This window comes from Heloderma suspectum, chromosome 4, assembly GCF_057233095.1.
Source record: "Heloderma suspectum isolate Gila_16-S chromosome 4, 16-S_ref, whole genome shotgun sequence".
NCBI lineage: Eukaryota > Metazoa > Chordata > Lepidosauria > Squamata > Helodermatidae > Heloderma > Heloderma suspectum.
This window is the reverse complement of record NC_139461.1, coordinates 69,053,449-69,181,136: the sequence shown is the minus strand read 5'-3', so window position 1 is coordinate 69,181,136 and position 127,688 is coordinate 69,053,449. Positions and strand designations below refer to the sequence as shown.

Genomic DNA, 127,688 nt, shown 5'->3' with positions numbered 1-127,688 from the left:
CGCCCTCTGTAAAGTTCCATGCCATACAAGCCAATTCCTTCACTAGTTATTCATCTTGATGGCACTGCATAAGGCTGTCTAACTCACTTCAGCCCTGAGAAACAGGACTATTACTTTGTGCTTACTCTAAACTATTTGCTATTCCTAATTTTAGCTTGTGCATTTCTGGTATTTAGACTAGTGACTTTATTTATTTATTTATTTATTTATTTATAATATTTATATACCACTCCATATCTAGAACAAATTTCGGAGTGGTGAACACAAAAGATAAAACAGTAAAAGAATAAAAAGATTAAAACACCACATTAAAATTATACTTATTTAAAAACACACAATGCCAATAAAAACCCTAACTGGTCAATCAAGGAATGCCTCCTGGAACAGTGCTGATTTCGAGAGGCACTGGAAACAACACAGTGCTGGTGCCTGCCTGCCGTCCAGGGGCAGGGAGTTCCAAAGAAAGGGGCGCGCGATGCTGAATGCTCTTCTCAGGGTGGACTGCACTTGGGCTGGAGCAAGCCCTCCAATGACCTCAGTGAATGGGCAGGTTGATAGGGGAGAAGGCACTCTCTCAGGTATCCTGGTCCCACGTTGCTTAGGACTTTGTGTACACTAGTACTAAAACCTTAAAGCTGCCCAGGCAATGAATAGGCAGCCGGTACAGTTACCTCAGCAAAGGAGTTACATGCTGGAAAGGGGTAGGGATGGCAGAGAATTCTGCCATAGACTCCAATGAGGACAGATTCTTTAGAATCCACCCCCCCCCAGAGTCAGTGGTGGAATGGACCAACCCCCATCTGCCACCCTGCGAAGTTCGCCCGAACGGACCCTACCTGCCGCTGGCCGGGTCTGGGTCTGGGTCCATCCGCTGAGTCCGCAGCCATCTGCTGCCGGTCTGCGGACACAAATGGCATCCGGCGTAGTGGACGCCATTTGCGTCCCTGCTGTTTTCGTGATAGGCTACATAAAGATTTATGTAGCCTATCATGAAAAGAGCAGGGATGCAAATGGCGTGCACTACGCCGGACGACATTTGCATCTGCAGACAGGCAGCGGGCAGAAGTCCAGCTGCAGACAGACCTGGCCGGTGGCTCCACAGACTCGCCGCAGAGCGGAGCTGGCCAGGGAGGATTCCGGGGGGAAGAACAGATTGCCTCCCCCCCCCCGCAGACCCCCAGGCTGACTGGTGAATGAGGTTCATACACCCCTACAAAGGGGCAGCTCCTGTCGACAGCCGAGCTGCTGCATTCTGCACTAGCTCCAGCTTCCGGAGCATCCTCAAGGGCAGCCCCACATAGAGCACATGGCAGTAATCTGGTCTTGAGGTTACTAGTGCCTGCATTACTGTGGCCAAGCTATCCCTGTCCAGGAGAGGCCGTAGTTGGTAAGCCAGCCGAAGCTGGTAAAAGGCACTCTGGGCTGCCATGGCCACTTGGGCTTCCAGCAACAGTGATGGATCTAGGAGTACCCTCGAAACTACGGACCTGATCTTTCAGAGGGAGTGCAACCCCATCCAGAACAGGCAATGAGCCTAACTCCTGGACCCGGGAACACTCACCCACAGGGCTTCTGTCTTGCCAGGATTCAGCTTCACTTTATTGGCCCTCATCCAGGCCATCATTGAGTTCAGGCACTGTTCCAGGACTTGCACTCCTGCTTCAGATGTCACAACTGAACTTTCTTTCAGTTGCATCCACAGTTCAGTTGCCTCTGATTAACCCTGTAGTTATAACTGCGAGCTGAAATGATGTTTATCACATGGCAGGGTTTTCCAAAATCATAACTGATGCCATGGGTGGGAGACTTGTTTCAGCTCAAGAGTGGAATTCCATTTTGGGGAAGCTCTCAGCGCTACAGTCCAGTGGTGGTGGGTGAGGCCAAAATACAAAAACAAAACACCAACATATTGTTGCTTAAAACTCTTAAGAACATAAGAAGAGCCCTGCTGGATCAGACCAAGGGTCCATCTAGTCCAGCATTCTGTTCACACAGTGGCCAACCAGCTGTCCACCAGGAACCTGCAAGCAGGGCATGAGTGCAACAGCACCCTCCCACCCATGTTCCCCAGCAACTGGTGTGCATCGGCTCACTGCCTCTGGTACTGGAGGTAGCACGTAGCCATCAGGACTAGTAGCCATTGACAGCCTTTTCCTCCAGGAATTAGTCTAACCCTCTCTTAACGCCATCCAAATTGGTGGCTATCACCATATCTTGTGGTAGTGAATTCCATAGTTCAACTATGCGCTGTGTGAAGAAGTACTTCCTTTTATCTGTAGTTCCTCCTGCTGCCAGTAACTAAGCCTTAGGAGAGGCATTTCAGTGTTTTAGAATGGGGACGGAACTGTATAGAAATTACCCAATGATTGGTGGATGAAGAAAGGGGGTGGGACCAGGGGAAAGGGACATGGATATCTAGGAACCCTGGAGGACTGGACTTGGACCCCAGGAGGGCTAGATTTGGCCCCTGGGCCTGAGGTTCCCCACCCCTGACTTATACAGTAGGCTCATACAATATAGTCCAAGTCCAGTCTGTAAAAAAATTGGGGGAGAACAACCCATGTTGGTACCAGCACCCCAACTGTATGGATTGGCTTAAACTTCAGTGACATAGGTAATGGCACCCAACCCAGTTAATGCCTAGTACATTTCTGTGCTGCCATTTGCAATGTAATGTGAAAGCGACTTGAGGCCATACAAGGCAATGGTGAGAAGGCTCTCCAATATCCTCACCAAGAATATTTCACAGCCAGGATGCATCTCATAGGCAAGATTAGACAGTGAGGTGGAGCCAGGGTTGGGTGTTGTAGCTGTGCCACAGGCATAGTTCCCTCTGCCCAGTATTAGATCCTTGTGCTTGATCCCATCTGCCAGTGTGAAGGCCATATCTTATAAGACTGGGCAATGAGAGGGGCTGGCTAGTACTTCCTATGCAGTATTTATTGTGAAATGTCATAAAGCTTATATGCTCATAGTGAGTGGCCTGTCAACATGAAATCATCACTATTGGTCTGTTACTGAGTCCCCTCGCTTGCATAACGTCTTTTCGTCTGATGTGGAATTGATCTGTAATCAAGTCATGATGTCTTTTAATAGTTAGATGGCAGTAAGAATTAGATATTTGACAGCATAAGCAGGAATTGAGCATTCAGCTATACAGAAACATTTAAGGACAAAAAGGACATTTAGCCACACAGTTACAAGAAAATATAGCTGCATTGATGTTTTACAACACTAGGATGTGATTTTAAACGTCTGTGTTTCATCTATCTTTAACAACATCGTTACTGGCACGCATACTGTTGAGGTTAACAATTTTTGTACCACTTCAGTATACGATAACTTAGCTTGGGTCACCAATGATTGCAGTTTCACTTGACATACAGTGTCAGAATGCCAAAACGGTTATGGAGATTTCTGCAAACATTTAAACAAGCTGAAATACAGCATATCTGATGATCGGTATTTGAATTGCATCCTTATTTGCTCTTGGCTGTGGTGCCAATTTATCTGTATCTCAGAAAGAAGTATAAGCTTACTGAGATGTGGAGATGGATTCTCCATGCCATTGAAAACCACAGAAAAATCAAATCAGGATAAAATAGGATAGGAAGAGCCTCAGCAGGTATGAAAAGTTGTTGCTTGAAACTCTTGTAGGCCAGTTGATCAAGGCTTAAGATCTATAAATTACAGTTTAGATTGAGTCAGAGAATACCTGTAGATTGCTGCAAAGTCTCAGCAAGAGATCACGCCCTTGGTTAACACTGCTTTAAGTTAGTAGCTCTTTGATCTTAGCTACACAAAGATGGGCAGGAAACAACCTGATAAGCAAAATCTATCAAGGATGGAGTGGAATTTATCCTCCTCCTTCTTCACTGTTCAGCTGAATGGCTTCAGAAGCTTCTGTTGAGTTTCGGTGAGGTTAATGGCAAAGGTTCCTACAGTGGTGCTTCTATCTAGCCTGGCAAGAACCCCTGTGAAAGTTGGCAGGGGAGTGAGTAGTTTGAAACTGCTGCTGTTGGATTTGGAGGCAAGACAGAAGAAGAGGTGAATGGAGTGGTAATAATTCCTGTAACTTTAGGGTGGGTAAGGGCACCAGAGACAATGAGTGGCTTGTATCAGAAGGATGTTGTTTTTCTCTGCTGCTCACTAAGGTTCTCCTCTTACATACCATTGCATATCCACAGCCAATTTCAGAATGTGCCAGGTTCCAGTGCCAGTGTGAGCACCCACAAAGAGATTTTGCACCAATGTTGGGTCCCAAACATAGCCACTTTGTCAGACACCAAAGATGCTACCAGCGCTTCTGTATTAGTTGCTGATCATTGGTCTACTGTAACCTGTGGCCCATGAAGACAATGATGGCATTTGGTGGAGAGCAGATAGTGACAGTATCCCTCAAGATCCTCTTGCATGGCATGAAGTATGGAGTATTTTGACTGGCATGATGCCCAGTGTGAATGTGCATCAGTTGAAAGTGATGATTCAGGTGGATCCACCTGAAGTATCTGGTGGATCCACAGTTGGCTACAGAATTGGACTCAAAGAGTGCTTATCAATGGGACCTTCTCAAACTGGGGAGACATAACAAGCGGGGTACCGCAGGGCTCAGTCCTGGGCCCAGTGCTCTTCAGCATTTTTATTAATGACTTGGAGGAGGAGGTGCAGGGAATGCTGATCAGATTTGCAGATGACACAAAATTGGTGGGATAGCTAATACCCTGGAAGACAGAAACAGAATTCAGCGTGATCTTGATAGGATGGAGCACTGGGCAGAAAACAACAGAATGAAATTTTATAGGGATAAATGCCAAGTTCTGCACCTAGGAAAAAGAAACCAAATGCACAGTTACAAGATGGGGATACTTGGCTCAACAAGTGAGAAGGATCTTGGAATTATGGTAGATCACAAGCTGAATATGAGCCAACAATGTGATGTGGCTGCAAAACAGGCAAATGCTATTTTGGGCTGCATTAACAGAAGTATAGCTTCCAAATCCTGTGAAGTACTAGTTCCCCTCTACTCAGCACTGGCTAGGCCTCATCTGGAGTACTGTGTCCAGTTCTGGGCACCACACTTTAAGAAGGATGCAGACAAACTGGAGAGGGTTCAGAGGAGGGCAACGAAGATGATCAGGGGACTGGAAACAAAGCCCTGTGAGGAGAGACTGAAAGAACTGGGCATGTTTAGCCTTGAGAAGAGAAGACTGAGGGGAGATATGATAGTGCTCTTCAAGTACTTGAAAGGTTGTCCCAGAGAGGAAGGCCAGGATCTCTTTTCGATCATCCCAGAGTGCAGGATACGAAATAATGGGCTCAAGTTACCAGGAAGCCAGATTCCGGCTGAACATCAGGAAAAAACTTCCTGACTGTTAGAGCAATACGACAATGGAACCAATTACCTAGGGAGGTGGTGGGTTCTCCCACACTGGAGGTATTCAAAACGAGGCTAGACAGCCATCTGTCAGGGATGCTCTGACTTGGATTCCTGCATTGAGCAGGGGGTTGGACTCGATGGCCTTGCAGGCCCCTTCCAACCCTACTATACTATGATTCTATGATTGTGTTGAATCTCATGAAGTAGACTCTAGTCCATAAGAGCTTAGTCATGATACATTTGCTTATCTTTAAGGTGCCACAATACTCTTTGATGTTAAGGATTATATATAATGATTATATAGATGTAGATGTAAATTTCTGTCTCCATATACTTAACTTAATTCCATAACCTTACAAGCAGGGAAGAACCAACCAACTCAGCTCCATTAACTGCAGCATGCAAAGCAGAGCCTGGGCTACTATAACCAAACACAGGCTGGGAGATATCCAGTCCGCATGAGGTAGCACTAATGTTTCACATCTGGTTAATAATTAATCACAAAATTATCCTTGAATTCAATCTCAAGCCACACTAGACTTAACCTAAAAATAAACAGGGCTTGACATTAAGCAGTTTAGTCACTCAGGTCAGAAGTGTTTGTTTAAAAACAGAGCGAGTTAAATTCCCAGTTAAAATAGATTCTTCTCTCTCTTTTGTACTAATGTATATTTATGAAACTAGACTACACAGTCAGAATGTTGACACTGGGAATCTTGTTCAGGGATGGTTCTGCAGCTACTTTCTTCCATACTGAATGTTTGTGCAAGGAGAGCCTGCCAGTGCTTTCCCCTTAGACTGGGCACCACAGCGGGAAAGTACTCAGAGCACCTTTTTGCACTGGTGCCCAACCACCTCTCTTCAGGGGAAAATAATGTCTGGGAGCCAGATGTACTTAAGTGGGGGGCTGTGTTCAGGCCAGAGGTTCCCCCATCCCCTGCCGTAGTGCTTACTTCCACTTTTCTATTAAGATTCTTTCTAAAAATAATGTTAGTCAACAGAATGACTTTGCTTACTTTTCAGATCTTTTTATTTCTAAATTTTTCAAGTTGCGTAACAAATCCGCAAATGGCTCTTAAACACAACAAAACTTTAAAATATACGTATTTTTAAAAGTGTTTAAGCACTTCTAACATATACTTACTGCAAGGAGGTCAAATCAGTCAATCCTAAAGGAAATCAGCCCTGAGTGCTCATTGGAAGGACAGATACTGAAGCTGAAGCTCAAATATTTTGGCCACCTAATGCGAAGAGAAAACTCCCTGGAAAAGACCCTGATGCTGGGAAAGACTGAAGGCAAAAAAGAAGGGGATGGCAGAGGATGAGATGGCTAGATAGTATCACCGATGCAATGAATATGAACTTGAGCACACTCTGGGAGAGAGCAGAGGACAGGAAGGCCTGGCGTGCTATGGTCCATGGGGTCACGAAGAGTCGGACACGACTGAACGACTGAACAGCAACAACAACAACAACATAAACTTTCTGAGGAAAATCCTGCACCATGGTAACCCGATATTCTGTGGCCATTTAAAAAGTTGCAGTGATATTCAGTCAGATTTCCTTCCCCGTAAACGTGTTTAAGAGCCACACAAGAGCAGAGCAGGCAATCTTTGATTGCTCTCGCAATTCAATTCTTTCACTCAGTACAGGTGCCTTGGGCACAGAGGTCAACAGATTTTGGCTGGCCTTACTAGCCAACCAAAACTGTGCTATTGCCAGGATCTCCTCCTGCCAGAAGTAGGGTCATTTCCCGGACCCTGTGCTATGTTTCTGAAATGCAGCACAAAGTCAGGGGGAAATGTTCTGATCCTCTTTCCAGCTCTAAATGAACTCCTCCTCTCCTGAAGTTCAGAGCTGGAGGGTGGAAGAGACTTGTTCTGCCTATGCATCCAATGGGCACTCTGACTGGGCACAGAAGCAGCCCATGCACTGTCACCTCCTCCCTCCAGCTTATTAAATCCGAAATGCCCTTCAGATGAAGCACACTAAGTTGATAAATTATTTGTAAAGGAGAAACATTAGTTCTCCTAGAAGTGAAAGGAATGGCAATTTCAGAAAATGAAATGTAAACAGATATGCACTTGATCAGTTTAGTAGATCATCTATGGAACTATCCAAGATGATAGATGATCTACCCAAGATGATAGGTGATCATAAATAGATGATCTATGTAGTAGATCATCTATGGAACTATCCAATTTCAGAAAATGAAATGTAAACAGATATGCGCTTGATCAGTTGAGTAGATCATCTATGGAACTATCCAAGCTGCTTGTACTGTTAATATCCAGCAGGTTCTTCATGAAAGTAGCAGTTGTATTCTCACTGTGGTGGTGTAATGATAGATGTTTCCGCAGACTGGGGACACTGGCTGGTATATGTGTAATTTATGCAGTAGGATTTTTGAATGTGTAACTCAAATTCTTACTTTTAAGTTATACTTGCAGTAGGTAGGGGATTTAAAAACCCCATATATTGTTGGTATCTGTCAGGCTTTTTTATTATTATTTCCCTCTGTGAAAGAGCAAGTGCATTAGTGAAGCTTATAATTAGGCTCAGAATTAATACAATGCAGTCAATATCAGTTGATGTTAAGTGTCGTCGCTTATGTTATTAATCCCAGGACTTTTAATGCAAAACATTTTTGGAGCCAGAGCCAGAGCCAGGATTACGTATGAGGCAGGCAGGCAGCAGTGCTCCATGGAGGACAGGAAGAGATGGTGGTGGTCAGCCAGGGAGATGTGGAGATGCTTGCCATGGCAGGTGGTGATACAAGCCATGCAAAAAGGCATTGGGCACCCCAATAGAGATGCAAGCAAAGTTGCATGGGTAGTGGTGGCCCTGGTGCTGATCTGCCATTCCGCCCGATCTCCCACCTGTGACAAGGGTCTCACCCTGCTCATAGGAGAGCTAGCCCTGTTTCGTAAAGATCATATATGAAATATGAGCCAACAATGTGATGTGGCTGCAAAAAAGGCAAATGCTATTTTGGGCTGCATTAACAGAGGTATAGCTTCCAAATCACATGAAGTACTAGTTCCCCTCTACTCAGCACTGGCTAGGCCTCATCTTGAGTACTGTGTCCAGTTCTTTAAGAAAGATGCAGACTAACTGGAAAGGGTTCAGAAGAGGGCAACGAAGATGATCGGGGACTGGAAACAAAGCCTTATGAGGAGAGACTGAAAGAACTGGGCAAGTTTAGCCTTGAGAAGAAAAGACTAAAGGGAGATATGATAGCACTCTTCAAGTACTTGAAGGGTTGTCCCAGAGAGGAAGGCCAGGATCTCTTCTTGATCATCCCAGAGTGCAGAACATGGAATAATGGGCTCAAGTCACAGGAAGCCAGATTCTGGCTGAACATCAGGAAAGAACCTCCTGACTGTTAGAGCAGTATTACAGTGGAACCAATTGCCTAGGGAGGTGGTGGGCTCTCCCACACTGGAGGCATTCAAGATGAAGCTGGACAGCTGTGTGTCAGGGATGCTCTGACTTGGATTCCTGCATTGAGCAGGGGGTTGGACTCAACAGTCTTATAGGCCCCTTCCAACCTTACTATTCTATGATTCTATGAAAAAGAAGAGGGTTATAATAATTCTATGTGAGATTTTTTTCAGTCATGTTTGTAGTGATGCTTGAATTTTTACTGATAGCCCTAAACAATATACTGAAATCATTGGTGGGCCCCTTGGAAACAAATAGATGTGCTAAAACTCAGAACTGCAGTTAGTACTTGATTTTAGGGAATAATTACCATGTTTGTTACATTAAGTATTGTAGAAAGTGTTATCAGTGAAAAACAAGTATGATGGAAACAGGCTACTGAGGCGATCCAAGTAACCGTGGGGAGTGAAGACAAAAAATAAATCAATTTTAAAATGTCTTCTCTTGCCAAAATGCCAGGCTGCTTTTTCAGCAACACTTTAGGGACTGTCAGCCATTTCACTGCATGAGCTGTTGTGATAAGACATCCAGATTCCTGATTTAGTTTATCAACACTATAAGGGTGAGTGGTGACTGGCCCACCACTGGAGAGGCTTTGGGACTGCTACAGAAAGAAACTGATCATTCCATCACCTGCAGATGCCACATGCTTGGTAAATAAAGGCTACCACACTTTATCATTGACCAAATATAGCAGTGTTATATTTTCCTGGGCATTTTAATAGTCACCACCTTAAAGAAAAAGAAGAAAGATTATCATAAAGTTATCAGTTGATGAAATTGATGTGTCTCCTATCAAGCAATATTTTTGCAAGCTTTTAAAAGAGGCAGGAATTTCCCCCCGCGTGCACATATTGGGCTATAAATGTTTAATTAAAGGGAATCTACATGAGACTTGGCAAAGGGCTGGTTGTGCCTGATCTTGTCCGATCTCGCAAACTAAGCAGGGTCAGCCCTGGTTAGTACTTGGATGGGAGACTGCCTAGGAATCAGGCTTCCTGCAGGGGTGGGACTAGATTGTCTTGTAGGCCCTTTCCAACCCTATGATTCTGTGATAATTTCATGACCTTGTTTAATCTATTGCAGAATAGGAAACAGTAGCTTCTGAAAAATAAAGTTTGTTATCCTGTATTTGGGAATTTTGAAAAAGAAAAACACTTCTTTCTTTTAAATTACCATGTTTAGAACTAGAACGTGTTCTTTAGAAACTGACCCTTTTGGTAACTTTTATTGAACAAATAAAAGATGTAATGTTATTGTTTTTAAACTGTTTGTATTATTGTACATCGCGCAGAGTGGCTGGGTGACTGGCCAGATGGGCGATTAAGAAATTTAATAAATAAATAAATAAATAAATAAATCCCGTGCCCCTCCACCCCAATGAAAAATTTCAGTGAAATTCTCCCCCTCCCTCCAAAAGAGGCAGGAAAAACAATGTCTCTTTCTCAGGAAGGGATGAATTTCACAAAAATAGGAGGCAGGATTTAGCATAGCACTACTTTTTAATCGCCAGCGGTGGCCAGGTGTGCATTAAGTGACATGGAAGTACAACGCAAGTATGTATGCTGATATCAGGGATTGCATGGGAGAGCAGCGGCTCAGGGACTGAGGTTTATCATATGCTCTTCCACAATGTGGTGGATTAGACTCCTTCTCACTTGGCTTCTAAGAATGAGTCCCTGCCTGGAGGAAAGAGTGATTTGCCCTGCATCTCTGAGGTCAGTGTGGTATGATGGTTAAGTACTGGATGAAGAGCAGCTCCACCCAACATCAATTACCCACTGATCCATGAGCTCACTGGGTGACCTTTGGCCAGATATCCTCTCTCATCCTAACCTACCTTACAGGATAAAATAGGGATGGGGGAGAACCTTGTATGACACCCTGAGCTCTGGAGGAGAGGGGATGAAATTTTTAACATTATAAGAATGGATAATAGATAATAGGACCCATAAATGTTTTTGTGTGTTTGTGTGAAATGGGACTTTGTTTTCACCTTATGGCATCTCTCCATTCTTCCATCTATCCAGTTCATGAGGACCCAGTGATGTACTGTAGATATATGCATACAGTCACACTAGACTCTTACACACTGATGTGTTCTTGTGCTCTTGTAAGTTTGCAATCAGACTTTTGTGTTTGTGTCTTAAAGGCTGATATTGATTTTTTGCAAGGTTGTAACAAGCATAAAGCCTCCTTTTTATTTCAGAATTACAGAAGGATGGGTTGGATCCAGATTTAGTTATACTTAGAGTATTCCCATTGAAATTAATGAGACAATCATGAGTCTCTTGTCCCATAGATTTCAGTGGGTCCACTCTGACTATGAATAAGTCTGGCTCCAACCATGTGAGAGAGGTTTAAACATTTCCCTAAATATTCCTTAAATATTTATCCCAACAGTATTAAAGCTATACCCAGACCAAATGCGCTACCTATAGGGCCATTAGGCCTGGCCCTTACATCTGCAGAGTTGATCAGTACCTTTGATATCATGACTTACTTCCCAAACATTTATTTGCATGTAAAACATATTCCATATAGTTTTAGAATGTTCGGTTTGGATATAATAGTTTTAAATTAGTGCTGTTTTGTACTTGTCAGGTTACAACACACATGTATACATACACACACACACAATTTTTCCTTTGTTCCTTGGTAAGATTTATTCTTGTAACATATACTTACACACATCAAATAATACAGTTATTTATGATAAGAAACCAATTAATCTGGGTCCCTGTACATGGTCTGAGGGCACACCATACAGCACCCTTGCTGAAACTAAGCAGGCCTGGATTTGGGCAGGGCTTGGATGGGAGATCTCCTAGCAACCCTGTATATATTATCTTGAGTTCCAGAATGGAAGAACGGTGGGATATAAATTTAAGAAGTAAATAATACCTCAATATTTGTGAATCACATGAAACAACTATGCTGTCATGTACTTCTGTGAAGTTGTATCCAATGGTGTCCTTCCACCAGCATATATTTATTTATTATTGCATTCATATCCCGCCTTTTTTCCTCTTGCAAGGAACCCAAGGTGGCTTACATTATCCTCCTCCTCTCCACTTTATCCTCACAACAACAACCCTGTGAGGTAGGTTGGGCTGAGAGTGTGTGACTGGCCCAAAGTCACCCAGTGAGCTTCCATGGCCAAGTGGGGACTAGAACCTGGATCTCCCAGCTCCCAGCCCAACACTCTTGCCACTACACTACACTACCACTGGTGTATCCCTCCCCTTGCAGGATATCCCTGATATGGGATATCCTGTGCATATCCCATATCAGCTCTGGAGTTTTGGGGGACTGTTTGGAGCGGATTTGGAGGATGTGTAGAGGGCTAGAGGGGGAAGGGAAACTTGTTGTGCAAGCGGAGGTCTGCTCACGTAACATTGGATTTAGTCCATTGATTTTTATTATTATGCCCCTTTTAAAATCTTTTTATTGCATTTTGTAAAAACACACACCAGGATTTCTTTTATAATAAACACAGATGCAATAGTAGAGCAAACATATGTTAAATTTATTAGTGCTATGCCGAAACCTGCCCCCTATTTTGGGGAACTATTTCTCTCCCTGTAAAAGAGGCATTGTTTTTTCTGCCTCTTTCGCAGGGAGGGGGAGAATTGCAGAGAATTTTGGCCTTGCGGACAGGGACAGGGTTTCCACATACCTTTTTTTAAGTGTAGGAGATTCTTGAGGGGCCTTCTATTTTTTTTTTTCTTTTTAACCCACCTCCCCCCACAATTCTAAGAGCTGAGGCCTCTTCACCAGCCGGGAGGTCTTCCTGAATGCCTGTTGGAGAGGGTGAGGCCACATGGTCTCCTGGGAGTTCAGAAAGAACTGCTGGGCTGGAGAAGAGGCCTGGGCTCCTGCAAGTGCAGGGGGTGTTTTTACAGAAAAAATAAATGAAGGAAGTCCCCTCCAGATTTGCCTATACTTGGACTTCCGGTTGGAACCAATGTCACTCTGGTAGCTTCCCACGGGTTCTCCCATGGGAACTTTCTCAAACAGCTTTTAAAAGGTTGAAAAACCTTTTCATCTCCCCCCTGGAATTAAAGGGAGGGCATGGCAGAATCCGGACAATATCTTGGAGAAAAGTACCCCCCTAGAGATGGGGGGGGGGGGCTGGATTCCAGGATTATCTCCCCAGAGCTTTACCAACGCAAAAAGCTGTGATGAGACTCCTATTTCATAGGAGAAAACAGGGCTGACGTGTTCCATAATAATATATGCTTCAAGAAATATCAACAACTCCTGTGGGATGATTTAAGAAATATTAACAACATTTGAGAACATCTGAGGACCTGTAAGATCTGTTTGAGAGAAACATGAATGCACCAAGGAGAAGAAAGGGGATGGCTTCACTGCCAACTACCCCCGTGCCTCCTGTATCAAAAGTTTCGAAAACAGAAGATATAGGGGAATTAGTCTTAGGCACTATTTGTTAGAAACACATTAAGGTAGATTTACGCTTCTCGGAAAGGCCCCATAAGAAAGGTGAAAAGTTGAAGATTAAAAAAGCACAACAATTATAATGAGCAGATTGAATTAAAAACACTACTAAAAATGTAAGAGACTGAATCTCTAAGCACTACTACAATATAATCCACACTGAATCTCATACCACTATTAAAATGTTCAACAGAGGCTCTAATAATACTTTAGCACTATTCATAAGAGAGTAACAGACATGGTTCCCCCTCTCCTTATATAGAACAATTTGGAAACTTCTGGAATCCTACCCGCCTTCACACTCACCTCTCAGGTGTGACTACTTCTGTGCAGGTCCATCTTTAATGTTAATAGGACCCAGGGCAAGCATCTCTTTGTGGGCCCCTAATGGCACAATCCTTACTGCATCATACATAGCTGAGATAGTTTTTAAAGTCCAGCACAGTTTGACATGAACATGGTTGGTTTGACATGAAGCCCTATCATAACACTGCATTAACACTATAAATGGTTTCAGCCTTATGGAGCATTGCCCACACAGATGGTTTTTTTTTAATGCTTTGTAAGCCTTAAACGTCACCAAAATCTTGAAATATGTCACAAAAAACCTAATCCGATTCAAACCCCATTCTCTCACACACACAGTGTGCCACCAATGGACACCGCCTACAGCAGTTAGGGATAGCAGAGTATTCCGCCATGGATCTTGGTGAGGCCGAATGATTAAAAATGATTTAAAAAGCACAACAATTATAATGAGCAGATTGAATTAAAAACACTACTAAAAATGTAAGAGACTGAATCTCTAAGCATGAATAGGGTTTGAATCGGATTAGGTTCCCCCGAAATCTGTGGTGGAATGACCTGTCCCCCCACCGCCCACACAGATCCCCCCGGGGACGAGACTTACCGGGGGCAGATCTTCTGGTTGGCGGCGGCTCTGGCAGCGGCGGCGGCGGCTGGTCTTCCGACCGGCTGCCGCCACCGCCATTTCCATTCTTGGTATAAAAAAAAAAAGACGTGATAGGCTACGTAAAGATTTATGTAGCCTATCATGGCGGGGTGGGTTTTTTAAAAAAAGCAACCCGCGTACGCAAATGGCGGCGGCTACGGTCGCCGCCATTTGCATTCCTTCTTTTTGGCTGTCTTAGTCTACGTAAATATTTACGTAGACTATGATGGCGAAAAGAAAGGGGAATGCAAATAGCATAGTGGGCTCTATTTGCGTCCCCTTTTGATTTGCCATTTTAGCCTACGTAAAGATTTACGTAGGCGAAAATGGTGAATCAAAAAGGGACGCAAATAGCACCCGCTACGTTATTTGCATTCCCCTTTCTTTTCGCCATCATAGTCTATGTAAATATTTACGTAGATTAAGACGGCCAAAAATAAGGAACAAAAATGGCGGCGGCCATAGCCGTCGCCATTTGCATAAGCGTTTTTTTTTTGTTTTTTTTACCCAGAGCCCTCTGCGGCCAGAAATCCGGCTGTGGACGGCTCTGGCCTGGCTGGGCCTGGCTGGCTGCTCCACGGAGCTGCCGCAGAGCACAGCCAGCCGTTCGAGGATTCCGGGGGGAGGAACGGAGTGCCTCCCCCCCCATCAAGGATTCCGGGGGGAGGAAGAGAACGCCTCCCCCCTCCACCATAAACATAATCCACGAACAGGTAAGTCACTTTCGTACATCCCTAACAGCAGTGTAAAACTGAAATTCACATCACTCTACTATCCCCCCAAACGAACACTGCTCCATATCCCATGTTTCACCAAAACTTCTCTCTACTTCAGTGTGCTCTGTAAACATCTCCCTGATCATAAAATATGACAGTGTCATGTACTACAATGTGATGCACCAGCCTACCAACTACCAGTCAAACCCCAGCTACACACTCAGCTCAGTAACCTGACAAAATGTCACCTCTGCCACCTTATACATTGAACTCTGCCACTTAGGGCTTTATTCATGAATGAGGGAATTGCAAACCTAAACCCAAAGAAGCTGAATTGGGAAAAATCTAGGGATGTACGAAAGTCACTTACCTGGTCTCGCAGCTTGCTTCGCGGTGGGGGGGAGGTGCTTCGCTTCACCCACCGAAGTTCAGGCCGGGGGGGAGGCTTCCTGCCTCGCCCGGCTGAAATTCAGGCCGGGGGGGAGGCTTCCTGCCTCGCCCGGCCGAAATTCAGGCTGGGGAGAAGCGCCCCGTCTCCCCGGCCGCGAACTTCAAAAGAAAAGTAAAAAAAAAAAAAAAGCCCCGTGATAGGCTACGTAACAATTTACGTAGCCTATCACGGCTAGATCTGCAAAATCAGCCGTGATAGGCTACGTTAATCGTCACGCTATTTGCGTTGACCTTATTTTCGCCGTAGTCTACGTAAATCTTTACGTAGACTACAGGGACCAAATAAGGAACGCGAATGGTGGCTCCCTATGGGGGCCGCCATTAGCGTACGCACTTTTTTTTTTTTTTTAAAGTCAGCCGTGATAGGCTACGTGACGATTAACGTAGCCTATCACGGCTGACTTTGCAAATCTAGCCGTGATAGGCTACGTTAATCGTTACGTAGCCTATCACAGGGGCATTTTTTTTTTTTTACTTTTCTTGTAATGGCGGCGGCAGCAGCCGGTCGAAAGACCGGCTGCTGCCCCCGCCCCTGACGAAGACCTGCCGAACCGCTGCCAGGAGCGACATTCGTGAAAGGTAAGTCCCATCCCAGGGAGGGGGCGGGGGTGGGGGGGTGGCGGAGAATTTCTCCCCGAACAACCTTCAGAGGACCAAATGCGTTGGCACTCAGCCCCCCGAAATTTTGGGGAGAAATTCTCCCCCACCCCTAGAAAAATCCTCAATTCAGCTACACGTTAAACTCCGCTATTTTGCCCTTCATTTTGCAATTGCCTTCTCAGTTCCCCCCAGTTCACTCTTTTATGAATGAAGCCCCAAGTCTCCACTCCAGTGTGTCATCCCAGCTCCTCACACAGGCAAGCACACACCACACCACATTTCACGTTAGTGTTAATCACACACCACTAACACATACATCTGGCATTGAAAGGGGTAAAGATATTTAACACCAACTTGCTTGCTCGCTGGATATTTCAGGAAGAGGGGAGAGCAACTAAATGCTCTGCACAGTCAGAAAAGACACTATGAGTAAAGGGGACGGAACAAATGGCGGCCAGCCAATCCAAGGTGAAGGAAGTCAGAGTGAATGGGAGAGAGACCAATAGAATGAAAGATGGCCAATAGGATGACTCACAGCTGAAATCAGAAACCTGGCCTGTACCATGATTGAGAGGGTGTACTTGACAGTAAGGGGAGGTATAAACAAAGTAATAATGTAACCCAGTGACTCCTGTCATACACTGTGGCAAGTGAGAATGTGAAGTAAAAGGGGCAGCAACTGTAGGGCCCAAATGGCAGGCTCAGTGGGCCCCCACAGTGCGATTACACCCAGGGCAGCTCCCCCTTATTCCACACATTACAGACGGCCCTGCAGCCAGCCCCAAACCCACACACAATTTTTGACCTTTATATATATAGAAGATAACACTATATTCCTTTTTTAATTATTATTATTAGTAGTAATAATCTAGGCTACTGGGAATGAACTGTAGATCTGTCTCTTGGATATAAGATTGATGATATGATATTGAAATGTAAGGTTGTTTATTAAACTGTAAGATCGTTAAGGTTATATAGTTTGTAAAACAGAATGGCATTGGAGGCTGGGGGATATTGGAGTTTAAATTTAATTCTTTAAGGGGGAGGGAGAGGGAGGGAGAGGGAAGGGGAAAGAATCTTCTTCCTTTTTCTTCACCTCCGTTCCTTCTCCCTTTGCCCTTTTTCCTTTTTTTTCCCTTTCTTTTTCCTTCTCTTTTGTTATTATGGTGTCCTCATCAGAATATTGTATTGTTGGGAAATTCTAGTATTGATCAGGTTGTTGGTATGTTTGGTATTGTATATTTCATTTATAGAGATAAAATAAATAAAAATATATTTTAAAAAAAGAATTGCCTATAGTTAAAAAGGTACGTGGAAACCCTGTTCCCCACCCCAAGAGAGAATTCTCCAAAATTCTCAGCTCTCCCAGCCTCTTTCTCCAGAGTTTTCATCCCTCCCCCCAATGCCGAAAATGGAAGAGTCGAAATTTTCAGCACAGCACTAACATTTATTCTCATTAAAGGGGATTTATTCCAATTGATGCCATTAAAGCTCTGATAAAAATCTTCGTAAAGATGAAACGACATAGTAAATATTGTTAGCATAATACAAAAATAGTTGGGTTAAAAATAAAATATTTAATATATGAAATCCATATTGAATGTACTACCTGATATGAGAAATTAACTACCACATCTTCTGAGTTGCTGAACTGACAAGCATCTAGATGAGATACATTGTGTACTGTCACATGCAATGTCATGTCCTATGCAGTACAATGGCAGTTAGCCAATGTTGCAAGCTGAGACAGGTCATTGCAGGAACACAGCATAATCGATTGGCATTGTTATGTGGGCAAATGACCACTATTTCACTTGGCATCTGTCGTAAGATATATGAAACTTTTGCTAGTGGAACAATTGCTCTGTTCTATTTTCTCATGTTTACTGTATAGTTATTTAAACCAAAAAAGTAAAGCTATGCTTATATCCACTCAGTCAGCTTTATGCCTTCTGAAATGAAGAAAACTGGAATGTTTGAAAATGACACCGTTAAAGTAAAATTCAAACCATTGAACAATCCTTACCCTGAGAGAAATGGACTATAGAAATAAATGTTTAGTGCCCATTAGACAATAAATGAAAGTTTGTTTCGTTTCATTGTGGAACTGGAAATCTCTGGCAATGAGATTCCCAGGCAGAATAGAATGTATGAATAATCAGACAAACAACTGTAAAAATTATTTACCACTTGCCCAAGTATTATAGTTCATATTGCTTTAGAATATGTTCAATAGTTGCCAGATCTGTGGCTAGGTTAGCAAGTAATAAGCAGCATTATAAGGACATTGTTGGACCTACTTTTGTGATAGGAGGGGGAAATCTAAATAAAGCCATCATTGGCAATGACTCACAATCATTACAGAATTATAGGTTTTATATTTTACAGTTTACAGAAACAGATCAAAGTAACTTGGGTGCATAGTCCACCAAGTAACACTGCTTTGCAACTTCTATTTTATTAACATGTGCTTTATGCAAAATGGTATTCCATATATAATTTGTTATATGCAGCGCAGAGACATGGGAATTAGGAATGTTAGAGAAATCTGCTGCAGATTCAAATGAGGCCAGATTCTTTGAAATCCGGCCTCAGGAATCTGCAGTGGATTGGTCCCACTTACCTCCTCTCCTGGAGGATTCCGCACGGGACAGCATGGCTGCTTGTTGCACCGGGAGCCGTTCGCCATTTAAAAAACCCCCTAACCCTAACCCATAGACTTATACGCAAAATAGAGCTGTGAATCTTGCGTATAAGTCTATGTGTCCATAGGCTTATATGCAAGGTTCATGGCTCTATTTTGAGTATAAGTCTATGGGCACATCCCACTGACCACCATTTTATTTTTTAAATGGTGAGCGGCACAGAGGCGAAGGGCTCCGGTTGATTCAGGTAAGCGGTGGCCCTTGGCTCTGCAGCATCCTCGTGGAGTGGAGCCGCTCCGCGAGGATTTCAGGGGGGGAGGAATGGATCACCTCCTCCCCACCCTGCAGATTCCCCACCGGAACAGATGGTGGGGAATCCGTACATTCTTAAGTGGGATCCAAACCAAGTTAGTTGAATCAGTGGGACTTCACTTAGTCATGACTGATTTTTCACTTTGATTTCATCGGACCTAAGTGCAATCACTTACTCTGGATCCAGTTCGTGGTTTTCAAAAGCAGCTTGTCAGTTCAGATTTTATAATTTTATGTTAACTGCCTGGCATCAAAATAGAAGTAAATTTTAAGTAACAAACACAATTTATTATAGTTGGCGGGAGCTGCCATTTTGTAGCTGGTTCTGTTTCCTCTGAGCCACAGTTTTGTGACTGGCTTTGGCTGGTGGCCATTGGGGCTTTTGCTGTTCTTGTTTTTTTAAAAAAAAAATCCTGCAGGCCTGAAGTCAGTTAAAACCTGCTGCAAGATATTCATTGCAATTCTTGTCTTGGTATTCATGTACTACTTGTTTTTAAAAACACTTTTTAGTCTATGGTGACCTGTACCTAGGGATGTTGGAGTAATTTGCAATGGAATTAAATGAGTTTGGATTTATATGAATCTGACCTGCTGATTCTGCAGTGGACCAGCTTTTCCCAAGTCAGATGGATTTCATGGACTTGGGGACTGGTTTTCTTATGTTCCAGAACTTTATGCAAATTTAGCCATAGAAAAACACATTAAAAAAAAAACACCAGCTGAAAATGTGCATTTCCTCCATGGGATAAAGCATTAAAAAGTGCATGGGGGATTTGTGAATTTGCGCAAATACAAATTTGCACAAATGCGAATTTGCACGAACTTGGGATATTGGAAAAAATCTGATTCTGTCAGTGAGCAGACAATGGAATGAAAGGCACATGACTATCCATGAAACGCAGATGAAATGGATTTCACAAAATCTGTACATCCCTACCTGTACTTAACAGGGAAAGTCTCTTTCCAGTTCCTCTGTAGACTTTTGTTTACAGCTGGTGGTGTTACTACCATTCTTGGCACATATTGGGGAGATCATCACAGATACTTTGTCACTTCTGCATATTGCTGCAAAAAGTGTTTGCCATTTTCTGTTTCTCTGTGTACATATGTAGAAGTCTTTAATTTTCAAGATGTAAAATTGCAAGTCATTGTATAGTCATGGATTAAGATTATTTTCAGGATTCAAGAAGATCCATGGGTTCATGAAAGTGTTCCTGCATTCATACAGGGGCTTCTCAGGCTGCTTTTGAGCTCCAGGAGTAATTTGTTGGTTGGAGTGTAGATCATTGTTCACATTTGGAGCTGTGGGGGGCTCCAAATCCCTGCTGTGTGCGTGGGACCCCTTTGTATGACCGTATTTGATCAATTAATAAGCTGTCTTCTTGGCACTAGCCCATCAATCCAGGCAGACACTAATGCACTGATATAAAAAACCACTATGTCGCTCCAATGTAAGATATTGTATCATTCACGTCACTATAAGGAGCCCAATGTATATAGGTTTGTGTATATATGGGATGTACTTATCATGAGATGTTTCTTGGGTACAGATAGCCAAATGCACGAGTATTGTACCACATGTAAAAGGTGCACACATGTTAAATACAGGGTTTCTCTTCAAAATACTCTCAAGTGGGGATCTGATAACTTTTTAGTTGGTGCTTTTGTATATTTTGAAAAGAAGAACAGTATTTGAAACATGTGTAAAGCCTTCATCCTCAAACTGGTATTATGTATTTTGTACTTGAGTGTCTTTACCTGAATGCAAAATTTATTTTAAGAAGTTGTCCTGACAATAACTGACTAAGGTTTAGTTTTTGGCTACTTGAGTCCTCAGTGATGTATTTATATCTTAGGTTAGATTGATATTTTTAAAATTAAATAATATAGGGCAGTCAAATTTATGTTGTTAAATATGCTGTGTCCTACATTTTGTAAATTCCTGACATCATTGCAGAGTCTAAAGATGTGATGTTTTGGCTCTATATAGGTATGAAGTCACTAAAATAACCTGATCTTGTGATCCTCTCAAGAGGCCTTTGTATGGATGTAAATTAGATGAGTAAGCACTGGACACAGCCAGCACTGGACACAGCCAGCCCTGGCGATCCGGTTCCACGAGCGGCCCCCACCACTTGCACAATGGTGATTTAGCACTTCTGGGGGCAAGCCCCCAAACAGCAGAAATACTCATTTCTGGAAGGGGGCATGTCAGTGGAGCTCCCTTATGCAAGCAGCCAGTCACTGTTGGATAGTGCCCCATATTTTCTTCTAGTTGGTCTTTGTAGTACAAACTATGTGATGCTTACAGCTTTAAAAGAATACACACATACTGCCCCACAAAATTAACTATACAGATAAAAGTAAGTTAACCGTAACATTTCAGGAATGTAATGGTTTGTACAACACTGAGGGATACAAAGTTTTGATGAGGGCCACATTAAAATTTTGCTTCAAACTTCAGGAGTGTTGGACAAAATTAATGAACAGGTATCTTTCAGCAGGAGGTTCTCTGAAGTATTTCACAAAGGAAATATATCACAATGCCAATTGACATGTCTTATGACTGGGTTTTATGATTGAATATACTTATTTTATTAATCAATTTTTGTATTCACTTCTACAGATTAAAAAAATCAACAGGAATTTTCCCGTAAACCAGCAGGTAAGAAAGAAAAATATGTTTTGAGACCTTAATTTATAATTGTTCTATGCCTGGTTAAATAATCAAAACAGGTCATAATTTCTTTTTGTAGATTTGGTAGCTATGAATTAACTGAATCCTAGGGATTTAGTAAATTACTCTTCTGTGTTTCTGTCTCTCTCTCTATATATATATATATACACACACATTTATTTTAGGTTATATTTATTAAAAATTAGTTGATATGGATTAGAGTTTTCCATACAGATGTTCAGCTGATAGAAAGAATCTATACGTTGTCAAGTGAAGTGGGACCACATACTGAAAAGGGAAGCGGGACCATGCCACTAGTCCCAACTTGAGGTCATATGGCTCCTTGAGATCACCACAGACATCCACACAAGTTTAGACTTCCTCATCTCAGATGTCCAGCTCAACGCATGAATATTGGAGGCTGGAGAGCCTTGTGACCTCAGGGCATTGCCCCTTTTATGCATTGAGCATGGACACCTGAGCCAGGAAAGCCTACGTGCATAGAGGTCAGACATACACTTTCAGTACAGGGATGTCAGAGGTTAGGGCTGGGAACCCTGTGACCTCAGGGGCAAGGCCACTGACACAGCTTCATTGCCCCTTTCAATGAGTGGGCACCCTTGACATGATTAGCATTTAAAGGGAACTAGAGATATCCATATCCAGGGATGCTTTCAAATTTCACTCTGGATTTTGGAATTCTAAATTACCTGGTAGTGTTTCCAGTGGTGAACAAATGCATTAGGAATTCCCCATTGTTTGTCTTCTTTATTTTCCAAATTTTGTACAGAGTATTCATAATTAGCTTTAGCCTTCAGTTCCTTCATGTGCTGATAAAACCCTGCAAAAAACCTAAACAAACCCAACCTTAACAGATTGTTTCAAGGTTTGTCTGCTGTGGTATTTTACTGATGTGCATTTATAAAACATCACAAAAAGTGTGATGTTGGTATGATTGTAAATATGGTTGTATCAAGATTATGTTTTGTATGGTGTTTTACTAAAACATGTATGCAGTAGTAAAGCACCATGCAAACAGAATCTGGATGTGGTTTTAAGTACAATTATATCAAGATTCCTTTTTGGCAGTATTTCTATGCACATGGGAGGAAAAGATACAAATGAACTGAAGGAACTGAAAGCTGCAGAAAACTGCACAAGCCTTAATTCCAGAATTAAATGTAGAATATGTAGATATTATCCTTGTTAAACCAGAGTGAATCAGAGGAACAACAAAGGAACAGGAGAAAACATAACATCCATAAGCATTTATCTGGCATCCATAAATTATAGTATATGCTTGTGATCTAGAGGTTGCGTGAAACAGTCTTCCCTCTGCAAAATAAATTATCTTGATGATTTGCTGCATCCAAAGATGTTTTGCAAGCTGCTTATGAGAAGGGAAAAGGATGCTCTTTATGCAGAAGCCTCTCTTTTCTTACATGTGGAAAAGGACAGGGTTATTGACTTTATTGTCTAAATGGATAAATGTTGCATTGTGTTTTTTTTTCCTGGAAGCAATGGCTTAAAAGCAAAATTGGGTGGTTGTAAATTGTAAAGGTGATTTGACAGTGAGTTAGGTCAAATGGACTCAGGGGCAATGCTGGGCCTCAAGATGTGACGAGATGAAGTACACTGTTATAGAGAGGGAGCTAGATGTGTGGTGCAGTGGTTAGAGTGTCAGACTAGGATTGGGAGGGGGGATACAAGTTCAAATGCCTACTCAGCCATGAGGCTCACTGAGTGACATCAGCTCTTGGTTTAACCTACCTCACAAGGTTGTTGTGAGGAAAAAATGATGGTGGTGGAGGACTTGAGCTCTTTTGAGGAAAGGTGGGTCGTAAATGTAATAAATACATTTTTTTAACTAAAAAATAAAATAAAAATCTAACCCTGAATAAAGACTGTATATAAACCCAAAGGTTGTTCCCAGCATTTTAAAAGTCACTGCCTGCATAAAAAGCTTATTCTATGCTACTTTTACATGATCTTGTCATCCATCCTACAACATGAACGTTCAAACTTAGTAATAAATCCTAGGGATGGTGAGGGCATCTGGAAAGGAGTCGGACTCCACCCCGCTTGCCTCTCCGGCCCCCACTTGCCGAGCTGCTTCCTCCGCCCACCCCCACTCGCTGCATTGTGCAAGTTGCTGGAGGGCTCAGCAAGCTGCCGACAAGCATTGCGGGGCTGCCCGTCACTGTAGAGAACTGTGCTTATGTGCAAAATGGTGGCTGTTCCCTGTTCTGCCTAACACCACTTCTGTGGAACTAGCAGCCGGTCATATTATCTTTGCTTGTGTAACTTCGCTGTATTGGGGCTGCGTGATCAGGGAATCATAAACTTTCTCCGATGTATGTAATACTTCGAGGTTTCTCTGATGCATGTGTAATTTCGCTGCTTCTCAGATGCTTGTGTAACTTTGCTGTATCGAGGATGCGTGATCAGGGAATCACGATGCTTAACTGACGCATGTGCTACTTCAGAGCTTCTCTAATGTATGTGTAACTGTGCCGCTTCTCTGATGCTTGTGTAACTTTGCTACTTCTCTGATGCTTGTGTTACTTCACAGCTTGAAAAGTGTGCATAAAGGGGAACAGGGGGTTGGAAGCTAAAACTCCCTGACAGTTTGCTTGAGTGCAGCAAATTTGCACAGGTGGGGTGCCCTCAGAGTGACCTTCCAAGTACAGTACTGGATAACTGTGCAATGTAGCTTCATCATAGAAAAGTGCACATAACAGGAAAAAAGGAGTGGGAGCTATAACTCCCAAAGAAGCAGAAACCCTGTGTGCACCAAAAAGGGGATGGTGGCTATAAAACCTTGGCGGTTTGTAGGATCAGGACTAAACTTCACACACAGCTTCTCCTAGTCAGGAGACACCTGTGGCACCATCAAAACCCTGTGCCATTATCCCAGAGGAGGGAAAATCTTGGGTGCAACAAAAAGGGGGTGGCACAAATAAACCCTCGAGGGTTTGCAGGGTCAGGACAAAATCGTGTATTCCCCCCACCCATAGCCATTGCTGGCATAAACCCTTTATTCTCTCAAAATAGCTAAAGTGTTATAGCTTTAGTTGTGCATTTCACCCCCTCCCAGATATTGCTGCTTCTGCTCACTGTAATGCTTTAGCACTATAGCGAAATTGTGCAAAAATGAATTGTGCAAAACCACAATTGCACAAAAGTGCAATTGCACATCCCCCCCCTTCCTGCCCCACATAGCCATTTTGATTCTTCATGGAAGAGTGACCAAAGAAGGAAAAAGGGGGTGGGAGCTATAACTCCCTGACTGTTTGCTTGAATGTGGTGAAATTGCACAGGTAGGCAGCCCTCATGGGGAGCCTTCAGATCATGTAGTGGATAATTGCACAATTTTGCTTCTTCATAGAAAAGTGTGCATAACAGGAAAAAAGAGGTGGGAGCTATAACTCCTTGACTGCTTGCTAGAATGGGGTGAAATTGTGCTGGTGGGGTGCTCTCATAGGGATCCTTCAGATGCTGTACTGGATAATTGTGGAGATTTTAGCTTCATTGAAAAGGGAGCAGTTCTTCCCCTATTCTCCCATTTTCCCTGCCATTTGTGCATACTTGTGGCTTGGCTCACTATGGGGACGGGCAGCCCCGCAGTTCTCATTGCCACTCGCCGAGCCCTCCAGCAGCATGAGCAGAGGCGGTTTGGCGAGTAACCAACGAGTGTGGACAGAGGAGAGTCCATCCACCCCTAATGAATACTTGAATTTATTCCTTTTTCTTTTTTTTAAATAACATATCACCAGCTGAGGAAAAATGTCAGTTCAAACCTAGAATCAGAAACAGTTTAGTACAAAAAAGAACTTCTTATTACTTTGCAGAATGATAGTATAAATGCTCTAAATTAACCCTCCCCCCTCCCCGCTGCCAAAAAACAACAACCCACTACCACATGCTGTCCTGCAATGAGTAGCTTGCAATCTAGAAACATACAATGCTAAATGGAAAGGCCAGGGGAAAAAGGGAAATTTCCATTACTTTCAGAGGAAGGAGGCTCCATTAGAAAATGTCAAGGTGACATATGAGGGCTTCTATATTTGGCCTGCCAAGTTAGGACAAGAAACACAAGTATATTTCAATTTCTTGGAATTCATCACTGCTGAACAGCTGTTTAACAGTGACAGAAAATGTCAGCACCGGGGAGAGATGGAAACAGTACTAAGTGGTGGTGAATTTAAACAGTTCTTAAGAATAAACAGATCAACAATGTTATCCCCTCCAAGCATCCAAGAATGGTTGGCTCAAGACTCCAGTGCCTCAGGATGAGGCAGGAGATATAGAGTGAGGATGGAATTCCATTCCCCTACAATAGGGGTGCACAACCTATGGTCTGCAGGTTGCATGCACCCCCTCATGAACCCCACACCACTGAAAATATTGATTTAGTTAGATTTTTATTCACAACTTCCTGCTTCCAGGAGGACACTGTAGAAACCAGCACTCTGATGGCCTGCTTCTGGGAAGAGGCTCTAGAAACCAGCAGTCAGAAGGCCTACTCTTTGAGTGCTGGAAGCCAGAGTGTCTTTTAGGAGATGCTTTGGTAAAGCTACCAAAGAACTTTATGACCCTCTGAGGACTACTGATTTCCCCACCCTCTCCTTTGCATGTTCATGTACCTCAGTTTTCCTTTTCTGTGGTATGGGTTGCTGGCTGTTGGGGATTCAAGGGCTGTTGGGGTTTCAAAGACTTCTCCGCCTCAGCTGACCCGCTTGGCTCTGCCTCTTGAGACTCCTTCTCTCCCCCTCTGTTGCCCTGCCCCTTGCCTCACCAGTCAGATTGGCCGCCAACCTCCACTGTTAATTTTCTGTAGCTGTTGCTCCTCAGAAATTTCAACTCAGCATCTCTTAAATGACAGTTATTGAACTTTTACATCCAAGAATACAGTTGTGCTATCACCATCTGTTGTCAAGGAACACAATGATCAGGCTCATTGTGAAGAGGGAGGCACTAGGTTGAAACAGCTATTGCTAAGTGTGTATAAAAAACACATAGGGGAGCTGGATCCTTGCTGTTAATTAAGCAGAAGTACACACCAGGGTGTCAATTATGCTGTGATAACTCCTGCATATTGCACTGTCAGCTGTCTGTGCGACTAAGTATTGATTATTTTTTGCATAGATTGATTAGATTCAAGCTGAGAATTCTTGCGTTATTACATGTTTAGTTGGTTATACTTAAGGAAAGATAGAGTTGTAAAAGAACAAAAAATGAGAGAGAGAGAGAGAGAGAGAGACGTAATTAATTTTAACTACCACTTCAGATTCTTCTGAGAAGCCTTATTTCTTCAATCTGTGGTTCTTTATGGTTGTCATGTTTTGAGAAAGTATGTGCCTTTCTGGGCTGTTTCCCATGTATGTGGCAAATGTTCTGGAAGCTTTTAGGCACACTGACCATGACAGCACTTTCCTTTATTAATCTTCCCTTTATTCATCTTAAAAACACATGTAGAATCAGAGCATGATCTTGATAGCCAGTTTGTTAACTGGACGTTTAGAGTCGTATCTGGCAAGTGGGTTTCCCAACAGATGGCCAACTTGCATGCTTACTGAAAGCTGCTGGAGATTTAAGGTAGAAAAAAAGGGACAGTAGGTTCAATTTCATATTTTGTAGGGCCAAATGAGACTATCCTGCCAATAGGTGATTTCTTCCCAGTGCCAATGACACGTTCAGGTATGATGCATTTAATTTCACGTCTAGTTTGGCCCTTGCTGCTGAAATCCATCTTTCAGAAATATTCAGCCTCAGCTACAGCGAGCTGTACAGTGGCACATGAGCCATCACAAATGCCCCCAAAGCAAACCAACATTTTGCCTGCTGAAATTGGAGCACCAAAGAATTTCCAGTCATTTTTTGTGTGTATGTGAGAGGCATTCATGCCCAGTTCAAAATTTGTCTGGATCTGTGTGTCATTCTCCTATGGTTCACTAGTTTTACCTATGGTAGAACCATGCCAAACTGGACCTATAACTCAACAGAATCTAGTGGGGTTCTATTACAGGTCGGAAGGCATCAAGAATGACCCCCACACAGTGCAATGTGGAAAATGGTACAGTTGTACCATGCCATTTCAGGATGATTCTGTGCATGTATGGTGTAGCCTCTGAAACCTATGAAGTTGCCAGAGCCACTGGATGCTGCTGAGTTCTGGTGCTAAAACCAGGTTCCAGAATCTGAGGGAAATTAAGTCTGGAAATTTGGTGAAAAGCCAAAGAAATGGTCTGGTTTTGCAAATTTCAAAGTATAACCTAGCAGCTCCACCTATATCCACTTCCATATAACAGTTTGGCAATTTTTGTGTTTCTTTGTTTACTTACTTACTTAAGTGTTTGTATACTGTCTTTCAGGGCTATACAGACGCCCAATTAAAAAATAATAATAAAATAAGTAAAAAATAAAATACAAATTTGCAATAAAACTAGCATCACACAATTCAGTCAAAAAGCCAGCAGTTAACATAAAATAATGTTTTAGTAATTTTAAAAAAAATCACAATTTAAAAGCATGGCCCAGCCTGAAATTGATCAATTAAAAGTTGCTGTAACAACCAGGTATTTAGAACCCATTTTAAAAGCAATCATTGAGTGAACCAAACATGCTTCCTGTGGGAGGGAGTTCCAGAGTGATGGCACCACTACAGAAAAGGCCTGTCTCTTACGCCTGCTAACCTGATGGACGTTACTGGTGGGCCCTTGAGCAGGGCCTCTGAGGCCAGTCTTAGGTCTTGGGCAAGTTCATACCAGTGTAGGTGGTACTTCAGATAATTTGGTCAGAAGCCATTTAAGGGTTTAAAGATAAACACCAGCACTTTAAATTGGGCCCCCAAACACACTGGCAATCAGTGCAGCTGGTACGGGATCAGCTGGTACAGGATCAGTGATATGTGCCCTGATTGACTAACTGCTGCAAGCAACTAGGTAGCTGCACTTTGCACTCTCAACCATCTTTAAAGACAGTCCCACATAGAGGATGTTATGGTAGTCTAGTCTGGATGTAACCAGGATATGAATTATGGTAGGAAGTTTCATTTTAGATAAGGATGCTGAGGTGAATCAACTGTTGCTGATAAAGCAGTCCTGGCAACCACCACCACTTATTCCTCCACAGATAGTGCAAGGCCAGGAGGACTCAAACTGAGGAGATGGTCATTCAAGGGGATGGCAACTTCCATCCAAACCAGCAGGTTTCCCCTGCACGGTACCTCTGTCTTATCCAGATTAAGCTTCAGTTTGTTTGCCCTCATCCATCCCAGAACTGTCCCCAGCTAACTGTTCAGGATTTCCACAGCCTTCCTGGGACTACTTGGAAGAAACAAGATGTAGAGCAGAATGTCATTCATGTATGGATGACACTTTAGCCCAAAACTCTGGATGACCTCTCCTAGTGCAGGGATAGGCAACTTGTGGCCATTTTAGCCTACAACTCTCATCAGCCCTAGCCAGCATAGCCAATGGTGAGGGAAGTTGGCCACACCTGTCCTAGTGGCTTCATGTAAGTGTTTAAAATCATAGGGGACAAAGTAGAACCCCAAGGCGCCTTAAAGAACAATGATCGTGCGGTGGAAGAAGAGTCCTCCAGCACTGCTTTTGGGATATGTCCCTTTTGAAAGTATGGGAGCCATCGTAACACTGAAATGTCAGTCCTACCCCAGCTAGGCAGCTCAATGGTATCAAAAGGCCCTGAGAGGTCCAAGAGAACTAATGGTGTTACACTTCCATCCATTTCCCAGTATAAGTCATCCACCTGGGCAACCAATGCTGTTTCTGTCCCCAAACCACATCGGAAACCAGATTGGATACAATTGCTGATACATAGCAAAGTCAGTTACGTGAGCCATGCGACTGTATCTAAAACTCATTGAAACATTAGTGGGATATGAGTAGCTTTAGCTTGGTATGATGTGTGCTTTCTTCTCTTTTCTTTTTTTGAAACTTTGCACTTCCTTGTCTGTGATCATTTTTAGAGTTGGAACTTATATGCAACTGATGTAAGGAATGCAATTCACTTAAAAATTTTCCAGCCCAAGTCCATTAAAATTAATTTCAATAGGCACCCACATGCAGCCATTTCCAGTAAATGTTTGATGTAATCCAAGAATTGATCAGTATAGTAAAGAATGAAAACACTGAGTAAGTTGTTAAGATTGTTATACCTTAAGGAATTGTGTGCACTTGTGGGGATTAATTTGAACCTGGAATGTAGATATTTTAAGTACAAATATCTCTACTTTCAAAGAACACTTAAACATAGCAGAAATATGTTAAATTTTGGCTTACAGAAATAATGAATGAAAATCATATTTTATTTTTGTTTACCAGGTACCTGGTCAGATAGCATTGATTACCATGCAATGGTATCTTTATCCCCAAAGTGTTTTGGAGAGTGAACAGATTGTAATTGTTCCATCCTCACTCAGATAAGAAGATAACACTTCAACAGTCATACATTTGAGATTCTCTTTTTTGTTCATGACCAGCGAAGTAGTTCAAACTCCCCAAACTAGACCATGCATAGGATGTTCACTGAACAGTATGATGAGTTGTCATTCTGGTAATTTGGCACTGATGTGTTTTCCATTCTGTTGTTCATAACTTTACAAGCAGACCTTCCAGAATGTTAAGAACTCCAGTCTTTATAATGAGAGTGATAATGGGCAGTATCCAACAGGGCACTGTGCCCCCGCTGATTCCGTTCCAAAATGAAAGTCCCACCACTTGTACAATGGAGATTTAGTGCTTCCGAGAGCAACTGGAAACAAGCAGAAACGCTCATTTGTAGAATGGGGCAGATCAGTGGAGCTCGCATAAAGAAGCTGTACCAACCTGTCCTGATCCAGAAATGAGCATTTCTGCTCATTTCAGGGCTTCCTATAGGAAGCGTTAAATCCTGGTTGCACAAGTGGTGGGTATTGTTCACACAACAGAATTGGCAGGAGGGGCCATTTGCGCAAGTTCCCCATTGGATACTGCCCAATATAATGAGAGTGATAATCCTCTAAAGGATTTGGGACACGTTTTCACAATCAAGATTCAAATATTGTTATCTTGTTATGCCAGGGTTGTTGTCATAAGAACAATTCCTGAATACAGGGGAAAAAAAAATCCAGGATATTTCAGAAACACACAGTTACTGGTCATTTTGCAGCATTCATGGGGCACTGCATTGATCTATGAAACTGCATGTCGGGCTCGTCTTTATTTCTTTAAAATGAAAAGTTTCAACATCTAAAAGGAGGAAATTAGTCCAGGGGTCATTACGTCAGGATAAAACTCATATAAATAGTGTTCTTTGAAATCTCCTCCTTTGTAAAGCCCCTAGCATTGGTGCTGGTTTTCTATTTTTTAAAAAATCTTGATGTCAGCATTAGAAATTCAGCAATACTGAATTTGATACTTATTTTATTGTAGTGTGGTTAAGCTTTCAGCATCTGTTTTCAGATTCTTAATATAATTTGCAGGGGATCTGGCATTATTCTACTTTCTCATTATATTAGAGTATTGAAGACCTGTCAAGTAATAATGAATACATTGAGCCTAGTGCTCCAAACCTCCAAATATATAGCCTAACACAACAGTCATGTTGTTTATTATGGGAGCTCAGGGAAAGAGAAACTATCAGAGCCCTAAATCAATGCAATTTAAAGTCTTAGTTATTGATCAGTTTGTGAAATATGGAGCACATTCATCTATAGCTTCATCTAGCTTATAGAGGTTATAGTCTTTGAACCTCCTGATCCTGCAGGCTTTGTTCCACAGCCTCTCTGCATTTCTAGACTGCTAAGATTGGATTTACATCTACCAATAGAACTAGGATATATTTCTAACTAAAGAACAGAAATAAGTGTGATCAGAGATGACTGACTGAGGCAAGTGTTCTGAACTTTTAAGGGCCTTTCTTAAGATAATTTCTGTCCTCAGGTACAGATACCAGACAGGGGTGTGCTGCTGATTTTCCAAGCTTCCAAACCTCTTTCCCTCTCCTGATTTAGAGGCTCCCATTTACTCCTACAAGTGGCAGAGCAGCACTGATGCATTTACTCTTTGCCATTCTTGCAGCTTGCATTTTGGAAATGTGTGAGGCCAAGGAGATGGTAGTGTGCACAGATGGTCTGATTGTTGGGAAAAGGCTAATTTACCATTCTTGAAATCTTATATGAAAATCTCACAAGACCTTGCATGCCCACAGTGCTTTTTCTGAGATCTCACTTTAGGAATTTTAAAAATGTGAACTGTTAATATGTAGATTTGCTCTGGGATGCATACATGGCCTTTTTTCTGAAGGGGCAGGTGGGGAGGTCATGTTTCTCTTAGCTGACAGGGGAGGGATGCAGTCAGCTGCTGGCCCTCTGCCTTCAGAGGATCTCCTCTCTGAAACTGAATTGGGAGGGAAATGTTTTGTCAGTTTCTTACCTGCCAGTTTGTTGCTGCTGCTGCTGTTAAAGTTCTGTTATACACACCAGCATTATGCATGCTCTTTGGAACAAAAATAGCGCCCTGTCACTTTGGCTGGCTAGCTGGGAACAATAACTTCCTTTCCTGTAGGTTGTGTTTTAGCCATTGAATTTGTGCCTTAATCTGGGCCAGCCTGCTCCAACCCGATGCCATCTAGTTGTTTTGGGCTACAACTTCCAGCATTCCTGACTGTTGGTTATGCTGGTTGGGGCTGAAGTCCAAAACATCTGGAAGGCACCAAGTTGAAGAAAGCTGATCTGGGCAAAAGGAAGAACCAGGGGTGGAGGGGGCAACAGCAAGACCAGAAGGTTTGTCCCTTTTTATACTTCCAGCTTCACTCAGCTTCATATTATGATGTATTGTAATAGTAATGTCCTGTAGAAAAATACTGTCATTCTCCAAAAACCAATCAATGGATACCGCTTGCATGTGGGGAGGTGAAGGGGTACAACCTATGGAATAGTTCTGGAGCGATCTGGAGTCTAATGGAAACTCGGGCACCTTTGTGTTGAAATAAATGACTGGTAGGTTTCTTCAAGGGTCATTGCGGAGAAGCAGTACTGTCTGCAGCAAGCTGTAATCTTATGCACACTTACTCGAAAGTTAATTCCATTGAATGGAATTCCTTGGTCTGACTAGGAATGTATGAGTCCTTTACCTCATTCTGCATGGAGTCATTTGTGGCAGCGGGGAGGAGCTCCGTTCCTCCCCCCAAAATTCTCCCCAGCCAGCTCCTCTCCACGGCAACTCCGCAGAGCTGCCGGCCAGGGCCGCCTGCAGCCGGACATCCGGCTGCTGGGCTGCGCAGGGATGCAAATGGCGGCCGCCGTAGCTGCTGCCATTTGCGTCCCTGTCTTTTGCCATGGTAAGCTCTGTATATATTTACGTAGCCTATCACAGCAAAAGACAGGGGCGCAAATGGCAGCGGCTACAGCGGCCGCCATTTGCGTTCCTGCTATTTGCTGTGATAGGCTACGTAAATACTTACATAGCCTATCATGGCCATTCGACGGATGCGGCTGCCATTCGCGGAGCACCGGATGGCTGACACAAGGTAGGCTCTATTCCAGGCCCATTTTGCGGGATGGTGGGCGGGGGTTGCTTCGTTCCGCCACAGATTCCAGGAGGCCGAATTCACAGGAACTTGGCCTCCCTGGGATCCGTGGCGGAATTCTCTGACATCCCTAGGTCTGACTACTTCTGCATAGCCATGCATAAGATTGGACTCTGACATTTCTCACTACAAGGCCAAATGTTAGAGCCAGTTTAAAACTACTGGTGTTTAGGAAGTAGGATGAGGCGCATGTCATTCATGATCCTGTTGAAGTTAAGAACTTTGAAATTCCGTTTATTCGACTTAAGCATGTGTTTTATTCTTTCATAGCAAGCAATGGAATTCAACCTCAGCTTGTGTCCATTGTTCAATAGGTTTTGAAAACAATCTAATTGGAATTACATTTAATTCACCTGGGGATTTTAATGAGTCTTTGTGGAGTTTGTTTTGAGCTGTGATCCTGAGTGTAATTAGCTTTCGAGATCACCGCATTGCCTTGAATTGCCGGTCATGATTGCTCCTCCTGACATTGCCCACAAAGTTATTGTGAGGATAAAATGCAGTTTCTCAAAATGCAGTTCTCTGAGTTTGTCAAGGAGTTTGGCTACAATTGTGCACAATTACCTGAGAGTAAGCCCCAATGAACATAAGAATTGCCATGAGGGATCAGACCAAAGGTCATACTAGTCTACAGTGGCCAACCACGTGCCTCTGGGAAGCCCACAAGCAGGACATAGCCTCTCCCATTATTGTTGCCCAGCAACTGATACTGGGAGGAATACTGCCTCTGTTCCTGGAGGTTGCAAATAGCCATCATAGTAGCCATCGATAGCTTTATCCGCCATTAGTTTGTCTAATCCCCCCTTTCAAAGCCATCTAAGTTAGTGGCCACCAAAGCATCTTGTGGCAGGCAATCCCATGCATTAGTTCCTTGTTTTGCCTGTCCTGAATCTCCTAGCAATCATTTTCATTGGATGATCCCAGTAGAAAGCTCCTTTCTTTCATACTTTCTCCATAATATGCATAATGGTATAAATTTCAATCATGTCTCCCTGGCTTTACTCATCTTCCCCCCCCCCCCGGAACCAAGAAGGCCCAATCGACCTTTTCCAAACCTCCTGGAATTAACAGCCTCATTTTGGCTCCCCCCCTTCCTTTTTGCACCTTTCTGAGTGAACTTGCATAGGGCTTTTCTTCATGAGCCGGGAGAGCCAGGGCCTGCAGGAGAGGCCACCACCACCACCACCGGGGAAGAGGCGTGCCTGTTGCTGCTGGGCCTGCTGCTGCTGCTGCCGCCGCCACCACTACCACCACCAGGCTTTCCCTGTAGACTTCTGCCTGGCAGACCGCCAGTCCCTGCAGGACCAGGCCCCCAGGTACCCAGCCAGCTGTGCTGCTCCACCTGCCCCTCCCTGGAGGGGCTACATAAGCTGGCTGGCTGAGGTGGCCTGGGAGAGCCAGGGCCTGCAGGAGAGGCTACCACCACCCCCCGGGGAAGAGGCGGGCCTGCTGCTGGGCCTGCTGCCGGGCCTGCTGCCGCTGCCACCACCACCACCACCAGGCCTTCCCTGTAGACTTCTGCCTGGCAGACCGCCAGTCCCTGCAGGACCAGGCCCCCAGGTACAGAGCCAGCTGTGTTGCTCCACCTGCCCCTCCCTGGAGGGGCTACATAAGCTGGCTGGCTGAGGTGGCCTGGGAGAGCCAGGGCCTGCAGGAGAGGCCACCACCACCACCACCACCCACCACCACCACCACCACCACCACCGGGTGCCTGCTGCTGCTGCCGCCGCCGCCACTGCCGCCGCCGCCACCAACACCACCACCACCACCACCACCAGGCCTTCCCTGTGGACTCCGGCCTGGCATTATTTTTAAGGGGATTTTTAATTGTTTGTTTGTTTGTTTGTTTTTCTGGGAGATTTTGTTGCGTTTTTAGGGGTGGGTAGCCTGCCTGATAGGCAGGAGCGAGGGGGCATGTGTCCACCTGATGGAGGCAGTGGGGGGAGTGTTGGGGGCCAGAACATACCGAGGCTGGGCGGCAGGCGCTGGCGGAGCGCTAGGGGCAGGCCACACCATGTAAGGGGAACAAGGGAGAGATGTGTAGTATCTGTCCCCTGCTCCGGGCCTGTCCAGAGCCAAAGGATGGCTGAGGGAGGCGTGACCCCATCTTCTGGCCTTCGTTTGCTGCTCTGCAATGCCAGGTCTGTTACCCAGAAAACCTCCCTCATCCATGACATGATTCTGGATGAGGGTGCAGACCTGGCATGTATTACGGAGACCTGGCTGGCCGAGGCTGCTGCTCCAACCCTTGCAGCCATGTGTCCAGCCGGATTTTCGTATGCACAGCAGCCGAGGGCTGGGGATCGGGGAGGGGGAGTGGCTGTTATCTACCGAGAGTCCTTGGTCTTCACCAGACCCCCTCTCCGGGAGACCAAGGTTGCTGAGTGCATGTACTGGAGGTTGGGCCCGAAGGGCAGTCTGGGGCTTCTGCTCATGTACCGTCCACCCCGCTGCACAACTGACTCCCTGGCCGAGGTGCTGGAGGTGGTCTCTGATGTGCGTGTACAGTCCCCTAACTTATTGGTGTTGGGGGACTTCAACATACATTCAGAGGCCATCCTCACAGGATCACCTCGGGACTTCATGGAGACCATGGCCTCCTGGGAGCTGCACCATATTCTATCTGGGCCCACCCATGTAGCCGGTCATGCACTAGACCTTGTGTTTGTTTCTGGAGAAGCGGGGAGTGATCTGGAAGTCGGGGGTATATCTACCACCCCCTTGTCATGGTCAGATCACTATCTGGTGACGTTGGACTTCTCGGTTCCACAACCCCTCCGCAGGGGTGGAGGACCCATTAAAATGGTCCGCCCCAGGCGTCTTATGGATCCAAATGGATTCCTGAACGCGCTTGGGGATTCTCTGGGGCACACCAACGGCCACTCGGTCAAGACCCTGGTGGGTGGCTGGAATGCCGCAATCACTGGGGCATTAGATCAGGTGGCTCCGAAACGCCCTCTCCCCCTGAACAGGGCTCAGACTGCACCATGGTTCAATCCGCGGTTACGAGCTCTGAAACAGGAGGTGAGACGGCTAGAGCGCCAGTGGCGGAAGTCTCGCTCCAAAGACGATCAGACACGGGCTAGAGCTGTATCTTCAGCCTATCACGTGGCGGTGAAGGCAGGAAAAAAGGAATATTATGCTGCCTCCATCGCGTCTGCAGAGTGCTGTCCCAGGAGGCTGTTCCAAGTGGTGCGGAGCGTGGTCGGTCCTGTGGCTCCAGAACCACTGGAGCATTCTAAGGCCTCCTGTGAGGCCTTGGCAAGGCACTTTGCAGATAAAATTGATCAGATTAGGTGTGTTACTCTGCATGCTGTGGATACAGTTAGTGAGCAAGAGGCGGCCTGTGGCAAACCGGTTTTGTGGGATCGGTTCCAGCTTCTTCCTCCTGATGAAGTGGACAAGGTGCTTTCATCTGTAAGGCCGACCACCTGCTTACTTGATCCTTGCCCATCTTGGCTCATTATGGGCTGCAGAGAGAGACTGGGTGAGGGGATCAGGGCAGTGGTGAACGCCTCCCTTGAGGAGGGAGTGATGCCATCAGCCCTCAAGGAGGCAGTGATAAGACCGCTCTTAAAGAAGCCCTCCTTGGATCCTCAAGTTCTGAACAACTTTCGCCCAGTCTCAAATCTTCCATTTTTGGGCAAGGTGATTGACCGGGTGGTGGCGGTGCAGTTGAAGGCACACTTGGAAGAAACTGATTATCTAGACCCATTTCAGTCGGGCTTCAGGCTTGGGCATGGGACAGAAATGGCCTTGGTCGCCTTGGTAGATGATATGAGGAGGGCTCTGGATAGAGGTGAATGCTCCTTCCTTGTTCTCCTTGACCTCTCAGCGGCTTTTGATACTGTTGACCACGGTATCCTCCTGGACTGCCTGGAGGGGTTGGGCATTGGAGACACCGTATTGCGGTGGTTCCAGTCCTTCCTCTCCGGCAGGTACCAGAGGGTAGCACTGGGAGAGGAGGTTTCGGACCCGTGGCCACTCACTTGTGGGGTGCCACAGGGTTCCATCCTCTCCCCAATGCTATTTAACATCTATGTGAAGCCACTGGGGGCTATCATCAGGAGGTTTGGGGTGCAGTGTCATCAATATGCAGATGACACGCAGCTCTACCTCTCATTCAAATCTTCACCAAGGTTGGCCGTAGAATCCCTGTCCAAATGTCTGGAGATGGTGAATGGCTGGATGGGGAGGAATAGTCTAAAGCTGAACCCTGACAAGACCGAGGTACTTTTGGTGGAAGACAAGAGGAGGCTAGGGGATGTTGACCTGGTGTTGAATGGGGTACGGCTACCCTTAAAAGACCAGGTCCACAGCCTGGGGGTCATTTTGGACTCCCAGCTGTCCATGGAGGCTCAGGTGTCAGCTGTGAGCCGGACAGCGCTGTATCAACTCCATCTGATACGGCGGCTGCGCCCCTTCCTTCCCGACCATCTGCTCCCATCGGTAGTACATGCCCTGGTCTCCTCTCGTTTAGACTACTGTAATGCGCTGTATGTGGGGTTACCCTTGAAGACGGTTCGGAAGCTGCAGCTGGTACAGAATGCAGTGGCTCGCCTGATTAAAGGCAGCTGCCGGCGAGATCACATCACTCCAGTGCTGAAGGAGTTCCACTGTTTACCAGTTGTTTTCTGGGCCAAATTCAAGGTGTTGGTTTTGACCTTTAAAGCCCTATATGGTTCCGGCCCAGCCTATCTTAAGGAGCGCCTCCAGCAGCACCAGACAGGCTGCTGAACAAGATCAGCCTCGGATGGCCTTCTCTCTGTCCCATCAGCCAGGACAGCTAGACTGGTGGGGACGAGGGAGAGAGCCTTTTCTGTAGTGGCCCCCACTCTGTGGAACTCCCTCCCTAGGGAACTCCGTCATGCCCCCTCTTTAATGAGCTTCCGCCATGCATTAAAAATGTGGCTGTTCAGGCAGGCATTTGGGGTGGGTTAGGGTATTTTAGAAAATGTTTTTATTGTAGAATTTTATTGTTTTATTGTATGTTGTACATCGCCCAGAGTGGCTGGGTGACCAGCCAGATGGGCGATTAATAAATTAAATAATAAATAAATAAATAAATAAATAAATGAGGCTGTTAATCTGCTGCATCTACTTTTGGTTTCACCGCAGAATTGAGATCCGAGCACTACACAAGGAGTGTTCCTTTCCTGCTTTTCTCCTACATAACTTCTAGGTGGCACTGTGGTATAGCGGAATAGTACAAATACACCAGTGCAGACAGTGTTTTCTTTCACTTTCAGAAATAATACCCCATATTCCCTGTTCTAAAAAAAAAAACTCACCAAAAGTGCTGTTTCAAAACAAGTGCTGAAAACAGAAGCAAAACTGGAGTGTCATGTCATCATCTAAAGAACCCGTAAACATCTGTGAGTAGGAAATGATGAGTGCACAATAAATGCCTCATGTAGAAAAGCTCTGGGATTCCACTCTTCATCAGTTTCCCCTTATTTCACGAGCAAAGGCTGATGGCATTTGAATGGGTCAGGAACCTGGGCTGGAGGGAGATGCAGCTGATAAGACAGAATTATTGGAGAGGAGAAAGCAGGCAGGGGGAGGTTTCTGCCTGAAGCTTCCCCTGTGCGAATTGTGCCCCGCTCCCAAATTCCCAGTTTACATGGTAGAAGCAGTGGTTAGGCTTTAAAGACATGAAGTTCATCAGGAGTTTTAGTTGTTTTATTATGTTTTGGTAGTTTTAGTGGCAATTGTTTTTAACTCGTTGATATTTTGTATGATTTAATCATTTTGTTGTAAGTCACCTTGGGTCTTTTTAAAGAGAAAGGTGACTAAGAAATTCAATAAATAGTAAATAATAGTGAATAATAATACATTGAGCCTACACTCACTTTTAAGTAGGTATACTTAAAACTGGGCTACAAAAGATGTAAGCAAATTTCTGCTGCACTTCCTTTACACCAGGGGTTCACTTCAGCTGTACTGAATCCCAAGATCCACCAACTAGAATCCCAAGATCCACCAACTGGAACCAGGTGCAAAGGGTGTACATGGAGCACTAAGGAACAGGTTGCCTGAATCAGACGGGGAACTTTGTTTTCACCACCAGAATCGAGCTCACTGTTTTCTTTTCTTCCAAAATAATCCACTCCTCCCAACCCCTCCCCCAGAACTAATTTGGGGGCGGGCAGGGAATCATTTTGTTCTCACTATCACTTAATAATTGAGAGCCAGAAAATTCTGCCAATCTACTGCAAATCAGCCATAGATCTACCAGTAGATCCCAAAGTACTTCCAGGCTGACTTTCCCTGTTTTGCCACGTCTTGCTGTCTCTTCTCTACACCTTTTGGGAAGATAAGAGATTTGGGACAGAATGCCTGAGTCTATCTCTTCATGTTCATGTGTTTTGGCTTGCCATTTCCTTCTCTCATAACCTTAGTCATGTGAGTGTGTTTTTGCTGCACTCCATTGAAAATAAACTTGCAATATAAGCACTTTGATTTATTGAAATAAGAAGGGATCTTTCTTGTATTGTGATAAGTTAATGTTAGATTTGTGTGTGTGTGGATGAAATATTGTGAGAACCTGAAAGTCACATTACTACACACACACACACACAGCTCCTTCAATGTTGCTCTAAAGATAGGCTAAGACAAATGAGAAAATATATTTTAAGTTGCAAATGATCTTGCTGCCTTTCAAAGTCTACAGCTGCCCTTCCATTCATCTTCTTCCCTTAAGTACTAACACTAACTTATTTTACACCAAGTGTATGCCTCATCTATCTTTCACATCAGCCTTCTGGAGTCATCAAATGCATTTTTGAAAGGATCAGTTCTGTACTTTTCAGGAAGAAAAATATTAGGGACTGTTCAATTGCCAGAAGTTGCCTAGAATTCATCTAACTTTGTAAAAAGTTGGTGAGAAATTGGTAGGGCTGTGCATGCCCCATTTGCTTTGGAGGCTGATTCGGATCTTCTGAATCAGTTTTGATTTCCTTCAGACTTATTTAGAAACAATCTGATTCGCTTTGGATTCAGATCTGAATTATTCAGTTTTGATGTTTTCCCATTGACTTGCACTGGAAAACAGAAATGACCATAATTCAGTTTTTATGATAAATATATGAAATTTGGGGACCTGACAGCCCCAATGGAGGTGACTGAATCTGCCAAACTTCAGATAGTTTTGCCCAGTAGTTTTTGTGCTAGGTGCACGTAAAGTTTGCATCTTCATGGAAATCTCTCAAAGCAAAGAGCTATAATTTTTCAGTGCTTACAGAAGTACATGAAATTTGGGCAACTGCCAGCCGCAATGGAGGTGACTGAATCTGCCAAACATCAGACAGTTTTGCCCAGCTGTTTTTGTGCTAGCCATGCATAAAATTTCCTTTTCTCAGAAACGAAAAGGTAAAAAAATTGTCAGCCACACAGGGGATCATAGAATAGTAGAGTTGGAAGGAGCCTATAAGACCATCGAGTCCAACCCCAATTGATCCTAATCAGAAAGTGACAATTAGGAGGTCACTATCCCTAATCTCTGGTGTAGGGGGTTTGGTTTTTTTTGTTTGTTTTTTTAAAGTGCAAAAGTACTTTCCTTTTGTCTGTCCTGAATTTGCCACTGACCCCGAGGCTCTCATTCAGGGAAGAAAGAAAAATTAAACATCTCTTTGGCTGCAAATTGCAATCCACATTACCTGGAAAAGTCACACTGACTGAACTCAGAGGGGTTTATTTATTAATTGCAATGCTGCACTTTCTGTACTCCACATAATGTTATAAACCTCCCCCCTTCTTTACCTTTCTTCTAAATTAAATAGCCCAAACATTGAAGCCTTTTATAGAGGAGTTGTTCCAGCCCCCTGATCATTTTGGCAGCCCTTTTCCCCAGGAAGGCTAAGATGAAGCAAACATCTGTGTTTTTTTTTAAAAAAATGTATATAGCCTAGCCTGATCATATTCTTCTCATGGACATTTGATGTACACAACGGTAAACAAGCAACAGGCAAAGTGTCTTGGAAAATTGGCAAAAGTGATGATGCTTTGTATGTGGATTGAATACTGCTTCACCCTACAGCATATATTGGACTGTGTATTAGTGTATTGCTTTGGCCACACACTTTGCTTGTGCACAATAATGTGTGTGGTGCACTCACACAGCACACAAGACCAAAAGTAAAGCAGATACAGAAAGAAAAAACTACTTACAAGCTAAGGGGTGAGGGAAAGGGAAATAACACTAAAGCCTAACAGAAGAGAAAAGGGGTTGGGTGTTTTTGTTTGTTTGTATTCTTTGGTTTTTTATAAGAATATAGAGAGTTAAAAAATGGGAAGGGAAGGAATAGTAATTGAGAAGGGCAGGGAGCCAAAGAGCAAACAGTACAAAGCAAGGAAACAAACTGCCGGGTTATAAATGCAGCCCTATTAGCACCTAGAGATGTCACTTTCCAAGGCTCAGTTCCCTGCTCCCAACTCCTCCTCTTCCTGTCCCTTCTCTAGCAAGTTGTTATATTTGCTCAGACAGGCTGTCTGGGCTTCAGAATTGTCTGAAGTGCTCCGAAGCTCTTTGGATTGAGACTGAAGCAGTCCAAATCACCCCGATTTGCTTCAGAATTTGGGATTCGGACTGAAGCAGTGCACAGCCCTAGAAATCAGCATGACTTACTGTGTATGTAGGTGAGTGGATGAGTGGGGGGCGGGGGGCTGGGATGGCTGACGGATTGTGGATGGTGGTGCTTGGGGATTCCTGTTCAACCGCTCGGCTGTTAGCCTGCGTGGATCTTCTGGGCTCTGTCTTGTCCACCATGCTATTTAACATATACATGAAACCACTGGGGGAGATCATGCATGGATAGGGATGGTGGAGAATTCCTTCACGGACCCCAGTGAGGCTGGATTCAAAAGAATCTGGCCTCCAGAGTCCATGGAGGAACAGAGCACCTACCTCCACCTCTCTGGGGAATCCTCCCCGGCTGGATCCTCCTTGCCATCAGCTCCATAGCGCCAGCGATATGGCCGCCATTGCCATACTGCTGGCTGAGGCTGAGTGACTCTGGACAGACGCCATTTGCACCTGGAGTCACTCAGCCTCAGCCAGTGATACGGCAATGGTGGCCGTATCACTGGCGCTACAGAGCTGGCCGGCAGCTCTGCGGAATTGCAGAGCTCCTCCCCCTGTGGACCCCCCCCCCCCCGGAACAGCAGATAGGTGTTTCATACATCCCTATGGTTTGGGGGATATCTGTCATCAATATGCAGATTACTTCCAGATCAAGCTTTCCTTTTTGTCTGATGCCAAAGAAGCAGTTGAAGTTTTGAACAAGTATCTGAATGCAATAGTGGATTGGATGAGGTTAAAGTGAGACTTAAGCCAGACATGCTGTTGGTCAGTAAGAGAGCTGAATTAGGAGTGGGATATGTTCTGTTCTGGATTGGGTTGTACTCCCCTTGAAAGAGCAGGTCCACAGCTTGGGAGTGCTTCTGGACATGACCTTATTCCTGGAGGCTCAGGTGACACGTGCGACTAGGACTGCTTTTGCCCAGCTTCAGCTTGCGTGCCCACGATGCCCCTTCCTGAATGAAGCAGATCTACCCACTGTCAGAGATGCCCTGGTCACATCCAGACTGGCTTATTGTAACACAGGACATGTGGCTGCCTCTGAAAAGCATTCAGAAATTTCAGCTGGTGCAAAACGCAGCAGCCAGATTGATTTCTAAACCCACTTTGCTGATCATATCACCCCCATTTTGTTGCATCTGCACTGGTTTCCAGTTTGTTTCCAGGTGAAATTCAAAGTGCTTGTTCTCATCTATAAATCCCTAAATGATTTGGCCCCAGGATATTTGAAGGACCTCCTCTTCCCATAAAATTCGGTCTATGCACTACATTGAACCTCAGAAGCTCCGCTATGTCTCTGCCACTTCCAGAAGGACGATTGATGGGGATGAGACAGCCCATTTTCTGTTGTAGCACCCAGGCTGTGGAACTCCCTCCCTAGAGAGGTTTAGTTACCTCTTCCTCTTTAGCTGAGCTACTACATTTTTTAAATGTCATTTAACCCATACTAAAAGTCTGAGCTTTAGCTTTTTAGTATGGGTTAAAATTCTGTCTCCCAATTTTTATGCCCAATTGTTTTAGCCTGCTTTTGGTTTTAATGTATGGAATTGATGTTTGTAATTTGACATGTTTTTATTGTGTTTTATGATGTTTTTGTAAACTGCTTTGAGTTTATGTTACAAAGGAAAGCAGGGCATTTTTTAAATAAATAAATAAAAGCTCATATGATCACAGGTCCAAAGAATGATTTCATAAAACTATTTCAGTAGCTCAGATTGTCACAATGTACTTTCATATAGGTGGGTGGCTTTTGACAACCCGCAGTTTCTCAGGCTCCCATGGTGATTATATGAAGGAATGAAAATGGAAAATGATTATACATTGTTATTTCTATATACGTTATAGCTGGGTGTACGTGTGGGGGTGCATATTACTTCAAGGTTTGAAAATGGAATTGTATTCCTTGATTATTATGTCCTCTTTCAATTACAGGCATTGATTTATCTTTAAAAAGACAAATTACCCTGTCCTCTGCAGTATAATTATGCCGGCAATTTTATCTTATAACTATGCATTATCAAGTTTGATTAATTGTGATATTTGTGATCTTAGAGCTTTTTTTTTTTTTTAACACAACCCCAACACTAAAATATTGGGAATGTGATAAAACAAGATGCATAATCAATCGATTGGATTTTAATTTTCATTAATCATCATTTAGTTTCAACACTTTTATACCCTTATTGCCTTAATACAGATTTGCCTGAGATCATTTATTTATTTACTTAATACATTTATGTCTTGCCTTTTGCCTGTAATGGAACTCAAGGCAGCACACATGGGATTCTACTTTCATGTGGGTATTGACCTGACCTAAACTTGCTTAGCTTCAGGTTAAAAGCAATCTAAAGGAAGGAGTTCTAAGCATTATTTAGAAGTTGTGAATGTAATCATAATTCCCCTTGATAAAGAGACATTCTTGAAATGTATCAGGAGCCATACACTTTGTGCAGCTGGTTTTTTTTTGGGGGGGGGGGTTGCTCATATAGGAGTAGGTCTGCAGTTTCTGCTGAAGATACAGTTGAAGGTTGTATCTAGAGCCATAAACTAAGATAGATCACAGTAGACTAGCTTCAGAAGTCAGAATGCAGGCAGCACAGCAGGAAATCAAGATAAAAGAATGCTCAGAGAGACTAAATTACAGCAACAAAATGTCTTGTTGCACAGACAAGGAGATAAGGGGAGTTATTTAGAAATAAATAAGTTTTCCTTGATCCTCAGCTACTTTATATAGTGCCTGAATATAAATTTGTAGTGCCCGAGTATAAATTAATACCAAGCTGTGTGGGAGCCCAGATATAAGCCATGGCTGTAAGATCGTTCCTCAGGAAATCAAACATACAAGAAGCTTTATCAAAAGCATGTTTTATCCCCACTGCCCCAATACTTATAAGTTAATCCAAGCCTACTAAGTCTTCTGGACTTATGTGCAGTCCCAGTTCAATTTGTCTTTCACAGCAATGATTTTTTTTTTTTTTTACAGCAAATAATGTTCTGCTGTGGATTTTCTGGGGGAAATGAGTGGCAGTGTATGATACCCTGATGCATGGTAAATCCTTGGTCAAAATGTGTAGGAAACTCTCATATCAAATAATTTTTGGAGAACAGGTCTGTTGAAGCTGACAACAAATGTTTCCAGGTCCTTGAACAAACTGCAACATTCTCTTGAAGGAAGCACAATGGGATCCTTCCAGTGATAAATCTAACAGGGATGTTCCTAAGTTACTATGCAGATGAGTTATATGGCAAGTAAATGGGAAATATCAATGATTCAAAAGACAGTGAAAACACTGGCTTGTATGAAACTAGAAATATATCAGCTCCTATGGATGCTAATATATATGAATTTCAGTATTGGGTGAACACACACACACATTTTCATAACCACCTGACCCAATTTATGCCTTCAAATGTAATCAAAATATTCCTTTATACATTACAAGTAGTACAAACAAACAAAGCAACTTTTTGATGAAGATCTGATACATTTTACTGTGGGGCTGATATTAGCATATTTAAATATTCTACTACAGGTTTTTTTCCCTTGGGCAGAACTATCAGAATCCAAGGAATGCAAATTGTTTGGTTCATATTTGTGTTAAGCTCAGCACTGTTTCTCCTCCTGAAGTTCCCATCCCCCCCCCCCCGTAAATTACTCTGTGCAGTATAACGATTTGGTAATTGGTCTACTTTGAACTTGTTAAGTGTTCCAGTGTATTTCCACTTTCCAGCGGATTACCTTCACACATTGTAACTCTTGGCCAGAGAATACTATTACTGACATTTCACTGGAAGAACCAGATCCATTAAAATCAATGGAAATTTTGCCATACACTGCCACACATTGACTTGTGGATTGCATCCCACAAAGTATGTTGTCCTTAATTAATTGTACTGTACTATTTTACTCTTACTGAAAGCAATTTACTTCAACAGCAAACTGTCTGACAAATTGTCTTCATTGGGAGTGTCTGTATTTTGTCACCAAAGTGAATTTAAAAGAGTGAATTACTTATTAGCAGAAAGGAGATTAATGATGTCTCCTTAACGTACTCTATTAAATCCCAGGAAACATGGAATAAATTTAAATAATGCAGTAAGCTAGCATTTGCAGGTAGCTGTCTGCCAATGAAGAAATGAAGACACATTTTATGTGTATGGAATATTTTGAGAATATCTATTTATTAATAATACTCATATACCACTTAATATTACAAATCTCTAAGCAGTTCACATACCAATATTAAAAATCACATTTAAATGCAGTATAAAAACACTGTTTAAAACAATTTCAACTAAAACAGCAAAACAAATACAATTAAAATACACTATTAAAAACAATGCAAAAACTACAATAACAAAACAGAACAAAGAAAAAGCATTACGATGGAATAGCATATGATCAATTCGAATTACTTACAAGCCAGAGAAGGCCTGGGTGAGCAGCTGTGTTTTCAGGAGGGCTTTGAAATATATCCCATTTTTTGCCTCCTGAACTGCACAGGGGAGGGTTTTTCACAGGGTGGGCGCCACCACTGAGAAGACCTGCCTTCAATATATTACATGGCGACATTCCGTTGGTCACAGAATAACCAGTCAAGGCCTCCTCTGAAGATCTTAATGGTTGTCTTGGTATATATAGGGCAGGAGTCCCCAGCACAGAGCCCACGGGCACCATGATGCCCACGGGGACCTCCAGTGGTGCCAACAAAGCTCTCTACTCCCTGTCCCCTTCAAAAACTTATTTCTAATTAAAAAATTAAACAAATTTAGGGCACCAGGTTCTCCTTCCTGTACCTGAACCTGCTGCTGGTCAGAGGGCAGGAAGAGAAGGAAAGAGTTGCTTCCCATCTTCTGTCCACACAGACCCTTTGCTTTCTCTCTGTATCTCTCCACTCTCAGCCTCTAGCCTTGCTGTTTCTCTCTACCCAGCCCATTTCCTCACTATATCTCTCCCTAGCCTTCTTCTTTCTCTCCCTTCCTAGCCCCTAGCCTCTTTCTCTCCTACTCACCCTTTATCTTCCTGCTTCTTTCCACTCCCAGTATCAAGCCTTGCTGTTTCTGCCCCCCACACCTCTTTACCTCACTGTTTCTTTCCCCTCCTAACCTCTAGCGTCACTCTTTCTCTCCCCTCTCCCCCTTTGCCTTGCTATTTCTCCCCTCCCAGCCTCTAAGCTTCACTATTTCTCCCCCCTCCACCTCTCTTGACTAGCCAGGCCTCCGTGGCAGCTATTATGGGTCTAGCCACATCCTCCATGGGACCCATTCTGTGCTTGTGCTTACAGCACTTTCTCAAATTCTGAAATGTGCCCGTGGCTCCTAAAAGTTTGGGGACCCCTAATATATGGGAAGGGGGTCTGCTAGGTATTCTGGTCCCAAGTTGTTTAGGGCTTTGTATGTCAACAGCATAACCTTGAACATGGCTTAGTAGCTAAAGGCAACCAGGCAGTTCTTTTAACACAGGTGTTTATGCGAACATGGCTGCGGGCTCTACTTAGCAGCCTACTGTAGCTGCTGCATTCTGCACTAACCACAGTTTCCAAACTGGCTGCAAGGGCAAGCACAAGGAATTACGATCAATATCGCTTGCAGTTTTTTCATTATTAGGTATCAATCCAGCTCAAACTAGTCATGATTAAGTCCCACTGACGTCCTAAACATCCCTGCTCAAAAATAAATCCCACTCAGTTCAGTGGGACTTTCTCCCAGGTAAGTATTATAGGATTGCACCCTTAGTCATGATTAACCATACTGGAATCAGCGCTTTGACGTTTCATATGTCTTTTTCTCAATTTACTTGGCAAGAAAAAGAAATATGTTAAAATATCATTACCATATACAATTGAACAAGGAAGTACTAAAATGCAAAATATTCATTGCCAGGAGTCTTCACTGTGTACAGAGTTTAAGACATAAATGTTAAAAAATATAAATAAAACCAGCTGAGCATTTCCTACCTACCAAAGGCTAGCACACTGATTTTAATTCTGTACTGGACTTGTTTACTCCAGCATGATAAATGCCTTCAGAGCTTGAGGAATACTCAGTCCAAACCAATAAATGGTTTTTATTTTTGGAATACTTGTAATATGTGTTGAGAACTTAATTATAGACCTGTAGTGTACATTAAAATAAAGAAAAAATCTATGTGGAAAAACAGGTTTCTTCATGTAGGTTGGTCCTACCAAAAGTAGACAGGACTGTTTGCTTATAAAACGCCTTCCTATATTGCCTATAACAGTATAAGGCACCTGTAAAACTGAGGGAGGGGGGAAAACATATCCAGGATCAATCCTGTCCTCTTAACATGTGATTGGTGCTGTTCTCTGAGAGTAGTGATCACATCTTGGGGAGGGATGTCCTCTACATGGGCAGAAACAGGCATACAACCTCCAACCTTTGGGTCATGTACCCAAAAAGAAGAAATTACCATGACAAGGAAACAGAATTGAGACATGCTGGATATCAGACTGGAAAGAGGTATTATGTCCAGTCTTATATTTGTCATTCCTGGCTCCAGTACCTCTCAACATCATTATTAATGAACTGAGCAAAGGAATTATGAGATTCACTTTCATAACACAGTACTGACAGATAAATATTTTACTAGCACAGGGGTGGCAAACTTTTTTCTGCCTGAGAATCAAATTCCATTTCAGAGCAGCTCTTGGGGACCACATTCCATTGATGAATGGTGTCAAAAGTGAAGACGGTGAGGCCAAAGGCAAAGGTCGGGGCAGTCAAGGGCAAAAGAGGTTGGGGTTGAAAAATCCACTACCCCATTCCATTCTTTTCAACTTATAGTACTCACTACTCACAAGTAAGCAGGACTAAATCACTAAGCTGTTTCCTCCCATAGCCTGCCTTCTCTGGCCCCGTGGAAAAGTCTTATCTCTGATATGCAGCTGATCAGAGATAAGTACTAAGCCCTGAGAAAAGGGAGCCTTTTTGTGTGCTAAGTAGGGGAAAACACTTACCTCCAATTAGCTGCTGATCGGAGATAACAGCTTTCCCCCTCCATAACATAGGAGGGCAGAGACAGATAGGGTGGGGCTGGGCAAGGCCAGGCTCAGTTGGGCCAAGCCAAGCCAAGCCAAGCCAAGGGAAGAAGCTGCTGAGCTGCACAGGAAACCCTTAAGAACCAGAAGTTCCCCATCTCTGCACTAGTGGTTTGGGTAATCCAAATACCTAGGTATAAAATGGTGGGTTGTGATTAAGCAGAAATATTATAGAGAAAGAATTCCGGGATTTTAATAGACGACAAACCAAACATAAGTTACTGGTGCTGCAAACTGTTAAAAGAAGCATAATTCCCAAGAAATGGTAATACCCAAGACCAGTTAAGGTCTGTTTTGGAGAACTGTTTTCAGTTTTGGCTACTACAGCTAAAGGAAGATGTTTACAATACTAGGGAGACAAAGAAAAGCTGTTGGAAGTAGGGATGCTTAGCCATGTGCCTCACACTACAAAGCCCAGCCCAAAGGTCCCAAGGGGCTGGCAGCCTTGGTAAGACAAAGGCAGGTGTGGCTCAAAGCACAACAAAAGAGGGGCACAAAGATATGCAACTTAATGGGTATACATAATTGCAAACCACAAGAGTTTCCCAGGAAGTACCCTGGGCAGTGATGGGGCAGTGAAGACCATGGAGTGCTTCAGAGGTAAGGACAAGAAATAGCAGCCACTTCCCTGTCCTCCCTTCCCTTTTCACCACAAAACATGTTTTTTTTTTACCATGAGACTGCCTCTTATGTAGCATCCTGTGAGCTGTTTATCAGACTCCTGTTTCTTTTAATAGTAAGGTGGATTTTACATAGGTGGGCAGACCTGTTGTCAAGGTGAGGATTGCACCTTAAGCTGCCACAAGATAAGCTCCTTACTGTGCAGCAGCAGGAGTAGCAGTAAATCTATAGGATCAGCACCCCCACTCCTCCTCCTTGGATCAAATTCCCATCTTACAATGCAGTAAGAGATGGTCTTGAAAATTGCTTCTGGTATTTCCAGAGCGCAAACCTATGCATGCTGAGACAGAAAAAAGTCTTACAACTCCCAGCATTCCCCAGCCATCCATACTGGCTGGGGAATGATGGGGGTTGTAGGATTTTTTCTGTCTGAACATGCATAGGATCGTGCCTATATAGTTTTTTGCATTAACAGTGTGGCAGCTGTTACACAGTCTGACTCAGACATGCCCTTTTATGTTAATAAATCTTTAATAAAAGAAAGGGCTGTCTGTAAAAACAATCTAATCCCTTCTCATGATTTAGAGAGTTAAGGAAACAATATCTCAAAGATCAATTGCTTTTAAATTTCATGACTGCTTTAGTATTGGGGGCAAGGGGAGTCCAGTATGAATGCATCTACACAGAACGAATGGTTTTATCGTGTTCGTTGAATGACAATGGTGAGCTTCCGCCGTGCATTAAAAACGTGGTTGTTCAGGCAGGCATTTGGGGTGGGTTAGGGTATTTTAGAAAATGCTTTTATTGTAGAATTTTATTGTTTAAAACTGTTTTATTATATGCTGTACATCGCCCAGAGTGGCTGGGTGACCAGCCAGATGGGCGATTAATAGATTTAATAATAAAAATAATAAAAACTTTATGAAATATTATCAAGCCTTGCAGGGAGAAAATCTGCTCAATGAACAAAATCCCTCACTAATAAATAGCCCCAATTCTCATTTATGCCTGGCCTGATTAACTTTATTTCTGGGATCTGGTAGTTCAGAATCTCAAAGGCTCAAGCCTGAAGGAGAAACAGTGTATGAGCCATGATGGAAATCTTCTTGTTCTAGAAATAGACTAGTAGGGAGGGATGGACTCACCCCTGTCCAATTTCAGTGGACACCTGCTAAAGTGCTGCCCCCCACTGGACCCATGCTTCATCCCTACAAGCTCCCTGCACTCACCCTGGATCCCATCCGTGAATGCCCGCCATTTTCCCAAGCTTGTTTTTATGAAGAAAGCAGGTCATTAAAATGCACATATTTAAATAGGTGCAAATTAGGGCTGGAAAAGGTTGATATATGCAACGTTAGAGATGTAAATTGGCCATTTACACCTCTAATATTCTGTAAATCAGCCTTTACCAGCCTGAATTTGCACACATTTAAATATATACATCCTTAAAGACCTCTCTTTTTGTAAAAACAAGATGGGGAAAATGGTGGGTACTCACACACTGATCTGGGTGAGTGCGGGGAATGTCCGAGAGGATGCGAGTGGGGGCAAGCAAGGCCAGAGGCTGAGCGAGCATGGTCTCGGGGCGCGGGTAGGTGTGGGAGCCCAATGGATTCCCAGACCCAGTTGGCGCCTGCACTATCCCTATAGGCTAGAACTTTAACAGGATAGACCACAGTTTCAGCAGGAAACTTCCCAAAGACATTCTAGAAACCAGTGTGGGTCTAAATGTCGTTCGGGTAGACCATCTGAATTGGTCCTTCAGCCCTTCACCTTTGTGAAGGACATAAGTGAACTCAGTACAATTTTAGTTAGGCCACTTCTGGAGATAGTTCAATAGTTAATTATCTGCCCATGGTAAAGTGGTTAGAACAATCTCCCCCAGCCATAGATCTGCCTGAAGGCCAGCACAGAAGAATACACCCAGCATTTGTCTTGTTACTTGTCTTGGGGCTGATACAAAAGGGTTCAATCTCAAAGAAGCAGTGAAGTTCTGAGTTGTCTCCTCCAACAATATTCTCTCTGTTCAGACTGTGAAGTTTCTGATGACTAATAGTTGGAGGATCTCAGCATCAGGTCTAAAAGTACTTGTGTCCGTTCAACCAAGGAGTCTGTGAAGCAGGGTGTACAGAAGAAATGGGCAACTTTTGAGGATCAGGAGCGGGGGGGGGGCAATATCTGAGCCTGAATTTCCACTGAATTTTGGCAGTAATTTAGTAGTGGCAAAAAAGCCATATTTTCAGTTTAAAACAAAGCTCATGGGGAGCACATGCCTTTTTAAAAAGTGTAATTTTGTGCTCCCAGAAGCGGCAGAGGAATGCAAATGTGCATTAAAACCACTCCCCACACATCTTGTTTCCTGCTTCTTTTTGGCGGCCACCATTACCGCACCACTGGAATTTGGGAGCAGCAACTTAGGGGCAGTAGGGAGCTGCAATAAAAGGCTGGGGGCCACACGCAGGCCGCATGTTGCCCACCCCTGGTGTACAGTATTCTAACAAAACAAAAATAAAGCCTGTTCCTGTTTTCCAATAGGAAGTACATTAAAAGACAGAAGTTCAAACAGGAGACAGTTTTCCTATAGATCACAGCAACTCTTCTTGGCTATCCATTGCATATGCTGGTGCTGAACTGAGTAGGAACAAGAGAAGGAGAAACCGCTAGGCGCACAAAACATAATTTCTTATGCCTGAATGATTTCAATTAAGATCTTAATCAAGGGCATTATATATATATATAAAAGAGACTCTATCATCCAAGTACTCTGCTGCGAGTGAATGCAATTTACAGATGTAGTGAAATCTGTGTTTCTTCCAGTTCCAAAAAGACGCAAAAGCAGACAAAAACTTGTGACAACTGGGTCACAAATTCCGTGCTCAATCCAGAGTTTCAGGTTCATGCCCCACTAGGAGATTACTATGCTCACAAGAAGTAGGGTGAACCCATAATGGGATATTATGATTTGGCAGCTTTATGAATAACATTTGGGAAATTGGGAAATCTCTCTCAATAGAACAGAATAGCAGTTTCCTGTAACAAAGCTGTCACATAAAGGTTTCAGTCATGACATGAGCAACATGTCACTTGAATCTAGCCTAAGCATATTTGTTGCAACGCCACTGTTGTTGAATCTTTCAAAGTAAACAAATGTGTTATTTTCCTTTTAGGGAAGACAGTGAAATTTGTTTCAGGCTTATGTTTTTATTTTGTAAAGTTACAAAGGTATTTACTTAATAAAGAGCTGAAATTAGTCATGCTTGAATCTAGCCTAAGCATATTTGTTGCAACACCATTTATTTTGTAAAATTACCAAGATATTTAGTTGACAAAGAGCTGTAATTAGTCATGCTTTTTTGTTAACAAAGGTATGTTTAAAAAATTTCAGGCTGGAAATTCTATGTGGTGAACTATGGCTTTGTATGCTCATAAACTTTGGATCACACATTATATAAACGGTTAGGGATTTTCACAAGGTCCAATTACCCCATGAATTTTCAGTTGATAGTTGTATTAACAGTCTGTTAGACACTGTGTATTTTCATAATGAATATCTAGTGTATGTGTTTTATTTAAGAGGTATATGTGTAGAATTTGTCAAAACTATTGATTTTTCTGCCAGATAGTCTACATGGGCTGGACAGAAGAACGGGAGCAAGATTCTCTTCAGGACCGAATGTATACACCAAAGTTTCTAGCATTGAGGGGTTCTTCACTTTATAAATTTATAGCACCTCCAGTGAGTATCATTATAATATAGTGTTTGCCTATTAAACATTCGGATGCTTTCTATGGCACTGATATACAGGTTTTATGTTAATTCTAAGCATTGCATGCAGCTTTGTCCCAGGAAAGGCAACAATGGGAAATAATGGTTTATAGATGTAAAATAGCTATGGGAAGAAGGAATCTGACAACAAATCTTGTCTATTCCCAGTACTGAAATTTCTTGGTAAACATAGAAACACTTTGGCCTTTACTCAGCTGTGTTTGGGGAAACTAACAAGAAGAAAACCTTTGTGCTGCACTGTAGTCAGCTTTCCGCTATGAGCATGAGGAAATATTAGAGCTTTCTCAGTACTATGAGAGAGAAGTTTCTTTCAAACAAAAATGTTCTTGATTTATTTTTTATCTAGCGTGCAGTTTTGTTTCCACATGAGCAAAAAAAAAAAAATGAAGTTGGGGAGATGCCCTGAGCTGTTTCTTTTGTTCACACATACAGGCTTGGATGAAGATATAAGTTGATGGAAGGGGGTGGGTAGAAGGTGGCTTGCCCACCCACTCCTCCCCCAGTAGTCCTTCTAAGCCCCTAAAAATTCTCTTCTGAGGGTCAGAGGATCCTTCTGAATGGGGTGTGCTGTGCTGTGGGGACTGAGAGGAGAAGGGGATCACTAAACCTCCTGAAGTTCTTTCTGTGAATGGAGCATTATGCACTGCTCTAAGAACCAGCCATGCTAGAAGGTCCATGCCAGCTTGGAGGCTCTGCCCAGGCCACAAAACCTTCAGGATGTGTTGGATTCCTAACACGGTCAGCTTTTCCTGCTGTCAAAATGTAGGTTTTAAAAACTCTGGGGTAGTGGCCTGTCTGTTTTACTTACGTTTCTCTGTAAACCATCCTCCCCACTGATGGCACTTAGTAATAACGGCAACAACAATAATAGCAGCAAGTCTGATCATCACATGTACAGATATTCTTGGTAGATATAAACCTCATTTTAAAAAATTTGAGGATGTTTCAGAAGTAACTGCAAAATGGCTGGCAATACCGTATATCCAAGTCTGTCATTACTTTACAAAATATATACTTGGATGAAAAATCAATGCAATTATATTTTGTGCATTTCAAGGTTACTACGTGGGACTGGACTCGAGCTGAAAGAACATTTTCTGTATATGAGATCATGTACAAAATACTCAAGGTATGAAGAATAAAAGAATCGCTTCATTGAAAGAGGGAAAGGGATATAATACATGGGATATATTATATGAGGAATATATGCTTTCACCAAGCAGACCTTACCTTAACTGCTGCAAGCAAAATAACCCACTGAAAGCAAGTTGGTGCAGATTAATGGTCGGTGTGAACAGTTCCAGAATAATTGATATAACCTTGGGTCAGAATTTCATGCAGGCCAGGATTTAGCTCCAGAACTTTGTATTCAGTGTCAGGGGGAATTCTGCAAAATGAGAAGAGGGCCTTAGAGCATGCATCAGGTAACTTCCTTTTAGCACTGAACAGTCACAGTCATTCCACAGATGCCATATACAACTGAAATAAAAGGGTAGGATTTTCAGCCCAGAGGGCCTGATTTCCAAGCAGGATTGGACTACCGCACTCTCAGGGCCAGTGTTAGTGCCTGACGACCTCTTGCAGCATCCAGGGCCTGGCACAGATGATGCTTGCCCTGCCCTCTCCCCCTCATGCTGTGTTCCCACAATTACCAGGACAGCTTAGAGAAAAAATGGCAGCCCGGCACAGCCATTCTGTTTTCCCACAAGGCCCTAGAGCAGCATTTCATCAGAGGTGTTCCGGGGAATTGTAGGAAATTCAGATGGTGGCTCTAAGAGGCCCTGGCAGTCATCAGAGCACCACTGCTGTCTGTACTACCTAGTAAGCCCGCCAGGGTTAATGGGGGTGGATACCAGTGCGGGGGGGGGGGTACAAGAGAGCCCTAGGCTGAGGGCTGTCTCATACCTGGAGCTGGCCCTGTTGTTGTAGAACAGATGATCCACTGGGTCATTTCTTACTCAGTTTTATTTAATGTATTCCCAAAGATTAGTGGAGAGTTTGTTAATAATACCACAGCTTGCATGGAACTGTGGATTTACAGCAGTTTAACAGATGACTCTAGAAATTTTAATTTCATGTTCCACATTTGTAATCTGAATGCATGAGCCACCTTGATCAGAATATACATCCAGTTTTGAAATTGTCCTTTCTGCTTTTTATATTACATTTAAAACACTCCAATGTGACATAATGTGACATCATGTGCTGAAAGGTTTGGGGTTGTTTTTTTTTTTTAAAAAAACAGTATCACGTGTGAAAATGCAACTATTCTTATTTGATTTTTATTTTCTCTTGCCATCTGTGCTTTTAAATTTTATGCAAACATAATAAGCTAAAGTTTACAATATTATAATTTATTTTAAATGTACAGACTTAAATGCCAAGCACCAAATGAGTAATAACAAATAATTTTAAGGGGAGATGTTACAAATGGTATTCATTGTGTGCATGTATGGGTGTGTGTACATAGCAAAAGCATTTCACAATGCATGATTTCTTGGATTATATATGCAGAAATGTCTATTTGGCTAATGTCTTCCATCATGAGCTGAATTGAAAGTCATCATTTGCCCAACATTACTACACTGTGACATCTGGTGATAGGAAAATAAATTCAGCTTTATCACAACATTATGGTAACAAATGAATAGTACCGATGTCTGCAGGAAGTGTTTGCCAGTTATACTAAATTTGAAATTGGTAATTTGTCATTAAGCGATTAAGCAATTTTTCAGGAACATAGCCCTTTCAATCTTAATTTAATATTGTCTCTCGGGATTCAGTGTTGTAACAACGTCTAGCCGGTGTCATTTAGGCATGATAAGGCCCTGAGTCTGGATATTCTGTGTTCATAAGTAATTTTTATCACAAAAATAGTTGGACTCAAGGCAATGATTAGTACCAACCCAGTCTCTCTGCATCATGCCCATTTATTGTAGAAGGCATAGGCATCCTTTTATCCTAGAGTTGCTCCCCTGTTTCTGCCTCTGGCATTTTCTTTCCCTATCCAAATGTGCTTTCCAATTCTCCTGTTCATTCTCATCCCTTTCCTCATTTAGCTCTCTGTCTCTTTTGCCATCCCCAATGGATCCCTTTGGCAATAGTCATTTAAGCAGCAACCAACAATTACTAATGCCAATACCTCTCTGCTTAACTGAACACAATAATGGAACTTCTATAAAGGCAAATTTCACACCCATTGGTTGAGGGGGAAAACGGGACATAAAGCAGTAACAACTCTCTTCTGAGACTTGCCTAGCACCAGACAATAGCGAAAAGAGCCATCAGCAGTGTCTAAAGGATTGCGTTACTGTAGAGAATCATTACAAAATCATTACCATCGAGCATTCAGATAACTGCATTGTGTCTACGTACATATAGGATATTCTAACAGCCCCTTGTGCTGTCTGTCCTGTGGCCAGTGCTCTAAAACAAGGTTGTGGAGCCACAAAACAAACCCTGTTTAAATCAGGTGGTCTCCAGTCACTTACAGTTCTACCCCAAAAGGTAAAGAAGCTGAATTCTTCTGCACCCTGCATGCACTTTGTGATTTTTCAGCACACTTGCATGGAATCACAGAATGCACAGTATGAATACTGGAGTCTGAAGACAGGTCATGTGTATTCTGCAGTCCAATGCCAGCTGAGAATTGAGTGTCCTAAAAATACCACCTTTTCTTTAAAGAAAAAAGCAGGTTTCTAACCAGTATAACTATGAAGAAAGGCCTGAAAGTATGTGGCAACCCCTTGTAAAATCTCTAAGCCAGAGGGAAGGCTCAGAGGGCAGGACTTCAGTGCCATTATTACTCCATTCTTCTCTCCATGACAAACAGAAACAGATCCCAGGTCATGTCCTGGAGGCACATGTTGCAACAACCTTGTTGAAGCTAACCAGAAATGGCTCTGGTCAATGCCTGGATGGGGAGACTGACTGGAACCGTGTGCATGTCACCTTGTTTTCCATAATGGAAGGCAGGCAGGATATAAATAAAGAATTAACTTGCGGAGAAGAAGCAAACATACACCATTAAAATGTTTACATCAGGAGTACTTCCAGACGAGTTTTTTATTTTGCCTTTGACCTGCCTCATTCACAGAAAATTATCAGGGATCCAGATGATGTTGTGACCCACTTGTAATCATCCTGTGTTTTCCCACCTATATTTGTCTTTTTTCTAACCACACACACACACACACACACACAAACCTGATAAAGAGGGGCAGGCCAGAATAGCCGTGCAGTTTTTCAGCTGGTGTAGTCAGGAAAATGCATCACTGAGGCACAATGGGAGGAGTTGTCCCTGGGGAAGGTGGATTATGTGTTGGAGATCTTCCTCCTCCTGCTTTCTGTGCATTTCCATTTGCAGAGCCATTTCAACTCCTGCAAAGGAAGTCCTTTTCTTTCTCCCAGGGCTTCTCCAATCTCACAAAGCAGGGAAGAGATCCCACTTTATTTATTTATTTATTTATATTTATTATTGCATTTATACCCCGCCTTTATTCCTCTTGCAAGGAACCCAAGGCAGCTTACATTCTCCTCCTCCTCTCCATTTTATCCTCACAACAACAGCCCTGTGAGGTGGGTTGGGCTGAGAGTCTGTGACTGGCCCAAAGGCACCCAGTGAGCTTCCATGGCCGAGTGGGGACTAGAACCCGGATCTCCCAGCTCCCAGTCCAACACTCTTGCCACTACACCATACTGGCTCTCTCTACACAGCAGTATTGTGTAAGATAAAGCTAGAAGGCTGCAAACCTGTTTCTGGTGCATGATCTATTTTTTTTTAATTACAAATTAAAAAATAGAAGTGTCACTATGCTGGAATAGAGGCACTCTGAGGAAGACTTGTGCAATAAACATGTTTATTTTTGTTTTTTATCTTATAAAAAAGTGTTGCAAAACTAACAAATGTCAATTTTATCTGCGAGAGAGAAACTAGTAATAGATGCACAATAGTGCAATTTATTCTATGCTATGCCCACCCAACATTTTGGAGAATAGTAGTGCTGTCCCAAAATGCTACCTGCCGTTTTGTCACCTCTCCATGTCCCTGCAAAAGAGGCAGTCATTTTTCTGATGCTTTCATTGGGATGTTGAGAATTTTGGATAATTTTTTCAGGGTACAGGGCTTCTGTGCTTACCTTGCTCTAAGGAGGTGGCTGAGGGATTTGCGTGTGCTTTCTTTTCCCATTTTTCCCCATTCTGTCCTTGCAAACTCTCTGACTGCTTGAGCTTCCTGGAAAGCCCCCTAGAGGACTTAACCAGGACTTCCTCCCTTGGGGCTTTCCAGTGCTTTCCAGCATTGTTAAAGGACTTTAAACAACAACAAAAGCAAACCAAAAATGCCTTGCTCAGCTTTCAGGCACTCATCAGGCCAGCAGCATTGGAAAGCTCCAAGGACAGAACTGGGAAAGAATGCAAAAAAAAGCACACATGAACCCTTCAGCCACCTCCTTTCAGTAAGGTAAGCACTAAATTTCTCCAAAATTCTCACCCCTTCCCATAAGTTTTGAGCGCAAACTCTTTTTGCCCCTCCCCCACTGAATGGTCAAAAATAAATAGATTGAAAAATTCAGCACAATTCTAGAGAATAGTTTCCTCCTTCAGGGGCTGCTTGCAACATAACAACATACACAAGTTTTTAAAAACCTCTTAAAACCCATATGGCATACAGCACAACAAACCATGGAGAAAATATAAGTAAATGCATCCACATCTACAGACGGTTTCAGTTTCACCTGTTGTCTTCCCTTCTCCCATTTAAGAAAGAGGGTTTGGAAAGAAATGAATCAAAGGAAACCCTTAAAATGACTGGAAACTGGGCAGGGATTGAGGATGTCTTGAAATTCTGCAGTTTTATAGCCTGGTTGTGAAACTGACCAGAAGGATCAAGGGGCAAGTTTGAAATTGACTAGAAAAAGCAAGCTGGTGAGTTTCCTAGCTGGATTGTGAAACTGTCCAGAAAAAACTTAGGATTTACATCTCCATCGTAATGGTGTTTACTTGAATATAAGGCTGCAGTGATCTTGCCCTGTATCATAGGCACTCATTAAAAAAATTACATACATACATACACACACACAAACACACACACACAAACACACACACACAAAATAAGGTGCTAAAATGATGCTGAAAAGCACCTGCTTCAAAATGTCAGAAGGAGTGTATGAGGGGTCAGGAAAGGGAAGGGAACAAACTTGTCCACTTGGCTATGTCACACCCACAGCATGGATGGAACATGGTGAGTTGCTCACACCAAAACACTAGAATCCCTGAAGTGTGGACAGTCAGTTGGAATACTGCTTATAGCTTAGAGCAGAAGTACAGTGTTTGGCGGTTCTAGGAGCCCTCCATCTGGAAACACACATCTAATTGTGTGGTAAGGTGTCTGGGTACCCTTGTGTGGATGTTGAAGCTTGATCTGAACTCCACCTGTGATCTATCAGGGCTTTCCCCTTGCTCTGTCATGATTGTGTTGCATAAAGGTAGTTACCTATCCTGAGCAGGTCAGAGAGAAGGCACAATCTTCCCTTACATGGTACCCTCTTTGCCTCTTTTGGGCCCACAGTCATTTTAGTTATTTAAAGTTTTATTAGTTTTTTGATACAGCAAATGGACACCAACCAGTTTACCCACCCTACCCCATGACTCACTAAAATTATCTCTTCCTCACCCTCAGTGATGTTAAATACACAAGGTTAAATACACCCTGTGTCTTTAACATCAACTAGCATTTACTCTACAACACAAAATTCACCCACACATACAGACTTACAAAAACAAACAGACAAATCAAGAGACAAAGAACAAGGGGGAAGGGGGGATGTACAGAAGGGAAGGGAACAGGAAAGGTGACTTTCAAATAATAGCTTTCATATTTCCTCAGAGATCTAGGCTAACCACCAAAGAGTTCCAAGAACATGGACCAAATACTTAGATATTTTTTGGTTGCTTTTCATAAAGACTGGCAGAAAAACAAAAAGAGCCACCTGACTTTTTCGGTTGTTAGATATTGGTTCAGCCTTTACTATGGAAGACAAATCTAGTTTATAGGACTGGATAGACTGGGGCAGGTTTGGAAGATGTAAATAAGAGAATTTATATAATTAGATTATATTTCTCACATCTTTCAACCATCCCCAGTTCATCAGATTATTATGGTTAAAGCATTTTTTAAATGTAGGGTACAATACATAATCATCTAAAATAGTTAGGACTTACTGGCATCACAGTTGATTTCTACAGTTCTACAGTGGATAGGTACTGTATACTTGAACTTTAAAAGAACTTTTGACAAAAGCCCTGTTCACTCATTAGCTCCCCATGTGGAGGAGAGCAGGACTGCACCTCCAGGCTCCATCCGCAATGTTGCCAGACCCGCTGGCCCCCACTCCTGCCATCTCCATGACTACCTGACTTTGCCTCTCTGACCTCCATACGTATTTCAAAAGACTGAAAGGGAAGCTAGCTGTACTCGCTGCTCCATGCAATTGGAAACCCTGATTGCATGGAGGACCCTATACAAGCACAATTGGTTCCCCCTTGAGACCTTTGCCTATGCAAATCCTCTTTTGGACTTGTAACTTGTTAGAAAAGAGAAAGTAGACAGTGGGAATAATTTCAATGGAGAGAATATCTCAATGGAGAGAAGTAAAAAATGAGTCCCTCAAGGATCTGACTTAGAATGGTCCTTTTTAACTTGCTTATAAATTATCTGTGATGTGGTATGCAAATTAGTGTACTTGTTTATTTTAAAACCACCCTTCCCACTTGCAGATATTAGGGTGTTATATGAGAATATGATAAGAGTGACCTTACAAACACAATGGAGACTTCTTTTTAACACACCCCCATGGGGGGTGGAATTTCAGGACAAAAGTGGGGGGAAGCTTAAATCTCCCCTTCTGGAACACCATGGTCTTGAACTGAATTGGTACAGTGTATGTGCTTACACTGAGGTACATAAACCAATTATGCATAGCTCTACCATGCATGATTTGAGGAATGTGTAGCTTGACCCTGAAATGATTGCACTGTTGGCACCAGTCACACCTCCATGGAGAACCTATTTCATAATCTGGGCTCTGTCATGGAGATAACACTCTCCCTCATGTACTCCAGGTATTTGGAGAAGAACATCCCCTGTTAATCTTAAAGCATGGGCAAGCTAATAGAAGGATAGGCACTCCTGCAGATTTTTTTTTTAACCCCAAGGGCTTTAAAGGATAAGCAGCACCACCTTGAATTGAGCTCAGAAATGAATGGCAGCTAGTGCAGCTCCTCCAGAACTGGTGTAGTATGATTCTGCCTGGCTGTACCAGTTACAGTGCTGCCCACAACTTTTTGCACAAGCTGAAGCTTCTGGACCATCTTCAAGGGCAGCCTCCCGTACAATGTATTAGAGAAATCCAGGTTTGCAACTGGCATCAAACCGCTCAAGGTGGTGACCCTGAAGTGCGCCAAAAGAATCTGTTCATGGGTGAATGGGCAAAAAAACAAAAACAAACGCAGTTCAGTGTAGGTAAGCGTAAAGTGATGGATATTGGGCAAAATCCTGTAATTTCACATACATACCAGCCCTATTCAGGTGTTACTGAAAGTAGTATTACTCACCACATGAGCAGGAATGGGGCCACTCCAAGTAGCCCTGCCTCCTGATGTCATGTCATCATGTAGCTCTGCCCAAAGGCATCCTCACATACACTGTGAATGCCTACAGCGGGCATTCACGTGTACAGCAGGTCTTCACGTGTACAGCTGAACCCTGCAGGATTGGGGTTCCGAATGGAAGCTTGAGTGTGTACGGCTGTACATGCAAAGGCCTCCCTGCTGCAGGTGTTCATGCTATACGGACACCTATCAGTGGAGTTACATTATGATGTGATGTCGGGGATGGGGTTACTCTGTCCTGTTCATGTGGTAAACCATGCTACTTTAAATAATGCCTGAATCAGGCTATTGATGGAGTCTAAGGGCTGGTGGGGTCTAACAGATCTTAGGGTCATGGAGGAATAGCTCAATGAAAACAGACCAGTGTGTGGCAGCTGTGAAAAGTTTTTAGAACACATTTTATTATTATACTGTATTAGGGATGTACAACCCCTCCACTGTCCCATCCGGGTGGGGGGGAGGTCTGTTGTGGGACAATTCAGGCCACTTAGGCCCCATAGAGTCCTTCGGAGCCCTGCTGTATCCACCGGAGTTGGTGGAGCAGCTCTCCGGCTTTCTAAAAAATGCAATATGTGGGGAAATTACAGCTGTACATGGCATATTTTGCACCATTTGCATCTGTAAAGCAGTTACTTTTACCTAAATTGCAGCTGTTTATGGCTGTATTTAGGTAAAAGTAAGTGCTTTATGGCCGCAAATGGCGTATAATATGTCATTTACAGCTGTAACTTTCCTGCGATAAGCTAATGGCAGTCACCATTAGCATATCACATTTTTTAGGCAGCTGGAAAGCCGCCCCATGGGAACTCTGGACTTGGAGGTAAATGCGGCTGTTCCACCATGGACTCGGGAGGTCAGATTCTTTGGAATCTGACCTCATTTGAGTCTGTAGCAGATTTCTCCAGCATCCCTTTACTGTATTATAATGTTGATAATGTATTTTTAATGAATTGTTGTGAACTGCCACAGAGCCTCAGCTATTGGGTGGCATAGAGATGAAATGAAATAAAATAGGCAAATTTCATGTTAGGGATTCTTAGGAAAGGGATTGGTAATCATGATGCCTTTTTACAAATGTATGATGTGGTCACATTTGTTGTGTACTAGGTACAGTTCTGGTTGCCACATCTCAAAAAAGGATGTTGCAGAGCTGGAAAAAGTACATAAAAGAGCAACCCAAATGATCAGGGGGCTGGTGCAGGTTCTCTACAATGAAGGGCAACCTTGTTGGGAAAGAAAAAAGCCACATAAGAAGAGCAATAACCAGAAAAGGCAGTTGTCTTTATGCCTCACTTGTAAGCTTCCATGAGGCATCATGTTGGCCACTTCAAGAAAGAAATAGGATGCTGGAGTAGAAGGTCCTCTGGTGTGATCAAACAGGGCTGCTCTTATATTCTTATGGATCATATGCCCATAGGTGCAGGACTCAAGGTGCAGTCAGCAAACATTGAATTTACACTCTCTTGAGAAGTAGGCCACTGTGGGAGGGATTCCTGTTCAGTGTCTCTCATTGGACCAAAATGGTTTTCATTTCTTCCTTCCTTTTGTAAAGAGTTTACAGGATGATTATAGACAGCTGAAAATGAAATGGTAAAGCAAAATGGCTTCTAATCTCCAGCCATTGGTGTGCACACTGTTACCGATGCTCTACAATTTGAAACAGATCCACCATGGTTTAAAATACTATTTAAGAAACTCTGCCATTTCAGTTTTGCAGCATTAATTGTGCACACTGAACTTCCGAGGACACTAAAACCCTTGGATATTCATCTCAGCTTCATAAATTAGACTCTCTCATGAACAGTGTAAGCACCTTGACACATTCTTACAGGTCCTAGGGATATTACAAAACAGAAAAGAAAAAAGAGCTACGAATAATGATTTGATAATGTCTGTCTTCACCTTCAGACCTCTTATCTTCTGTAGTGAGCTGTGTGCTGCTGCTTTCATCCAAAATTTATTTTCCTAATGGAACAAAATGAAAGTTCTCAAGCCCAGGCCAGTCATTAAAAGAGACCCAGATGACAGTGCTTTCTAGGGCCCTAGGCGAATTTGAAAAATCAAGCTGAAAGGATAAGAAAAATGAAAGTTCTTAAGGGAAATGGGAAAACGCAAGATGGATTTAGGGTTGGGAGACAAGGGCAGGTCTATGCCCTTCCAGAGTATAATTTAATTTCCTTAAAACAAGGCTGAGATTTATTCTTCAACTTGTTTACTGTCTGTATCATGAAAAAACTCTGATCATAAGCCACCCCCAGCAACTCAGCAGGATTCCGTTATTGTGTTTGTTTTGTTTCTTAATTTAAAAGCAGTGCTAACTGTGGGATGACCAAAACACACAGGAAATGAATGAATTTGCATCAGGGCACCAAAATGACTTAGGATATCTCTGGTATTCCATATAGAACGGCTCCCACTGCCTGCTCCTTGCTGTGGTCTCCACCTCTCTGTGCTGCACCTCATTGTAAAAATAACAACAACAACAACAACAACAACAATAAACCAAATGGCATCTGGAGTGGCCATTTTGAAACCTTTTTTTTTTACCCTTTTACTACTACTTTTTACTACTACAGAGCATGAAAAGGGTGAAAATTAGTTTGTATCCACTCTGGATGCCATTTTTAAAGTTTTAATCTTTTGGCACCATTGTGTGTGTGTGTGTGTGTGTGTGTGCGAGGTGCAGCCCATGGCGGGGAGGGGTGGGGCCCAGGGGCAAAAATGGCCCTCAGACTTTTCAAAGTTGCCCACCCCTGATTTATAAGTTATATTGTGTATTTATGTCTGGTACATTGGCAAATAACTCTATAGAGAGGAATAGGGTCTGTGGAATATTTAATGCCATACAGTAACCTGACATTAATGGAATACTTTTTAATGTGAAAGGAAATATAAAAATATAAATATAAAAATATCTTTGTCTTTCTTGGACACTTATATTGCTGTCACTAAACATAAATATCATTACTGAATGCAACTGATTGAGATTGGTTTGGGTTACTGGGAGAGGTATTCTGTACATGCTCAAAGCATTCTTGACTTTTTTTTCTGCATCCCCATTCACAGTCTCTGTTCTGAGTTCTGAGTTGGCCCACAACAGCAACACTTTCTTACACTACAGCACTACAACACTACAGCAGTGGTTGCTAACCACATGGAGGAATTTGTTGTATCCTGCCCTTCCTCTGAGGAATTCAGACCAACATTTATCCTCACAACCACCTTCTGAGATACACCAGACTGGGAGACCATGGTTACAACTTAAGGCTATGCCATTTCAAGGCTATGCAGTGATCTTGAGGGCTAATTACACTTGGGGTCATAGCTCAAAGCAAACTTGAATAACATCCCCACGTGGATTATGTGTGGACAATAGACACAGTCCAACCATTCCATAGTTTGCTACAAGCATATTAAACATGTGCTTAAATTGAAATAAATATATTTGTTTGGATCATGAACAACACACATTGTCCTTCTTTTTATGTACTAGCAGATCTAGACTGGACCCCAAATCTAGCTGCCGATCCTTTGCTTTTATGGCCCATTTCAAGGAAAGGGTTAGTGGACTTTTTATGGGGCCACAGTTCTTCACAAACAGCTCTATAGCAATCAGCTATTGCTTTCTGAAGAGAGAAACAATTCCTTCTCATTGTGTTAATATTACTACTATTACCACATTATTTATGTATGTATTTAGCACATCCTTTCCCAACCTGGTGCCCTCCAGATGTTCTGGACTACAACTCCCATCAACTTGGGTAATTGGCCGTGGTGGCTAGGGCCAATGGGAGTTGTAGTTCAAAACATCTGGAGGGCACCAGGTTGGGGAAGGCTAACAGAGTGCAACAACATATGCTGACCACAGGCTGAATTTGGACAGGTAGAAAAAGAAGCGATCCAACTCTGTAGATCCCGCTTGTCATGCTGCTGCTTCCTATACTCTTAATCCCTTCTGCTTCCTAGCTGGATTCACAGTCTTGTTGGTTGTAACATGCTTCCAAGTTGGTTGCAATATGCTTCTGATTCTTCTTCCAAGTTCCATGCATCTTCCAAGTTCCATGCTTCTTCTCCGTCCAAGTTCCATGTCTGCTTCTTCTTCCAATTTCCTTGCTTCTTTGTTGGTTGTATCATGCTTCTGCTTCCCAAATGGATCCCAAATGGATCCACAGGCTTATTGGTTGCAACATGCATCCAAGGATGGCTATGTTTGTCCCCAGCCAACAAGCCAAGGCAAAAGGGCATCTATATTCATCAATCCTGGTGGGCATAGTAGTACTTAATTTAAAAACAAATTCTGACAAAATTTTCCCCACCTTGTCAGTCTCACGGTAGAGGCAGTGATTATTCCATGCCAATCTTCTAGTAGCTGATAATGTCCCTTTCCCAGCCTACCAAGCCTGCCAAGGCAGAGAGCATTTTTCATTTTCTTCTTCTTCTTCTTCTTCTTCTTCTTCTTCTTCTTCTTCTTCTTCTTCTTCTTCTTCTTCTTCTTCTTCAAATGGGCATGTATGTGCACCAGTGCTGGTATACATCATAATGCTGTCATTTTTAAGAATCTGTGTAGCAAGGTAAAACAAAAACAAAAAACACTTTAGGCATGTAGGTTCTTATGAGAGTTTCACACAAGATTTCAAAGGTCACTTTGAACAGCACTTCTTTCGTGCCTGCACACCATCACTGCATTTCTCTTTACAAATTCTGGAGATGCAAACCAGGAAACAAATGCATCAGTACTAGGACAAGGCATTTTTTTAAAACTAAATCTAGAGGGTAATGCAATGCAAATGGAGAGTGATGCAAAATTATCCCTAGGGAGGGATCCAGCTCAAAAGAAATCCATGGGTATGGAGCTGAGTGTAAAGAACAAGGAATCCTGGAGGCTTGCTATGCAAAGAAAAAGGACCTTGGGAGTGTTAATATTTTAGGGAGAGGAGTCAAAGAGTGCATGGCACTGCTGAGATAAGTGGTAGAGATAAGTAGAGTAGAGATAAGTGGAGGTAACTTGTTGGCCTACAAGCCAGTGGGAACCCACCGTTAGTTCATCAAGGAGTAAGTGGTTCTTAAAGCAACTAGAAATAAGCAGAAATGCTAATTTCCAGAATGGGGCAGGTCAGTAGACTTTCAGAAGGAAACTCTGCTGATCTGTCTTGTTCTGGAAAAAAATGTTTCTGCTCATTTCTGGATTTGCTTTAGGATGTGCTAACTCCCTGTTGCACTAGCAGTGGGTCCTGTGGGTGCAGTGGGATGAGCGGAGTGCCCAGTACTTCCTCCTCAGAGTGGGAAAGAGAACATTTTCCCTTGTGACTCTCGATATGCCTTTGAGTCTGGAATTACTTGTGAACATTGTTGGTGCAATATAGACAGTGAAGGAGAGCAATTTTAAGTTATATGTACTTTCTAGTCAGTGTAATTTCCTTCATTTAATTAGCAGAACCAGAAAAAATTACAACTAATTACAGCATGACTTGGAAAAAATAGCCTAGGTTTAAGCAGTCTCTAGAGAACTAGATTTGGCAAGGAGGATGCCATCCTAAAAGACTCCAAAGCCCTGATGACAGATTTTTTTTTTTTTTAAACCCTCCCTGCTAATAGCAGAAAGATCGAGAATGGGAGAGCTATTTAAATAGATTTGTTCCTTTTCTTTACCCTTGGTCTTAACATAAAGTGGTTATGATGCATTCAGAACAGTTCAGAAATCATTGATGTATGATTCTGTCCTGCGCATAAATACACAGAATATATGACACAGAAGCATTTTTAGAACTTTTAGAGTTTATTGTAACATTGGGAACTGGAGGATTAAGAGTTCAAACTGTGGATCCTTGAAGCCAAACTATGCTCTTAAAGGAAAATCTGTAAAATGTCTTTTTGTTTCAGTTTCATTCAGATGATGAGACTGAAGCTAATGCAGGGTGTATAAAAGTTACATGGTACTTTGTTCTGCATAGGTACTTTGCTCTGCATCTAACATATAGGTCTGTACTGTAAGAAATATTAATTGATGTATGCAAGATTATATAACTCCAGGTTTTCATCAGGACAGTGATCTACTGGATCGGCGAAAGCACTGCTTTGGTGTCCAGTCTGAAACAGGAGAGGATCTCTACTTTTCTGTGGAATTAGAAAGTGACCTCATACTATGGGAAAAGGCCTTCCAATCAGCAACCTTTTTAGAAGTGGAACGAATACAGGTAAGAAATCTGTGATACTGACTTCATTTGGCAACATTATTATGTGATAGACAGTAGTAGCAGTAGTACATTGTGATGGGTTTTTTTTAAGCCAGCTTTGGAATATATTAATAGTAAAATTTGAAATATGTTGTTAGACTTTCTTTCTTTCTTTCTTTCTTTCTTTCTTTCTTTCTTGATTGCATTTATATCCTGCCCTTTTTCCTCCAAGGAACCCAAGGCAGTGTACATAATCCTCCTCCTCTCCATTATATCGTCACAACAACAACCCTGTGAGGTAGGTTGGGCTGAGAGTCTGTGACTGACCCAAAGTCACCCAATGAGCTTCCATGGCTGAGCAGGGACTAGAACACGGATCTCCCAGCTCCCAGCCCACCACTCTCACCACTACGCCATGCTGGTTCTCCAAACATTAGTGGTCTTTTAATCAGGAAACCTCATTTAAAAAACAACAAACAAACAGGGCTATGCTTTGGTTCTTGCAACCCAAGTCTTGAACGTTCCAATGAGAGAGGTTTAGTTGTTTGATGTTCTCAACCAAAACAAAATGTGAGTTGTGCAACTAGCGGTGCTGAACTGCAGACTTTTGTTAGTTTTGTTAGATATTAATATGAAATTGCAAACATTAACTGCTGAGAGGGAGTAGTGAATAGAATAGTGAGTTCTGTATCTAGGAAATTCTTGTCAAAATTCCCAGATCATCCACGAAGTTCACTGCATGGCACTGGGCAAGTTGCTGTCAGCATAACTTACCTCACAGGATTGTTCTGGAGCTAAGTAGTTGCGCTGAGCTCATTGTAAGATAGGTACAACAACAACAACAAAATAATAAATGATGGATAAAAGGGGATGTGGTTCTGAAAAACAGCTCATCATGGAACTGGCATTTTATGGGGTGATAAATGAAAGGAGATATTAGGACTGGTGACACAGGGACTATTTAAAAACAATCAAACAAGTGCAGTAGAATTGAGGAGGGTCAGAAAAACCTACTGGAGGCAAATATGCTTGGGAGTCACTATGTAAATGATACATCTTAACGTTGTTGTTGTTGTTGTTGTTGTTCAGGCGTTAAGTCGTGTCCTCCTCTTCGTGACCCCATGGACCATAGCACGCGAGGCCTTCCTGTCCTGCGCTCTCTCCCGGAGCGTGCTCAAGTTCATATTCATTGCATCGGTGATGCTATCTAGCCATCTCATCCTCTGCCGTCCCCTTCTCCTTTTGCCTTCAGTCTTTCCCAGCATCAGGGTCTTTTCCAGGGAGTTTTCTCTTCGCATTAGGTGGCCAAAATATTGGAGCTTCAGCTTCAGTATCTGTCCTTCCAATGAGCACTCAGGGTTGATTTCCTTTAGTATGGACTGATTTGACCTCCTTGCAGTCCAGGGGACTCATAAGAGTCTTCTCTAGCACCACAGTTCAAAAGCATCAATTCTTTGGCGCTTAGCCTTCCATACAGTCTAGCTCTCACAGCCATACGTTACTACTGGGAAAACCATAGCTTTGATTATATGGACCTTTGTCAGCAAGGTGATGTCTCTGCTTCTTACTATGCTCTCTAGGTTTGCCATAGCTTTCCTCCCAAGGAGCAAGCGTCTTTTAATTTCATGGCTACAGTCACTGTCTGCGGTGATCTTGGAGCCCAAGAAAATAAAATCTGTCACTGCTTCCATTTCTTCCCCTTCTATATGCCAGGAAGTGATGGGGCCAGATGCCATGATCTTCGTTTTTGTAATGTTGAGTTTCAAACCAGCTTTTGCACTCTCCACTTTCACCCTCAACAAGAGACTCTTTAGATCCTCTTTGCTTTCTGCCATGAGGGTGGTATCGTCTGCGTATCTGAGGTTGTTGATAATTCTCCCGGCAATCTTAATTCCGAACTGTGATTCATCCAACCCGGCGTTTCTCATGATGTACTCTGCATATAAGTTAAATAAGCAGGGTGACAATATGCAGCCTTGTTGTACTCCTTTCCCAATTTTGAACCAATCGGTTGTTCCATGTCTGGTTCTTACTGTTGCTTCTTGACCCTCGTACAGGTTTCCCAGGAGACAGGTAAGGTGGTCTGGTACTCCCATCACTTTAAGAATTTGCCACAGTTTGTTGTGATCCACACAATCAAAGACTTTAGCGTAGTCAATGAAGCAGAAATAGATGTTTTTCTGGAATTCTCTTGCTTTCTCCATGATGCAGCGAATGTTGGCGATTTGATCTCTAGTTCCTCTGCCTCTTCTAAACCCCGCTTGTACTTCCAGTAGTTCTCAGTTCACATACTGCTGAAGCCTAGCTTGTAGGATTTTGAGCATCACCTTGCTGGCATGTGAAATGAGCGCAATTGTACAGTAGTTTGAACACTCTTTGGCATTGCCCTTCTTTGGAATTGGAATGTAAACTGATCTTTTCCAGTCTTGTGGCCACTGTTGAGTGTTCCAGATTTGTTGGCATATTGAGTGCAGTGCTTTAACAGCATCATCTTTTCGGATTTTAAATAGCTCAGCTGGAATACTGTCATCTCCGCTAGCTTTGTTGTTAGTAATGCTTCCTACGGCCCACTTGACTTCACTCTCTAGGATGTCCAGCTCAAGTTCAGTGACTGCACTATCATGGCTATCAGGGACATTCAGATCTTTCCTGTATAGTTCTTCTGTGTATTCTTTCCACCTCTTCTTAATCTCATCTGCTTCTGTTAGGTCCCTGCCTTCTTTGTCCTTTATCATGCCCGTCTTTGCACAAAACGTTCCCTTGAGATCTCTGATTTTCTTTAAAAGATCTCTAGTCTTTCCCATTCTATTATTTTCCTGAATGGTTTAGTGGTTTTCCCTACGTTCTTCAATTTAAGCCGAAATTTTGCAACAAGAAGCTCATGATCTGAGCCACAGTCAGCTCCAGGTCTTGTTTTTATTGACTGTATAGAGCTTCTCCATCTTTGGCTGCAAAGGACATAATCAATCTGAATTCGATATTGACCATCTGGTGATGTCCATGTGTAGAGTCGCCTCTTGTGCTGTTGGAAAAGAGTGTTTGCTATGATCAGCATGTTCTCTTGGCAAAACTCTATTAGCCTTTGTCCTGCTTCATTTTGTACACCAAGGCCATGCTTGCCTTGTATCCCGGTGATTTCTTGACTTCCTACTTTAGCATCCCAATCCCCTATGATGAAAAGGACATCTTTTTTTGGTGTTAGTTCTAGAAGATGTTGTAGGTCTTCATAGAACCGATCAACCTCAGCTTCTTCGGCCTCAGTGGTTGGGGCATAGACTTGAATTACTGTGATGTTGAATGGTTTGCCTTGGATTCGTACTGAGATCATTCTATCGTTTTTGAGATTGTACCCCAGTACTGCTTTTCCCACCCTTTTGTTGACTATGAGTGCTACTCCATTTCTTCTAAGGGATTCTTGCCCACAGTATGAATGGTCACCTGAATTAAATTTGCCCATGCTTGTCCATTTTAGTTTGCTGATTCCCAAGATGTCGATGTTCAGTCTTGCCATCTCATGTTTGACCACTTCCAGCATACCTTGATTCGTTGATCTTACATTCCAGGTTCCTAAACGATATTGTTCTTTACAGCATTGGATTTTCCTTTCACCACCAGACACATCCACAGCTGAGTGTTCTTTCAGCTTTGGCCCAGCCGCTTCACTCTTTCTGGCGCTACTTGGAAATTCCCTCTGCTCTTCCCCAGTAGTATATTGGACACCTTCCGACCTGAGTAGCTCATCTTCCAGCATCATATCTTTTAGCCTTGTGATATGTTCCATGGGGTTTTCTTGGCAAGAATACTGGAGTGGGTTGCCATTTCCTTCTCCAGTGGACCAAATTTTGTCAAAACTCTCCGCCATGACCTGTCCATTTTGGGTGGCCCTGCACGGCATAGCTTATGGCTTCACTGCGTTACACAAGCTCCTTCACCACAACAAGGCAGTGATCCATGAAGGGGACATCTTAACCTAACAATCTATAAAAGATAATATCTTTACTTTCATTTTACTTAATTGACATCATGCTTAGTGACTGTTCTAATAGTGGTAGTCAGCATTTCTTCCAATCCTGGAAAACACTCCCAACTTCCTACACACACACACACACGGTTTTAACCATGCTCTTGATTAAGATCACAAATACTGCAAGTTTACCTGTTACAATCCTCATTATTGTGGGTTGAGCAGCCCCACCCACCCAATTAATTGCAAGGTATTATAATTTTGAGTTGATGTATGGCCAGCATCTATCAGGCAAGGTTGGCTGCTGCAGTTGGTGCATGCTCAGAACTTGGTTGCTTTTTCATCCTCTTATATTTACGGAATAATGGCATGACTCCTTCTTTTCACCGGGAAGCTTGGGGAATATGCACATGTCTCAAGGGCAAGGAGACTGCTTACTGCTCTTACTGCTCCCAGATGAGGCTTTTATGGTGCCATCTCCCTGACTCATTCACAGAATGTTATGGGGGGGGGGGGTCCAGACATTGTTGTCTCCTACACCTAGCCCTCCCATGTTTTCCTACTACTTCTTCTGTCTTTTTTACTTACTGCAGAACATCTTTAAGGAAAAAAAGACAGAAAAGCTGCCCAGTGCCTTCTGATTGGTAACACTAAGACCTTCCATCTGGAAGACTTTATCTGGAAACACCTTGTGTCAAGTAAATGGGGCTACCTAATGCACATAGCTGGAAAATGCATGAGGGGGTGGGGTACAGTAATGTTTTGAAACAAACAAAAACATTTGGCTAGTCTTACCAAGTATTTTTTGAATGCTATATCCTTTCTGAGGCGTCTTGTCTATTTTTCCTACACTCTTGTGTGTGAAGTGGTTTCAGTCAGTCCTATGTCATGTATGTCTTTATTGAGTGGGTAGATTCTTTATTATATGTGTGTTTTAAAATTTTGGGGTGGGCTGTCTTGTATTGAGTGGTGGGGAGGTAATGGTTCCCACTGATCTGATCCTTCTGGCCAAGCCAAGCAGATGAGTAAAGCCGTGGGAAGCTATGAGTTGCTGGGGATGGATGGTTCACATGGACCCAATCCTCCTGGCATTCCATGTGCCAGAGAACATTGTATCGTTACCTAGGAAATGCATGGCCTTCCCCCACAATACAATTCCCAAGTGGCAGTGCAAAAACACGGACGCATCCAACAAAACAAAACAAAACCCAAGCAAATTAGAACCTCAAAAATAGAAGGTGGTTGCAGATGTGGGTTGCAATTTGTGATCCAATTATGATATGAGCAATTATAGGATTGCATATCCCACACATCTCACCCAGCCTCTTTCATTCGTAATGAGAGCCAGAGAAATCAATGGGATTTGTAGGTAGCAAGTCTCACCAAAATCAGTAGGATTTATAGCATTGCAGTTTTTAAAGAAATACATTCTGATTCATAACGTATAGCTGTTAGTTTTTTCTACTTTGCATCTTTATTGCAAACCTTTTGGGGAAAAAATGCTTCACTTACTACACCTATGCTGTAGCTCTTTACATCAAAAAAGAAAGATCAAGTAAATTTACATTACCCAAGTAAAGATTACATGCATTTCTTTGTAATGACATTGACTTTTGAAAGATACAATTCAGGCACCAAGTGTCTCCAAGCCTTTTCCACTTCAGAAATTGGCTGGGATGAGCTTTACAGCTTTCCACAGTTTAATAGCTCCGACTAAACTACAGTGTACTGCAGGTCTTAGGCCCAAGAATCCAAGAATCGTAATGCTTCTGGCTCTGTTTTTGTACCAAGCCAACTGAATTATTCACAGACCCATTTTTAGGATTCTTTGCTTTCAGAGCATAGTGGAAGTGAGAAATTAAATATTGAGTTGCCTGTTATATGGGAAACCTTCATTTTGAAAAGGTATTTTATGGTTTTTGGTGTGTGGAATGAAATCAAAAGCAAATAATTCATTCTTTTTATGGCAGGTGTTAGGTTTTTAAGGTTTATTCTGAAGCTTTAAGAACTTTGACATCATGCACTCTCTTGGCAGGATTCTTCATTTTATTCTCTCCAGGTTCACAGCCAGAGGGATTAATTAAAACGAGCAGAGAAACTATAGGTGAAATAAAACCCTCCGATTAGGAGCCAAAGAGCAAGAGGCTGGAAACTGACCTTTTACCACTTTAACCTGCAGTGCACATTAATCTCTCTTTACCCATTTGTGACAACTGCTGAAGGGCCATTATAATCTTTAACCTTTCCATATTTCCTGCTAGGAGTTGTGCTTGGTGCTGATAGTTTTGTAGCTGAAGAAAGCAGGAGAATGACCCGCAGGTAGAGTGATTGATGGAGCAGATCTAGCACTCACAGAGGTATTAAACTGCTAAATTAGAGCAGTGGGATGGATGCCCAGTGCATTTAGAGCAGAACTTTCCTTTCTAAGGGTACTTCCCCATAATCATCTGCCACATATGTTAAAGCAGGGGTGCACAACTTTCTCAGCCCTGAGGGCCTCATGGGATGCTGGGTCACGTTTGTGCATGCAGACAGGCACACACACGCACACATACAAGCACAAAGCCCAGTGATTATGAAAAAGATTGCTCTTTGCTTGCTGCTAGCAGCAGCGGGAAAAGAATGATCTGTATGAGAATTGCTTGGGGAGGGACTGGAGAGCCTTCTCCTCTCCCCCTGCCCTTCCCCAGTGATCCTGATGCAGAAGGCTATCCACTCCCTCTCTCAGTGATTCTCATATGGATGGTTCTTCTCTCACTGGAAAGAACAATCTGTATCACTCGTATCAGTGGCACAATCAGCAGTGGCAGTAACAGTGTGCAGGGGGGGGGGATTCTGCAGTGGCAGTGGGGTCATGGCACCCTGAAAGTTGTGCACCCCAGTGTTAAAGAAACCCACATTGCTTCTCCAACAGGAGGCACCATAGCAGGTACCAGAGCAATTTATTTCAGCCAGGAAATTCAGACAGATCCAAGTTCATTTATGAAGTTATGTACCATAAGTAGGGATGTCAGAGAAATCCACAACAGATTCAAATGAGTTTTATGAATCCAACCTGCTGATTTGGCATCTTTTTCCAAGTCAATCAGATTCTGCAGACTTGTGGGGGAGGGAGGGGATTTGCGCTCTTGTGCTGATATGGATCAGTGCAAGTAGAATGAAATTCTGGGGCGGAGGGGAAATTGGATCCTGTCAATGAGCAGACAACAGAACAAAAGATGCCTGACAATCCAGGAAACACAGACGGAACAGATTTAACACAGTTCATACATCCCTAACCAAAATGATGAACTTTCACAGCCTACGTAAAATACATGAAGGATTGAAAAGAGCGATGGGACTCTCTTTCCTGTTAAAAGATAGCCATACCATAAGTCTTTGTGTAGCATGAAGGTACAAAGAGGAAGCAATTGTTGATTTGCCTGAGTTAATAAAGTTAAATGTTAATGCTTATCAAACATATTACTATTTAAAATGGTAAATATTAGTCAAACTTACATGAACATGTTGGGATTTGAAAAGTACTTGAGTCGCAAATATGACTGTGCCATATTCCACATTCTATTTTGTTTTTATTTCCCTTGATAGAATGATCCTCACCCCACCTCTGCACTGAAAATGTATATTTTTCTTCTATTGTGTTCGCTGGAAGGTTTGCATATTAGTATCTTACACATTATTTTGAGCATTATTTTTATTTCTGTTGAAACAAAACTTCCCCTGAAATCTTACAAAAAGAGAGAAAACCTGCAATCCTGTGTCCCTGTGTAGCCAGGCTTTTTGACTTTTGATAAGACTAAGCAAAATTAACTACTTTGGGGGGGGGGGTAATTGGAGCGGGCTTTACTTGTAATATTGTGATAGTGAATGTGTGCAGTTTGCGCATACCCCTACATAACTGTGTCCATAAGTTTGATCAAGTTTGCTTACATTTCTCTAGATCGCACTCAGAGGCTTGGATTCAACATGCTTTGCGTGTAAATAAAAGGTTTTCCTCTCAAATGAACATGGGGGGGGGGCACTGATTCCCAGGAGCAGCCCCTGATGCTGCATTCCATGCCATTCTAGAAGGTCCCACTGGGGGCACAGCTCTTCAGAACCAATAGATGTATTTGCCATCTATACAGCCATGCCATGTTCACTTGTTGTACACATATCCCCAGTGCCTGAGCTATATCCAATTGTTTTACAAATATGTTCCAATGGAATTAATTATAAAATGTACTTTCCAAGGACAGCAATGGCAGTGGCAGCTGGGTAGTAATCTAGCCTTTACATTTGCCAACAGAACTATTCACGAAGGTGAATAGATTCTTCTCTCTCTCTCCCCCCCGCCCCTCATCCATCCATCCATCCTCAGGTCTAAACCTGTATGTGCAGTTAATTATCGATTTATTTTCAAATTGGGCACTTCGAGTTCAATCGAGTATGAGCCACAAGCTCTACAGAATTTGAGTTTCAGATATCAGAGGCTTCATATTGGCCTGTTCAATTCAGATGGAAACCAATCTGATATCACTCCCCAACTGCACCGGAAGGCATGATAGCAACTCTTAGTGGACTGAGCATATACCCTGTCCTGGTTAGTGAAAGCTACTTAGGACATCTTGCTGGCTGGAGTTCCCAGTCCATTCTCTGCAATTCCAGGAGACCACATAGCCTTAAATATGCTGTTGGTCAGTTTCTGTGTAGGTACGTGAGGGGTGCATCCTTTTAAATAGGAACAAGCCATCTCAAAATTGAAATGAGAGTTGTGAACCTTATTCCAGAGTACCGTAAGAACTGTGCACTTGAAAAATGGAATATTGAGCCATTTGCATCTGCCATATACGTAATACTATTTATATGTGCTTCATCATGTTTATTAAATAATGTCATATGCCTCAGATAGCATTTATGCCTTTAAGAAAAGGATGTTGCTACTGGCTGTGCACTGAAGTAGTCATGCCACCACACACCTAAGGGAGAAAAAAGTCAAACTGTATTCACTCCATCTATGTCTCACCACCTGAAACTGACATGTGAGCTGGTCCAGATAGAGAGAATATTTTTATAGATGTCAGAGAGGAGAGGATTATTATAGCTAGAGAGGGGAATGACCTTTTTCTAGCCTAGTAGCTAAAGAGAGTTTTTATGCTGATCTCTTGGAGATACTTCCTCAACTAAGGATTGCTGGGTTTTGATGGCATGTGGCTAGTACGTCCTGGACAGATCCTACCTGCTTGAGTGGAGGCTGGAGTGAAATAGTATGAAGTTGAGTGTAATTTCAGACAGAAATTACATTCTTATTGCTTGGGGAGGGGGGGCAGTGGATGATGCTACTTTAAAAGCTAGCACTGTCTGAGTGCCTCATTACTCCCCTGCGTTCAATATGGATATTTCAAAATATATTTTGATTTTAAAATTCCATGTCACCAGTTTGCTCTCCTCCCTCCCAAGGAAACGTTGTACAAGAGTCCCTTCCTACGATTCAGGGAACTGGTGTGTGTGTGTGTGTGTGAGAGAGAGAGAGAGAGAGAGAGAAATAGTATAAAACTTGGAACTTTTTGGAACACCATGGAACTTTTCCCCCAGTGTCTTTATTGCAATGGCAAATGTGAAACACTGCAAGCTGCAACTGTGGGATGATCATGCCCTGCTACCTTGTGTCCCCACTAAATCCTTTTGACTGCCATGGGATTGAACAGAGTCATGTGAAAGACAGCAGCCATGGGGAGGCAGGAGCAAGAAATGAGCAGCCTCTCCAGCCGGCAATGGCTCACACTTCTCCCATTCAGCCCCTCCCCTACTAGTTTGAGAAGGTACAATTCCTTATCAGAAGAGTAAGTGAACCTTTAATCCTTCTATTTTTATGTCTTTGCCAACATATGTAATGAAACATGGGCTGGCTAGGATCATCTGGAAGAGTTGTCTCTTATCCCAAAATATCACATGTGTGTAGGAAATAATGGATGCCACTTATTTCAAGGCATAACTCTTCCAAAGATCTGTGTGGAAAAGAAACCTCACAGTTCTAATAACCCTTTGGTTTTATAGGAAGGAAAATTGAGCAAGCATGCCATACTTTGCAACTTGCAGATCTCTTTTACAAGTGATCACTTTAAAAGTTTGAAGGTCACTTTTTAAATGTAATTTAAAAAATCCCCCAAACAAGTCTACTTAATACCCATCTCAGTGCCTAAATAGGTTAGTTTTTCTTAGTGGGATCTGTTCAATTCCACATCTGGGAATGTATCTGTGTGGACCAAACACAAGTGAAACCTTCTAGAAAGCTTTAGAAGATCAGCAACATTGAGCTTTTCTACTTCCACTGCATCTACTTTCAATTTCATTGCAGAATGAGCATTTCATTTCCTGCTTTTCCACTACATAACCTCTAGGCTGCACTATGGTATAGCGGAATAGCACAAATACACAAGAAGGAATTATGCTTTCTTTCACACTAGTTTCTCTGCTCTAAAAAAACAAAACAAAACTGGAGATTTATGATGTTGTGAAAAGAACACACAAACAACCACGATTAGGGAATTATGACTGTACAACAAATGCCACATGTAGAAAAGCTCATTGACTCTCTCAGCCAAGCACAATCATGATCCCTATATGGGCTGGAGTCAACATCTTCCTGCTCAGGCCCTTTCTTACTGTGCAGAAAACAGCATCAGAAAGGGACCTCTCCTTCTTGGAGAGCTCTGTTCGAAGTTTTTCCTTGAGTTTTGGCCTTCATGCCTGACATGGAGTAGAACCATCTTCAAAAAGTGCTGTAACTGTGTGAATAAAAATGAACCTTGCAATCTTTGCTCCATATGCCTCGATGTTAAAACTTGGAAGTTTTGCTGAAGTCTTACAAAAATATCTCAGGAGCATGAGCTCAGTGTCTCTAATATATAATGTGGAAACAGGTTCTTTTCACCATGATCATTTCTCCCAAGGGTGCCTGCCCGCCCTTCCTCCTTCCCACCCTTGGCCATATGGAACCTGTCACTGCACAGGGGTGGAAGGGAAGGCAGTCAGCATGCCCAATCTTCCAGAGCTTTCTAAAAAGTCTCAAGAGCCAATTGGGGGGAAATATTGTATCAGTTTTGTTTCTCATCAAATGGAAACCAAATTTTTAATTTATAGAAGCAGCTCTCTGCTAGACAAATCCATTAGTGATTAAATTATTTTTGTTCAACAGTTTCTGTTTAAATACTGATTTCATGTGGAAAAAAAATCTACAAGCTATTGCTCTGCTACATCTTGGCTTAGGTCTTTGGCAGTCTTACCTCTGACTTTAATCTGAAAAGGTAACATCTCCCATTAGCATTTCCCTTGTGATTAGGTTGGCCTTTTCAAGAACATCTGTACTTCACATTTTGACAATGATATTTTGACCAGAAAATACACAGTTTACAGTGACCATTGGTAGCTTGTCATTTTGTACCAGGAGACAACTTTCAAACAAGGAGCTCAGTATAATAATGAAATTTATGACAAATGATATACCATTTTGTTTTATTGACACAATCCAAAATGTCACACTTTGGCCGAGGGTGGGGAGAAAAGAACTAAAAAGAGAGAGAGCGAGTTCTTTAGAATGTCAAACAGTTCTCAGAAATGCCTGGCTAGGGACAAGTCCCACTAGGATTATAGTATAAAGACAGTCATAGGCATCGAAGGATCTTCTTATTCCCTGTCTCCTTTGATGAGCTATTGCATTGAAAGCTAATAACTAATCATTATAAGTTTTCATTTATACACCCATTTTCAAGAAAATGCACTTATCCAACATTAAAATACTGGTACATAGAAACTGCATACAAAGGAGGTTCTCTTCCTTCCATAATAATAGAAGTGTGTATATATGTGTGTCTATACATCTGTTAGTGCCATAGCACCAATACAGTAGGGATGTCAGAGAAATCTCCTGCGGATTCAAATGAGGGCACATTCTTTGGAATCCAGCCTCAGGAATCCGCAGCGGATCAGGACCACTTACCTCCGCTCCAGGAGGACTGGAGGTGGAATGGCACTCAGCTGCTTCTTGCCAGCCAGAGCCATTCGCCTCTTCCCTGTGCCGATTGCCATGTCTTAAAAAAAAAAAAAAAAAAGGCGATCAGGAGGATGTGCCCATAGACTTATATGCAAATAGAGTCATGAATCTTGCGTATAGGTCTATGTGCCATAGGCTTATATGCAAGATTCATGGCTCTATTTTGCATATAAGTCTATGGGCACATCCTGCCGAACGCCTTTTTAAAAATTTATATAAGACATGGCAATCGGCAGGGACAGGGAGGAGGCGAACAGCTCTGGCTGGCTGGAGGGAAGGTAAGTGGCCCGCAAGCCAGTCCCCCCCCCCCGGAATCTGAGCAGAGCGGAGCCACTCTGGAGGATTCCAGGGGGGGGGAGGAATGGATCGCCTCCCCCCCCCCCGACAGATTGCCCACTGGAACAGATGGTGGGGAATCAGAACACCCCTACAAGATGGTGAAACCTAGACACCTGAAACTTGGCATGCATACTAAGGGGACCCTAGGAGTTATACTGTATTTAAAATGCCTTACTTAAAATGCATTACTTAAAATGCATTACTTTAATTAATTTAAATGTGTCCAGGTAGTTGAAGCCTGCAGCAACATTTTCAGCCACTAGGGGCAGACTTCCCTAACCAGCATATAGGTTTTGCAGACAGTCCATACAGTTTGAAGCCAGCAGAGATTAATAGGCTGAGGAACAGAGTTACATGCCTTCACTGTCCCCCTGCTATGGGGCAGCCTCCCTCAGGGGAAGGGAGTGGACAGACCCCTCCCTCAGGGAGCTATATGGTTGCACCACAGCAGGGACCATGCCTAGGTGTGCCAACAGGCATGGCTTCACTCAGATGGGGTGGGAACAATGTGTCCAAATCTAAGAGCTGTATAAATTTGCTTGAAGTCTTCACTGTGTCAAATTAAGAGCTATTCCAACCCATGTGAAGCCAGGTCCATTCACTAGGTACTTATAAAAGATCACAGGGTCCCAGGTCTTTGAAGAAAAGGCTTTCATGGAAACATCTACATGCACACCAGGGGTTTTCTGCCCCTCTTCTCAATGTAGCTCCATGTGTCCCCGGTGAAGCTGCACCTGACAGTCATGAGACCCTTCAGAATGGCATGCAATGTATTGCAGGGGCTGCAGGCCTAGGAAAAATTGTGAATATCAGCAGAAATCTCTCTCTCTCTCTCCCTCCCCCTCTCTCTCTCTCTCTCTCTCACACACACACACACACACACACACGTTCCTGGGTCCGTTTTTGTAAACAGCCCTGAAAAAAATTGCTGAAGGATCATATAAAATGGTTTAAATAATTAACTACATAAAATTGGACCCAAGACAAAGAAGCTAATTTTATAGCAATACATCTCAGATCCTGAGTGGCCTTCTTGGGCTGGCTCAATAGCATATTTCTCTTCCTGCTGCCTTTAACATGCTCCTACGTCTATTGCGGTGAGAATGAAAGATGTTATGGCAGAGCATATACTGATCGCAAGGGGATATTCCCTCGAGTTTCTCAGTACTGCATCTGCCACCGATAGGTGGAGCTCAGTTTCAGGGAAGGTGCTTGCTGCACAAGAGCAGCTGTCTGATCTACTCAGCAGCCTCCCGAGTAGTTTGGTGATCAACTCTTCTTATTTGTTGTTAACATTTCAAAACTGTATATATCAGAAAGAAGGCTAGTAGAAATCACTGCATTTGAAAACATTATTTAAGGAATCTGGTATATATGCTCAGTACTAAATACAATTTATCTACCAACTTGTTTAAGATAAAGATGCAATATGAGCACCGACTGAACATGGGGATACTCTCAAGTCTCGACATCAAAAATGGTTTTCATATCTGACTAAAAGTAGACTTCAGTTCATACTTCATACATATTCCACATCTGTGGAATGCATAGGGTTGGCGGAGAATTTCTCCCCGAAACTTCGGGGGGCCGAGCGCCAACGTGTTCGGCCCCCCGAAGAAGTTTCGGGGAGAAATTCTCCGCACCCCCCCCCCAGGACGGGACTTACCTTTCCCGAATGTCCCTCCCGGCGGCGGGTCCCGGCGGCGGTTCGTCGGGTCTTCGTCAGGGGCGGGGGCGGCAGCCGATCTTTCGACCGGCTGCCGCCGCCGCCATTCCAATAAAACTAAAAAAAAAAAAACACCCCCGTGATAGGCCACGTGACGATTAACGTAGCCTATCACGGCTAGATTTGCAAAGTCAGCCGTGATAGGCTACGTAAATCGTCACGTAGCCTATCACGGGTGACTTAAAAAAAAAAAAAAAAAGCGCGTACGGCTATCACGTTCCTTATTTGGTTGCTGTAGTCTACGTAAAGATTACGTAGACTACAGCGAAAATAAGGGCAATGCTGTTTGCGTTGCCCTTATTTTCGCCGTAGTCTACGTAAAGATTTACATAGACTACAGCGACCAAATAAGGAACGCAAATGGCGGCTCCCTATGGGGGCTGCCATTTGCGTACGCGCTTTTTTTTTTTAAAGTCACCCATGATAGGCTACGTGACGATTTACGTAGCCTATCACAGCTGACTTTGCAGATCTAGCCGTGATAGGCTACGTTAATCGTCATGTAGCCTATCACGGGGGCGTTTTTTTTTTTTTTTACTTTTTAGTTTGCGGCCAGGCAAGGCGAGGCGCCTCCCCCCCGGCCTGAATTTCGGCTGGGTGAGGCGGGAAGCCTCCCCCCCGGCCTGAATTTCGGCCGGGCGAGGCGGGAAGCCTCCCCCCCGGCCTGAATTTCAGGGGGAGAGCAGCGAAGCACCTCCCCCCCACCGCGAAAAGCTGCAAGTGACTTTCGTGCACCCCTAGGAATGCAGAAATGACTCGGGTGGTTGACATGATTCCTCCTGAGTGCCCTCTCCGAAGCAGAGGTTGTATGGCTCCATGAAATTCTCCAGAGCTGAGAGCGATGAAGCAAAATAGGAGGTGGCTTGAATGCAGATGGAGAAAAACTCCTACTAGATGCAATCAAATACTGGTGTGTGCCTATGGTCATGCATATTCAGGGGCAGTGAGGGTGGCAAACAAGCAATACCTCTCTGCCTCTGTTAAATCCTCTATGTTCCCTCCCTATATAGGGAAGGAACAGCCAGTTGGGCCTGGGAGGTGATCAAAGCCTCCTTGTGAGAGGGAGTGGTCCCAGGCCACCTGAAAGAGGTGGTGGTAAGACAACTCCTGAAGAAACCGTCCCTGGACCTGGAAAATTTTAATAATTTTAGACTGGTGTGCAAATGTGCCTTTCCTGGGCAAGGTCCTTGGGTGAGTGGTTGTGAACCAGCTCCAGATGCTCTTGGATGAGACCAATTATCTGGAGCCATTTCAGTCAAGGTTGAGACCAGGTTTGGGCATTGAAACAGCCTTGGTTGCCCTGTAATGATAACCTGTGTCAGGAAAGAGAGAAGGGGACATTTCTCTGACTCTCATTCATTGTTAGTCTGTTCTCCTAGGAGATACCACCGAGAGTATCAGTCCTGCCGAAAACATGGCTTGTTGATTCTCCTTGGTCTCTTGATGGCTTTGATACCATCAATTATGGTATCCTTCTGGGATGATTATCTGAGTTGGGAGTGGGAGGCGCTGCATTGCAGCAGTTTTACTCTTACTTGGGCGGTCAACTCTAGAAGGTAGTGTTTGGGGAATATTTCTCAGCCCCATGGATTCTCCAGTATGGGGTTCTTCAGGGGTCAGTTTTTTGTCCCTCATGCTAGTTAACATCTACATGAATCCATTGAATGGGGTCATCTGGAGTTTTGGAGTGTGTTGTCATCAGTGGGCTGATGATAACACAGCTCTGTTTCTCCTTTTCATCTTCATCAGGTGCGGCTGTGGATGTGCTAGATTGCTGCCTGGCTGTGACAATGGACTGGATGAGGGCTAATAAACTGAAGCTCAATCCAGACAAAGCTGAGATGCTGTGAGTGGTGGTTCTTCTGACAGGATGGAGGGTGCTCAAACTGTTCTGGATGGGGCTGCCCTCCCACTGAAGGAACAGGTTGGTAGCTTGGGGGTTCTCCTGGAGCCATCTTTGCCACTTGAAGCTCAAGTGGCCTCAGTGGTACAGAGTGCCTTCTGCCAACTTCAGTTGGTGACCCAACTACACCTGGGCAGTGTAGCAGGTTTCACTGGGCAGGTTTCAGTAATCTGATTTCAGTAATCTATGCTCTGGTAACCTCCAATTTAGATTACTGCAATGCAATATATGCAGGGCTGCCTTTGAAGATGGTTCAGAAGCTGCACCTTGTACAAAATGCAGAGCCAGATTGATAACAGGGACAAGAAAGTCCAAACATATAACACCAATTTTGGCCTGCTTGCACTGGCTGCCTGTATGTTTGCAAGCCCAATTTTGTCCTATAAAGCCTTACACAGCTTGGACCCCAATACCTGATGGAGCACCTCCCCTGGCATGAAGCGACCCATATACTATGCTCATCATCTAAGGCACTCTTCTAGGTGCTTCCTCCAAGGGAGGCTCAGAAGGTGGTAACAAGGGAGGCGGCCTTCTCGGTGACAACCCCATGCTTATGGAATAAATTCCCCAGTGAGGGCCACCTGGTGCCAAGATTGTTATCTTTTTAATCCCAGATTAAGACCTTCTTCTGTTCTTAGGCATTTGGCAGCATACGAGAAGGTTTTTAATCAGATCAAGGGCTTTCTTATTATTGATTATTAAAATTGCGTGTGTGTGCGCACGTGTGTGTGTACTGTCTGTTTATCTGTAAACTGTTTTTACACTATGCGCAATTATTGTATTTTTAAGGTTTGAATCTCTGTAATCTGCCCAGAGAGCATTGGTAGAAATGTAAATGGAATGAAAATGAAATAAAATTCCATCTTGTAATTTTTAATAATTTGTTACACTGCTCATTTCTTTATTCAAGCATATATGGATCCAGATCAAGTTATACTTACAGTAGGCTCACTGAAATCAGTGTGACTTAACTTAGTCATTTCTAACATAAATCCAATTGATTTAAGTAGGACTAAGTCTGGCTGTAACCCATAGAATTTAGCCAAACTGCAATGGAAGTAAGGTTAACAGTTTTCTCTGATTTTAAGCAACAGTAATCTGCATGTCAATCAGTAAATTTTCTATGAAATCCTAATAATTGGGGTGACTAGAACCATAGTCCATAGGTAGTTTAGATCCAGTTTAGATCTTTTGAGACCTCTACAACTTTCCTCTGTTAGATTTTATTTGAGCACACCATGTAATATGTTTATTCTTGAAAGCAATGCCTTAGCAAAGGAGGAAAGGCCTTTAGCTCCCACATCCCACTTCTTTGGTCTTCAATGTACAGCAAGGATCTCTCTCCCTCTTCCAAGTATGCTTTACAAATCCAAACAAAACTCAAGTATTTTGTTCCTTACTTTGACATACACTCACTGAAGCAACCTAATTAACTTTCACTGTATAAATGTAAGAATATCTCCCTAAAAACATATTTGAAAAACATATTTCACCGTATTTATCTTACAGGGTCTATACAATATATAAGTCCGTGATACGTTAATTTGTCACACATTCATTTTACTGCAGTCCCTTGTTGGACATAAATACCATTCAGTCTCCCACCCACACCCCTAGCCATCATTTTGTGTAATGTGTAGAGTCAACCAACATGCTATTTAACATGCAGTGTTTTTCCAATCTTTCCTAGTGCAAGACATATGCCTGTGTTCTGGAGAGTCATCTGATGGGGCTTACCATAGACTTTGGCATGGGCTTTGTATGCTTTGATGCTGCAACAAAGGTGAGGTCATGGGAACTGATCTGGCATTCATGATCCAGTTCTGCTTTGAAATTCAGAGTTAAGCCATTGTTGGAAGTCTGTCCCAACAGTTTATTTTCTTCTATTAAATGCATACTAAATTTCTGAAAATATTTCTACAGGACTTATTTTTGTAACTTGCTTTTGAGATGGAGGACACCATTATCCTTTTCTTCAGCCCTGTCCTTCTCCTTGCTCCATGTTTCTCCTTCTTTTTCTGTTTCCCTTCTCCCTGACCATCATGGGAAATGTACACCTGAAGGCCAGATACTACAGAATACAAACACATGAGAAGGAAAAACTTCTAGCGATGTTGCCGAAATTCCTAATTCTTGAGTTCAAAATATGAAATTGGGCAACTCAGTATTCATTCACATTTAATCTGAATACAACAATCATTATACCTTCTGATCTCTTTTCCAGCTTAGATTTTTAATTTGAACCTGAGAAGAACTCCCTGATCTTCTCTCCTGGTGGCAATTTCTTCTGCTCTGGCTGCAGGAAAGGATTGGGGAGGTCTCTTCTCCCCAAACCTCCCTGGCACCTGGAATACTTCAGCAGCAGCCCAAGTGACAGGAGCTTCTGGAAATTACCCTCCCTATTGCCCTGCCGCCACAAGATAAAGGAATTTGGGGGCTCAGGGGGAGGAGCATTGGGTGGCCCCCCATTGATGTCATCTGGAGCATGACCAGGTCCAATTTTCGTGTGGGAATATCATTCAGTTTGCCTGATTACAAATCTAACCCAGGTGGATTTGCCTATCATTACAAACTTCCAAAATAAACAAGGGAGAGAATGGATGCTTTTGAATTATGTGATGGCTGTGATCCAGGGAACTGAAGAAAGATTTGTGTCCACTCTTACGCTCTTGAAGTACTCTATCTACTCCAATAATGCTGATAACCTGTTAGGCCTTCAAAGGAAGGTGCCTGGACTAGTTCCTGCTTCCTACTGCCACACAGAATAAATGGCGTGTGCAGAAATAGGTTTCTACTTGCAGATTGCTTTCAGTAGAAGAGGGTGATTGTTTCATAATCTAGTTATAAAAGAAAATCACAGTCCATATTGGTCAAGTGTCAAGACTGCAATTTTGCAGTGTGGGTAACAAAAACAAAACAAAATACAGCTGCAATTTATTCATTTGTCACTGTGTTTCCTTCCACAAGAGCTCTTGCAGCACAGTTTCCCCTAATAGAATTCATCCGATATGAAACTGCATTAACAGAGACCATTAACATAGTTAAGCTTCATGTTTATATTTGTGCAACAGAAGAAACCAAACACAACTATCTTAAACAAAATATTCAACTTGCAACACTATTGGAGTAAGAAATATCAGCTGCCTAGCAGACAGAAACCATTAGATTCAGACTCAGTCCTTGTAATATTTTCTGTAGCCTTATAAAATCCTACTTTGCTCACTCACCTGAAGCAAGTAATTTATTTTGACAGGCCCGTGACATACCATCAGTTCTTACATTATCATGATTTCTGCAAGCCTGATCTATACTTCACTGAAGTCAGTGGATTCCTTCCATTGATTCCCCCCCCCCCCTGAAACATGCCTCAGGCCTACTCAGCGAACACGGCAGATAATTTTCCCAAAATATTTACCTGACCTGAAGAATAAATTTGGCTTGGAACTAACTGTAAACCACTCTCCGTATTCCGTTTTCCTAGATGTGCACAGGGGAGTGGTGTTAAGCTGCCCTGGCACAAGCTCTCTTGCCGCCTGCGGTAAGAGAGAACATGTACTACTGCACCACACTCCCTCATACCTTTTCTACCATTGCTGCCGCCACTTCTGCCACCACTGTGGGACTCTTAAGAGAGCTTGATCAGATCTCGTGAGACCTGGGGTGAGCTCTCACCAGACCTCCACAGCCACTTCTTCTGGCCACGTGGCTGTCCATGCAACAAGGCAAACAGAGGGTGGGCAGCTACTCTAGAGAGCCCCTGTACTGACCCAGCCATTAAGGTTTAGAGGTGCCGCAGAAGTGATAAACCAGATCCAGGTTTCCTTACAAGCAGACTGTATTGAGTACTTACAGCACACAGGTGAACCCAATGGTTGGATCAGACAGCTTCTCTGAACACAGAGCCAAGGGGTACAATGGGTTTTATGCCACACATGTTAGCAGTGAGGCAGCATGACAGCAGCAAGCATTAATTAGCGTTCATCTGCAACTTTCCCAGCACAGACTAACAGTGCTTGTTCAGGATGAAAGCAATCAGAACTTTCCCAACACAGACACCTGTAGCTTAGCATAAGCAGAGCCTCACTTCTTAGGTGCACCCTAGGCCCTGATAAGATTCAGAGCTTGTTAGCATGGAATGTGCTGAGGCGGCGATATTGACATTTGACTCATCTTACCAGCCAGAAGGTCCACTAGCAAGAGAATTGACCAAAGCAGAAAGCATTATGGATCTCTAGGCCCTCTTAAAACTACTGGTGACTTGGTTACAGACCTGGGGCCATTACAGCCCCATCAACTGCAAATGCCACAGTGGGAGAGCAGCTGCCAGGGCTGTCCAGAGCACCTGCCAGAGGTAACGGGGCAGTGGCAGGCCCTTCTGGGGCAGCAGTGGGAGAGTGGTGCAATTTGCCACTCTCCTGCTCTGCCACCTGATGCAAGTACCTCGTCCTGTTTCATGAGAGGTCTGGCCCTGGTTTTAAGAGCTGGAATTTTTGAGAGTTTCAGTTTTCATATCCAGATTTGCATTTTCAGTGAGGGAAAGCCCTTGTCGAACAGCTAAGCAAAGTGAACAAAAATGGAAAGAGTTTCACACAAATCCTGTACACAAATCACAGCTCAGACTCAGAGCAGTTCAAAAGCCCACAAAGACTATTTGTCTCTTTGGGATGGGGCTTAGAGTAACTGTCCTTCTTGGAAGGGCAATTTTAGAAGGCAGTCCTAGGTGACTCGTGTTTGATGCCCTAGCCATTGGTTTGTGGTGTCCTTCAGGTTTCCATCCATGCTATTTAAAATATCACATTTACACATCAAATGAAATATTGTATGTATGCTGGAATCTAGACTGGTCATTATGAAGTTCTCTGTTAGAAGACTATAGAAACGCTGGAGAGGGAGAAGGAAGAAGGGGCTCATTAGATCAGTGTATATGCCTTTTCTTCTAACCACATGCTACTTGCTGGAGCCAGGATGGCCAACATTTCACAGTTATAGCAGTTTTGTGGTTTGTTTTCCTCTGCTTCCATCTGGCATATTTATCTATCTATTTGTGTTAAGCCTTTATAGTTATTCTTTCAAAAACGTTTCCAGGGCAGCTTATATAAACAATATAAAAACAAGATTTAAAAATATAACTTAGAGTAAAAGCAATAACAATGATAGATGTTTGAGTACAGCAAAAAAAAAAAAAAACTTTGTGGAAATAAATGTCAATTTAGAAGCTAATATAGATTTAAAAATCTAGGAAAATAAAATGTCCTGCACTAGGTCTAAAATGGTCTTCACTAGGCACCACAAAGGCATTGAGGTAGACACCAGGTGAGCCTCTCTGGGGAGAGCATTCCATAGTTATGGTGGCACCATTGAGAAGGCCCTATCCCTGGCAACCACCTCACGCAGCACTGCCATTCAGAGAAGTGTCTCTAATGAAGATCTTTACATCTGGGTAGGCACATCTGCAGACTGGGGATTCTTCAGTTATCCTGGTCCAAATACCCTTGTAAGCATATAACCCTTCATCTCCATTGCAGTCTCTCTTTTTCCTATGGGACTTGGCTGCACAGCCCTACCATACCTGGTCACATGTACGTGTGTGTGTGGAGGGAGGGAGAGAGAGAGAGAGAGAGAGAGAGAGAGGAGAGGTGTGAGAGGGGGGAAATAAATGGCTGGGGGATAAAAGGAGAGGGGAAATGGGGACTGCTTCATGTATAAGATCAAAATTCTTTCAATAAAAGGTTAATACTAAAAAATAAATACATCTGACAATGGCAAGGAGTTGGATGTATCATCATTATCATGAAACATATAAGGAGGGATGGGCAAGCAAGCAATTAGGGTTCTCCAAACGTCATCTTGCTGTTCTTCTTGTGCCTGATTCCTGTTCAGGTTCGTGATCTCTGCTCACTCTGCACGAACAGGAAAATTACACAAATCGTGCAGTGGTTGAACGTGAAATTTGTGAAAACGTCCCCAACTGTGCACAACTTCCCTCCATAGACTAAAGCAGGGATTTCAGTCTGTAGGGGGAGATTTGCGTAAATTAGGAAATTTGCACAAAATAGAACCAGGGAAAGCTGCACAAATTGAAAACAAGCATGTCTGGTTATTTGTGAACATTTTTGGCAGACACGTGCTCATGCTCACGTTTGGGGTTTGAACAGGGCATGCTGGGATGTTTTTCAAGTGAAAACAAAATTCCCATACATCCCTATGTATAGGTAGAGGTAGATTTATAGTATTGTGGTGGTGGTGGTGGTGATGATTAACTATACTGTCCAATAGCGAAAGCTGTCTGGGCAGTTCAAAACAATTCACAAGATAATAAAATACAGCATAAAATTTCAATATACAAAATTTAAAACAATTTAAACAGCTAAAAACAATTTCAATAAAATACTAGACCTGTTAAGACAGCTGACATAGATGCCCCATCATATGCCATTAAATGCCTGGGAGTAGAGGACAGTCTTAACGGGGTGCTGAAAAGATGACAATGTTGCCACCAGGTGGGCCTTTTCAGGGCCACCACTCAAAAGGCCCTCTCCCTTGTTGCCACCTTCTGACCCTCCCTTGGAGGTTACATTCATAGGAAGGTTCAGGAACCAGCCCCCCAGATGATATTCACTGGTCTCACATCTCCTTAGCTTACCTAGCTGCTGAATTATCAGAGTCTTGCACTGTTGATGGGGAAGCTGCATCACTTTGCCTGGCCTCTCACCATAGGTCTTGATCCGCGGGGGAAGAGCCACAGCTTGCACCAGAGGCTCATTCCTCCAACAAGCTGGAGGCTTGAAATATTTGCAGAAGTGGGGCAGAAACAAACTCTGAGCACTGGTCCCAAGCTGATTCCCCTCTCTCCCTCAGGTTTCCAGGCACAGGCATAGCAAATAAAATGCTTAAAATGCTTAATTAACCTAAGAAATGCCCTGAAATGGGATGGTGTCATTCATTGCCATTGGCTGAACAGATTCAGTTAGCTCATGGAGCCCTATCAGTGGGTACTTTTTTCTTAAGATTACCTGCAGGGGGTGGGTATCGCCATCTTGCCCTGCTTGCAAGATTCCCTTAGGCGGTGTGTCCACTGCTAAAGACAGAATGCTGGGCCAGATGGCCTGTCTCAGCATGGCAATTTTATACACTTCTGCTTCAGTTAAATCTCTCACCCTCAGTATCTGCTTCTGCATATGGGGGTTAATAGTGACCTCAAGCAAATAAGGATTGCACAGTGCTATTTCTATTACTTTTCTCTCTTTTTTTATATTCTCATGTGTAGAAAAAGTTTCTTGCTTGCTAAATTTATACCCCACACCTTACCTTAAACACAACTGTGCTGTGAGGGTGGCTCACATTAAAATGGAAAAAATATAGAATCTTTCCAAACAATAAGAAAATATCATAATTATAAGAACAGCAAGTTTAATGTAATAAATAAAAATACAGCAGAATAGAACAGACTATATCAAGTGCTTAAGAGGGTTTTGTAAAACCCTGGTGGAATAAAATGCCTTTGCCTGGTGCTGAAAAATAATTTCCTTCTCTTTCGCCAAACCAATAACATATATGGGAAACTTTGTAACTTTAAGTTACAGCTCAAAGATCCCTATACATTATGTTTAGCCAACAAAGCTCCTGCATGCATGGGTTTAAATTATAACATGTTTTATCATTTAATATTAGCTTTAAACAACATGGGTGAATCCTATGAGGAAGAAGAAATTCTCACACCCAGGATGGAGTGCTAGGCTATTGTACAATAACTATATGATCCTCAGACATACATCCACTATTAGGTTGTTTTGTTGGTTTGTACTTTCCCAGAAGGACAAGCAACTGTAACTCCACCCATTTTGTGTGGCGCAGTGATGGTGCAGTACTTTGTGACTCCATTGCCCCAATCCTGATCTTATCCATTCCAGGCAATTTGACCAAATGAGGATGAGTGAAAATGGTGTAATGAGCCAAATAATTTGCCTACCCTTAGCTGACACAAAAGTCCAGAAAACTAATGCTAATACCAAAGAGTATGTGATAAGAGAAAGACACTGTGATGTATTTTGGTTGATAGCCAGTTAGCAATAGCCCTATGCAGACATTCACACCTTGTGCATTGAACATACATGGAAAGTGAAACAGGCTTATGGTGGTAGGCCCCAGCCTGATCCTTTGAGAACCCTATTCATGTTCAGTTGTCCTCCTATAGGCTCCAGACACACATTCAGCTGAATACACATAACTCAGTTAGACACCCCTTGCAGGATTGCTGTAAACAGTTTGGAAATCTTCATCAGGATAGAGAAGGTGCCCTTGTTGACATCTGGAGAAAAGAAAGAGCATTCCTTCTACAGATCCTGACACCTGATTTTGGTGTCAGGATCTGCAGATGCTCTTTCAAGGCATGTATTTGGTTCCTAGAGTTTGTAACACTTTATCATTCTTTGTGGAATTCTTTCTTTAAAGGTGGGGAGGGTGGATTGTTCTTAGCTAGAGATTCGGAATTACAGATGATTCCTTTGTTTAACAAGAGCTGCATTAAATACATGCCCCCATTTAAAAGTGTGGTCTTCAGTCCAGTGATGTAAGTCTTGTGTGCACAAATGGTTTCTCCATTTATCAATAATAGGGTGGCAAATGCCCCATGCATTCTGATAGGTGTATCTGTTGTATTCAGAAATGGCCATACAAGAGCTATGGATCACAAGATGTGGAGTTGAATGGAAGGACGTATTTAACCACTGGATGACATTCCTATACTTTTTCTTCAGTCAGCAAGTTGTTAGAAAACTTGGTTCCATTTCTTTAGTTTCATCAGCCCATTTTTCAAACAGTTACGAAATGGCAGTTATCAGAAGACTTATTTCACAGTAGGAAAATCAAGTATCCTGCAAGAAAAAAGTTGCTCAGGAGATGGAACCTGGCTTATTTACCACATTTTGACATAGTGTGAATTGGGATTTTCTCTATCTCTATACTTTTTTTTTCTTTTTTCTTTCTTTATTGTTAACCATAGTCAGGTGTAGCTAAAAGGATTTCAAAGAACTTTTCACAAATGCAGTCTGACTGCTTTGAACCAGATACTGTCAAAATGTAATACAGCTTTATGATCAAAGAGACTTCAGACCAGAGATTTATATAAACACATATGTATTTATATAAATGGTAGGTTAAAAAGTTCCCAGGAAGGACTTCTCTGCTTCTATTTTGTGTGTTGATCTGTCTGTGTATGTTTTGTTTCCTTTAGGCTGTACTATGGCGGTACAAGTTTTCCCAGCTTAAGGGGTCTTCAGACGATGGCAAGAGCAAAATCAAATTTTTGTTCCAAAATCCAGATACTAAGCAGATAGAAGCAAAGGTAAAAGCAAGCACTCGGTCTTTTCTGCCTTGTCAGAAGGAAATTAGAGCAAGTAAGAAACAAAACAATCGGGGGGTGCAGAAAGAGTACAAAATGTGGGGCTGTTATACTGATGCTTAAATAACAAGATGAACATTTAGCTCTGCTGCTGTTTTGTCTGCAAACTAGAAATAAACTCAAGCAAAGTTACAGAGAAAGCTACTTTGGCCAGGCTCGAAAATATTTACATAAAATGAAGAGATAAATAGGTTGATGCATTATAGCCTTCATTCAAGAAGCTGTTGAATTTTGGAAGGAGTGTCTCCTTAATGTGGAAATCCATTTGCTATCTATTTAAAGTGGCTGTCTCACCATTTTTCCTCTACCTTTGTACCGTCTAGGTGCTTTTAGAAAATCTTGAGTTGGATCCTATATCTTTTTTCTATTCCTATTTTCTTCAAATTTAAAGGGCTCTAATGTATTGCATTGCATTGTATTGTATAGCACTTAAAAGAAATTGAAGTAGTCTGCATACCACCATCAGTAGGATGGTAAGACAATACATTGTAGTCCATCTACTCAGTGCAGGAAATCCAGAACCTGAATATCCCCAACAGATAGCTGTCCAGCCTCTGCTTGAAGACCTTTAGTGAGGGGCCCTCCCCCACCAAACCAGGTAATTCAGGGGTCCTCAACCTTTTTGGGCCCATTAGCAGATTTGGGAATTTGAGAAACTGCTGTGGGCACCACCACAAAATGGCTCCCATGGAGGATGTGGCTAGTCCCATAATGGATTCTGTGGGAACCTGGCTGGTCAGAAGAAATGTGGGGTGGGGGGAGAAATAGTGAGGCTAGAGGCTGGGAGCGGGGTAAATATCAAGGCAAAGGGGTGGAGGAGCAAGGTAAAGAGGTGGGAGACAGATATAGCAAAGCTACAGATTGGCAGTAGAAAGAAGAATGATAAAGGGTGTGAGAGAAAGGTGAGTGAGAGAGAAAGAGCAACTCTAGGGGCTAGGAAGGGAGAGAAAGAAGAAGGGTAGGGATGTGGAAGGGAGAGAAAAAGCGAGGAAAGGGGTAGGGTGGAAAGAAACAGCAAGGCCAGAGCCTGGGAGTAGAGAGAGAGATAAAGAGAGAGCAAAGGGGAATGGTCTGTGTGGATGGAAGGAGACTGGGTGGGCCAGGAAGCAACTCTTTCATTCTCTTCCTGCCCATTGAACAGCTGTTCAGCGGCAGTTTCAGAAACAGGAAGGAGAACAAGGTACCCTAACTTTTTTCACATTTTTAAAATTAAAAATACATTTTTGAAGGGGACAGGAAGTGGAGAGCTTTGCAGACACCATTGGAGGTCCCCACAGGCATTGGGAACACCTGAGCTAATTGGTTACATTGTCAAACTGCTCATACAGTTAAGAAGATCCTCCTAATGTGCAGCTGAAATTTAAACTCCTGTAACTTGAGCCCATTAGATCTAGTCCTCCCCTCTGGGGCAGCAGAGAATAAGTCTTTGCCTTCTTCTGTGCAACAGCACGTCAGATATTTGAAGAATGCTATCATGACCCGCTCAGTCTTCTCCTCTTCAGGCTTAACACACCTAGTTCTTTTCAACCTGTCCTCGTAGGACTTGTTTTCCATACTCCTGCCCATCTTCACTGTGCTCCTCTGAAGATGTTCTAATTGCTCTGCATCCTTCCAGATCGACTACAGCCTTCTGAGCTGCCCCCAGAACTGGTAGAGTAGAATGTCTGGAAGCAAACATTCACTGTGCCTAACTGAGAGGGAAGCGGGGAAGAAAAAGATATGAGTGAACATTAACTTACACAACAGGTCAATTCTTGTGAGCAATGTAATACTGGAGAACGTTTCTCACAGAAGATGCAACATGCATCAACAAGCATTCATGCATCCCCAACAGACATGTCTTGTTTGTGGAAGTGTATTTTCCATGAGTAAGCTAGATGTCAGGAGGGATTTGGAAATATTGTTTGAACAATATCCAAATAGTAGCTTAAGTTAAAGCCTATATTTCCCTTGCTCCCATGTATATTTGAAGAATATAAATACCATTCACTCAACGTATGTGAATTTTACCTTACATGTTGTCTACTGTCTCATTGTCTAATTTCCTAGGGATCATAATTATTCAGCTTCTATTTATACATCCCTCAGCTTGTTGTGTTTCTAGTAAATGTTCTGTATTCTGGAAAAACACAGCTATATAAAAGTACTACAATTTTAAAAAAAGAAAACCAAGGAAGTGACTTGCTGCCTGAAGATGTAAAATAACATCTATTCATCACCTTCAAGTCTGTCTGTTTTCCAAGGCGATAACAACTGGAGTATATCTTCCTAAGCAGTTAAAAAGACCTTTGATGCCACTGCTTCTTAGAGAGCAATCCTGTGTCCCCTAGACAGTGTTTTGGACAGATAGGATTTTCCGGTTTCCCAGCCAAGAGCTTGTAGACAGCACTATGAGCTCATAGCCAGGAAACTGTGCTCCCTGCCCCCTCCCCTGCAGACCATGGAAACTGTTTAGACAGCTTCCTATGTGGTCTCCAGCCCTGTTCCTGCCCCCTCCCCAAAGCTGAAAACATGCATCTAAGGCAAAGTGCAGGGTAGCAGCAGCATGGAGGGGATCCTCCCCTCCATGCTGTTTCTACCCTGCATTGGATAGGCGGTCACCTCCGATTTCAGGGGAAGTTGGAGGCACTCGCCTATCTCTATAGAATTGCGGACTTAATACTTTTTTTAACTGACTGTGCTTTGTACAATATGTCTCTTGCCTGACCTTCCAAAACGCAAAATGGCAGGCCCTGAGTGTACATCACTGGTTGCTATAGAATTAGTTTCAGTTTTAGCATATGTAATTATTTTATTTGTTAAAAAAAATCAACAAACGTTTATATTTTTGATTTTTGATTGGCTGCTTAAGTGGTAAGAAGAGCTGTACTGGATCTGATCAAACATTCATCTTCTCAAGCAACCTGCCTCCCATAGTGGCCAACCTAATGTCCCCAAGAAGCCGTCAGCTGCTGTTCTTTCCCAGGAGCTTGCAATCATATGTTTTGTATAGCCATCATGAGCCATAGCCAGTACTAGACCTATCATCCATGAATTTGTCTAAAACCTCATTAAGGGCACAATCCTATGCATGTTAAGACAGAAAAAGTCCTACAACTCTCAGCCAGCCTGGCTACCTGGGAAATGCTGGGAGTTGTAGGATTTTTTTTCAGTTTAAGCATGCATAGGTAGGGGTGCACGAAACCCACTTACCTGGTCTCGCAGCTTTTCGCGGTGGGGGGGAGGCGCTTAGCTGCTCTCCCCCCGAAGTTCAGCCTGGGGGGGGAGGCTTCCCGCCTCGCCTGGCCGAAATTCAGGCCAGGGAGGAGGCGCCTCGCCTGGCTGCGAAATTAAAAGTTAAAAAAAAAAACACCCCCGTGATAGGCTACGTGAGGATTAACGTAGCCTATCACGGCTAGATCTGCAAAGTCAGCCGTGATAGGCTACGTAAATCGTCACGTAGCCTATCACGGGTGACTTTTTAAAAAAAAAGCGCGTACGCAAATGGCGGCCCCCATAGGGAGCCGCCATTCGCGTTCCTTATTTGGTTGCTGTAGTCTACGTAAATCTTTACGTAGACTACAGCAACCAAATAAGGAACGGGAATGGCAGCTCCCTATGGGGGCTGCCATTATCCGTACGTGCTTTTTTTTTTTTTTAAGTCACTCATGATAGGCTATGTGACGATTTACGTAGCCTATCATGGCTGACTTTGCAAATTTAGCCATGATAGGCTATGTTAATCGTCATGTAGTCTATCACGGGGGCGTTTGTTTTTTTTGGTTTTATTGGAATGGCGGCGGCGGCAGCCGGTCAAAAGATCGGCTCCTGCCCCTGACGAAGACCCGACGAACCGCTGCCGGGACCCGCCGCAGGGAGGGACATTCGGGAAAGGTAAGTCCCATCCCGGGGGGGGGCGGGGGGTGGAGAATTTCTCCCCGAAACTTGTTCGGGGGGCCGAACACGTTGGCGCTCGGCCCCCCGAAGTTTCAGGGAGAAATTCTCCGCCAACCCTATGCATAGGATTGCACCCTAGAGCTGTCTGAAGTAGTTCTTGTGGCAGTGAATTCCATAAATTATGCATAGTGTCAAGGGTGCTGTTGCGCTCATGTCCTGCTTCTGGGTTTCCTGTGGGCAGATGGTTGGCCACTGTGTAAGCAGAATGCTGGACCAGATCGACCCTTGGTCTGATTCAGCATGGCGCTTCTTATATTCTTATGTCTATCCCAAATCTACTACCAATTTTATAGGCTGAACCTGAATACTAATATTTATTTATTACATTTTTATACCGCCCAGTAACCAAAGCTCTCTGGGCAGTTCACAATATTATGAGAGAAGGAGAACTCTTCTTTTTCTTTACACTTTCTCCGCACTATATGCACTTTTATAAATCCCTACTATTTCCCCCTTTGTCATCTTTTTCTAAACTAATCCCTCCAATACTTTAACCTTTCCCGGTGGGGAAAATACTCCAACCCCCTGATTATTTTGGTTGCCCTTTTCTGCACCATTCATTCATTCATTCATTCATTCACTCATCTTTAAATCCACCCAATAACCAATGTTCTCTGGGTGGAATCTACAAACAGCTTTATAATCCCCCCCTTTATCCCCTTTTTGAGATGGGAAATCCAAAGCTGTGCAGAATATTCCAAATACTTAATGATCTGAATTATCTACCTATGTTTATAAAAGTAAATGCTTATAAAGACTTTAATTTTTTAAACATTTTTAGGCTGGGGTCATAGTGCAACTGTCTAAACACAGACTCCCCCCTGCACCTGCCCCACACTAACTGAGAATTATAATCTTGGAATGGCTAGGAGTTCTGAGGCACAAGAAAATAAGGTGCATGGATGTGCCTACCCTAGTCATTTCCATAAAGCCAGAAGTACCTAAAGTAAGTGGATTATTCTGGGTCACAGATTTCAACCAGTTTAGGATGTTTTAAAAAAATAATTGCTGTTGACAGGAGTGGACAACACAAGAATCCTAATCTTATTCCTCTCCCACTTGTTTATCAGTCATAGTCCATGGCCAGCCTGTGTAACTGGGAGTGCAAAGATTTTATACTCACCCACACATGCATACATGCGTACATACACAAAAACTAACAGATGTGTAACAGTTACTTCAGCAAATTCCTGCCTGTCTGGTTCATTGTTATTTTTTTGTGCAAAAAAATCCCAAAGGGAGGAACGATATTACATGAGAAATGTCACACACACACACACACACACACACACACACACGAGGGGAGATAGTAAACAACAACAACTATTATTATAATAATATTTTATATCATGTGTATACTTCTCATCATTCCAAGAGAGCCCAGTACGGTAAACAACGTAATAAAAATGTGTCATTTATGCATAATTAAAAACATCATAATGAATGAGACTGGGATGTTAACTACTTAACAGACCCTGTAGTGATTGAACAGATATAGTATTTCAGTATTTTATTATATGCATCTGTTGACTTGCATTTGATAAGGATAAAAACACCAGTAGGCATATTTAGCTTGAAGAACTCCCCCTTCCCCAGTGTATATGAATACTGTGCCTCTAATGCAGGATAATATAAGCCATGATGGCTCTTGGAAAGGGACCTGTGATTGTAATTCACTGTCTGCTACAGAGAAATGATTTGTGGTGGTTAGGGATGATTCAGAAGTTCATTAGGCATGCATTTCAACTTGGTGCTTTGGCAGAGCATGACATATGCTGTGAATACTGAACTACCCAGCTGAAATGATGTAGCATATAATTTGTTTCATTTTATTTCCCATCGTTGATACCATTTCTTTTTCTCAACCACCTGGTAGCAGTAGGTCCTGCTGAGACAGAACTTGGTTGCACTGAGAAAGGGCAAATAAGACTTTTCTTCCTTCAGGTTCCCAATATTTTCTCAATAATGCTCAGCTGGGGAGAAAAAACTGACAGAACTCAACTCCATTTCAAAAATCTTTTTAAAAGTTTGAAATGCCAGTAATGGAGCAGTGGTGGTGGTGGTGAGAAATACTAGTAAATGTGTGTGTAGTTATACATGTAATATTGTGGGGTAATGTGCAATAAAGTGAAGGCTATTTACTTTGTGCATTGCTAACTAGGGATGTACGAATTTTGATAAACCCATTCTGTCTGTGTTTCATGGATTATCAGGTGTCTTTCATTCCACTTGCACATTTTTTTTAGGGATGTATGACAATTTCATTCTACTTGCACAAGTGTACATTAGCACACTTCCCCCAAAAAAGTTTAAAAATGGTCCACAAATCTGCACAACTCAGAAGAAGCTGGTCCGCTGTGAAATCCACAGGTCAGCTTCATAGAAATCCGAACTCATTTAAATGTGTTGCAGGTTTCTCCAATATCCCTAGTAGGGGTGTACGAACCCCACTCACCTGTCTGGTCCGGGGCGTCCGCTGGGAGGGGAAAGCAATCCGTCCCTCCCCCCAGAATCCTTCCTGGCCAGCTCTGCTCCGTGGCGAGTCCGCGGAGCCACTGGCTGGGCCCGTCCACAGCCGGACTTCTGTCCGCTGCCACGCAAATGGTGTCCAGCGTAGCGGACACCATTTGTGTCCCTGCCCTTGGCCGTGATAGGCTATGTAAATATTTACGTAGCCAATCACGAAAAGAGCAGGGATGCAAGTGGAGTCTGCTGCGCCATTTGCATCCCTGCTCTCTGCTGTGATAGGCTATGTTAATATTTATGTAGCCTATCATGGCCAACGGCAGAGACGCAAATGTCGTCCGTTACACCGGACGCCATTTGCATCCACAGCCCGGCAGCCAATGGCTGCAGATGGCAGCAGATGGACCCGGACCAGCCGGCGCCAGGAAGTGTCCGTCCCTACTGGACTTCGTGGGGTGGCGGGGGTGAGCAGTAGGGATGGCAAAGAATTTCGCCACAGATCTCGGCGATGCCGAATGCCAGTGCATTCGGCCCCCCGAACTCCGTGTCAGAACGGCCTGCCCCCCCGCCCCCCCGTGGATCCCACCTGGGATGAGACTTACCTGGGGCGAATCTTCCGGGCGGCGGCGGCTCCGGCGGCGGTTTGGCGGCAGTGGCTGTGGCGGCCAATCTTCCGACCAGCTGCTGCCACCGCCATTTCCAGTGTTAAAAAAAAAAAAAAAAAGATGTGATAGGCTACATGAAGATTTATGTAGCCTATCATGGCTAGGTTAAAACAACAACAACAACAACGTGATAGGCTACGTAAATCTTTACATAGCCTATCACGTCTGACTTAAAAAACACACACGCGTGTACACAAATGGCGGCAGCTACGGCCACCGCCATTTGCGTTCCTTATTTTGGGCCATCTTAGTCTACGTAAATATTTACATAGACTAAGACAGCAAAAATAAGGGGGACGCAAATAGCGTCTGCTACGCTATTTGCGTTCCCCTTATTTTCGCCGTCTTAGTCTACGTAAATGTTTATGTAGACTAAAACGGCCCAAAATAAGGAACGCAAATGGCAGCGGCCATAGCTGCTGCCATTTGCGTATGCGTGCTTTTGTGTTTTTTTTAAAGTCAGACGTGATAGGCTACGTAAAGATTTACATAGCCTATCACGGCTGACTACAGGGACGCAAATGGCAGTGGCTATGGCCGCCGCCATTTGCGTCCCTGCTAGCCAGCAGCCAGATGTCCGGCTGCTGGCGGAGCCGGCCGGCGGCTCCCCGAAATCCCCGTGGAGTGGAGCCGGCCGGCCAGGATTCTGGGGGGAGGGATGGAGTGCCTCCCCCCCCCCAGCGGAACCCGGCGGAGACAGGTAAGGGCAATTTCGTACATCCCTAGTGAGCAGTCCATTCTGCCATGGACTCCGGGGGGGGGGGATTCTAAAGAATCCGGCCTCACTGGAGTCCGTGGGAGATTTCTACGCCATCCCTACTTGTTAACCTAAAGCCCTAGGCTTCTGCATTTATAAAGAAGAGCTTTCCTTTTTTGTGCCGCTGTGACAACTTGCAAACCCTCAAACTGTGATGCCTCAGAGGTGCAATCAGCTCATAGATCTCTCCAAAGGGGAGATGTGGAAATCTTCCATTTCAAAGTTACTCAGGAGTACAAAAGGAGAAAAGACAACTCATGCATCCTCTCTTGGTGCTTCCTCATAGCATGTGAAGTGACTAAATTTGAGTCAAGGATAAATTACATGTGACATCTTGTATTGTTCCCAAATAAAATATTGTGTGCAAATCTATTCCTTGTAAAAGTGTTTGGGTATGTGTTTCAGGTGCACACAAGGAAGCCCATTAGGGCATTTTACATTTTCTATCAGAACATACTTCATAAAAGAGCAAATGCATATTCAGCTGCGTTATACATGTATGTACGTCCCAAGCTGGAGAAGTCAAAAGTGAGTTGACATAAGCCACTGACGGAATATTTTATCTGCTGGTAGCTGTAACATGAGCTTGGGAATGTCAGGGGCTGTCTACTTATCTTTCTCCATTGTGAGATGCATACCGACAGAAAAAAAGATATATCTTGACAGATGAGAAAGCCATGCTTTTAAATCAGTCTTGTGTGCACTTAGCCTATCAATCAGGTTTGCCTGCAAATGACATAAAGTTTCACTTAAAATTTGGACAACATAAAATTACTCTAAAACATCCTTCCCCCACCTGGTGCCCTCCAGATATTTTGGACTACAACTCCCAGCATTCCTGATGATTGGGCCATGCTGGCAGGGGCTGGCAGGTTCCCAAACATCTGAAGGAGATCAGATTGGGGAAGTCTGCTCTAGATTCAATTGGAACTTGGAATGTCCTTAATAATAGCATACATCTTGCTAAGGTATAGCAACAGGGGTTTTGTCTTATTTGGAGTTACTGGTCTTTAATGAAGTTGTGTCACAAATAGCGATGTTGGAGAAATCTGTTTGGGGGGGCTGAGCTCAGTGAGGTTTTGCTGATTCGGCTCCCCAGAATCTGGCTCACCCATCTGTGAGCTGGTCCCATTCAGCGTGCAGCGAGTTGAGCCAGCTCGTGGATTTTTGGGTGTTTAGGGGTGTTTTATTTAATTTGTGCAAATCACAATTTGTGCAAAATCACAGCCCTAAACAGTGTGATTTGAAAGGCTGTGATTTTGTGCAAATTGTAATTTGTGCAATTTTTTTAAAAAACACCCAACAAAGTTCATGGGTTTCAGGAACTAGCCTGAGACTTGGTTTGCAAATGCAAGCCAAGTTGGGGTCCCGCAAGGATCTGTCAAGCCCAAAAAGGGCCGGATTTCCCTGTGATGGACAACCCTAGTCACAAAACATTTCATGAAGTGATTCAGAGAAAATGTTATTCAAGGAAGAAATCCAACTGGTTCACAGGCAACATTTCTGATATCCAGACAAGGGGTCTTGAGGCTAAGCCCTGTGGGCCAAATCAGGTCTGCTTGAGACCCCAATCTAGCCCTCTAGATATCCCCAAAAGGCCATGCCCCCTTCCCATGGCCTCACTCACCCCCTTTTCCCTAACAGCTGATCATTTTGTGGTTTCTTAGCTTTCTTCCCCCCCCCCCGCCCCATTCTAAAAATTGAAATGCCTCTCCTAAGGCTTAGTTAATTAATTACTGCTGATATTTTTGGCCCAACCCCTGTTATCTTTGGTCCCACCCACTGCTGGAATGTGGCCCTTAAGAGCTACTTGAAAATTGAGTTTGGCTCTTGGGCTGGCAGCCATTCCGCAACTCCATTCCCAACCAAGGTCTGGGAGATCAGAAATCTGCCACAGCTTTGCATGTTCCATCCTCCTCCTCCCCCACATCCTCTTGCTGTATGTTCAGATTGAGTTAGTTGAAAACCATGGCTTGAAGTTGGCTTTCAATTACACTTTGAAGGAAAGGCTCATTTGTTTCATTTTTCATTAGTTAGTACCCCTAAAATTAGGATGCGCTAACTAGGAATTAGCTTTTAGTTCATACAACACCTTTACGAAAATCCACATCTCTGATGGGTGCTATGTCTTAGTTAATTATAACTGCTTTGTCTATTGGTGGTGAGGAGCAACTTGAAACAATTTTTCCATTATCTTCTGTGTGGCATCTTAGTGTATAAGGAACTATGTCCTCATGCTGTTGGGCATGAGCTTCTCTTGGGTATTAGTCAAAAGTTAGTACATTCCAAACACATACTAGTGGAAATCAGGAAATGTGAAATGTTTCTTCACGGTGTCAGAATCCTTGGTCTCCTATCTTTAGTTAAAAACACAAGTTAGGGCACAATCCTATCTAGATAGGTGGCTGCCTCCGAACTCGGAGGCAACCGCCTATCCAAAGCAGGGCAGGAGAAGCATGGAGGGGATCTTTCCCTCTGTGCTTCTCCTGGCCTGTTTTTGCAGCTGTCTAGCCGTGGGAAGACAGAGCGGGAAAGGAGGCTGCTGTATGACACATAGGATGTGTCATACAGGCAGCTATGCTCTCCCCACCCCACAATGCCCCCAGGCACACCCCTTTCCGGCTGCTCCACACTCCTTTTGAGAGCATGGCAGCACAGAAGTGGGGGAAGGTTGGTTCTCTGGGAATTGACCGCGGAGCGTGGGCTCCAAGGTCAGTTCCCAGATAACAGCATATCCTATGGCCATCTAGCCATATCTAGCAGCCATAGCTATCTAGCAGCCATAGGATCTCTCTCTTAATTACTTTTGAGATTGTTTGCAATTCAGCCTTAATTATGAGTTATCAAGTGCTTTAGGGAAACATTACAACACTTATGTGCTTCATTGCTTATTCCATGAAGTCCTTACCTCTGAATTGTTAGGATTTTTTTTCCTAACATTGTATTGCTTTCTACAGCTCTGTTTCTCAGCAGAATTAAAAATATTACGTAGTAGTTAGAGTTTTAAACTTTCATTTCTTCTTGGAACATGGTGATGAGTCAACTTCATTCAGAAAATGTCCCAGTGAATTCTTAACTCTTTGCAGTTTCCATATTTAGCAAATAGATTGTTACTATTTTGTCTTCAACTTTATAGAAGATGTAACAACATAGATGGTGCCCGCTTTTGGAGTTGGTGGGAGGCAAATCTCCATTCCTTTTTGTTAAGCCTTTGTGGCCTTCCCATTTCATTTAGTTATATACTACTAGGCAAAGTTTAGACCAATCAAATTGGCATGTCATCCATCTATCAAACATTGAATAAGATGTTATTATGCTTTATAGGTGATTATTCTAAAGATTTTTAAATACTTTTGAAAAGTGAGTTTACAAATTAATAAGTAAATCACAATACATTAAAACACCCAGTTAAAGAGCTACTAATAAAACTGTTTTCTGCTGCAGAAACTATGAAAGGCAGGAAAGGAAAAGTTCTTTGTGTAGAGCTAAAAACAGCTGAGCAGAAAAGAACAACAGGTACACAAAGCTCAGTGAAACAGGTGTTAATTTGACTTCAAAAAGACAACAGGGAGGATGCCATAGGAGAGCATGTGCTTCTAATGGAGGTCAACCTAGGCCCTCTGCAAGAGAGAACTTTAAGCAGGGCCTTCTTAGTAGGTCAGAAATGTTGCAATGGGGATTACATAGGGAAGGAGATGATCCCGAGATAATCAGGATCCAGACAGTTTAGGACTTCATAGGTCAAAAACAGCACTTTGCATTGAACCTAGAAACAAACAAATTGGTACGCAATGCAGATTTTTAAAAAAGTGAAATATGATTATGCTGATTCAAACCTATTAACAGTTTTGTACTACCTGAAGGGCAATTTCATTTTCAAGGGCAAACATCACTTAGAGAGTTTTAACGTAATATAATGTAAAAGCACAAAAGGATAAATGACAGTGGCAACCTCTCTGTTGTCGGGCTTTTCTATATGAGGCTTTCATTGTGCACTTGTCATTCCTCACTCATGTTTTTCTTACGGGTGCTTTAGCGGATGTCTTGACCCTCCAATTTTGCTTATATTTTTTAAGACCACTTGTACAGGAGATTTTGGAGCACGGAAAATGTGTGTGTGAGGGGTCATCCCGAAACAAAGCACAAATATCCACTAGTTTAATACCGTTGTTCCGCTGTAACATAGGGCCACGTAGAGGTTATGTAGCAGAAAGTATGGAAAGGCAGGAAAGGAAAAGTTCTTTGTGATGAGATCTGATCTTAACCCTGCAACAAAACCAGAAATAGATAAAGTGGGTTTGCTGGTCGTTCAGTCGTGTCCGACTCTTCGTGACCCCGTGGACCGTAGCACGCCAGGCCTTCCTGTCCTCCGCTCTCTCCCGGAGCGTGCACAAGTCCATATTCATTGCATCAGTGATGCTAGACTCTAAAAAGACATTCTCCTAGCAGTAGGCACAGGTGTCATATCAGATGAAGATGATGAAAGACATTCAATCCCCAGCTGCTACAGAAAATTCCAGGAGCAATGCTGGCTCCAAACGCACTCTCAAGCCGCAAGGCGAACCCTTTCAGGAAAGCATGGCCCTATCTAGAACAGGCATTTCCCCTCCTAACCTGTCTGCTGAATCCCCCCATCATTATCTATTCTGTCTTATCTGGATTTAGTTTGGGTTGTTTCATCCTCATCCAGCATCACTGATTTCGGATGTATATTGCGGGATGCCGCCACCACCTCACCTGTGTCTATTTTTGGTCAGCACGTACCCTCAATGGTTTCATGTCAATGTTAAAAAGCATGGGAGTGTAATAGAACCGTGACCCAAGGAAGCCTCTCTTTTCATTGAGGTTGTAATTTTCTGTGTAATACTAACTGAAGAACTCTCCCACAGTGAATCATAGTGCTGCGTGTGTGGTGGTGTAATGCCAGTGTGGTGTACTAATAACTGAGAGTGTGATGTGTGAGTTTCTGGTTCAAATCTCAGCTCAGCCATGATTATGTGGCTTTATGTAAGCCACTGTCTCTGCCTCAGCGGGGGTAACAATACTGACATACCCTACAGGATTGTTGTGAAGATTACTTTTAGATAAAATGGATAAAGCCCTTTGAACATTAAAATAATGTGACATCCGTGCTGCTGCTCATATAGCATTTGGTGTCATAAATGTTGAACAGGTATTTATTTCTTTGATTTATATCCCGCTCTTCCTCATAAAGAGCACAGGATGGCCAACAACCCACATACACAATACACCACATCGACATAATTAAAATCATGACTCTAAATTCACAAATATGTAATAAAATACAATAAAACCATCAACAGATAGATTATAATACATTAGTTAGGATGAGCAGTATATACTAGAGGAGTACACTGACCACAGGATTTGACTTGGACTCTGGTTTGGCATTTTGGAATGGCTCAGTTCTGCTTGGACCTTTTCAGTTGAGATTCAGAAATCCAAGGCTTTGTGACTCCCACTGGCTATCATGGGAAATCAAACCATGGCTATAATGTGAACCTTTTCCTGTTTGTTAGAAGTGAATAATATTTGCAGGCATAGGAGCCCCTTACATTATGCTTGCCAAATTTCAGAAAAATAGGTGCAGTGGTTTATGTGCTACGCACCTTTATATTTTGACTTTTTAAAGGGAAGTGCTGATATTTTTTAAAATTTCTTAGCAGAGTTGGATGATAATGTCAGGGATACATGCCTCTTCAGGGGGGAACAAGCCTGCCAAGTTTCAGATGAATAGGTTTAGAGGGTTTTGTGCAAGAGCAGCCTCTACATTTTGAGGGTATCCAAAAGAAGAGGTGTGCTTATTCCCCTATGTTCCTTGTGGACCATTCTTCTGAAAATGATAGACAGCATAGAGGTGGCCATAAGTAGGAAAAATGCAAAGTTTCAGAAGGGATAGATACAGTAGTTTATGTGGAAGGGGAGTCTTGATATTTGGCAGGGGGTGATTCATTTCCCCTTTCCTCTTGTGTTTTTTTGGAGAATTTGTCTGAAAATGTCAGACATAACAGAGGTGGCTCCAGGCAATAAACTTGCAAAGTTTCAAAAGGATAGGTGCAGGGGCTAGGGAATTATGATTATTCACAACTAGTTTGAGGTTTGTTTTTTCATAGTGAAGCGTGCTAGCATTGGAAGAATGGCCATCTCATGCCCCATCCTTGTCCTTGTCCAAACCACAGTCGTAAAATGTGCCCTATAATTAGAGGGTGGACCTTTCAGCCACTGAACCCCACACACTTCTTTCCTCCCCCTGTCATCAGTATTTAAAGAAACAAAAGCAAAATATGGTACTTTTGGAGACACACTGCCTGCCTTTCTGAAGCCGAATTGCAAATGAAGCCTCGTGCAGGGACCAGCTTTGATTCTGGTCACTTCAGAAGGAAGCCCACTTTACCTCGGAAAGCACCAGAAGTGGTCCAATGGGGCCCAATTCAGCTCAGGTTTCAAGCAAATCTGATGCACATCCCTAGTATGTATCTTACCTCAAGAGATTGATTTAAAACCTGCACCTTGAATACAACTATACATTTTCTGACCAGCCTAGTACAAATCCAGAAAGAGTTAAGTTGGCTTTCTTTCTAGTTTTTACTTGCCTCTCGCTTTGCAGTTCCTTGGCAAGTTTCCTCTTCCATGCCATTCCTTGACATAGTTTCTAGTATTCATTGTTCCACATTGCTAGTAATTGTAGAAAATTATAATATGCAAATCAGCAATTTTAGTATATGTCCTCCAAAGCAAGTGTTTTATCACAAGCTAAGAAATTGTTTTGCTTCCACAGTGAAAAAAAAAGACAATTGGATGTATTGTGACTGTCTGTCCCTGACTTTATTAAGACTCCTTGGGTTTGTCTCTACAGCATGGTGCTAGATGTGTTGTGTTCTGATGAATGAATGGGCTTGCCTCTCACATTCGATCTCTTTGGTTTCCCTTTCAGGAGTTGGAATTTTCCAATCTCTTTGCAGTCCTGCATTGTATCCACTCATTCTTTGCTGCCAAAGTGGCGTGTTTGGACCCACTCTATGTTGGCAGTCAAGCCACAGCTTCTTCTGCTAATGCTGCTGCTGCTACATCTTCTGGCAGTAGCAAATTAAAGTATACGACTTGATAGCTCCCATTTCTGCACTTGTCACTTTCTGGGAGTATATAAGACTATGTATAAATATTCATCAGACTAGATCCTTGGAGAATAGCAAGCATGAGAATGGACTCAAGAGACAAGTGGCAGTTTTCGGCGGAGTGTAGTCACGTGGGATCATAAATGAGATCTCAGTTTTACAAGGCATCAGGACCCAATCTGAGCTGGAAAAGCTGAAGGGGACGGATATGTTTTGAGAAGGATCTGATTGTGCTTTGAATGACATTGGAAGCAAAAGAAATAAAAATGAATGACCGGCACACAAGGCTGCACTTAAGCGTTTAATACAATTTTCAAGTCTCCATAACAACAGACAGAGAACTGTCATTTTCTTGTTTCCAGATGTTTTTTATATGACAACGTATTGAGCTCTGGATCTGAAGTAATGTCCTCTTGTTAAACTACAAATGACATAACGACAAGCAAGAGGCACACAGAGGGGTAGCAGCAAGGAAGTGACCATGAAAAGATGCTACTATATCTCCATAGAAAAGAAAGCACCTTAAGTACTGTTGCAAATCCATATTTGTGCCCTTTTGACATAGAATCCTGCTCATTCTTAATTTTGCTTTCATCCCATTATTGAAATGATAAAAGTATAGCCATATTAGGCCAACAGGTGTTTTTTAAAAGGAAATATAAGCATAGTGAAGCCATCTGCTGTTGAAGCCTATAATACTTACGCCAGTTAGGCCTTGTTCTCACAAAAGGCAGATGAGATGGAAAACTTGTCCCACTTCAGACTGCTCACAAAATTCAATGCTCCTCCATACAAAGCAACAACACCTTTCAGATAGAAAACTAGTTGTCGGGCTGGATGGATGTAGCATAGCCTTCCCCTTGACATGCTTGTTTTCTCTGTGTGGATGTTTTCAATAAGGGAGCATTTCATTGTGGTTCCCCCTCACCTGCAGTCTGGAGGGGTAAAGCCTAGACCAGCCTTCCCCAACTTGGTTCCCTCCAGATGTTTTGGACTTCAACTCCCATCAGCCCTAACTAGCATGGCCAATGGTCAGGAATACTGGGGCTTGTAATCCCAAACATCTGGAGGGAAGATTGGGGAAGGCAGGTCTAGACACAGGTTTACCATGTCATCTATTTTTGTGAGACCTAGGTCATTACTCTGGAGCAGTTCCACTGAGCTAATAGAACTACACAGAAGTAGTGGCTTGAGAGTCATGGCCTTAAATCCACAAACCCTTTTCTTTCTAGATACAGATTATTTTTTCTTAGGGAAAATCTGTTACAATTCAGAATGATTTTAATTATAAGTTAATCACAAAGCAATGTCAAATGTGATTAATTGTATCTTTTTATTATTCAATTTTATGGAGAAATGTCTTTTAATCTACCAGACTATGTTCTCAAATCCCAAGTATGATATTTTGTTACAGGCAAAATAAAGGTTGCACAAGGCTTCATTTTTAAATTTCATTTGCATATTACCAACAAGAAACCAAGAAGCAGGACTCATTTACTCTTTTGTGTTTTAATGAACAGTTGTTAAAAATAACCTTACAAAAAGCAAGATTTTTTTTCAAGTTAAATGGAACATCTTTCCAATCATAATTTTTGCAGTAAAACTTGGAAAGTTCTGGAAAACCCAAGATGGAATTAATCTCACCCCAATGTTGTGTGTTATAAAACTAGTCCATTACGGAAGACCATAAGCCATTTTATGTATGAGGGCAATAGTCTCTACTCCAATGTACATACATTCATTTTGATGTACTCCATATATGCATAAGGCTCTTCTTCATGGGTTGGATCCAGATTTAAGATGGATCAGTTGCACTGGCAGAAATGGATTTCCCTACCCCCTCCTTCCCACAGCAGCCCCACCATGGTACACAGAGGGTCTGGAGACCCAGAGAATGGGGTGAGCTGTGGTATGTGGGGGGAGGGTGGACCCCCAAAAATCAGGCAGAGAGACCTTTTTGCAAGCAGAGCAGAAGGTCCCTTCCTCTTGCAGAAGGCATGTCCTGGATCCAATGCACAGTGTTTTGGAAACCTGGAAAAGTAAGCAGAGAGGTCTTTTCAGACAGTCAAGTGAACGCACATGCATTGCGAGCGCCTGCCACTGTGACACCACCCTTCCCATGTGCATTGATTCTACACATGTAAAATGCCTGAAAGGGGTTATATGTGTTACATATCTTTTTAAGAATTGAATTTTATGATGAATATAGAGATGAAACTCAAAATTTTGATTGTATATAAGGTTCCAAAAAGCTATTATTAAATATATTTTTCTCAGATAATAATGGGCATAACCCATTGCACAATGAAGTGTGCATAAGCCAGATTCAAATCAATGCACTTGAGTCTGCCCAGCTGTGCAGATTGCTCCCAGTTGTCTCAAACATGTTAGTGCACAGGAAGATCTAAGATTTGCCCTTACACAGTGAGTCTTCTTTGCTTTGTTTTGCTTTTTTACTTTCCCAAAATGTTGGCTCCCCTCCTGCCCTCTCTTTCTCAATTACTCCCCCCACCACCTACCACCAACCCCTCTCCATGGTTTACTGCAAGAAGCTTCACTGGAATGCTGTTATGAAAGGAGTTTTAAAATTTTTAAAGCCTCAATGTCCATGTGTAAGCCCATGAATAAACACACAGGAGCTCTCAGTATTAATGCCCATAAAATACATGGATAGATATAATATCTGTCTCTGTAAACTGCTTAAAGATGTCTTTTGATATGGTAAGCAGTATATAAATTGATAAAATAAAATAATAATATGTGTTCAATACATAACATGGGATGGACTAGTACTATCTCAAATAGAAGCCTGTAACCCAATGTTTTCATCTAATATATATATGCAGCACATACACATTTCATTGCACGATGATAATTGCTGCTGTTTAACCAAGTGTGCAATATTTGTTTGCACTAATATATCCCATTATTTCTAGTTATTATTGAAATTAGTTTGAGTGAAATAGAGGGAAATAATACTAAGGTTCCAATTCTTAAGAAAGAAAACGAATAAACTTTTTTAATGTTAGGTGGTCCAAAATATCCATAAGGATTTTTCACTAGTTGCAGACATGACTATATTGGGAACTTCATAGCATTTGGGAGGAGATATTTATAAATCAGGGTGGGATGTGCTAACCCAGTGGAATTTTTCACTTAAAAATCCCTCATCTTTCTGCCACACGAAATCACAAACTGCTTGAGAAATGTGTCTGAGTTTCAAAAATGGTTTGCCATCACTGGGGGGAGGTATGGTTCAAACAGAACACATATAACCTCCTTTGGGACCTCAGTCAATATCCTTTGTGTGGGAGAAGGGGGATGTACATTGGGCAACATGTTGATGGTGAGTTGTGTGAATCAAACAATTTCACCTGATTCGCAGTGACCCTATTATACTCTTTTGGGGGTGGAGAGGAACATTGAGATCTGTGAATCAAGCATACAACATATGCACAATGTTCCCAGCTCACACAAGATATCATTTTTTGGTTACTAGGCAACTGGACTCCTGGGGCCAGTCCCCTGTCCCACTGCATCAAGGTGGGCAACTTCCAGGGGTCTGGGATCACATTTCCCTCACTGGGGGCCACAGACAACAATTTGAGAATTCTGTAATAGATTCTCGAATATTTTAAAATTCAGACCATTCAAAAGACCAATTAACCCTTCCTCCCCCCCCCCCAACATATACACACAGAGACACAAATCACATTAGGCATGTTTGCATGTAAGCCAGGATAGTACATGCTTCCCATTCACTCCACTTAGCTGCTCCTGCGAACAACAAAACAATCCAAAAATGGTTTGTTTAGCATGTTGTCCAAATCCAGAACCCTGGCTTGATGCTCCCAAACAAGCCAGGATTCTTAAGCCAAGTACAAACCATGGTTTACATAAACCATGGCTCATAAAGGGAGCAACAAGCCAAGTTCCCAGGTTCAGACAAATAGGCAGCTGAACAAACAATTTCTAGTTTGTTTAGCTGCTCATGCTAGTGGGAGTGAATGAACTTCATGCATCATTATAAAGCTCATTCATGGTAAGTCAGGATTTACTAGAATGCTGGCTTACTATTCCATGCAACGTCAATTAGTGCATCAAATCCATTTTGTGAATCCACTGTATGTTGTTTACAATTATACATTCAGAGTAATATGTCTAAGAGCATGGTGCAAGTTGAATTATTTGGCACAAAAGAGATCTGAACTGTTGTCATTAGAACAGAGGGTTGAAAACAAAATCTTACCCACTGACTTCAGTAGGATCAGTGATAAGCCAAGTACAGCTCTGAGCATGATTGCTTTTATTTCTCATGCATTTAAGAATGGTTAAGCCAATGGCTCGCTTTGTGGTTGATGTGAGGATTAACACTCATTAATGGGAATTATCATGACGGTGCCTTAAAAATTTCAGTGTTCGCATCCCACACAACTACAGTAATCCCTGTACAATTAATTTCTCATAGCGGCAACCAATGGAACTGTGAAGGTTTTACTTTTTGTATGTTCTAAAGTGTCTCCTTTGTGAAGCTAAAAGCAGAGATTATCAATATTATGTAGTGGGCCATATATATAACACATATTGCAGATGGGCCTAATGTATAATTAGGAGGTGACTCGTGTAGTCATATTTCTTGCACAATAGTCACTACAGTGTGTGTGGCATGTCTGGCATTGATAGACCTGCCTCATTTGTACCTGTCTATGACAGCCAACTATCCCAGTATCATCATCAGCAGCAGCATCATTATTGGTCATGTTTGGTTTACAGACTACCATAACAATGAGGATGCCACTAAACTCAATAAAAATTACATATATGGTAGCTCAGAAGAAGTTGCCTTATATGGAGTCAGACCATGCATCCAAGTAGCCTGCCATTGTCTACTTTCTGGCAGACACTCCAAGGCCTTGGGCAGAGCCCTGTTACCAGAGATCCTGTTAGCTGGAGCCAATGGGCATTAAGCCAGAGACCTGTATGTAAAGCCTGTGCTCTTCCAGAGCTATGACCCTGCTCAGTTCGAGTGAGTTAAGGATGCTGATTGCCCTCATTTTATCAAAACATCTATTGCAAAATGCTATGACAGAATGATGAGTGTTTATGCTCTTATATATTGTTTATATTGTGCTGCCCGTATTATCCTTAATATGCAATGATGGTGATATTATTGAACTATCCGTATAGCAATGCCTAAATACATTGAGTAAATGATTCGGATCTTTACATAGATAGTGAATGAGTACAAAACTGAGCTAAATTCTGGGCTTATCTATAAAAAATAGCTGTGCAACATTAGGTATGATATGGGAAACTAGCTGTAGTCCTGAGGTCTATGTGGACCAGACTGTGCTAATGCTTGTGACTTTCTCTCTAATGTTCCCAGGCAGCAGCTCCCAGTTCCCTGGCTCACACTTTATGACCAATCTTGCTTTTTATACTTGAAAGGGGTTGAGATCAGTTGGATGATTTGCATGCTTGCATCATCTGTTGACAGGGAATACCGTAGGAAAGCCCTGAGCATGTACATGCTTTGGACTTTGGTCTTCAGTTGGCGAGTTGCACCATAACTTAATGTGAGATGCAGCTGCGTCATCACTCCCTGAGTGTGTATGTGCGAGTTTAGAACACAGACAGAAAGAGGGCCTTTGGTTGAAAAGTTGGACAGGTCTCCTATACCTTTAAACATTGTGTTGAAAAGGGAATTTCAGCAAGCACAGAAGAAGCTACATCGATTTCAACCCTACTTGAGATGCTACATTTATTGGGTGCAAGCTTATGCATGTTTAGACAGAAAAAAAGCCCTTCAACTCCTAGTATGCCTAAGCCAGCCATGCTGGCTAGGAGTTGCAGGCCTTTTTCTGTCTAAACTTGCTTAGGATTGTACCCTAAAACTCCATTTGCTGTGCCACAATTAAAAGTACAGAAGCTGCCCTGCTATGCTTCCTTAGATTTGACTGTCCTAGAGAGGAAAGCTGGACATAGATGGTGGTGTGTATATGAATTGAAATGTATGTGTGTCCAAGGACAATGGGACTGCAGCCACTGTCAGTAATGTTCTTCATGAAAGCACTAAATTGTAATCGGTTTCACATAATGAAAATACAGACTATGAATATCTTGGGACTATTGTACTGGAAACATAAACAAAGTTGAGCATTCTTTCTGTACAATGGGACACAATTCTTGATAAGTTGCCTATCATATTTTATAGGTGAAATTACCAGTCAAAATTGCAAATAGACACTAAGGCTGGCATCCACTCATGCTCTGTTCCTGAACCTAAAGCACTTAGGGAGATGGTGGGCGATAGGTTGTCTTCCCACCACAACTGGCTGGGCTGCATCCCCCAATCCTCAAGCATAGAGCTTTTCTAGGGAGTGGGAAGATGTAGGAGCTGACAAGGTCATCATGGGAAGAGACTGAAAAGCCATGCTCCCTATGCAGCCTTTGGATCCCTGCCTGATTTGAAAGGGCTTTCATAGAAAAGAATAGCTTCAACTTGCAATCGGATTTTTTTGGCATCCTGTCATTAGGTAGCAATAGGATAGGGGATTTAAATGCCACATATTCCAATTTGGGAGGCACTCATATAAAGCACATACTGTATTTTCTGCTCTGAAGATTCAAAGCTTTATTGTAATAAATACTGTTTCATGAAGTATAGATCAAGAAATTAAGTGTGCTTTAGTTTAGCTAGTGGTAGGAACTCTATTTTGCTTATTGTGAACTTTTCAGAGCCACTCATATTCAGCATGGCTCATGGATGTAGGTTATGTTACTTAACAAGGAGTGAAAGGAATCAGTGCAGCCTTCCCCAACCTGGTGCTCTCCAGATGTGTTGGACAGCAACTCCCATCATCCTCAGCCAGCCATGATAGCTGTGATACTGGGAGTTGTAGTCCAGCACATCTAGAAGGCACCAGGTTGGGGAAGGCTGAATCAGTGCCTAAATATGTTGTACTTCTTAACTGAAAAGGTTGAAAATACGGGCAGAAGTGGGTATAGTTTTTTCCAAATGTCATCAAAATAAGTAGTTTTGGATGAACACCTATGTACATGTTTCACTTCAGAACAGATATGAGGCTCTCCTCATATGGTTCAGATGATGGCAACAAGGGAAGAGGGCCTTTTCATGGTAGTCCCCCAATTGTGGGATGCTCTCTCCAGTGAGGTCTGCCTGGGCCCAACATTGTTGTCTTTTTGGTGGCAGGCTAAGATATTCCTCTGTTCCCAAGCATATGATGGACTTCCTAATTTAGTTGGTTTATCAGGCTGTGGTATTTTATTATTAACTGTTTTAGCTATTTTAAATTGTTTTACATTTTTGTATGTTTTAATTTTTGTTGCAAGACACCTGGAGCATTTTATTATTTTTTTTAAAGAAAGGCATCTAAGAAATTTTAAGAATATAAGAATAATTAATAATAATAATACTATTATTTCCCCCCATATGTATCCTTTAAGAGAATACACATCAGATTATTACTGGGGAGCCAGACAGTACTCTTGGCCCAACTTCCAGCACATGGCTGCTGCTGATCCACCCCCAGACAGCCACACATTAGCACGGCCACTTGCAATGATCTATGTGTGACCAGATGCTTGTGAGTAAATTTCCACGTGATTGGGATATCCAATTGTGCTGGTGTTCCAATCGCATTAACAGCAGCATGCTTGATGCAGAGCACAGCCCCACTCCCCAGTAATCATGTGATGCCCCCTTTCATGCAGTAGTCAAGCCAGTAACCCTTTTCAATACCAAATCTGTCTTCTGATGCCACTTTGTGCTAGCAGTCAACTTTTGAAGCTCTATTGTTTGCCACTATTATGAAGGACTATTACTTACTCTTGGGCATTCCATCTGGTAAAACACCCTGTGCACTGAGAGAGCACCTAGCAGAGAGAGGTGTTTTTTAAAACATGGGAGGGAGTCATCCCAGGCATTTGAACACTCTAGGGATGTGTTCTAAGGACTTCCTTGTATATGGATAACCTCGTGCATGCATTTAAAGGCTGACATGAATCATGTTTGAGCAGGTAGCAACAAATATTTCCTGTAGTTTCCATGGAAAATAATTCACTTTAAAATAAAAATAAAAATGGACCATTCTTAGAAAACAAAACCTATTTGAAATAAATGAGGATTTCATCAGACCTACACTCTTTTTTTTGAGAAGGGGGAAATGAAACATTTGGATTTCAGATTCATGCTTGTGACACTAACAGGTGCATGAACTCCAGTGTGAACACAGAGATCCCAGACCTACAGGAGTAGCTTCACTCATGTCAGTGCAAGATACAGATCTCTGTTCACAACACTACATATGCAGAGAGTGTGTGTCTGTTTCTGTGTCTCTGCTTTCATCCTTCTGACATGAATGGAGCAGCCAAACCACACATCACAGAACATATGGTGGTCTGATCAAAATCAGTTCATCAGATCACCAGTTCAGGCAGGTTTACCTGTGCATAACTCCTACTGAATTCCATTGGACTTGCATGCACATAAATGAGCACAGGATTTCAGCTGTAAAATGTTTCTAAATAATGTGAGCAATAGATGGCCTACAGTTGTCCTGCTTACAATATTTATCTATGACCTTTAGAAATATGCTTGATTTTAAGGGTTGAGCTCCCTCCTAATGTTCCAAACTTATAATCTAACAATGGCTTTCTTCAAATGATAGTAATAAGCCCTCAGACACTACTGAACAAAATGAAGATCAAATTTATTTCTGTATGTTACCATATATTTTACACTTGCTTTATGATAAAAAATATCTCTAATTAAAGTATGTATATATTGGTTGGGAAAAAGGACTATTTTTGCAGCAGATACACTATCTTGACAGAGAAGAATAAAATCATCTCAGCTGTGTTTTCCCCTTACCTTAAAATTGTCTGATTTTTCGCTTATTCTCATTGCTTTGTGCATTACTAATGTCTCATGAATTTTAATTTGTGGTTGGGGGAAATGGCAGAGCAAATGTAATATAAAGTATTATATATTTTATAAATACTGAAGTTTAAAAGACCAGATCAAACAATCTAAATATTTATTTCATTTTTAATTATGTTTGTGACTGTTGGTAGTGTTTTGTGACTCACAAGCCATCTAGTTGTCTAAGCTCATTAATGTACCACTAATAAAACCCTTCCTTCTGTTTGGTTTGGTTTCCTTGATTTGTAATCAAACATACATAAAACAGAAAATAAAATAATTTTTTAACTGCTTCTTTTGCATCTGGGTATATAATGTGTGTATCTGCATGCACTGCAAATTAAATGTTGAGTCTGACCCTGTGTGTATATGTGCTATACTTCCTCAAATCTGGACTGCTCTGTCTTCCGATCTCCTGCTCACCAAACCTAAAAGAGAGCTGTCAGAGTACCTCATTAGGCTGAAGACCTTGGCCACCCATCCCTCCTTGGAGATAAGAAGTACCTTGAATGAGATGACTGGTGAAGGATAGATGAAAGGTTCATACATACTAATAGTAATCTCAGTTCTCCCATACATACTAATAGTAATCTCAGTTCTCCGAGTGCCTGTCCTTAAGTAGCCAAAACAAGACCACCCCCACACAAGAGGTCAACCCCAAGATTTGCAGAAGCATAAAAACCTCTGGTAGAAAAAACCTAATGGAGAGAACCCTCCCACCCCCAAATTCCAATGAAGTCTGAGCATGCTCAGTGACCACAGAATGCTGACTGCTGGAGGAAAAAACAACACCGACAAATGGGTTGGGTTGGGTAGGGAGGGGGAATGGGATGGAATGGCTAGAATCCTGAACAAAAGCACTGTTGCAGATCCCTCTTGTGTACTTCTACAAACAGTGCATAACTTATGGAATTCTCTACCAGAAGATATGTGAATAGCCACCAGCTTAAATGACACCTCAGATCCATGAAGGATAGGTCTCTCAATGGCTATGGCCTAGAACTGGAAGCTCCATTTTGAAAGGTGATATAAGGAGGACAAATCACAAGGGGTGGTCATGGCCTTCAGGTCCTGCATTAAGCAGAGTGAGGTGGCCACCTCAAGCAGAAAATGCTTGTGGGTGGTGGTGAGGTGTTGGAGGGCACAGTTGTATGTGCACTACACAACCTGCCCTGTGCCCCCTAACCTAACTTACTTCCTTTAGGTATGGTGGAGACAGACAGTGTTGTAGTAAGATTCAGCTGCCGGTCTGGTCAGCTTTTGTACATGGAACCAGGAAGTGTGTGTGGCGGGGAGGGAATACCATCTTGCCTTCATTTTAGGCAGCAAATCGTATTTGGATAGCCCTACTCCAGAGGTTCTCTACTGGACCCAATTAGAGTACCTGATTAGATGGACCTTGGTTTGGTCCAGCAAAGCAATCCTTAAGTTTGTTTGTTTGGTGGAGATAGGAAGAAGAGGTGCCATGAGAGTTTTACCCTCTCCCCTCAATTGAACTTTAGTTTTGCAGTATGGAGTATGCTCTGGTGACTTTAGTTTTGCAGTATGGAGTATGCTCCTGTTCTCCATGGCCAATGGGAGGACATCCCACCCACGCTGGGCTGGGCCCTGGATATGATGTATCTGGATCCCTATTGGCTTCTCCCTATACTATACACATTGTTTCTTGGGGTTTCCTTCCTTTCCTTGTATTTTTCCCTCCACTTTTCTCTGGAGGGATTCTTCTGCTTTTCTAGTCTGGGGGGATGGCCGCTGCCCTTTGGGGAGCAACTGACATTACTGGAGTCTGCTTACTGCGGGAGGAGGAGCCCCCCCCCATCTTCTTGCAAGCATCTCCCCACATGGAAATGCAATGGGAAACTTACAAATCAATGTGAGGTTCATCCCTTAAGAACAATCGATGCTTCTTTTGTAGTTAAGTGTGAGAACCCATTGGCCTGGCTCACATAGTTCCTCTTTACAGATGTTACTCTAATATCATAGCATCCAAACATGCTATAGCAACTCCCATGCCTCAATGGATGAGTCTCACCCCAGTCAGCATTAATCTCAAGGCTTTGCTCTGTAGCACAACTGACTGACAAGTCAGCTTTTTCTCCAGATAATGCCTAGTGCTGAATGAATAGATACCACATAATCATTTGTTCAGATGAGATAGAGGAAATAAAGGGCAAGGGCACCATAGCCCCGCACTCTGCTTGAACGGAGAGAAATAATAGTGCTTTGACATTCCGCTTGGTCATAGAACAAGCTTGGCTTTCAACGTTTCAAAATGTGGTGTGGAGTTTAAGATGGCTTGTTTGGCAACTGCAGCCCAGAGTCTTTGCCAGTACTACCTGACGATGCCACAGATTGAACCTGAAATCTTTGGCATTCAAAGCAGGTGCTCAGCCACTGAACCATGGTCCTTCCCTTGTCTCCGTATTATCTTCTAGGGGTACAAAACAGGTGAGATAAATGCCATGCAAATTTCTGCACCTCTTCTCCACTGTATTGCTGCCACTTTTAGGGGATAAGGAAACTTGTAGGGTGATGGCCACATATCATACACTTTATGTCATGAAACATTACTAGTGATGGGGGCGGGGAGGGAGAACAAGACATGGGATTTCTGTTTTTGGCAGCCCAGCATCTGCCGGGATGTCTTTTTGCAGCCTGAGTATAATGGGGATAATGTAGAGGTTGAAAATACATTCTCTTTGCTTTCTTTGGGTTTTTGCTTTGACACATTTGAATGCATTATTGGACGTTTTTGCCAGATCACTTTCTTTAAAATCCTGGCAGATAGTTTCATAATTTTCTCAGTGCGGTAGTTATTTAACATTACATTTAGTATCCAGCTATACAGCTAGCGTGAATCTCCAGGACAAGAGCTCTTTCTAAAGAGATCAAAGCAAAGATCATGGCTTAATTATCCATGATGAATTATACTGAGACCATACGTGCTAGCAATACCACACTGTGGAAAATCTAGCTCTATGAATAAAAACATTATATATATGCCATAGAGATGTGTCTTAGGCTGTGCACAGAGTATTATTTCTGAGGAGCAATGGGAACAATTTCCTGTTATTACTGTGGCACTCACCCGGATCTTACGCTGCTAGCTTGACAATTGTGGAAGTGTTATTGGGGAAACTTCACTGGAGAGAGAAAACATGTTGGTTCCATTTTCTAATTCCTACACACTCACTTCCCTGATCTTGTATAAACTGATAGTGCTGAAATTGATTAAACCAGATTATAAGTATTCTCTGATCTATTCAATTTCACACTTAAGGGAAACATTTTTAAAAGGGGATTTCAATGGTAGGATATTGCTGAGAGGGAGAAATAACCATATGCTTGTGTTTTTCTCCCTTTTAAAAGGATAATGTGAGCACTCATGGATTGTGGCTAGCACCCATCCTTTCATATACTAAAAACACAACTTCATTCATTTATTTTTATCTGGCAAATATTTTCAAAAACTCAATGCTTTGTTTCATAAACTGGGCTTCGGGTGGGACTCCTCTTGGCCATGAATAAATGCAACTTCCAATTAAAGAAGGTGGGTTCGGCTTTCTGGATCTTGCTTTATATCATTGGGCCTATCTGGTGATCTGTAACAAATTTTGGTCTTTTCCACTCAGATTAGATTTTCCACCTTGGTCATTTTGGGAATCTTCCAGTTTGGAGCCTCTCTCCAAATTAATGGCATTAAGTTCTCAGCATATTAAAATGCATAGGGTTCCTCCTACAGTTGTTATTTTATTATTATTATTATTATTATTATTATTATTATTGACATTTCTATACCGCCCCAAAGCCAAAGCTCTCTGGGAGGTTTACAAAGATTAAAAACATTAAAAATACAATATGCAGAGATTAAAAACTACAGTTATGGCTGTTAGAGATATCTAGGGATGTTGTGAGAGTCCACATGGAGTGGGATGGAGTCCAATGGACTTTGCTCACCCTCCCAGACCCCGCTCACTGAGCTGCAGGGAACTTGCAGACCCGCTTCTCAAGTGCCCGGCACCTCGGCAAGTGCCTGGCAGCCATCCACCCTTGTTGTGAGCTGCTATTTTGTGCAACAATGGTGCTCAGGCCTTTCCAGGAAGGTAATGTTGCATAATTGGCAGCCAAAAAGGGGCCATTTACCTAACATTACAGGTGTGAATGCTCCATTCACGCCTGCAATGTTATGTAAATGGCCCCTTTATGGCTGCCAATTATGCAACATTACCTTCCCAGAAGAGCCTGAGCCACCACTGTTGTGCACAATGGTGGCTCGCTGCAAGGGTGGACAGCCCCACAGCTTCATTGAGTGCTCACTAGGCTATCCAGAAGCTCATGCAGTGCTGCAAATAGGGGTGGGTGGTGGCAGTGGGTTGGCAAGCACCTGACAAAGCTGGGCACAGGTGAGTCCATCCATCCCTAGAGATATCTGGCATGCAATGTCATGTCAACTCCATTTCAATCTATTTTTTCATGTTAAACTGACTGTATGGGGAAATCCAGATTTAAAAATAGGCCAAAAAAAGTTTTTGTGGCAGAGTTGGACACATATGTTGATTTTTACTTTGGATCAATTAGTGGGTGCCGACGATGAGTTTTTGTCTTTTTCAGCTTTGTGTGCCAAATATGATTTGCCTGCTATGGTTGAATAGCAATACTTGTAATTGCAACATTTGTTAGAATCTAGGTTTGGCCCCGCTGCTTTTACAGCTTCAGAGTCTCCTTTGCTATTGGAACCACTTACTGAGGTTATATTGCTATATTGCTATATTGACCCATGGGCCATGTTTATAAATACTTATTGTTGGTAAATAAATATGATACATGGGGTCTTAAGCAGGAATGGAATAGGGAAATGGATTGTCCCATTTCGCCTAATCAATGGATCGCTACTTTAGCATCTGTATCTGAAAAATGTATGGAACTCAGGTTATGTCTTATTCAGCAAAAACTCTTGTCCCGTATATATTGAGATGCCTCTTCAATAAGGGTTTGTCTAACTCAGCTAACTGACATTATTTACTGACATACACATTCTTTTACATTATCTAACTGCTTCCTGGAAGTTAACTTACAGTCTGTGTAAATAGATTCTCCATGCCCTTTGGACAGCTAAAAGACTGATACTATAACACTGGAAAGATATATCCTCACCTCCTATAATGCAATGGATTGAGGACTTAATAACACTTGCAACATTTGAATGGGTAGTATATAGGTCCCACTTGCAAATGGATACATATATGGATATTTGGTCTGCCTTCATGGAAGTTTATGTATAACCTCTTTTATTTTTTATAAAACTGTATTTTCTCATATATATATATATATATATATATAATCAGTTAATACATTTCAGTTGCATTGACTGAAACTGATTATGTTCAATCATGTCGACATCTTTTCTTTTCTGGTTTTGTGTTGCTTTGTTCTATTGAAATTTACCATAAAAATAATTTTAAAAACAAAATCTAAAACAAATTAGAGCCTTGAAAAAACATCAAAACTTTCAAAACTTTTCCAGTCATTAGTAAAGTATGTTGTTCAACATGGTGTCTATGCAATAGATAATCATGGCATCACAATAAAATGGTCATGTGCATCATGTTTCTAGGGCAGTCTTCCCCAACCTGGTGCCCTCCAGATGTTTTGGATTTCAACTCCTATCAGCCCCCACCAGTATGACCATTGGTCAGAAATTCTGAGAATTGTAGCCCAAAGCATCTGGAGGGCACCAGGTTGGGGAAGGCTGAGCTAGGGAATAGTATTCTCTTGAAAAATCTTGAAATACTATCAGAATAAGCTAAAAGAGGTTTAACCAATGATTCTCCCCCATTGCCCCTTACTCCCCCCCAAGCTGTTTTGGAAGGTCCCCTGAACTTTGTGAGGGACTTTTCATGAGTGTACCAGTTGTTGACAGAAGGAAAGTGGAAAACATGCCTTTTGAGCAGAAAAACCTCATCCTACTTTAGATCCCATCATTCTGCTCCCATTATATTTCTGTCACTGCCATAACTAATTGGGAACCCAGTCTATATGGATAAAACCTACTTTGTTTTGGTAATGAATGGGGGGAACCCCCCCCCCCAATGCATTCTACAACCAAACAGATGATGTTCCTGCAAATGTAGTAAGCAATGGATCGGCTCACGTTCAGGTTAATTTGAAAAGATTGTACCTAGCAGACCAGCAAATTGGTCTGATAAAAGAGATCTTAAACTAATCTGTTTTTTTCCCCATTTTTGTGAATGTTTCATGCTTGTCATTAAAACTGAATATATAGTTTTGTTACACTAGGGATAAATGTTGCCCTTAATCTCCTTAGTGCTTTGATGCAATAATGTACAACTGAACTTGGAGGGGGTGAATAATTCTTTAGCAATTATCAAAAGAGCTGGCAAATTAGTTTGCTGCTTTTCGTGCATTTTAGCCAGCTGATTGTGCTAGCTTGCTTGCTCACAGTTAAAGTGGAACAATGGGAGAATGCAGAATACCCTTCCCTCCCACCACATTGCATATTGGATTTCAGCAGTGAGGCTCTCTCATCTCATCCCTCTCAGCAAATCTTCATGCACTGTCAACACATTTGTTGATTATTCTTTTGCCCTGGAGTTATTTGTGAGATACAAGCACACACACACACACTGCACAGAGTTCCACTGTGTATTGTGCTTTCCCCCCTTTTCCTTTAGCAGTCAGTTTGCTATAACACTTTGTAAGGTTCTATATTACTGGAAACACTGAAGACTATAAAAGCCAATTTAGTCGGTGCATTTTTTTTTTGGCAAAGCATGCTGTCTTGACTGGGAATGTCCTAGCATGAACAAAACGAATGTGTGAACGTGGCTTGATATAAGGAGCTGATCAATCTGTGCCTGAAAGCCAATTCAATATCATTGCGATTCTTCAAGAAAGAATTGTTTTGGGATGAAATAATCAAGTGTGCTTTGGTTTAGCTAGTGATGGGTTAACAGAAAAGAATGTGTGATATGAAACTGGCTGAAGAACAACTGCATTTTCCCAAGATGATGATGCCTCAAGTCCTCCAGACTGACCAGCATTGAGCCAGATGACAAGCCTGTGCACCTGTGGAAGAAAGCCCCAAGACCATAATGCACAGAAACCACCAGTATTATAGAGCTGGCATCTCTCTGACCACGTACTGACAGCCCATGGTCAAGAGAACAGAGAGTGTGAAAGGAGGATGTTTGAGTCACTGACTTGATAGCTGGAAAAGGAACATGAAGACTTGGAGAGAAGAGACAGCACCCTTAGGTCTCCCCTTTGCATCTTCTGGGAGAAGCATGACTCATTAAGCTACCAGCCCCAGTTCCATCTTTGATTGTGATCCTTGTATTCCATAAACGTGGTGCTTTGCTTTATCCCCCATATACAAGAGTCTCACTAATTTTTGAAAGTTGAAGATCATGCACAACACAGTGTGAAGTTTTATTTATTTTATGTATTATATTTACGAGTCACCTTAGAACAAAAATGCTCTGAGCAACAAATAAGTCAAAAATAAAGTAAAATAGAAGCTGTGTTTAAATCAAACACTAAACTCAACAAGTAAAATGCAGCACAAACTGCTAAATTAATGTGAATCATCACAACACAACAAACATGGGAGCTATCGCATAGGGCTGAGGCATTAAAATAAGCAGAGCCTGAAACCTTCAGTAACATCACCTGAATTAAAATATTACTGACACTGAGGGAGCAATCCTATGGTCCCTGGGAGAGTGTCTCAGGGACCATAGGATATGTCCAATTCCCCCTCCTGAGGCTGTAGACACTCCTATGACCTCAGGAGGGGGATCCCAACAACTGGCCGTTCCCCCTCCCCTGGCTTCACCCCCTCACACACCCACTGCAACACCACAGCGGCTTCTCTCATAGAGGTCAAAAAGGGGGCGGAGGGGGGAGAGGAGAGGCCAGGATCCACAGGGTTGCCATCCCTGTCTACCACTGGTAAGTCAGTCAGGGGCCTCTCCAGCTGAATTTGGGGTTTTAAAGGAGGGAGGTAAACTCACCACTGTCACTCCTCCTCCCTGCCTGGCTATTACCAGCAAGGTATAGGATAGATGCAGGCTTCCAATCTCAGAGCCCTCTGTCTATCAATCTATAGGATTCCTCTCTAAAGGACTAAAACTGTTAAATGCCTGGGGGGGGGGGAATTAAAAAGTCTTTGCCTGGCACTGAAAAGATGTCCATGTAGACACCAGGCCAAAATCAGAGGGGAGAGCTTTTTATGACTGAGGAGCCACGGTGGAGAAGACCCTTTGGGAATGCTGATCAAATTTGCAGATGACACAAAATTGGGCGGGATAGCTAATAACTTGGAGGACAGAAACAAAATTCAAAGTGATCTGGATAGACTGGAGCGCTGGGCAGAAAACAACAGAATGACATTTAATAGGGATAAGTGCCAAGTTCTGCACCTAGGAAAAAGAAACCAAATGCACAGTTACAGGATGGAGGATATGTGGCTCAACAACACTACAAGCGAGAAAGATCTTGGAATTGTTGTCGATCACAAGCTGAATATGAGCCAACAATGTGATGTGGCTGGAAAAAAGGCAAATGCAATTTGGGGCTGCATTAATAGAAGTATAGCTTCCAAATCCCGGGAAGTACTAGTTCCCCTCTACTCAGCACTGGTTAGGCCTCATCTGGAGTACTGTGTCCAGTTCTGGGCACTGCACTTTAAGAAGGATGCAGACAAGCTGGAGAGGGTTCAGAGGAGGGCAACAAAGATGATCAGGGGACTGGAAACAAAGCCCTATGAGGAGAGACTGAACGAACTGGGCATGTTTAGCCTTGAGAAGTAGGGATGTATGGATTCCCCACCGTCTGTTCCGGTGGGGAATCCGCAGGGGGGAGGTGATCCGTTCCTCCCCCTGGAATCCTCATGGAGTGATCCCGCTCCACGAGGATTCCGCAGAGCTGAGGGCCGCCCCATTCCACCATCTGCATGCCCCAGATTCCCCTATTTTTTTCCTCACCTCACCTCACCTGACCTCACCTCACCTCCACAGACAATAAACAGAAAAGATGGAGGATTTCCGTGGACTTCGCAACTCAGCCCCAGTGAAAGAAAGCCTTGGGAAAATGCCTCGTAAAAAGGGTAAAGCCATTCACATTCTTCTTCCTCCACTTCCGGTTTATGGATTTCTTTTCATGATTATTTTCTTAAAATCCGCCGTTCGGGGTGCAGAACCCCAGGCCTGAGGTTTTGCACCCCGGATCAAGACGGGGCTAATTCTGAGGGAACTACATTGCTTCCTATTCACTACTGAGCCCAAATCAAGTGAGTGATTCTTCTTACCTTTAAAATTCCAAATGGTTTGGGCCCAAGTATCTCAAGGACTGCCTCCTCCCATAGCAATCTGTCCGTGCAGTAAGATAATCAGAGGAGGCCGTGCTCCATATTTCATCTATAAGAGAAGTGCTGTTTTCATTTACAAAAGAGAAGGCTTTCTCTGTGGTTGCCCTGACTTTGGAATGCGGTCCAGAGGGAGAAAGCCTGATACATGCCTTTCAGTGCCAGGTTAAAACCTTTATTTAAGGCACAATCCTATGCTTGTTCAGAAAGAAAAAAGGCCTGCAACTCCCAGCATGAACCAACCATCCCCCCATGCTGGCTGGGGCATGCTGGGAGTTGCAGGCCTTTTTTCTTTCTGAACAAGCATAGGATTGTGCCCTTATTAATGCAATTGGTTTACTTATTTCATTTCTATACTGTCTGTGATGTTAGATGTCTGATATAATAAGCCTATGGTTATAGTTATGTAGTCCTGTTATTTCTCTGATTTTTATGGTATTTATATGGTGAAAGATGAGTGGCTGGAAGAATGGTAAATTTGCATATGTGAGCTGACTGGCTGAGAGAGTGAAGGAGTGAAGTGTATATGCTATATAAACTCTGTGCTTTGCTATGAGAGGCAGATAGGGATTTGATGTAAAATGGTTTAGATCAGAGATAGGATAGAGACAGGGACATGATTTGATAGGGATTGGACTTTAGGGGGGGGGAGAGAGAGGGGGGGAGGGAGGGAGGCATAAGGGGATTTGTGAAGTGATTGTTATGGGGTGTAATCTAGGGAATGGGTTATGAGAGAACATATATTGATAAAACCACACTCCAAGAGTTTAACCTGTTTATTATTCAACAACTTATTACTGTAATCAATAAAGCTTTCTTTGTTTGTAAATCTTAAGCCTTCTGCTTTTGGCTACATAAGGGAAAGGTATAAAGAGAAAAGTACAAGGTTATAGTAAAGTTTGTATGTCCTTGCAGACAGAGG

At 42.7% G+C, this 127,688-nt stretch overlaps 1 protein-coding gene across 1 annotated transcript; it reads left to right on the top strand.

Moving 5' to 3' along the window:
- The first annotated feature begins 50,957 nt into the window (after positions 1-50,957).
- LOC146346983 (gamma-1-syntrophin-like) lies at positions 50,958-109,871 on the top strand. Its single transcript, XM_084851456.1, has 7 exons — positions 50,958-51,074; positions 53,103-53,219; positions 54,328-54,399; positions 67,982-68,134; positions 85,768-85,860; positions 93,310-93,420; positions 108,257-109,871. The coding sequence occupies exons 1-7, from the start codon at positions 50,958-50,960 to the stop codon at positions 108,425-108,427; spliced, it is 834 nt and encodes a 277-aa protein (XP_084707582.1). The 3' UTR covers positions 108,428-109,871.
- Positions 109,872-127,688: the final 17,817 nt, after the last annotated feature.

Bases quoted from the DNA above. Each gene is read 5' to 3' on its own strand.
- LOC146346983 (XM_084851456.1), top strand. From the start codon at position 50,958: ATGGGGAAAATGGTGGGTACTCACACACTGATCTGGGTGAGTGCGGGG. The intron at 53,220-54,327 runs GTGAGTATCATT...GTGCATTTCAAG, and splicing joins ATAAATTTATAGCACCTCCA to GTTACTACGTGGGACTGGAC. The intron at 85,861-93,309 runs GTGAGGTCATGG...TGTTTCCTTTAG, and splicing joins GCTTTGATGCTGCAACAAAG to GCTGTACTATGGCGGTACAA.